The sequence below is a fragment of the Schistocerca nitens genome, chromosome 11, assembly GCF_023898315.1.
Source record: "Schistocerca nitens isolate TAMUIC-IGC-003100 chromosome 11, iqSchNite1.1, whole genome shotgun sequence".
NCBI classification, from domain to species: Eukaryota; Metazoa; Arthropoda; class Insecta; order Orthoptera; family Acrididae; genus Schistocerca; species Schistocerca nitens.
In genome coordinates, this window is record NC_064624.1 from 126,821,132 (window position 1) to 126,943,027 (window position 121,896).

The following is a 121,896-nucleotide window of genomic DNA, read 5'->3' on the forward strand; positions in this document are numbered from 1 at the left end:
TTGTGCAATATTTGACTTTGTTCCTAGAATTTTCATGATTTATTTTGGATGGAGCTGTAAATGGTGGGCTGTCTTAAAAGCTCTCTAATATTTGTGTCTGGAACATACATGTCAGCACCTGAAATAATTCTGAAAGTTTTGTTTTGAGGGGTTTGGTGACATTTGAGGGTGGTGTCTGCCACCATAAACTATACTTCCAAGCCATAGCTGCCAGTATGAGCTGGTGCCAGAAAAGGGGTTTCCATTACACTGTCAATCATTCACCTTTCAGGAGATGGTACAGGCAAGATAAGACTGCACCACCTTTATTTGCAGCTTTTGTGACTTGTTTGTTCCAGGAAAGACATTTCCAGGCGTAGATATGTCACCGAGATACACCGAGGCAAGTCCTAGCCGACAATGGAGATTTCACAGTCTTGGAGTGTGATTTTGATCATGAAACGTGCTGTTGTAACTTGAAATACTCTTGTTTATAACTTCATCAGCATAGAGAGCAATCTCACCACTGATCTGTTTAGAAATATTGTTTGTGTAAGACAGGGCACTGAAACCCAATATTATGGCAATATTATGCCTCAATCGGTACTTCCTGACTGGACTGGATACCTTTCTCATGAAAAACTGGCATTTTGCAAGAAAGGGCTCAACAATCCTGATTATGTGCTCTGGCCACCTACGTTAGTCAAGTTTGTACATGAGCCCTTATGCCAGTGGTGGCCAAAAGCTTTTCCTATATCCAGGAACACAGTTCCTGTTAATTCTCTCTTTGCCCTGGCCAGGCAGACATATTCTACTAGTACAGGGAGATGGAAAAGTGGAACACACAGTGCAGAAAACAAACTGTGCAGGCATCAAGATATTTTTCTCTGTGAAGAATTGGCAGGGGGAAGTGAGGATTGTTTGTTCTAGGATTTTGATGAGGCCTGTTAGAAGGTTGGCAGGTTTATTATTTTATTCAAGGCTGTAATTTTCAGCAACTATAGTCTGCCCCATATCTAAGATGTTTCCAAACTGGGGCAAAAACTTGATAGTGTTGCCTACCCCTTGAACGTTTGAGTTAAGACGTCAAAAATTTAAAAAAAAAATAGATTTTTCAAAAATATGTTTATTTTGTAGTGCACATCTTTCTGAACATATATGTGCAAGGAAATGTAAGACATGTTATTTGGCCTTCAGGGTGCCAAAGTGCAGTGCCACACCTCTTCACACAGCATTCTTCTACCACTTGTCACTGTATTTCACTCTGTGGAATTCAGACGTGTATATTTTGTAATGGAAGATAAAATCTATGTGCAAGGCAGTGGAAATTAAAATGTCCTGTGGTGGCTCTCCTGCTCCCACTTGGCTGGTTTGACATCCTACCCCCTTAAAAAAATCTTACTATTAACACTGAGCAGGAGAATGAAAACTCTTCAGAAAATTTGCACTCTTTATTGCCTATTAGCTAATAACTTTCTCCTTTGTGTGAGATAAAATTAAATATAGGAAACATAAAAGCAGTAAAGACAAGGACAAACAAGACAGTATACATTTCTTCAATCCTTTGATTCCAGCATTTTTTTTTTTTTCTGTCTATCTTGTTACAACTTTACACGGCATTTTCCTTTCTGTGAAAGAATCTATTACCTCATCAAATGTATTGCTACATGAAAATTAAAATCTCCTAGTCTAATACTGAAAAAGCTATTAATACGAATAGTATCCAAGACTGGTGTGGTTTATCGATTTGATTATGTCATTTTCTCACTATCTGCTAGATAAAATTAAGTAAGCATTGCTAATATTGCAGCAATTGTAACACACCCCAAATAAGCAAGACTGTTTTGGCATAAACAGTCATTTTTATCCACCTCATTTACACACATAACCTGACAGAATATAATTCACAAAGTACCAATATCAAATGCCTACTACGCCTACTGCAATAAAAAAGTTTTGTGTCAGGAAATAGTTTCACACATCACTCATATGCTCCAGTTCCTCAAGCATGAGACTGAAAAGTAGTAGTAGTACAAAATTTGTATATACATTTGGAATAGTGATATTCTTCCATATAATTTGTGTGGTATCCCTGTTTCTTCTCCTTCCTCGCTGTAACAAACAATCTTGTCATCACTAATTCTGTAAGTGTTTCTGCTATGGCCAAAACTTATTCTCCAATTAACTTTGCTAGCTCTGCCAGAATCACTTGTTCAGTTACCCCATGCTTACCCTCCAGTTAGGCATTATCACGTGTTTGCATAACACATTTTCCGCACTATCCTGAGAATAGGATTTAAGCGGCTGCTAACCGGGGATTGTACAAATGACTCGTATTAGTGTAGCGATCTGGTAAAAATTTTCTGTCAAAATTTCATTTTCTTGAATACACCGAGAAGATAATATGTAATATTTCTTACCTGTTATTCTTGTTAGTCATTTATTGCCACTCTGGTAGTCTGAATCGGTGGATTTGCTAATAATTACAACAACACTTATCTTTTGCACACTCAGTCAACCACATAAACAAACAGCAACTGGCATTCACCTGTTCACATTTATTTGGCACAGTTCATATAGCCCTGTCCCCTTTTGTTTGCGGTAAAGTTTTTTATTTCTAGATGCGACTGGAATTCCCCTGGCAGAGACATTATGTCCTCTGTGCACACATTCAAAAATCAACTTCTGATTCGTTCAGATATCAAATTAGAATGTGTTCAAGAATGTTCAGAAACCAACTGGGATGCATTTCAAAATCATATGAACAATCGATAGAGCAATATGTGCTGGATGTTAGGCACTTAGTGTAACAAGATTCTTTTTTCTTTTCTTGAAGAATATGAATTTGTTGCCCCCTAGAATTGCCGCCAGGGGCAGATACCCCAGTTTGCCCCCCCCCCCCCCCCCCATCCCATGTAGATCTGGGCCTGACTGTGGTACACAATTTTCACAACAAAATTTAGTCATCAGTTAAAAAATATTTTTCATTATACTTTACAAGTTTTGAAAAATTAATTTTTCATCTTCAGAAGCTAGGTACCCGTCTAGCAGATGTTGTTATCTTCTTCATAGAAGCATAATGCCATGATATGTCAAGAAATACACATATTGTATGTGATTATTGTAACCACAGATTGACAATTTACAGTAACTGAATCACATGTACGTATATGCCAAGCTGCTGTGCTAGCAGCAAGGAATATTTATAGTAAATTGTCAATCTGTGTTTAGGATTATCCCATACAATATGAACATTTGAACAAGTGTTATAAATGCTTGTTAGTTATGTTACAGTAGGAGGGGGAAGGCATTTTAGGGGTGAGGTGTGGGTACAGTCAGGGCCAGCAGATTTGTAGTTCCCTTGACACCAAATTAGGACGCATGCTGTCGGCTCACTTACAGGCATGAATTCTGTGTTTGGGGTCATATTTCTTTGATTTCCACCAAGATTTGAGCTCTGTTTCACTTTAAAACTATACAGACAAATAAAAATAAACTTGTATAACTCATAAATACAAAATTTTCTTGAATTACTAATTTCAATCAAATATCAATATTTCGGCAGATGTAAAGAAACTCTCTGAAAATTGATTTCCTCAAAGTCATGGAAAAGACCTGTCAAATGCAAACTAAAATATTTATTGTTAATTACAACACACAATTATAGTTACTAACAAAACACCAATCATGAATTATACACTTTATATGTTTCCAATCGATATCAAGATCGATAGCAACATAACACAGGTATTTGCTTACAAATTTTGTTATACATATTTAATTTACCGTTAACTATTGTTCACTACAAAAAGTTTTACATAAATAATGTAACCACCAGAATAGCAACCAATAAATTAAATTCAAAACGCATATAAATTCGGGAAATACAAAAACATTCAGTTTACTCAGAGTATTATTTCAAAAGCTTCTGGGAGAGTCTGCTGACGCATATTATAAAAGATAGCGTCACATGTGAGGCAGTTGTCCCAGGAACCGAATGAGACAAGAACTGTGACGTTCTTGTTAAGATTTTAATACTGTGTAGTACAAAAATACTGATTGCACCGCCTATTTTGTAGTTGCTTATGAGCCTTCTGGTCGTATGGCTATGGTCGAAGAAACTTTTCAATCACGGACATACGGTCCAGGAGACTCATCAGCAACTGTGACATCCAGTCATGAAAGATTTCACTGTATCACCTATTTTGCGACGAAAATTGTGTGTCATGGAAATACAAATTTTGCCAATCCTCAGTGAATCAATAAAAGGTGAAGTTAATTCAAAACTGTGAAGATTTAGCGAAACAGAAACTTAATAAAAAGCTCATCCTCACACACTAAGAGACGAACAGGGAAAGGAAAGATGAAGAATTTCTGCTCAACTACTGGACAGAGCCAGACATGATCCCACATTTCTGTCAAAGATTACTGCTGGGGATGAAAGTTGCTGCTACCAGTATGACCCTCACACGTATGATTAAAGTGCTGAATGGTGGAATCCAGGGTCACCAGTCTCGAAAAAATTCAAACGACAACCTTCGAGAACAAAGAAAATGTTGATCGCAATTCTTTGATAGTAAAGAATTAATTCACCATCAGTATTTTCCTCCACATCAAACAGTAAACCAAACTCTTTCTTTACATTCCAGTCTTAAAACGTTTGCGACAAGCAATACAACATCGCTGCCCTGATCTGTGGCATTCTCGGGACTGATTCTTTCTGTGTGACAATGAAAGACCCCATATTGCTTTATCTGTTAACAAATATCTGACCAGACATTCTGTTATTGCCATCCCACATCCACCAGACCTCTCACCTTGGTTTTTTTTCTGGTTTCTGCGAGTGAAAAGGAAACTGAAATGAAAACTTCTTAAGATATTACAGACCTCCAGAAATGTTGGCAACTGTGAATAGGTAGCCAAGAGGACTACTTTAATAGGAGCTATGACATTACTTGTATGTGCAATTTTCTAGTTTTAAAAAAGGCCTGTCCTTGGTCTTTCCTGACAAATGGAGTATTTTGTTAGAAAATAATGCATTTAAGTGTACCTTGCACTTCTACATCTGTAAAATGTTTTCCAGTAGGCAATCAGAGAGAGAATCGATTGCACACTGGGTAAGTAAAGCAGATTCACTTGAAAATCAATTTCATGAATCTTTCCGTGGTGCAGTGCCAGATTCAGAGCTAACAGGATCTTTGTTGTTAGTAGGAATATTAAGCAGAGCAGTACTTGTTCAAGGAATTATGATAAGGACATATAGATGATCATAAATGCAAGCAGCAAAAACATCACCTTAACTTATGCCACTGAGGTAGCTTTGATGGAAGAATCAGCAATTATACATATCAAAGAAAAAGTATTTAATGATAAAAATCATCAGGGCAAAATGGAACAATTATTATTAAGTGTTTCTCAGAATTCGTAAAGTAGAATCGGCTCCAATGTGTCGAGAGTCAGAGACTCCAAAGCCAGTCAAATGCAAAAGTTGCAATTTATTATGGGCCTCTATAAGAAAGGCGAAGCTGGTTGTGTGTTTCGCTTGTCACAGGCCAGGGTGGAGAGGACTAGAGAGTGTATTGAGAACATGGGGTTATCCCTTAAAAATAAGAAGCACAGAAACGGCAAAAAGGTGTAGGATTACGATTATCTTATGCTGAACTGGGAAAAATATTAAAGTCAGCTGTAAAAATAAAAATGAGTTTGCAGAGTTAACTTGCGCACAGGGTACAGAAAGTCTGTTAAAACTGCTTCTTGATAATAGAGCACAGATTAGCTTGTTTAATACAAAGTATCTGAGAATCCAGGTCAGGTATAGACTTAAAGAAAATACAAAGATTAAATGTACTACAAGTCTGGTCAACACATATGGGATGGCTGTTTCAGATCTTGGAGTAGATGAGGAAGCATGAGTTAAATATAAACTAAACACACAGTGGTGTTGCCCATACAGTGTAGCGAGGACAAGAGTTCCAATAGTGTCATTCATTTTTTAATGGTGCCTATGGGCAAAGGTGTTCTACTCATATAGAACTTTTTCTGGATTTTTTTTTTTTCACTATGGGACTTAACATCCGAGGTCATCAGTCCCCTAGACTTAGAACTACTTAAACCTAACTAGCCTAAGGACATCACACACATCAATTCCCAAGGCAGGATTCGAACCTGCAACCATTGCAGCAGTGTGGTTCCGGACTTGTTGAATTTCAGATGAGGAAACTGACAGAAGTGTTGCACCTGGTGAGCTTTATTGCAGCAGTGCACACCCTTCGACAATTTCACGATTTTAGCACAGAGAAGTTTCCTCTGTCGTCAGTCTTATGATAGTAATAGCAAGTTATAAATTTACAGTGTCACAGGGAAAATCCTTACCTATGCACATTTAGGGGAACTTCAAAGAAAAGCTGATGAGACAGAGAGACAGAGACACTGGCACAGCTATGTGTATAATATTGTAAACAAATTACTGATATCAATATAATAGAGGGAAACATTCCACGTGGGAAAAATATATGTAAAAACAAAGATGATGTGACTTACCGAACGAAAGCGCTGGCAGGTCGATAGACATACAAACAAACACACACACAAAATTTTGTGTGTGTGTTTGTGTTTGTTTGTGTGTCTATCGACCTGCCAGCACTTTTGTTCGGTAAGTCACATCATCTTTGTTTCTACATATATTGTAAACAAAAATTAACAAGTTCAGGAATAAGAGATGAAGAATGTGCACGTGCAGAACAAGCCTTACAATGGCATGTTAAAAAGACGAGGAATCACCAGGTCTACTTAGACAACTGAGGAGACATGAGACCCATAGGGAATCAGGTACCTCGAATTTTGTGGGTGAAATTAGTAAAATTTTGATTGAGGCATTAGACGAACAGAATACCCATATTTCAGATCAAAGAGTGATTTATCTGAACACGAACAAAGGCAATTACTTAATGTGACCAAAGAGCAATAAGAGAGGTTAAGGCAACTTTAACAAGTTTCAATCTCACATTAGCTAGCCTAGCACATAACGAGGAAAAAACTGTCATAAATATGGAACAGCTTGACAGAGACAAAAATGAATATTCTAATAAAGTAATCAGAAGATACAGCACACAGATGTCATCACTACTGTTAATGAACAGTTAATACAGCTAGTATTGATATATACTGAGTTAGAAATGAAATATGAGTTATTGATTTCTGCCATAGTAAATGTGCAGAAAGGAATACGGGAACCTTACATAGTTAATCCAGTACAAATAGTTCAATACTTGCATTTAATACGGGACAACATTAAAGATGAGAAGTTCCCAGTTGCTTTCGCAGAAGAGTTTGGATACCAGTTGTTATGCATAATTGATCTTGATGTGTTTATGTCTGGCCATATATTAAGTTATGTGCTGAACGTCCCATTAGTGGAAAATGAACAGTTTAACTAGTACAGAGTATTACCCCTACCTTGCAAAATTGACAGAACTAAAAATTTATTCATGTACATAAATTCATAGAAAGATTACTTGTTAACTGCCGAAACAAAGCGGCACTGTGCAAAACTGATCAAATAACAAGTGTTGTGTCAGGAGACTGATCATTTTTGCAAAATTTGTAAGCAAAGGTTTGTTTTAATGTTCATGTATGATCACAAAATGTGTGAAGCTAGGATACAATATTAGTGTGGTCTGCAATAGTTCGACATACTTTATTTTTGTTCTCCAGTGTAATGTAATTGCTGTGTAAAACTTTTCCCTGTGAATTGGTGCCTTAGAAAGCCAGTATTTCAGTTGTCAACAGCAAGTGCATTAGACATGCTCAGAAGTGTCCAATCCCACCACTTAAGGGACACAAGACACTCCCAGATAATTATAACTTGACCAGTGAAACTGCAGTTTACACAGTGAGTAGATTCATGTGTTAGGAAACTATATAAGCTATATGACCAATATCTAAACTTAAAGAACAACTGATACAGACTGATAAAAGTTGAAATAATGGACCAAATACATTCAGGACAGTTCTGATAAAGTTATTTGATATTGCTGCGAAACTTGCAATAAAAGAGATTATAAATGAAGAGGAGAAGCAGTTTCTTCAAAAGTAAAGAAAAGATGTCTTTTCTTGTAATAGGGCAGGAGCTGATCTGAAGACAGCAGCAAAAGAAAGCAAGAAGAGGGAGAGGGAGGAAAAAGATAGAATATAGCGAGCTCAGTATGAAGACAAAATAAGATTATGCATGAAAGGTTCGGCAATCATCCTTTCTTCTACTTCATCATCATCATGTTCATCATCTACTGAAACTTATGACAAAGAATAATACACACCATCCAGATCATTAAGTACACCTTCAACATCATTTGCTACAGATGTTCTCTCCATACCACCAAATGCACATGTAAACATATTCAAATCGTCTAAAGTTGTTAGTGCTTTGGATACAGTCAATCTTACAGATTGTAGAGCAGTATTTGTAGCTGGAGACATTGTGCAGGCACAAGGTCATGTTTCTGATTTAACTATCTCTAGGAGTTCGACCAGGAAGATGACAAGGAAAACGAGGAACGCAGTTATAGAAGAGGAAGAGAATGGTACCCTATTTTGATTGTCCTCCTCTTTTACACTGGGATGGCAAAATGGTTCCAGATATCAGTGGTTGAAGGAAAAAGGTTGACCAGATTGCTGTCCTCGTTACTGGAAATAGTCAAGAAAAGCTCCTAGGTGTTCCAAAAATAGAATGAGAAATTGCTGAGTCCCAGGCTCAGATTTGCATAAATTTAATTAAAAAATGGAATCTGATGCCAAAAATAAAAGGACTTGTGTTCAATACAACAGCTAGTAGCACAGGACTTCACAAAGGAGAGTGTACAAAGATTCACGAACTTTCAGTACAGAGTTGGCATGGATTGCTTGCCATCATGATGTTCTGGAAATTATATTATCAGCAGTATTTTCCTATATTTTTGGTACTTCTACAAGTCCAAAAACAACAATGTTCAAATGTTTTCAACAAAAATGATCTCCAATTAATTACTCTAATTATTCTGCAGCATCAGACAAACTACTCAACGGATCCAGTAATGAAAAAATTCTGGCATCAAATGCTGGATTACTCGCCAAATGCTCTACAAGTTCAACAACCAAGAGATGATTATAAAGTATTCTTAGTACTATCCTTATTGTTCCTCGGTGGTGGAAGACACACTAGTGAGTCATTTTGAGCTTCTAGTCCAATATTCCATGCTCGCTGGATGGCAGAAGGCATTTTATTTTATTTATTTAACTGTATGATGATTTTATACAATATACAGTTGATATAAGACAAGGCATTTGTGCACTGAAAATTTTTCTTTTGCAATATTAATTTAAGTAATACAACAAAACGTTCAGAATATAGCTGGATTGGCTTTATTTGTCACTCTTGTTTATATCAGAGTGTAGAATGAAGCACATATTAGTATCAGAAGTCCTTACAATGATATCTGACTTATTAATCTCCTCTAGAACTATTCCAACAAAACTGTAGCTAATAATGCATATAAGGCTCTTTGCAGACATCTTCGGTTCCCCTATGAGCACACGGTTGCCCTAACATTTTTTTATGGTAGAGTAGAAACAGAGACAAATGAAAACATGGTGAAAGTCCCCACGAATATCTGGTACTCCTTCTTCACTCTAGATAACAAATCAATTGGAAGAGTTGGAAGACCTGAAATTAGGTAATCTTGAGACAGAACAGATGAATCAACATCTTTCCTACAGTTATCTCCTACAGAGTGGTCAGATCATGCAGTATCCACAGAAATATGTAATTTTCATGCAAAATAAACAGTTCAGCTTGCTTGTTCCCTAACACTCTACAGACTGCACTGTGCAAACTGTGATGCCTCTCAGGCGATCTCTGGAAGACTGTTTCATCTATGTCCACGACAGTTGTTGGTCAGACACAACAGTGTGGCACATACATTCTTATCAGTCACCAGTTCATATACCAGCTATGGTACAGGATCCAAAAATCAAAGTCTGCAATACACTTAGGCATTTTAGAGATGGTCTCACTTCTACTCATGACAGATCTGGTCTGAATGATCATATATGCTTTTCGACATGCACTTGCATTTCATACCAGTCTTATGTATTTTGACATAAAAATCAGGTAAAGAACCATGGTATTTACACACTATTTTTTATGATTGCCCTGTGATTTGTACTTCTACTGTTTACTCCTGTTGTTGCACTGGGAAAATGGCCTTATGCCAAAATCTGGATCATAAAACAATAAAATAAAAATTATTATAGTCAAATGGCGCCAGTATCATTCAAAAAATTTACCACGACTATGGCTCCAGCTAAAATAAAAATTATCAGTTGTAGTGTTTGTGGAAGGGTATGTGTGATGAAGTATGTGAGGACAAAAAAATGGTTCAAATGGCTCTGAGCACTATGGGACTCAACTGCTGAGGATGTGAGGACAACCATAGTGAAATAGTGAACACATGTGAAGGGTTGGAGGTGACATGCATTCATGGCAGAAGATCCCCAGCACCCCCCCCCCCCCTCCCTGCCCAATAACTCAAATAGTGAAGAATGTGATGAAAGCTCTATTACTTTTGTAACACAGTGAGAAAAGATGTTTGTTACTGATCCCAGCTACACACAGAGATCAGGCAATGCAAAACTCCCATAGAATATAAGAAATTACACTCATGCTCATCAATTAAGGATAACTGCAGAATGTGGTGCCACACAACGTGGAACTACACAAAACTGGCACTAATAGCATAGGCACATAGGGAACACACACGTCGCAGATCTGTAAGTCCACGGTATTGGTGATAAGTTGAGAAAACTGTCCCGAAACGAGTGTGTTACAAAACGCCACTAATTCTTGCGCATGTACCCCGACATCAATATGGGATACGATCACCGTGCACACGTACACAGGCCGCACAATGGGTTGGCATACTCTGGATCAGGTTGTCGAGCAGCTGCTGGGGTATAGCCTCCCATTCTTGCACCAGTGCCTGTCGGAGCTCCTGAAGTGTCGTAGGGGTTTGAAGACGTTCAGCAATATGTCGTCAGCATCCCAGACGTGTTCGATGGGGTTTAGGTCTGGAGAACAGGCAGGCCACTCCATTCGCCTGACATCTTCTGTTTCAAGGTACTCCTCCACGATGGAAGCTCGGTGGGGCCGTGCGTTATCATCCAGCAGGAGGAAGGTGGGACCCACTGCACCCCTGAAAAGGTGGACATACTGCTGCAAAATGAAGTCCCAATACATCTGACCTGTTGCAGTTCCTCTGTCAAAGACATGCAGGGGTGTATGTGTACCAATCATAATCCCACCGCACACCAGCAAACCACGACCTCCATACAGGTCCCTTTCAAGGACATTAAGGGGTTGGTATCTAGTTCCTGTTTCATGCCAGATGAAAACCCGGCGAGAATCACTGTTCAGACTATACCTGGACTCGTCCGTGAACATAACCTGGGACCACTGTTCCAATGACCATGTACTGTGTTCTTGACACCAGGCTTTACGGGCTCTCCTGTGACCAGGGGTCAGTGGAATGCACCTTGCAGGTCTCCAGGCGAATAAACCGTGTCTGTTCAGTCGTCTGTAGACTGTGTGTCTGGAGACAACTGTTCCAGCGGCTACGGTAAGGTCCCGAGCAAAGCTACTTGCAGTCCACAGGGGCCGTCTGCGGGCACTGATGTTGAGATATCAGCCTTCTAGTGGTGTTGTACACTGTGGAAGTCAAGTACTTTAGCACCTGGACACATTTCCTGTCTGCTGGAATCATTGCCATAATCTTGAGATCACACAGTCACCATTAGCACGACTGAAAACGTCTGCACACTTACTCACTGCACCGTACTCTGACATGCACCAACACACCTCTGCTGATGTGGACTGCTGCCAGCGCCAACGTGCGACGACCGCAGGTCAAATGCACCGCATGGTCGTACCCCGAGGTGATTTAAACCCGCAAACCGCCCACCAGAGTGTTGTTTCACCATGTATCAGCATTATCGTTAATGTATGAGCATGAGTGTAGTATTGTTAATCACATTAGGAGAATGACCATAGGAATATTGTAAATATACGTGTCCTTTTCTCAGGTATATTATTGTGAACATGAGACGCAACTTTTTGTATTGTATATTGCACACTGATCAGCCAGAACATCATGACCACCTATCAATATAAACCCCTCCAAGCGACAGATAGTAACACACAGTAAAACACACACACACACACACACACACACACACACACACACACACAGCGCATGTGGCATCAGTGAGTGTGCTTTCCGTGTGTAGAATGGAGAAGGCATGTCATCCATCCGAGTTTGACCGAGGGCAGACTGTGATGGCCCGGAGGCTCATCATGAGCATTTTGGAAACTGTATGTCACATCAGGTGTTCGAGTGGTGATGTGAGCATCTTCGACACATGGCAAAACCGTCGTGAAACCACATCCAGATGTCATGGAGTTGGGCAGCCACCGATCATTAGAGGTGTAAGACGTCATAGGCTGGGCAGAGTGGTAAAACAGTACTGGCAGTGAACTGGGGCAGAACTAACATCAGACTGTGGAGATGAAAACACAGTGCACAGAACACTCCTAACGACGGGCCTCCGCAGCCGACAACCTGTGCGTGTGCCAATGTTAATGCCACTACATGAGCAATTACGACTGAAATGAGCATGTGACCATCAGCACTGGATGTTGGCACAATGACAGTCTGATGAATCCCGATAGCTTCTTCACCGTACCAATGGGAGGGCGTGATTCTGTCGCCTTTCAGGGGAACGTCCCCTCGACACCGGTACTGCAGTACGGAGACGAGCTGGCAGTGGCTCCATTTGTGCTCTCGGGAACATTCACATCGGCATCCGTTGGGCCAGTGGAGCTCGTGCAAGGCACCACGACAGCCACGGAGTATCGTACACTGTTTGCAGACAACGTATACCCCTCGATGACGATCGTGTTTCCTGACAGCAGTGGCATTTTTCAGCGAGATAGTGCACGACATCACAAGAGCAGGAGTGTGATGGAGTCTTCTGAGGAACACAGTGGCGAGTTCCAATTGATGTGCTGGTCCCCCAACTCACCACGTCTGACCCAGATTGAACACATCTGGGATGTGATTGAATGTGGCATCAAAGCTCATCGTCCCCTCCCTGGAATTCGTGGGAATTAGGTGACGCGTGTAAAGATGTGGTGCCAACTCCCTCCAGTGACATAACAAGGTCTCATTGCTTCCAAGCCATGACGCATTGCCACTGTTATCGATGCAAAATGTGGTTATCGTGTAGGTGGTCATTACATTCTGGCAGATCAGTGTATATGTACATCTAATGAAATACTAATAATAATAAATTTTGATGAGTACATGTCTATGAGATATGGAGGTTCAAATAAATGGTTCAAATGGCTCTGAGCACTATGGGACTTAACAGCTATGGTCATCAGTCCCCTAGAACTTAGAACTACTTAAACCTAACTAACCTAAGGACATCACACAACACCCAGTCATCACGAGGCAGAGAAAATCCCTGACCCCGCCGGGAATCGAACCCGGGAACCTGATATGGAGGGGAAAAGTGCAGCAAAGAATATTTTATACTGATGTTTCCATGTGTGTGTTAGATTTACAGGGTTGAATGCAGTATTTTGCGTGAGTAAGTGCGTGAGCTGGCACTATCTCGAAACGCTGACTACTAGAGTGTCAGTAAACGCTGGTTTCAGAGCACTACTACACACACAGTAGTTGAGTCACATTGCTGGCAGTCTGCATTGGCAGAACTGTTTTCAATGCATCTAGTTTCAACACGGAAGTGATGTCCTTTTTGGCTGACAATGGAGTCCCAATAAAGCCACACCTATTCGTGCTAGAATGTCACACGCATGACAGGTTGGCATAGCGTGTTATTATAACAGTTCTTATGGAAATTAAGATTAATAACATGGTGTTCACATATTTCTGTAGCTCACAGACACAATACCTCATTGTACTGACAAACAGCAAAGGAAGCCCTCAACCGAGGACACAAACCCCAGAACTCCATTATATGTATGTAAAAAGTGAACCAAAGGGTAGACAAAACTTAGGTGATCATCAAAGAATGTATGAAATGACATTGTTAGATCTAAGATGTTTTAACCACAACAGAAGTCTGATTGCAAAATTGTTGGCTAGAGATGTCATATATTGATGAGCAATTGTTAAGTTGGACACTGTTAGGACCCAGATACGAAGTAAACAGTAATGGGAGGTGCGTGTCAACTGAGGGAACTCTGGGCAATTGTCCCACAGTAAAAGTTTCCGTCCAGGGATAGATCAGGGGTGTTCAACCCACAGTGCATGCGGCGCAAAGCAAATATCAATGAGACCCAAGAAGTTAGCATTTATCACACAACTATTAAAAGGAAAAAAATTCCATAAAATTCAATTTCATAAAGTTATGATCAATTGATTTTTTTAAATTTTTTGCTCAGTGTTTAATTGGTAGTGTGTTACGTATATTGTGTGCAGACCAAAGACAGTCATCTTCTCCCAGTGTCATCCAGGTAAGCTACAAGACTGGGCACTCCCGATCTAGATGCTGCCGTAAGGTGTAACAGTAGACGGTGGTTGTACACGGGCACGTACTTGAAGGTCACTAGCACACCACTTCGAGTGCTGCAGTCTTTCTTTGCTTCTGTATCATAACACAAACCTTGCATCGGTTATATTTTTGGTGTTCTGTGGGAGAAACTCGCACGTTCACACGTACAGCAGAGATACAGCCTACCGTGACGTGCTTTGTGAAGAATGTTGTTTCGCAAATTCTGGTCAACGGGAGAACAGCACTGTTTCCTATGACAGAAAACTATTTCCATTGCTAGATTTCACATTTTATCAAGGTCAGAACTGTAGTGGACTGTTAAGGCAGCCAGTCCACAGTGAAGTAGCCGAAAGGGCACGCGTCAACTCACGCCGTCTGCCGTTAAGTCTGGAACAGGATTCGTAATGAATGTGATAAAGAAAAGAACGTAGCTACTAGAACACTTAACTTTTATATTGTCCTTTGGTATACAGCATTCTGGATGATACAAGTGAGACTCTATCTTGAGGTACATGCAACGTCACAAATGGTTAATGGCGCCTTGCTAGGTCGTAGCCATTAACTTAGCTGAAGGCTATTCTAACTGTCTCTCGGCAAATGAGAGAAAGGCTTCGTCAGTGTAGTCACTAGCAACGTCGTCGTACAACTGGGGCGAGTGCTAGTACGTCTCTCGAGACCTGCCTTGTGGTGGCGCTCGGTCTGCGATCCTGACAGTGGCGACACGCGGGTCCGACATGTACTAATGGACCGCGGCCGATTTAAGCTACCACCTAGCAAGTCTGGTGTCTGGCGCTGACACCACAAGAACCATCATTACGATTAACCCTGTGGCGCATGTTGTCCACTGCAGTGGATGGCTGCTATTGGTCACTTTTACCTTCACTGTGACCGTGTTTTTAAGTTTCCATGATGATGACGATGACGGTTGGATTGTGGGGCACTCAACTGCGCTCTTATCAGCACCTGTAAAAATTCCCAACTTTTCTCAGTCCAATTTTGCCACGTGCATGAATGGTGATGAAAAACTAAGTTAGCAGAGGAGAAATGGGACACTACCAAACTAAAGGGTCAGAAAACAAATGGGAAAATTTTTATAGGACAGTGCTGAAGCATTTCTACTGCTGCTGCCCTCTCACAGAAATAATCAGGATATGAACCAACTCTTGTCTTCAAAATAATACTCGGCCGAAACTCCTAGGCTGATTAAGTTAAGGCAGAATATATATGATCTTGACTCTTTATATAAGAAACAAAGCTAAATATATTTAAGGAAAAGTACAATCAAGCTAAAAAAACTTTTAAGACAGACCTTTCACACTTGAGGAAACAGATAAACAATGATGCAATAGAGCGTTCAGCCAAAATAAGTAAGGGAACCTGGAGACTAATCGATAAACATCATAAAGCCACCAGCAAGGGACAGAGAGAACCAGTTATTATGAGACACGAGGGCCGTCTACTGAAAGATCCAAATGATGTATGTAATTTATTCAATAAGCATTTTATCTCTCCTTTTGACCAACCAGCCCCTATTATAGATATACAGGCTGGAACACCAAATGATGTCATGGATGATATAGAACTGGAATTATGGAGGTGAATCAAAAGGAAATATTTAACACAATAAAAAAGCTAAAGAATAAGCATTCATCTGGATGGGATGGTATCACAAGTGTTGTGTTAAAGAAACGTGCCAATTAAATAACTAAACCCATTACCTACCTTATCAAGTGTAGTATTAATGAAAACATATACCCAAATGCCTTAAAAATAAGTGTAATACAGCCAGTCCATAAGAAGGGAAGTAAAGAAGAAGTTTCAAATTATCGAGTGATATCACTAATCCCTACCTTCAGCAAAATATTTGAAACAGTTATCCTATCACAACTCAGCATTTTTCTCAAGACACAAAATGCTTACCGAATCACAGCATGGGTTAAGGAAAGACCTAAGCACAGCCACTGCTGTTACTAGTTTCTTCCATGAAGTATATAGCAATATAGAACGGGGTATGCACACAGTCGGAGTATACTTTGACCTGAGCAAAGCTTTTGACTCAGTAAACCATGAGCTTCTCTTTAAAAAAAAAAAAAAATAAAATAAAATTAAAAAAAAAAAAAATGGCGCGCATACAATATCAGTGATGCATCAATCAAACTAATATCTACCCTATCTGGTGAATTGGCAACAGTGTACCAAACTTACACATCAAATTGACAATAAGATCTTAACTTTTGATTCCACAAGGGAAGCAGTGACACAGAGAATCCCTCAAAGCTCAATTCTTGTACCTTTCCTCTCTTTAGCATACATTAATGATGTTGTACACCCCTTTAACTCACACATTGTAAATTATGCTGATGACACCTCAGTTTTATTTCATGGTAAAGATCGTGAGGACCTGAAATTTTCAGAAACTAATGGGATGCAAGAATTAAGTTCATATTTTCATGCACAATGATTAAAGGTCAATGTAAAATAAATCCCAGATGCTAATATTTACAGCTGGCAGCTCACACCACCCATGCATAAATGAGGTATGCGGCATAGTGGGAGAAGAAGCAAAGTCATTGGTTTTACAGTAAATCCAGACTTCCAAGAAATTGAGCCTTTACCAGCTGCGTGGCAAATTGGATGTTGGCACAAATGGGATTCGTATGATCGAAAAGTGATGAAATTTCTCCTCACCATGGAGCTGTACAACAAAAAGTGTCATCCATATACCTCCAAAGGATGAAAGGCTCAAAACAAGCAGGGCCCAATACCTTCTCCTGGCAGGCAGCTGTGAGTGACAAGGGACTTTCCATGGAAATCTCGTACAATTCCATGTTCAACTGACTCACCGTACAGTGGAAGGAAGCATTTTACCACATCTGTGTGACCTCGTGCAGAGTTGGATTGTGTACCTTACTGCTCGCTGAGTTGATCTTCCGCATAGTGAAAGTTAAGATCGTTGTAAAAGACTATAGCAGTAAGATGTTAATCAAGAATAGAGCTATAATAGTAACTGTAATTTTATTTTTACATATGAGGGTCATTGCAAAGTCATGGAAACTATTTTTTGTCTCAAAAATGGTAATGAATTAAAAAATTCTGAAATAAGCAAATGGAAGGTTAGTTCTTACATAAACATTACATGTATGGAGATGGTTGAACACACACACAAACACACACACACACACACACACACACACACACACACACACACACACCACCACCACCACCATAAAGATATAGCATGAGGAATAAGAGCAAACAAATTTTGTCATTTTAAACCGTTTTACAGTCAGTGTCAACAGTACACAATAGCACAGGGCAGGAACACGGACCTGTAACATCTCAGAGTCCCTCGAAATAGTCCCCCAGCAAATCCATCGCACACTGCCAATGCTACGGAAGATGCTGAATACCTGTGGTCTCACCATAAGTGAATCGTTGGATCTCACGTGTCACTGCAGTGGTAATGTCTCCAACTGCTCAAAAGCGTGTACCACACAATGACTCTTTCAGTTTTAGTATGAGGTCATAATCACAAGGTGATAAGGCTGGCGAATATGGTGGACGCTCCAGTACTTCTCATCCTCATCACATGAACAGATTTTGCAGCTTTATGGGCTCTCACATTCTCCTGAAGGATTAATGCATTGTGCAGACTTTCTGGCTGTTCCTACCGAATAGCCTGTCCTAAGTGTCATTGCATGAAAGTGCGACAGTAGTATAGTGCATTAACAGTTTGTCCATGTGGAACAAAATTGTACAAAACCACTCCTCTAATATATAGGCTAAGATGACCATTAGCTTTACAGGAGAGGGACTGTGACAAAATTTCTGCCTGTGTAGTGAACCTGGATGACACCATTCTGTGGACTGACAAATCAGTTCTAGCTCATAGGCCCTGGTCCAAAATTCATCTACGGCGACAAATTTTGCAACACATATTGTCTCCCTCCTGCTCGTAACACACTAGATGCACTTGACAAGTTTCATAGCGTGTCCACTTTGTCCACTTCACTTAGCACATGAGGCACCGATTTGGCAGCAACTTCACACACATGTACAAGGTGTACAACTTTGTTCTGCTGTTTTTACCCCAACATTTGAGTCTTTAATGAAACAAATTGGTTACACTTGTATCATTCAGAGTATTTTCCATCGCTGACCACTACTTTCTCCCATCTTTCAGGCAGTGTACGAATCCTGTCGAAAAAATTATTCGTCTTTTGAAGCGATCCACGAATCGATCCAATTTGTGGCTTCTTCATGAGATTGGAAGTGTTCCCAGGCCATGCACCATTACTCTAAACAGGTGATAGTCAGAGGGAACAATGTCTGAAGAATGCGGCAGGTGGGGTTTCCGAGTACATTTTGAACTCTTTTGCAACGTGGGGTTGAGCATTGTGCTGCAAAATCACTTTATCCTGCCTCTCGCTGTATTGCGGCCATTTGTCTTTTAATGCACTGTGCAAACCAAATGCATTAATTGCGATCGATAACGAGCACCTGTGATTGTTTCACTTGGTTTTAACACCTAATAGTACACGATGTCGAGCTGGTCCCACGAAATACACAGCGTGATCTCGGAGCCGTGAATATTTGGTTTGGCCGTCGATGTGGAAGCATGGCCGGGATAGCCATGATTTTTTGCATTTAGGGTTTTTGTAATGAACCCATTTTTCATCCCTGGTCACAATGTGATGCAGAAATCCCTTCCATTTTTGCCTCTGAAGCAACTGTTCACAAACACACAAATGCCATTCAACATCTCTTGGTTTCAGCTCACACAGGACCCAAGTTCCTTCTTTCTGAATCGTGCCCATAGCCTTAAGACTTTTTGAAATGGCTTGCTGTGTCACTCCCACTAATTGTGCCAATTCTTCTCGATTTTGACGTGAGTCTTCACTCAGCAATGTCTCCAATTCTGCATCTTCGAAAACATTCTCTCTTCCACCACTATGCTGGTCTACGACATTAAAATCGCCGTTCTTGAAGTATTGAAACCACTCACGACACGTCCTTTCACTACTAGCGTCCTTACCATACATACTTGAGTGCATTCAATGAGACCCAGCCAGTATTTTCATCATATTGAAACAAAACAGTAACACCTTCCACAAATCACGTGAATTAGGCTCATAAACTGACATTTTCAATCAAGAACAACTTTGTGATGCAGACACAAATTGACTAATGTTTGAATGAGGTTATGCTGACCGAGGTCCAAGCTAACTGCCTGACGTCTGCGAACTGTTTCTATCGACTGATACTTACCGTTGTCGCCACCTATCTTCAGAAGCAAAGAAGCAAAGTTGTACACCTTGTAGCTTGTCGCATAAAATCCTGTAGATAGTTGTCTTCTCAATAGCAGTAAGGAGCTGAAATTCCTGCAGTGTCCATCTTCTGTCATTCACCAAGCCCTGGATGTTCTGGGTATGAGCACAGCCTATACACACACTGACAGGCTGCCCAGATTGGTGCATGTTGGCTGTCAAATCTATGCCACACCTGAATGCATCAATCCACTGAGCAACCGTTCAATAGTGTAGAGCAGCAGTTCCCACCATTTCCACAAGCTTCAAGCAGCATTGTCACACATTCCTTCTTTATCTAACAGCACTGTTCAAGTTGGGTAACATCCTTCCAGAATGGCTACTCAACTCACACTGCGGTATTTCTTTGAACTTTGTTCTCTTGAAAATAACTCCCATCTACCATCATGTCATGTCACTGGAGATTCTTGGGGACACTCTTGATGCCATGGAATGCTAGTAGTTAGTCATGTACTATCGAGTAATGTTACAATTGACAATAAAACATGTTTGCAATGACAAACTTTTTTTCATCTTTTTTCTTATGCTATATTTTTATGGCAGTGTGTGTTCGTACCTCTCCCTACATCTACTATTTACATATGAACTAACCTTCCATTTGCATATTTCAGAAGTTTTTAATTCATTGCCACTTTCGACACAAAAAATAGTTGCCATGACTTTTGCAATGACCCTCATGTATATTAGTACATAATTAAATTTTAAATAACTTAAAGAACCAGAGTGAGAGGGCAGCCGGAGCCAGAAAATTGCTTAGGCAGCTGAAAGTGCAGTGGAAGAAGTCTGTATGGGCAAAAGATCTTGATGCCCGCTGCCTAGACGAGTGTGAGTTCTACCTGTTGGTGAGTAAACACCTCCACAGAGAACTCACTCATGAGGAGTTCAAAGAGAAATTGGAGACACATTCCGACACCCATTCCATCAAAATGAAGGTCAGACCTCATTTGCATCCGCAAAATTAAGATTAATATTAAGAGTGGGGCAGCTAAAAAGCAGCCTATAGGCAGCCAAATATGAGGGCTGCCCGGAAATTAAAGGCTGTTTTCTTTCTTAACATCAGGAAAATTTTTTGGTCTGCAACCAGTTTGACACTACAGGGTGTTCCATTTATTTGATGACTGCCTGTGCGGCGCAGTAGAAGCTGAGCAGTGAGTGCTCTGTTGCCCGGCGATCGGATACCTTGTCGCCCGTCTACTGCTGCAGCATGATGTGACTATATTTAAAATACAAGCAAATAAATTTTTTACTCACCCGTATCAGGCAAGGAGATGCTAGAACTGCCGGCCATTATTTTCCATGCATATCTGACATCTACTCAATAAACTATTAATCACATGATGTTCTCTGAGATATTGAATTAATTTATTCACGGATATTATCCTTGATATTCTCTGTCATGTGAGGCTCTGTTGTGTACACTTTGTTTTTCAGTGCACCCCACAAATAAGAATCGCACGGACCTAAATCAGGACTTCTAGTGAGCCAGATATCCTTACTAATCACTCTTTCATCGAACACATTGTGGATTGTGTGCAAAGAAACATTGGCTGTATGAGCCCTTGCCAAATCCTGCTGAAAAATGTGAAGCTGTGCAAATACCTCTCGCTAGTAACTGTGTCATTAAAAAAAATTGGCCCTATTATTCTGTCACCACTAACTGCGCACCATACTCCTATTTTCTGATTGTGACAGGGTTCCTCATGAAGCACAACAGGTCTATCTGAACTCCAATGTCGGCAGCTTTGGGAATTAACGTACCAGTGTAAATGGGAAAGAGAATGAGGCAAGGATCCATTTCACCATCATGCACTTGTCTTAAAGCCCATTTGCAAAACTTAGCCCAGTGCGTAGGATCATCAGGTCGAAGTTCTTGTACTACTGATATGTTATAGGGCCTTAGCCCAAACAGCTTAGCACCTCTTTGTACAGAGGCGCATGACATTTGTGTTTGCTGCAAAAGATGTCTAACAGACTTTTTAGGGGGATTTTCCAGGCCTTTGAACACTTCCCGTTTCATGAAATTTATTCACTAATTTGTGAACTGCATCACGACTCGGAACTCGAACACCTGGAAACTTCTGTTCAAACAATCTCCGAACAGTACAAGCGGACTCTGTATGCACATATGAATCAGAAATAAACACTCGTTGTGGAATTGAATAATCGCTCTTGCCACTGCTGCTCTGCAAACTTTGCATTCGCAGACTTCACTATTATACTTTTGGTGCCTGTATCACTGCTTGAATGACACTGGCTGACAAGGTGCGTATGTCTGTACCGCCTTCAGGCTAAAACCCACAAAAAAAGGGGGGCACCGCGAGACCGATTCTGTGGCTGGCCTACAATGTGCTGGGCAGGCGGTCATCAGATAAATGGAACACCCTGTATTACTGGATTTCTTCATTAGTTTTCCAGACAAATGTTTCTTGATGTGGAGGACGAGATGGAAATCACTGGGCGCCATGTCAGGTCTATAAGCCAGACGGCTGAGGACTTCCCACCTGAAAGATTGCAGGAGAGTGGTGGTTACAGCTGCCGTACGGGGTCCGCTGTCGTTATGCAGCAAACAAATGCCCTTGCTCAATTTGTCTCGTCACTTGTTTTTTATCATTCTTCAAAGTTTCTTTAACCCTTCACAATAATGATTGGTATTGACTGTGTTCCACTTTAGCAAAAATTCAGTGATAAGAACTCCTTTTTGATTCAAAAACACTCTGACCGTGTCTGTGCAGTCAGGGATTGCCTGACAAAATTTGCAGATGGGAGGTGAACTGAGGTGGCACGATGCTATCGATTGCCTTTTGGACCCATACACATGACAGTAAGCCCTCATTTTTTTCCTGTAATGAGTGAGTTCAAAAACTCATCACCTTCCCTTTCTTTTGCTTGTGAATCTCTGTCAAAATTTTTGGCACCCAATGTTGCAGACCTTCCTGTACCCCCTTTTTTTCTTGATTAAAATGGTTTGGATCATTGATCTGCTGACTTCTGTAATCAAGATTGTGTTGTTCTGGACTGTCAGACAGTGGTCTTCATGAAGTTTACCGTCCATTTTCTCCATGAATGCACCATCAATTGAAAACCTCCTTCACCTTTCTTCCTCATCATGCACATTGGTTTTACCAGTTGAGAACTCAGCACACCACTTCCTAATATTGTACCAATTAATCGCATAGCCATAAATGACAAATTTCAACTGGAGGGAACTTCTCCGTGTTAAGAAAGCGAATAATTGTGCACATTTCACATTTGGCAGTAGCCTGCAGCAGAGCGTCCATCTATAACAGCAGCCACAGACAGGCTGAATAAACTACCAAGCTGCACAACTGCTCGTTGTGAAGAGGGAAGCCTGCACTACAAGCAAGTGTTGCCAATTAGGGAAAAATGTTGCCTGTACTGCTGCTAACGGCAAATGGTCTTTAATTCTTGGACAATTCATGTAAAAATTGAAAAGATCAGAACGCAGGAGAGCTTCTGTAAAGTTTGGAAGGTAGACGAGGTACTGGCAGAAGTAAAGCTGTGAGGACGGGGCCTGAGTCGTGCTTAGGTAGCTCAGTTGGCTCTAGAGCACTTGCCCACGAAAGGCAAAGGTCTCGAGTTCGAGTCTCGGTCCGGCACACAGTTTTAATCTGCCAGGAAATTTCAAGATTAGAACGTATGATACATCTAAGTATATATGGAGTTTCATGCCGGGTCAGCACCGAAAGTTTCAGACTGAGGTATCCTGCATATATTTGTCGCAATATTATATAATCCACCGAGGGACCTAATACCCTGGGTATTCCTCAGCTACCTAGCCAATTTAGGTCCACTAATATTAACAGTAGATGTTGGCACTCGAGCTATAGCCTTTGGTGACACCATGACAATCTGAACTGGCCACCTACTTTAATTTCTACTAAACAGCCACCTAACTCGAATTGATTGTAATCGTCCCATCTTCATCGGCAATGTCGGCGGTTCTACATTTGATCGTATAGTTTAACACCTCCATTATGCTAGTAAATATCAACAAAGAAACATGAAAGGTAACACAAGACCTCAACATACTATATGTCAAAAAATTTAAGCAAACATTAACGGTTTCATTCCACGATTTTGAATGCTGAACCAACAAACATGACATAAATGAATATTGTGAAAGAATTTTTAATGCTTTAAACAGGGTAACTGATGTGTGTTCTCCTAGGACTCGTTATTACATGAAGACAGTGATGGAACAGATTAAATAATGTAGTAGGAAATAAACTAAAGTATTTTGCTCACAAAAATGGATCAAACCATTCACAAGTTTGACCATATATACTCATCTCTTTTTTGGAAAACCTTGAAAAAAATATCTGGTGCTGCCAGTGAAGTAAATCCTCAACTAGTCCGTCAACGAACAATTGGTGCTGAAAATAACAAAAAGTTGAAGAATTTAAAAATGTTTTAGATCACATTCATCAACATCCTTCTGATGACATGTTTGATTCACAACTTGTAAAAGTACTGAATGAACAAATAGAAGTGCTGATCAATACTGATTTACAGTTAAGCAAAAATTAAGCCTTATTGCTCACTAAAATTATTGATCAAGCAATTACTGCTGCAATAAACAATGAAACAGTGCACCAGGTACTGATGCTATAACCTGGAAAGTGTTAAGGTCAACTCCACATGAATTAATTAAATCCCTCTGAAATTTATTCAGCATCATTATTAAGTAACAAAAAATTCGAGTGTAATGGAAAATGGCCAAAATTATACCAATCTTAAAATAAGTAAAGCATCCAATGTCATATTGTGCTGCATCATCACTACCCATTATAGGCAAAACTTTCAAAATTATACTTCATACCAGAATTCAGAATACTGCCGAGAAAAATAACATAAATATCTCGATCCGAGCAGGTTTTACGAAGGGAAACTCTGCTGCGGATCCAATATTTAGAATCTCCAGCAGAGTGACTTATGCCTTAAATTTTGGAGACTGCACTGGCACTAATGTTAGATATTGAACTCTTGACTATATTTTATTTGAAAAAAGATTGGCTTCCCAAGCAAATTTGTTAAATTAATAGCAAGTTGTCTAGATGATAGGCCAACTATCCACCAGATAAATCACAGTGCATAAACACCATTCTTTTCAAAGATTGGAGTTCCTTAAGGCGCAGTTCTATCACGAGTATTATACAGGGTGTTTCACTAAATGTGTTTGTCTCTATAAGTTACAAATTAATAGGTGACGGAAATGTTTATTGCAGTAGGTCACCATAAGAAATGTTACACTGTCTGTGGAGCTCTGAACATAGTTTATTGTGTTATTATCCAAAGAGTTACACAAAAAAAGATACAATATCTTAAATGGAACAATAGTTGTTTGTATCATGCACTGGAAACAGTAACACCAGCTGTGTAAACATCAATTTAAATTACATTCCTATCACTTTTAGTTTGAGAGCTACACCCCTTCAAAGTTTCAGGGGCAGATACCACACACTGTACATAATAGATGGCTGTGTGTTGGGTGATGGATGTTCTGGCAGTGGGAAGCTGATTTAAAGGAGATATTCAAATGTGTGTCTATGTTCCCGAATGCATAATGGAATGTGCTTTCTAAAGGATCTGCGGACGAGATGTAACATTGCCGGTGTCACGGAGCAACATGCGTCCTCGATGCGCCGTTTTAAATCATCTGGGGATGTGGGCTCAGTGACATAAACATGATCCTTTAGATATCCCCACAAAAAGAAATCTAATGGTGTTAAATCGGGCAACCTTGCGGGCCATGACTGAGGATCGTGGTGTCCCATCCACCTTCCTGCAAACCTGTTGTTTAATTCTTCCACAACAACACGCACAGAATGGGCTGGGTAACCATTGTGCATCCACATATGGACTCTTGTGTGTAGACACACGTGTTCAAGGAGAGCACCCAAACTGTCGACTACGAATGTGCGATATAACTCACCTGTTAGTGTATCTGGGAAGTAGCATGGACCGATGATTTCATCCCCAAGGATTCCACACCATACAATAATAGACCACCTACATTGACGGTCGACAGGTCGTACCCACCGAGGATTGTCTGCAGCCCAGCAGTGCACGTTATGGCGATTCACTGCACCATAATTTGTGAACATGGACTCATCAGAGAACATAACACCTTGTAAAGACACCAGTGTGAAATTACGCATGGCCCATTCACAGAATGTAACTCTCGCACAGAAATCGTTCCCATGCAGCTCCTGGGTCAGTGACAGGCAGTACGGATGAAACCTGTGGCCGTGTACTATATGCCACACAGATGTGAGACTGACACCAGCGACTGCAGCATCAGCTCGTATCCTGACATGAGGATCGTGGTCTACTGCAGCTAAAACAAACACCTACGTCTCCTCACTTCTTGCAGTTCTTCATATGTTCCTGCGGCGCACTACCAAGCTACCTGTTTCCTGAAGTTGTCTTTTGGCACGTAAGAATGTAATGGCTGCTGGAGCTCTTCGCCTAGGATATCTCACGGCGTACGCCATGGCTGCTTCAGTGGCATCGTCTCGGCACTCACCGAGCATCAGCAACAAGTCAACGTACTCGTTGTTCGAGTATGCCATCTTCATCCGATGTCAGTAACTGTGGTACATTGAGCCCCGTTTGTTTGTGTGGCTCGAACTGTCGGGTATACAGCCGTGTGCGGTGACAGTTGGGAGTCTAACAGTGCATCGAGGAAGCTTCTCGTTCCATGACACTGGCGACATTACAATTCGGGCCCACCACATTTAGAAGGCACACTGCGATATGCACAGTGTGTGTGGTATCTGCCCCTGTGTGGTATCTCCCAAACTAAAAGTGACAGGTATGCAATTTAAACTGATGTATACACAGCTGGTGTTACTGATTCCAGTGCATAATACAAACAACTATTGTTCCATTTAAAAATTTGTATCTTTTTGCTGTAACTCTTTGGATAATAACACAATAAACTACATTCATAGCTCCACAGACAATGTAACGTTTCTTATGGTGAGTAACCACAATAAATATTTCCGTCGCCTATTACTTTGTAACTTACAGAGGAAAACACATTTAGAGAAATACCCTGTGTATGTTATACACTTCAGACATTTCATTACCAACTAAGGGCTGACATTGTACACAGACATTGCTGCCTTCTCATGTCATGCACCAATCGCAATCGTGCAGTAGCGTTCTCGCTTCCCACGCCCGGGTTCGATTCCCGGCGGGGTCAGGGATTTTCTCTGCCTCGTGATGGCTGGGTGTTGTGTGATGTCCTTAGGTTAGTTAGGTTTAAGTAGTTCTAAGTTCTAGGGGACTGATGACCATAGATGTTAAGTCCCATAGTGCTCAGAGCCATTTTGAACCAATCGCAAAAAGTCTAGATAGACTAATTACAGGATATGTTCACATGTTGGAAACCTGGATAGCAGAGTGGAAGATATGCACAAATGCCCAAGAAATCCAGCTTATAATCTTTCACCTCAAAAACCTCACTCAGTACCTGGCAAAAAATACTGAAAATCTATGTATATTACTATGGGAAAAAGAGGGACTACCAAGAAACACTGCCAAGTACCTTGAAATAATTTTCGACAGTACCTTGACTTACAGATGAACAGTTATAGAGGTAATAATGAAGGCTCAGAAAAAGACCCAGAATTTTAAAACTTATAAGAGGAAACCTTAATGGCGCACCTATCTCAACCTCACCTGTACATACAGCAGCTTCACTAGCCCAGTTCTGGAGTATGCAGCACCAATTTGGATAACATTTAAAGCACGTGCATCCAAAATATTTAGTACTGAGAGAAGAATGCTACAAACAGCTGCTAAAACTAACACAAGCACCAGTAGAGGCGTCTTATATCGCTTAGTCAACATGTAGCCACTGGAGGAATTGCTCTCAAGATTAACAGCAAATTATGGAGGGTCCAGATTAATAATGGAATAAAAAACAACAGAGTTATTCAAGCTACCACCATTTAAACTCGTTTTTCCAGTGTTTAAATATCCATATTGAAGAGTGACATCTCATTCTGGGTACGAGATGCCCCACTTCCCTGCTCTCCATTGGCTGACGAAAGATGTTCGCAAGTTAAGGTAGTTGGTAAGTAGGACCCACCCAACTTTCTGGAGGTGTCTTATGGTCTGTACAGATCGAAGTTGTGCTGTTCCTGTGCTATCAACGAGCCGGGTTGCGAAAGGGCACTTCTATCTGCTGAGTGGAGTTGCCTAATCTGTGGTGCTGCGGATGAAGGGCACGGATAGAATGTGATTCCACGACATCAAAGAAATGCTTGCCAGAGAACAAATGGTATCAAAATATTTTTGTACCAATTGTTACCGGTAGTGTCTTGATGGGCTCTGCTAGATATACATTGTCTTATATGACTGGAATATGTGGAGATGTAGTCTATCTGTCACAATCTAGAATTGTATATTATAGACAATACCTCAAGTTCAAAGTATCTCAGTGCATTATTCCAGTGGATATGTCGAACAACAGAAATTTCTTTCGGCACCTTTTGATACAAAAGCAGTAGTAGTCTGCTGAGCAGAGCTGATCGACAGCTAAAGGGGTGCTGGTTAGGTTAGCAGGGCCTTTTCCACACAAGAAATAAGGTGACCAATAAATATATCACAAGTAATTTGAAGAATCAACCTACAAAAAGTCTACATATTGACTAATGAATCATTTTGCATATCATCACCTATCACCAAAATATGAAAAGCGGGAAGAAACATTTCAGTATACACCTACTGCTATGACGGGCTTTTGAAAAGTCTGTGCAAAAATAGAAACTACTTACTTGTTTGGGGTAAACCTTTTTTATTTTTCGACGTAGTCTCCTTTTAGACTTATACACTTCATCCAATGCTGTTCTAATTTGTTGATCCCTTCCGAATAATAGGAATTGTCCAAGTCTGCACAATAGCTATTAGTTGCTGCAGTCACCATTTTACATATCATCACCTATCACCAAAATATGAAAAGCAGGAAGAAACATTTCAGTATACACCTACTGCTATGACAGGCTTTTGAAAAGTCTGTGCAAAAATAGAAACTACTTACTTGTTTGGGGTAAACCTTTTTTATTTTTTGACATAGTCTCCTTTTAGACTTAATACACTTCATCCAATGCTGTTCTAATTTGTTGATCCCTTCCGAATAATAGGAATTGTCCAAGTCTGCACAATAGCTATTAGTTGCTGCAGTCACCTCCTTGTTTGAATAAAGTCTTTGTCCCGCCAGACATTTCTTTATATTGGGGAACAAATAGTAGTCCGAGGGAGCCAAGTTTGGAGAATAGGGGGGATGTGAAACGAGTTGGAATCCTATTTCCATTAATTTTGCGACCACAACTGCTGAGGTGTGTGCTGGTGTGTTGTCATGATGGAAAAGGACCTTTTTGCGGTCCAATCGCCAGCGTTTTTCTTGCAGCTCGGTTTTCAAACGGTCCAATAATTATGAATAATATGCACCTGTAATAGTTTTACCCTTTTCCAGATAGTCGACGAGGATTATCCCTCGCGAATCCCAAAAGACAGTCGCCATAACCTATCTGGCTGAAGGAATGGTCTTCGCCTTTTTTGGTGCAGATTCTCCCTTGGTAACCCATTGTCTAGATTGTTGTTTGCTCTCAGGAGTATAGTAATGTATCCAGGTTCCATCCACAGTGACAAAATGACGCTTAAAGTTCTGCAGATTCTTCCTGAACAGCTGCAAACCATTCTTGCAACACTTCACACAATTCCGTTTTTGGTCAAGCGTGAGCAATAGCAAAACCCATCTTGCGGATAGCTTTCTCATGTCCAAAATTTTATGCAAAATATTATGTACCCATTCATTCAAGTTGCCCACAGCACTAGCAATCTCACACACCTTAACTCTTCTGTCATCCATCACCACATCATGGATTTTATCAATGATTTCTGGAGTTGTAACCTCCACAGGGCGTCCAGAATGTTCAGCATCACTTGTGCCCATATGGCCACTCCAAAAACTTTGAAACCACTTAGTGCAGTCACCATAATGTTTATCAAGCTTCTCTTTAGTCTCCTGAGGCGTTTTGCCCTTCATAAAGTAATGTTTAATCACCGCACAAAATTCTTTTTCGTCCATTTTTTTGCAATCAATTGACTTCCTTATGAAACTTCCTGGCAGATTAAAACTGTGTGCCCAACCGAGACTCGAACTCGGGACCTTTGCCTTTCGCGGGCAAGTGCTCTACCAACTGAGCTACCGAAGCACGACTCACGACCGGTACTCACAGCTTTACTTCTGCCAGTACCTCGTCTCCTACCTTCCAAACTTTACAGAAGCTGTCCTGCGAAACCTGCAGAACTAGCACTCCTGAAAGAAAGGATATTGCGGAGACATGGCTTAGCCACAGCCTGGGGGATGTTTCCAGAATGAGATTTTCACTCTGCAGCAGAGTGTGCGCTGATATGAAACTTCCTGGCAGATTAAAACTGTGTGCCGGACCGAGACTCGAACTCGGGACCTTTGCCTTTCGCGGGCAAGTGCTCTACCAACTGAGCTACCGAAGCACGACTCACGCCCGGTACTCACAGCTTTACTTCTGCCAGTACCTCGTCTCCTTCCAAACTTTAGTGCTAGTTCTGCAAGTTTCGCAGGAGAGCTTCTGTAAAGTTTGGAAGGTAGGAGACGAGGTACTGGCAGAAGTAAAGGTGTGAGTACCGGGCGTGAGTCGTGCTTCGGTAGCTCAGTTGGTAGAGCACTTGCCCGCGAAAGGCAAAGGTCCCGAGTTCGAGTCTCGGTCGGGCACACAGTTTTAATCTGCCAGGAAGTTTCATATCAGCGCACACTCCGCTGCAGAGTGGAATTCTCATTCTGGAATTGACTTCCTTGACTCGCACTTGGTGTGTGTTCTTTCCAAAGATGCTACTAACTAAACATGACCTCGGTATGCACTGGTGGTGTCATCTATCGGACTTTGCATGGGTTTTTCAAATGTCCCTCGTATAGCACAGGCAATAGTAATAAGATATCTGGGCCTTTACAACTTCGAGGGAGTTCTAGAAGACCAGGATTTACTGTCTAAAGGAACAAAATGAGCAAGATGAGCGCACTGACTAAATGATATCAAACATGACTGAGGTTTTTAGGGAGGTTTTCCCTCAACAGTCAGGCAAATGTTGGGGTTGTAGGTATTCCAACATACCAATAAAGGAAAAAGAACTTGCAACAGATGACAAGACCCCAGTCCCAAAAATTTCTAAATAAATAGTGTCAATATGAAATAACTGAATTACCCCCAGATGATGATGTGCAAATTCCACAATATTTACTCGGAGCAATTGTCTGACATCTTCAGGTGGTTCAACCCTGCTGGTGACTAAGTACAACTGACAGTATCCACACGTTGATGCCCTGTTTACAGAACGTGCGTGTGAAGAACATGCAGGCGCAGAAATCACACATGCGCAATGATTTGCAGATAGATGGTGCCGTACTAAAACGCCCTCTGTCAAAAATCGCAGAGCGGCTCTCATGCGCATACGCTGTACGCTATGTGTACAAACAGTGCGGCCACATGTCACTCACTAAAAAACTATACTAGATCAATTTTATGACAAGTCTCTTATCAAAAAAATCTAAATTTTCTCATAATTATTTAATAGCAGCCAATGCACAGTTCCAGGCTCAGTTGAAATCCCCCATCCCTGTTGTTGAGATTATCAGCTGTACGGATACGTATTGCTTCCTTAATGACGCAATTCCAGAAAGATGATGGGGGAATAAAACTTCCCGTCTTTTCATAACTCATGTGATGTCCTGTATTCAGACTGTGTTCTGCAATTGCTGAGTTTTCCAGTTGACATAGGCGTGTATGACGCTGCTGTTCATCGCAGCGTACTTGTACTGTGCTATATGTCACAGACAAGGAATCTTGTACACACCACATTTACTCAGGCCGAGATCATCCTTAACCAAACCCAACAGGTTCATCAGTTTTGCACATGGTCAGAAAACACATTTAACGACATATCTCCTGAGGACAATTCTGATTCTTGACGATATGGCACCAAAATATGGCAAAAAGGCCAAAATAGTGGATGTCTTTATATCTTCATTCTGCTCCATAGATTGAAATCGCTTGGGCCTGAATGCATAACGTATCTGTCTCTCAGAATAACTGTTTTGTCGGAACACTGTCTTCAAATGTCATATTTTGCTTGACAGGCTTTCAGAATCGGATACCACATGCGCTCTGTGAACTAATTTACATAACACACTACCGCATTGTGCAGGATGATGGCAGCTTGTGGCCTGCAGATATAGATCTGTATGCGTTGGCTTGCAATAGATGCTGTGTCCCAAGGTTCCATCTGCTATCCTTCGTACCAAAACGTCAAGGAAGGCAAGTACTGTCTTTTTCCACTCCCATTGTGAAGTTTATATTCAGATGGAGTGAATTCAAATGCTGAAGAAATGTAGGTAGAGTATCAAGCACATGTGGCCACACCACAAATGTATCATCTACATACCACGGAAAACAGGAGGGTTTGAGAGTGGCTGACTGTAGTGCTTTTTCTTGAAAGTCCTCTAAAATAACTGGCCACCACAGGAGACAGAGGGCTTCCCGGCGACACTGTCCACTTGTTCAAAATATTGGTCATGAAATAAGAAGTATGTTGAAGTAAGCACATGTTTAAATAATGTCACTATGTCCTCAAAATTGTTGCTAATGCGCTCCAAAAAGTCCTGCAAGGGCACCTTTGTAAATAAAGACACAACATTGGAACTTACTAAGAGATCCGATGATTGCAATCTAAGAGTTTTCAAGCGACCTATGAAATCTTCAGAGCTTTGAATATGATACTCACTTGCCAACGAGAGGTCCCAACAGTGATGTCAGATATTTGGCAACAAAATAAGTAGGTACCCCTATGTTACTTACAATTACATGGAGAGGCATCCCATTCTTGTGGATCTTAGGTGGGCCATAGAGTCTAGGAGGAACTGCAGCCTGTTGACGCAAACCCTTAGTGACTTGCGCTGGAATCAAACTCTTCCTGATGAGTTCCAAGGTCTTTCTCTGGATCCTACTCGTCGGATCACTTTTTAATTTGCTGTATGTGGGGTTGTCAAGCAATTTGTATATCTTGCTATTATATTCTGTGCGTGAGAGAAGTACAGAAGTATTTCATTTGTCAGCAGGTAAGATGACGTCTTGGTCTCCTCTCAATTCTCATAGAGCATTTCTTTCTGCTGAGGTGATGTTAAAGTTGAACTTCTTAGGTGAAGTTCGAGTCAAGATGTGACGTGTCATGCTTAATCTCTTTGGCAGCATCCTTAGGAATTTTCAGAACACAGATGGGATTGGTCCCTGGTGTAGGTGCAAAATTCAGACCCTTTCTAGCACCGAAACTGCAGCGTCATCCAAAGTCTTCAGAATGAGATTTTCACTCTGCAGCGGGACCCGAGTTCGAGTCTTGGTCCAGCACACAGCTTTAATCTGCTAGGAAGTTTCATATCAGCGCACACTCCGCTGCAGAGTGTGAATCTCATTCTGGAAACATCCCCTAGTCTGTGGCTAAGCCACGTCTCCGCAATATCCTTTCTTTCAGGAGTGCTAGTCCTGCATGGTTCGCAGGAGAGCTTCTGTAAAGAGTGGAAGGTAGGAGACGAGATACTGGCAGAAGTAAAGCTGTGAGGATGGGGCGTGAGTTGTGCTTGGGTAGCTCAGATGGTAGAACATTTGCCCTCGAAAGGCAAAGGACCCGAGTTCGAGTCTCGATCCGGCACACAGTTTTAATCTGCCAGAAAGTTTCATCCAAAGTCTTCTCCATGAGATTAAACACAGTACGTCTTCTTGCATTTGGGCTTCGAGTCAATCGTATTTTGTCATTTGACGAACCTTAGCTTGTCGTTCAGTCCAGTCAGCCAGTGCCCAAGTGGCACTGTCAACCCAGTTCCAAGCTACTGCTGAAAAGTTCACTGAAATCTTCAGATGGAGTGATAGTAATTGTCTGGACACCACGCACAATTCCTGGCGTGTATAGTGCACCCTTTCTCTCACAAGTGCCCCACTCGCCCGTCGTTTAAAATTCTAATGGCAACTGCAGAATTTATACAATGTTTAAATTTAGCAAACGTAGGGATGGTTTGCTTGTCATGGCATCTCAGTAAAAATGCAAGGCTGCTTAACAATCTACCTCTCTTGAGATGTCACTTGTCAAACTCACATATGTTCTTCGTCATCTCCTCCCCATAAAGGAACCAGATTTGACTCTTCAAGCTTTCCCGGTGGATCCGCCAGGAAAGCCTGAGGAGTCATAACTAAATCACCACTTACCCAAATGAATCAATGACAATTCAAAAATGGACCTGCCATTCCCTTCAGCGACGGAGGGGGGGGGGGGGGGAGGGGGGGGGGAAGTTTACTGTTAGTCTTTATGGCTTCCTCAGTAGATGGCTCCATGATTTACAGCTGAAGTATTAGCAGAAGACACAGTCTGGTTACAGCTGAATTCTCTCACTTGCTCTGCAACTGTTATCGTAAACACAGCAAGCACTGAGTCACACAGAATTAGCACTCCCCTTGACAATGGTTTCTTTATGTATGGATCGACAGTGAACCCTTATTTTTAATGCTAAAGCAGTTTTAAATGTCTGCTACGCAGTTGCATCAGTGAAATATGTGTCATTCAGTGAAACCCCGCTTTTACACTTTTCAAGGGACTTCAAGAAAATGGTGTAAAATGCGGGAAAATGTAAAATGTGGGAAATAACGTTTTAAGCTGTAAAAGTTATGTATAGGATACCCCCTTGTACTTTATGTATGATATACGTACATAACAGGCAGCAAAAGACTTGTCAGAGACTTGTTTATTATCTAATAAAGGTTTATTATGTAATAAAAACCGCTGATGTAACTGGAACTGATAACTATCTGGGAAGTATGGACATCTGACTTAATTTCATATGTCATAATCGATGTTTTTGAAAGCCTGCAGCTGACATTTAAATAATGAAATCCTGCACTAATTACATATTTTTACATGTTTAACACGATACGTTTCAAGAATTTTTTCTCAATGTCAAGTGCAAATATGTAAATAAGTATTTTGTGTGGTGATGAATATGTGTTATTCGGCATCTCTTGTACTGTAGTCATCTTTTTGAGATTGTCAGGTGCTGTGCCTCATCAGTTATGTAGAAAACCACACACACATGCAAACTATCACTTACATTGTTTGTCTGTGTAACATCACAAAGAATACATATGTAAATACTGCACTTCACAACGAGAATAAATTCTCAAAACACGTTTTGCACAGCATGAATAAAATGCGTAGGTGGTGCTGTGTTTAAACTAAAAACATTTGAGCAACACAATGATGGTGGCAACTTGCACTCCAAGTGGCCATACGGCGAAACACGCTAAAATATGGTTCGACAAAGGTCTCATGATGATCACAACAATCATGAAACTGTGTTTGCGCAGTAGAGACAGTTTGGAAATGGCTGTGATTGGTCACGATATCTTCATTTGAACGAAACGAGCTACTCCCATCAACCACCACGCCAAGAGTTGAGCTTGGCAGCGGCGGGAGATACGGTACGAATTGTTCCAACTTTTACACGTTTACCGGTTCAAATCCACTTAGTTTAATGGCCTGGTGTCAAAAAACTTAACCACTAAATATTTGTGAACACTGCTGGACCACCAAGATCGTGCCAGCGTCATTTTTTCTCGACAAACATTTTTTTGTAATGCATATACTGCAGGAAAATTATAAAGATGTTGGCGCAAAATCAATGTGCAAATTAACATTGTGGGCATAGTAAATTTGACCAGACTGATAAAAAATGTCATAAATGGCAGGAAAATGTCAATTCTGGGAACATAAATGCGGAGTTTTACTGTATTTGAAATTATTTAGTGCTTCATGGAAACATACCACTGTTCCTACACACACACACACACACACACACACACACACACACACACACACACACACAGAGAGAGAGAGAGAGAGAGAGAGAGAGAGAGAAACACTTACTTACATCCATGTGAGTGAAAGGTTCAAATGGTTCAAATGGCTCTGAGCACTATGTGGCTTAAATTCTGAGGTCATCAGTCGGCTAGAACTTAGAACTAATTAAACCTAACTAACCTAAGGACATCACACATATCCATGCCCGAGGCAGGATTCGAACCTGCGACCGCAGCGGTTGCTCGGTTCCAGACTGTAGCGCCTAGAACCGCACGGCCATGAGTGAAAGGACAAGTTGTGCTGTTAAATACTTTAAATAAGGATGTGGAAACAATCTGTCACCAATCCAGTTATATGACATGCTAAACAACACATTCCAGTTTACAGCATGCAGCGGCATGTGCAGATTTTTTATGTATGTGTGGGAACCTCTCCATCCACACAGCAATAAATAGTTTTTAATATAACACACACTTGACCAATGCAACAGCATTTGAAAATGCCATTAATGTGATAAAATAAAGTTCATCTGCAAGGAAAATATAAACTAACTGTATACACATTTAAAATTGCTTTAGCACTCTTGTCGATACTGTTTGTAATTGGCAATCACACATGACAAAGCCTGTCAGCTGTAGTTTAGTGACCACAAAACTGTCACAGACCGTGTAAGCACATACACCGTCACTTCTTTTCAACCGCAATTGTCCTCACTCTACGATCAGGTATCCACAAACTCACTGTCACCGTTGCGACACAATTCCAGGAGAGGTGTGTACGTGCCTAACACACAGCTGGTGCGTAAATGGTACGTCAGTTTTGTCTTCGACTTGAACGACTTCCCACAGACGGAGCACGCGAACGAGGCAGAGTCCGCACGAGAGCTCTCGGGGGATCCGGGTGCGTCTCCAGTGTGCGTCCACACGTGGAGCCTGAGGTTGACCTGGGTCCTGAAGGACAGCCCGCACACGGTGCAGGGGAACGGCCGCTCGCCGTGGTGCGAGCGCTCGTGGTACGTGAGCTTCGCCTTAGTCCGGAACGCCTTCTCGCAGGACGAGCAGCCGTACGGCCGTTCGCCCGTGTGCACGTGGGAGTGGGTCTGCCACTGGGCAAACGTCGTGAACACCCTGTCACAGGAATCGCAGCTGTAGGATTGCCTGCCCGCGTGGATGCGCGTGTGGACTTTGAGGTACACCAGCTTCCCGAACGACTTCCCGCAGTCGGCACAGAAGTACTGCCCGTCGCCAGACTGGGCATCCGGATCGACATTCGGACCGGGCGCGTCGCCGCACTGCACGGAGGGATGACCCAGTGCCACCTCGGGATGCCCGAGAGACTCTCGCTCTTCCGCACTGTCGGGGGAAACGTCGTCACGTGCCCTGCCGACGTCCGACAGTGGGGGCGTGTCTGCAGGACGCGAGTGCGGTCTTGCCCACTGCGGCCCGTCATCTCCGGACTTTGCACTCTCAGCCGAAGTGGTACTCAGTCGAAGTCTCGGTGTCACGGTGTCAGGGTACAGGCCGTGGTCAGTTTGTCTGCTCTGTTCTCGCTTCACTGAACTGTAAGAAAAGAAGGTTACTAGTCCACGTTTCTGCATTATGAAAACACACATTCCCATTCTCTACAGGCATGCTTACACAAGAGCATTAACACTTTCGCTGCGGCTGATGCTTATAAGTGTCACAACAAGCGACGAGCCAGTGCGGCTGACGCTATTGAGCGTCCGCGCTGACTGTCGGATTACTCCGTCTAGTTGCAGCGTCTAAGCTAGCATCGAAGCCTGTAAACTCTTGTTTCGTGTGGTCAGTTATCGAACATATATTGTTCGTAATGGAGACTAATGAACAGACACCTGGACCTTCCAATGTGAAAAGGAGCAGGAAAAGTGCTAAATTGACAGAGGAACAGTTACTTAGTGTACTAGACGGCAGTGATTTTCTGTGTAGTGAGGATGAGGCATACCACGGAGATTATCATTTAGAGGCTGCAGAAGAATTGCAGAGTGATGATAGCACGGAAGCACAGCTTTCGAATCTGTTTCATGACAGTACCTGCCTTATCAGAGTGTTACCGGCCTGCACTCGCACATTGCCGGGCCACACTGGAGAGTTGAGCGCCTGCATCGATGCCGCAGCGAAAGTGTTAAGGTGTGCTTCACTGGATTCGAGAGGAAACAGAAATTACTTTGTGAATCACTAAACAAAGATCTGAGGAAAAGACATGCCAAATGTTACACCTAGAGCATTGCACTATGTGGTGCGGAGACCTGGACATTGAGAAAGGAAGATGAAAGAAGATTATGGAGGCACTAGAGATATGTGGATATGGACAAGAATGGAAAAAAGTGAAATGGGAAGACCGAGTAAGGACTGAAGAAGTATTAAGAAGAGTTGGAGAAGAAAGAAACATGCTGAAAGTTATTAGAAAGAGAAAACAGAACTGGATTGGACATTGTTTGAGGAGGGACTGTTTATTGAAGGAAGGAATAGAAGGAATGGTGGAGGGAAAAAGGGGAAGAGGAAAAAGAAGATATCAGGTGCTGGACAATATAAAAGGAGACAAATATTCAGAAATGAAAAGACTGGCTATGGACAAACAAAAGTGGAAGAGGCTTAACCCACGACAAGACCTGCCGTAAGGCAGAACACCGTACTACTACTCACTTTAATTCTGGGACAGTAGGTTCCAAAAACAGTCAAATACTAGTTACTAGAACAGTAGGAATAATGTGCAGATGTGCAGCAAGCAGTAACGTTGCCACTGATCCTCTAGTCTTACCACAAAGTATAAAAGTACTTTGGCTCACAGTAATACACACGTTTAGCCCTCGAAAGGGTGTGTCGTTTTTCATAATACGAACAGGCACGTGGTGCACTTTGTACACATGTAAAGAATAGCTGTCTTTATGTTACCAAGATAAATGTGTATGAGCAAAATTACAGTTTAATCTTAGCTTAATTCAACAATGATAAAATAAATTCATGTTATATTAGCTAAATCACTGTTTAATTAGACAATAATAAAGTAAACTTTCATTATATCATTCTGTTGCTCCAGGCAAGTACTACCCCACAGTAATGACCCAAACTGCCTCATTACAGGATTGTGGTGCTAGCCCATAATCTAAGTCTTTTCTTGCACGGATTGTAAATTTTTTCTTGCATAGCTCTCTGTTGATTTTATGTTACTGCTGGTCACTTGGACATATGACAACACAACTTATCACAGTGTTCGCTGATGCAATAATGAAGGAATAGGCCTGGGCTCACAATTGTAAAACAAACACTGGAATGGGAAAAAGACAATATTATTTGTGGTTTGCACCCTTTATACATAAGCACATCTCCCCGAGAGTTAGCTTATACACTCTGTGAATACAACTACGATTTTTCATGTAATAGTCTGCTGTTACTAAAAGGTGTCCCAAAAAAGAATGCCAGAGTTTGAGTTACTATAAAGAAGTTTATTTATTTGAAAGAAACAAAACACATCATTCTCTTCAGATGTTGACGTTTCAACGTGATACAGAATATCAGGCATATGCCTCAATTACCACTCAGAAATAAAGTATTGTTTTCACAAGAGCAATCAGAAAGAACAATATGTGATTATCACTGATGGATGTCATGTAGGCACCTCTTCACGGTGTTAGGCATTTTAACTGCACCTTCACGATAGATACACTCCTGGAAATTGAAATAAGAACACCGTGAATTCATTGTCCCAGGAAGGGGAAACTTTATTGACACATTCCTGGGGTCAGATACATCACATGATCACACTGACAGAACCACAGGCACATAGACACAGGCAACAGAGCATGCACAATGTCGGCACTAGTACAGTGTATATCCACCTTTCGCAGCAATGCAGGCTGCTATTCTCCCATGGAGATGATCGTAGAGATGCTGGATGTAGTCCTGTGGAACGGCGTGCCATGCCATTTCCACCTGGCGCCTCAGTTGGACCAGCGTTCGTGCTGGACGTGCAGACCGCGTGAGACGACGCTTCATCCAGTCCCAAACATGCTCAATGGGGGACAGATCCGGAGATCTTGCTGGCCAGGGTAGTTGACTTACACCTTCTAGAGCACGTTGGGTGGCACGGGATACATGCGGACGTGCATTGTCCTGTTGGAACAGAAAGTTCCCTTGCCGGTCTAGGAATGGTAGAACGATGGGTTCGATGGCGGTTTGGATGTACCGTGCACTATTCAGTGTCCCCTCGACGATCACCAGTGGTGTACGGCCAGTGTAGGAGATCGCTCCCAACACCATGATGCCGGGTATTGGCCCTGTGTGCCTCGGTCGTATGCAGTCCTGATTGTGGCGCTCACCTGCACGGCGCCAAACACGCATACGACCATCATTGGCACCGAGGCAGAAGCGACTCTCATCGCTGAAGACGACACGTCTCCATTCGTCCCTCCATTCACGCCTGTCGTGACACCACTGGAGGCGGGCTGCACGATGTTGGGGCGTGAGCGGAAGACGGCCTAACGGTGTGCGGGACCGTAGCCCAGCTTCATGGAGACGGTTGCGAATGGTCCTCGCCGATACCCCAGGAGCAACAGTGTCCCTAATTTGCTGGGAAGTGGCGGTGCGGTCCCCTACGGCACTGCGTAGGATCCTACGGTCTTGGCGTGCATCCGTGCGTCGCTGCGGTCCGGTCCCAGGTCGACGGGCACGTGCACCTTCCGCCGACTACTGGCGACAACATCGATGTACTGTGGAGACCTCACGCCCCACGTGTTGAGCAATTCGGCGGTACGTCCACCCGGCCTCCCGCATGCCCACTATACGCCCTCGCTCAAAGTCCGTCAACTGCACATACGGTTCACGTCCACGCTGTCGCGGCATGCTACCAGTGTTAAAGACTGCGATGGAGCTCCGTATGCCATGGAAAACTGGCTGACACTGACGGCGGCGGTGCACAAATGCTGCGCAGCTAGCGCAATTCGACGGCCACCACCGCGGTTCCTGGTGTGTCCGCTGTGCCGTGTGTGTGATCATTGCTTGTACAGCCCTCTCGCAGTGTCCGGAGCAAGTATGGTGGGTCTGACACACCGGTGTCAATGTGTTCTTTTTTCCATTTCCAGGAGTGTATATTCGGTACTAAAATTCATTATAAATAATTCTTGATAATTTGAAAACAATGAGGTCCATACCTACGGCATGAGAGAAAATGACGTCCTTTAACCATTACTGAAGCTGTCAGCGGCTCAGAAAGGAGTACAGCATGCAGCAACAAAAATCTATAATTGTTCGCCCAATAATAGACAAGTAAAATATCTGACATATAGCAAAGCAACTTTTAAATTTAACCTAAAATCGTTTCTCCTGGACAACACTTTCTATACCATGGATGGATTTCTACACCACTGGCCATTAAAACTACTACACCATGAAGATGACGTGCTAAAGACGTGAAATTTAACCGAATGGAAGAAGATGCTGTGATATTCAAATGATTAGCTTTTAAGAGCATTCACAAAAGGTTGGCGCTGGTGGCGACACCTACAACGTGCTGACATGACGAAAGTTTCCAACCGATTTCTCATACACAAACAGCAGTTGACCGGCGTTGCCTGGTGAAACGTTGTTGTGATGCCTCTTGTAAGGAGGAGAAATGCATACCATCACGTTTCCAAATCTGAAAAAGGTTGGATTGTAGCCTATCGCGATTGCGGTTTATCGTATCGCGACATTGCTGCTCGCATTGGTTGAGATCCAATGACTGTAACCAGAATATGGAATTGGTGGGTTCAGGAGGGTAATACTGAACGCCATGCTGGATCCCAATGGCCACGTATCACTAGCAGTCGAGGTGACAGGCACCTTATCCGCATGGCTGTAACGTATCATGCAGTTATGTCTCGATCCCTGAGTCAACAGATGGGGATGTTTGCGAGACAACAACCATCTGCACGAACAGTTCAACAACGTTTGCAGCAGCACGGACTATCAGCTCAGAGACCGTGGCTGCGGTTACCCTTGACACTGCATCACAGACAGGAGCAGCTGCGATGGTGTACTCAATGACGAACCTGGGTGCACGAATGGCAAAACATCATTTTTTCGGATGAATCCAGGTTCTGTTTACAGCATCCTGATGGTCGCATCCAAGTTTGGCGACATCGCGGTGAACGCACATTGGAAGCGTGTATTCGTTATTGCCATACTGGTGTATCACCTGGCGTGATGGTATGTGATGGTATGGGGTGCCATTGGTTACACGCCTCGGTCACCTCTTGTTCGCATTGATGGCACTTTGAACAGTGGACGTTACATTTCAGATGTGATACAACCCATGGCTCTACCCTTCGTTTGATCCCTGTGAAACCCTACATTTCAGCAGGATAATGCATGACTGCATGTTGCAGGTCCTGTACGGATCTTTCTGAATATGGAAAACGTTTGACTGCTGCCCTGGCCAGCACTTTCTCCAGATCTCTCCCCAATTGAAAACGTCTGGTAAATGGTGGCCGAGCAACTGGCTCGTCACAATACGCCAGTCACTACTCTTGATGAACTGTGGTATTGTGTAGAAGCTGCATGGGCAGCTGTACCTGTACACGCCATCCGAGCTGTGTCTGACTCAAAGCCCAGGCGTATCAAGGCCGTTATGACGGCCAGAGGTGGTTGTTCTGGGTACTGATTTCTCAGGATCTATGCTCCCAAATTGCATGAAAATGTAATCACATGGCAGTTCTAATATAATATATTTGTGCAATGAATACCCGTTTATCTTCTGCATTTCTTCTTGGTGTAGCAATTTTAATGGCCAGTAGTGTATTTAAAACCTAGTAGCCAGTAAACAATATTTGCATGAGTAGGACTAAAAAATAATGTGTCCATTAATGTTAACACTAATCACGTATACATATCCTGTAAACTGACTCAATCCATATCATTTTGAAACAAGAATCGTTCAAATGATCTACGGAACATGTAACTATGTGCCTAATTCATAATGGTGTGGGGAGCTATCAGGTACAATTTTAGGTCACGGCTGATAGTGAGCTCTGAAGGCAAAACAGTACACCTCAGAGACATCCCGTGTCCTCACGTGTTACTTCTCTCGCGACAGTATCGTGGTGCCATTTTTCAATAGGACAATGCTAATCCACACACGACACATGTCTTTATGAACTGCCTGCTGGGTGCAGCACAGGTACTCCTGCGGCTGGCAAGATCACTACATCTGTCGGCAATAAAACATGTATCGTGCGTGTATTTGGAGCTTACGGGCGCTCGTCACCAAGATCATCGGCACCGATAAAACGTGGGCCCAGTTCGAACGTCAACACCGTGACGGTGCCAATATCCAGGTTATCGAGGACCAGTTACAACAATTCTGGGCCACCTTGTCTCAGCAGAGGATAAAAAGGCTTTGTGACACCCTTCCCAACCAAATGAGTACATACATCGATGCCAGAGAGGGGTACAATGACGCTTTGACAAGTGGGCTCACATTGCCAACTTGTTGATTAATTTGACTCGATCATGTAATCTTTGAAATAACATTACAGTCCCTCTCAACCAGCAACGTTTCATTTCATTTACTGCTCCTTTTCTAGGTGTTTCACTATCCTTGTACGGCAGTGTAGTTACAGTGAAATAGATCATTTACTGAATAATACTGGTGGCAGCTTTTTCTTCAGTAACACTGCTATATAATTTCCCCAAGGTAGTAAGTTTTCTGATTTTTCCCCAATTGTAGTCAGAACACAAAAGGGTATCACACACAAACACACACAAAAATACAATCTTCCATTATGAACGTTGTTGTTGTGGCTTTCATTTCGAAGACTGATTTGATGCAATTCTCTCGGCTAGTCTCTCCTGTGCAGGCCTCCCCATCTCTCAGTTTTTCATGTTTCTACCGCCGCATTTTAATAGTCATGGGTGACTGGAATTCGTCAGTAGGAAAAGGGAGAGAAGGAAACATAGTACGTGAATATGGATTGGGGGGAAGAAATGAAAGAGGAAGCCGCCTTGTAGAATTTTGCACAGAGCATAACTTAATCATAGCTAACACTTGGTTCAAGAATCATAAAAGAAGGTTGTATAGCTGGAAGAATCCTGGAGATACTAAAAGGTATCAGATAGATTATATAATGGCAAGACAGAGATTTAGGAACCAGGTTTTAAATTGTAAGACATTTCCAGGGGCAGATGTGGATTCTGACCACAATCTATTGGTTATGAACTGCAGATTGAAACTGAAGAAACTGCAAAAAGGTGGCAATTTAAGGAGATGGGACGTGGATAAACTGAAAGAATGAGAGGTTGCAGAGAGTTTCAGGGAGAGCATAAGGGAATAATTGACAGGAATGGGGGAAAGAAATACAGTAGAAGAAGAATGGGTAGCTCTGAGGGATGAAGTAGTGAAGGCAGCAGACGATCAAGTAGGTAAAAAGACGAGGGCTAATAGAAATCCTTGGGTAACAGAAGAAATATTGAATTTAATTGATGAAAGGAGAAAATATAAAAATGCAGTAAATGAAGCAGGCAAAAAGGAATACAAACGTCTCAAAAATGAGCTTGACAGGAAGTGCAAAATGGCTAAGCAGGGATGGCTAGAGGACAAATGTAAGGATGTAGAGGCTTATCTAACTAGGGGTAAGATAGATACTGCCTACAGGAAAATTAAAGAGACCTTTGGAGAGAAGAGAACCACTTGTATGAATATCAAGAGCTCAGATGGCAACCCAGTTCTAAGCAAAGAAGGGAAGGCAGAAAGGTGGAAGGAGTATATAGAGGGTTTATACAAGGGCGATGTACTTGAGGACAATATTATGGAAATGGAAGAGGATGTAGATGAAGACGAAATGGGAGATATTATACTGCGTGAAGAGCACTGAAAGACCTGAGTCGAAACAAGGCCCCGGGAGTAGACAACATTCCATTAGAACTACTGATGGCCTTGGGAGAGCCAGTCATGACAAAACTCTACCATCTGGTGAGCAAGATGTATGAGACAGGCGAAATATCCTCAGACTTCAAGAAGAATATAATAATTCCAATCCCAAAGAAAGCAGGTGTTGACAGATGTGAAAATTACCGAACTATCCGTTTAATAAGTCACAGCTGCAAAATACTAACGCGAATTCTTTACAGACGAATGGAAAAACTGGTAGAAGCGGACCTCGGGGAAGATCAGTTTGGATTCCGTAGAAATATTGGAACACGTGAGGCAATACTAACCTTACGACTTATCTTAGAAGAAAGATTAAGAAAAGGCAAACCTACATTTCTAGCATTTGTAGACTTAGAGAAAGCTTTTGACAATGTTGACTGGAATACTCTCTTTCAAATTCTGAAGGTGGCAGGGGTAAAATACAGGGAGCGAAAGGCTATTTACAATTTGTACAGAAACCAGATGGCAGTTATAAGAGTTGAGGGGCATGAAAGGGAAGCAGTGGTTGGGAAGGGAGTGAGACAGGGTTTTAGCCACTCCCCGATGTTATTCAATCTGTATATTGAGCAAGCAGTAAAGGAAACAATAGAAAAATTCGGAGTAGGTATTAAAATTCATGGAGAAGAAGTAAAAACTTTGAGGTTCGCCGATGACATTGTAATTCTGTCAGAGACAGCAAAGGACTTGGAAGAGCATTTGAACGGAATGGACAATGTCTTGAAAGGAGGATATAAGATGAACATAAACAAAAGCAAAACGAGGATAATGGAATGTAGTCAAATTAAGTCTGGTGATGCTGAGGGAATTAGATTAGGAAATGAGACATTTAAAGTAGTAAAGGAGTTTTGTTATTTGGGGAGTAAAATAACTGATGATGGTCGAAGTAGAGAGGATATAAAATGTAGACTGGCAATGGCAAGGAAAGTGTTTCTGAAGAAGAGAAATTTGTTAACATCGAGTATAGATTTAAGTGTCAGGAAGTCGTTTCTGAAAGTATTTGTATGGAGTGTAGCCATGTTTGGAAGTGAAACATGGACGATAACTAGTTTGGACAAGAAGAGAATAGAAGCTTTCGAAATGTGGTGCTACAGAAGAATGCTGAAGATAAGGTGGGTAGATCACGTAACTAATGAGGAGGTATTGAATAGGATTGGGGAGAAGAGAAGTTTGTGCACAACTTGACTAGAAGAAGGGATCGGTTGGTAGGACATGTTTTGAGGCATCAAGGGATCACAAATTTAGCATTGGAGGGCACCGTGGAGGGTAAAAATCGTAGAGAGAGACCAAGAGATGAATACACTAAGCAGATTCAGAAGGATGTAGGTTGTAGTAGGTACTGGGAGATGAAGAAGCTTGCACAGGATAGAGTAGCATGGAGAGCTGCATCAAACCAGTCTCAGGACTGAAGACCACAACAACAACAACAACCGCCGCATTTCCCTGCAGTAGCAAATTGTTGATTCTTTGAAGCATCACAATGTGTCCTAACAACCAGTCAATTCTTTCAGTCAGGTTGAGCAAGAAATTCATTTTTGCTCAAATTCAGCTCAGTACCTCCACATTAGTTATCAAATCTACTCATCTAATCTTCAGTATTCTTCCATAGAACCTCATTTCAGAATCTTCTACTCTCTTCCTGTCTGAACTGCTTTTCATCCACTTTTCACTTCCATGCATGGCTACACTCCAGGCAAATACCTTCAGAAAAGACTCCCTGACACTTAAATTTAATTTAGATCAGAAAAAATTTATCTTTTTCAGAAATGCATTCCTTGATATTGACAGTCTGTATTTCATATCCTTGCTACTTTGGCCACTGTCAGTTAATTTGCTGCTCAAGTAACCAAACTCAACTACCATTTTTAGTTCCCATTTCCTAAACTAATTCCCTCAACATTAACTGTTTTACTTTTGTCGATGCTCATCTTATAGCCTCTTTTCCAGACACTCCGTTCAGCTGCTCTCCCAAGCCCTTTACCATCTCTGACAGAATTACAATGCCACCAGCTAATCTGAAGTTTTTATTCTTTCTATGTGGACATTAATTAATTCACTTTCCAAATGAACTGATATACTACTGTGATAGAAAATAATTTATTTCAAACAAATGAAAATCCAGGATGGAATGTAACAATATTATGAAGAGGAAAGTTGCTACTGACTATATAGCGGAGATCTGAGTCACAGATAGGCACAACAGAAATACTGTCGCAAATAAGCTTCCCCCCCCCCCCCCCCCCCCCGCCCACACACACACTCACACACGTGTGTGTGTGTGTGTGTGTGTGTGTGTGTGTGTGCACACACGCACGTATTGTCTATTTTAGGCAAAGGCCTTGTTGGCCAAAAGCTTATTTGTGATTTGTGACAGCCTTTTGTTGTGCCTATCTGTGACTCAGCATCTCCGCTATATGATGAGTAGCAACTTTCCTTTTCACAATATCATTTATTTGTACTTTAGTGACTAATGACTAACTTAATCTACTTCTGAATGCTTGCAAATAACACACCGCTAAGTGTGATGTAAATTTTCATGTTTAAAAAGTTTAATAACATTACATTTTATTTACTGCTGGTGATAACTAAATAATTTACAGTGTTTGATTAATGTTTCTTACTATAAATGGAGACTTACCTCATGGTGAAGGGTGTTTCGTGATTGGCCTCCTGCAACTGAAAATACAAAATCTCAGCTACACTACAGAAACACATACACACACTTTTCAGCAAATTATCCAAACATATAAATAGATGAATCACAAATCATGCTTCAGCTGTAATTGTTTCCATGAGACCTGATCAGGAGTGGCTTATTACAGTGAAAAGAAACCTTCAATCTGTAACACTTTTCTTCTGAAAATCCCTCTTCCTGTTGCTGCTTCTGCATTTATGTTGTGTACTCCAGCGACCCAAAAATTTTCAAGACTGGATGAATAAAAAATAGAGAATGTTAAGATGGCAGTTTTAATGCTTTACGCGGTAGCTTCCCCTCACTTGTGTACAATGCACAGAATGTTGAAACAACCACGTGAAACTGTCAGAAATATCTTTCCTCAAGATGATGTTCATCTCACGCACTGCATTCGCCTGAATGTCAATTACGAGGGCCGTTCAGAAAGTAACCTCCGGTTGATTTAAAAAAATACACCAAGTTAAATAAAAATATTTTAATATATACATCTTACAACTACATCTTTGCACTATTTTTCTACATAGTCTCCATAGCGATTGAGGCACTTATCGTATCTCTTCACAAGCTTTGAAATTCCTTCTGCATAAAAATCACCCGCTTGTGCCTGGAGCCAGCCTGTGACCGCATCTTTGAGCTCTTCGTCGTCATCAAACCGCTGTGACCCGAGCCATTTTTTCAAATGCACGAAGAGGTGATAATCACTTGGCGCCAGGTCTGGGCTGTGAGGTGGACGGTTGATAACGTCCCACTTGAAGGACTCAAGAAGGGCCGTTGTTCTGCGAGCAGAGTGAGGACGGGCGTTATCGTGCAAAAAAACGATACCGGACGTCAGCATACCACGGCGTTTGTTCTGTATAGCCCGTCGTAACTTTTTTATTGTTTCACAGTACACGTCTTGATTAATGGTCGTACCACGTTCCATGAATTCAACCGACAACACCCCTTTGGCATCCCAAAACACCGTTGCCATCAGTTTTCTGGCAGAAAAATCTTGCGAGGCTTTTCTCGGTTTGGTAGGCGAATTTGAATGTGCCCACATCTTCGATTGTTCTTTTGTCTCAGGGTTCACGTACTTAATCCAGGTTTCGTCACCGGTCACGATTCTGTTTAACAATGGTTCTCCTTCGTCCTCAGAACGTGACAGAAAGTCTAATGCAGAGGCCATTCTTTGAGTTTTGTGGTGGTCGGTAAGAATTTTGGGCACCCATCGTGCACAGAACTTACGGTAACCCAATCTCGCTGTCACTATCTCGTACAAGAGAGTCTTAGAAATCTGTGGAAAACCAGTAGACAACTCCGACATTGAGAAACGTCGATTTTCACGATCTTTTGCATCAACTGTCTGAACGAGTTCGTCAGTCACCAATGATGGTCTACCACTCCTCTCTTCATCACGAACGTTTTCGCGTCCACTTTTAAATAAACGTACCCATTCACGGACAACTCCTTCACTCATAACTCTCGGTCCGTACACGGCACAAAGCTCACGATGAATAGCTGCTGCAGAATATCCTTTGGCTGTAAAAAACCTTATGACAGCACGCACTTCACATTTGGCGGGGTTTTCTATTGCAGCACACATTTCAAACTGCCACAAAAACTAAACTAGCGCAGGTACGACGTTCACTCGACCACGGCTTGATGCCGACTGACCTGTTGAGTGCGTGAACGCACAGATGGCGTCGCTACTCCCCCCACAACCCGCACTGTGACCAATCGGAGGTTACTTTCTGAACCGCCCTCGTACATCATCAAACCACTATCCCTTCATGTGAATTTCTCCACTCTGATCTTTTATGATAGGATTTTGCACTTTGATCATAATGCTTTGTTATTTTTGTTTGGGAGTCAGGATGTGGAGAACAGACTTTGCACACTCATCATCTCTTCAAAACATTTTGGAGACTGCCTTGAACATTTGATTTCGAGATATTGCTCCACTGTGATTTGTGACACAACAACACTGAAACAGCATCACCGCATGTCCACTGCTGAACACTGCCAGCTCACAACTGACTGGTCAAAAACAAGTGAGTGGTTGCATGCACATCTATTGTTTACAATTGTTAGTTTAAGTTTCCAACACAGTTACCACACTGGCATCGATTCAGCCATGCACACAGAGCTTGAATCGTTTTCAAAACATGTTTCCAGCTACTATATGAGGAGAGCGTTTGGAAACATGTTTCAAAACGTGGAGACATCTAATTGCAGCAGTGCCAGTAAAGGTCACAGGAGACAATGTTTCAGGCCAGCTACCACTTGTCACTGCAGTGCAGCAGTGGTGTGTGTTTATATGTCACGTTCTACTGCATCAGAGTTGTTACGTGTTGTGTCTCAGCTTGCTGTATTAAGTTTTTCTGAACTTACGGAGTGCGTGATACGGCTGTATCGGGCTGAAGGCTGCTTGCGAAAATACAAAGTAAGCAGTACAAGAACAGCAAGATGTTCTGCAGAGAATTGCTGCTTCATTTGTACTGACAAAGACTGTGTGGAAAAGGAAATAATCTTGTCAATTGAAGCTTGCTTCAAACTGTGAAATAAATAAGCAAGACTCTGAAGTGAATTTCCCTTTTTCAACACATTAAGAATTACACCATGTCTTTGGTTGACTGTAATCGCTTTCCTAAAATTTTCCTTCTTTTTAAACAAATGGTGCTACGATGTTTGCCAGGAATTCAAAATCTATAGATGACATTTGAATGAAATTACTGAAACTAGAGCTGTCTCTCATATTCAGCTCCCGTAGCAGGTTACTCCCACCTGTTCTTCTATAGAATGTTTTCATCCAGCACCGACAACAATGATGCCTTTCAGTTTGTTTTCATGTCCCATTGAGTATCAGTACTGCAACACCACATATCATTAGAGTTTCCTTGTCTCCAGACATAATTTAGCACACGATATAAAAATAAAACGGGAAATGTTTGCCATCATTGTGTACAGAGACAAGAAAGAAAGTCTGACACATATAGCCAAATAACACAGGAAATATGTTTCCACTGGACAGTGTGTACATGGCTTTATATGTCAAGGATAAAAAATAATTCTATGAACTTTTTGGATAAATGGTGTATTTCTAAATATTTTTTTTTTACTTCTTAGATCCAATTATTCTTAATTTACACTCCTGGAAATGGAAAAAAGAACACATCGACACTGGTGTGTCAGACCCACCATACTTGCTCCGGACACTGCGAGAGGGCTGTACAAGCAATGATCACACGCACGGCACAGCGGACACACCAGGAACCGCGGTGTTGGCCGTCAAATGGCGCTAGCTGCGCAGCATTTGTGCACCGCCGCCGTCAGTGTCAGCCAGTTTGCCGTGGCATACGGAGCTCCATCGCAGTCTTTAACACTGGTAGCATGCCGCGACAGCGTGGACGTGAACCGTATGTGCAGTTGACGGACTTTGAGCGAGGGCGTATAGTGGGCATGCGGGAGGCCGGGTGGACGTACCACCGAATTGCTCAACACGTGGGGCGTGAGGTCTCCACAGTACATCGATGTTGTCGCCAGTGGTCGGCGGAAGGTGCACGTGCCCGTCGACCTGGGACCGGACCGCAGCGATGCACGGATGCACGCCAAGACCGTAGGATCCTACGCAGTGCCGTAGGAGACCGCACCGCCACTTCCCAGCAAATTAGGGACACTGTTGCTCCTGGGGTATCGGCGAGGACCATTCGCAACCGTCTCCACGAAGCTGGACTACAGTCCCGCACACCGTTAGGCCGTCTTCCGCTCACGCCCCAACATCGTGCAGCCTGCCTCCAGTGGTGTCGCGACAGGCGTGAATGGAGGGACGAATGGAGACGTGTCGTCTTCAGCGATGAGAGTCGCTTCTGCCTCGGTGCCAATGATGGTCGTATGCGTGTTTGGCGCCGTGCAGGTGAGCGCCACAATCAGGACTGCATACGACCGAGGCACACAGGGCCAACACCCGGCATCATGGTGTGGGGAGCGATCTCCTACACTGGCCGTACACCACTGGTGATCGTCGAAGGGACACTGAATAGTGCACGGTACATCCAAACCGTCATCGAACCCATCGTTCTACCATTCCTAGACCGGCAAGGGAACTTGCTGTTCCAACAGGACAATGCACGTCCGCATGTATCCCGTGCCACCCAACGTGCTCTAGAAGGTGTAAGTCAACTACCCTGGCCAGCAAGATCTCCGGATCTGTCCCCCATTGAGCATGTTTGGGACTGGATGAAGCGTCGTCTCACGCGGTCTGCACGTCCAGCACGAACGCTGGTCCAACCGAGGCGCCAGGTGGAAATGGCATGGCAAGCCGTTCCACAGGACTACATCCAGCATCTCTACGATCGTCTCCATGGGAAAATAGCAGCCTGCATTGCTGCGAAAGGTGGATATACACTGTACTAGTGCCGACATTGTGCATGCTCTGTTGCCTGTGTCTATGTGCCTGTGGTTCTGTCAGTGTGATCATGTGATGTATCTGACCCCAGGAATGTGTCAATAAAGTTTCCCCTTCCTGGGACAATGAATTCACGGTGTTCTTATTTCAATTTCCAGGAGTGTATTTTTCCAAAAACACAAAGATGCGTTTTGTCAGTCTATTGCTATTCATCCAGTATAAATGTTCAAACAGTATCTGTCCCCTTTTCCTTATTGTTTCTGTTTCTTTTTATTTTATTTTTTACACTTTGATGCAGTTCATTTCTGCTTCTTACTTTCCAGCCTTTTTTACTTTTCACAGAATCCAAAAATTTCCTCGCGCTCCTGTCTAACATTCCTAGTTTGTCCACTTCATTATTCAGTGTAGGCAATCACTTGCATACAGGCATTTTAGTTTCACCACTGTCCTGACATGGGGTGTCTCGAACAGAACGACACGCTCCACACCATCGATGAAACTTGCACTTCCCTCATGTGACATCCTGAAAGCTGTGGATCAATGCAAACAAGTAGATAAGCTATTTCTTCTTGACTTTTAAAGGGCCCAGGACTCAATATGACACCTACAGTTATCAACAAAACTACAAACACACGGGGTATCAAAGTGAAACATGTGACTGGATTAAGGATTTTTTTGTAGGGAGGATACAGCGTTTTATCTTGGAAGGAGAGTCATTGACAGATGAAGAAATAACCTCAGGTGTGTCTTAGGGATGTATGTTAGAGCCTTACTGTTCATGATGCATATTAATAACCTGTGGTGTGCGTACTGTAAGACCTTCAGTACACACACCATCAGATTATTTGACTTGTCGCTCTAACGAAGTATGCGAGTGTCAGCAATATGTCTCGTGGTCTTATCGTGGCGTGTTTATTTTCTGCCGTTAGGTCAGATGATAGAAACGCCACTTGCACGCTTAGAGTAGCAGATTGACGGTGACCAACTTTAAACAGAACTTGATTAATTTTCACACACATTTATTAAAATAATAACAAGCATAAAAATTACTTAACTTGGTTCTGGATGCTGTTTACAATTGACAATCCGAAGTTCCTTTGGTTTTAGTACATTAATCTTATTCTCACATATATCTCTGATACTTGACAAAAGTGTCTATACATTTATCTTCATGGCTATGTACAGGAATATGGTAATCTTATTAGGTGCAGACTGAAACTTGACTATAGACTGGTACAGACAAATGCAGACTTGTACAGACCGGTGCAGACAAATGCAGACGTCCTAATCGGAGGTCTGTACACTCGTTATAATACCACGCGCGTTCATGTATCACTGCGCGAGTGTGATCTGCGAGGAGAAAAGGTTCTACGTTAGCAGCAATCTCATTGGCTGCGTTACATATTAATACGCGGATCGGCGGAAGCAGAATTTGGTCCGTCTCTATAGCAGCGCCATCTCGCACTGCGGAGATGGACGAGCGCTGCGCCTGCGCTGTTGTGCTTAGCGGGGCGCGCTCTAGTGGGAAAAATGAATACGTGCTGACTACGCGGAACTATGTACACAACATAACCCCACAGACAATATTAATAGAAACCCGAGTCTTTTTGCAGATGATGCTGTTATCTAAAATGGAGTACAATCTGAAAATAGATGCACCGTGTTCAGTCAGATCTTGATAAAATTTCAAAGTGGGGCAAACATTGGTAACTTGTGTTAAATGTTCAGAAATGAAAAATTTTGTGCTTCACAAAATGAAAGAATGTAGTATCCTACGACTTCAACATTAATGAGCCATAGTCAGAATTGATACATGGAAGAAGTCTGGAGATAATGACAGGTTTCAGATAGATTATATAATGGTAAGACAGATATTTACGAACCAGGTTTTAAATTGTAAGACATTTCCAGGGGCAGATGTGGACTCTGACCACAATCTATTGGTTATGAACTGTAGATTAAAACTGAAGAAACCGCAAAAAGGTGGGAATTTAAGGAGATGGGACCTGGATAAACTGAAAGAACCAGAGATTGTACACAGTTTCAGGGAGAGCATAAGGGAACAATTGACAGGAATGGGGGAAAGAAATACAGTAGAAGAAGAATTGGTAGTTCTGAGGGATGAAGTAGTGAAGACGGCAGAGGATCAAGTACGTAAAAAGACGAGGGCTAGTGGAAATCCATGGGTAACAGAAGCAATATAGAGTTTAATTGATGAAAGGAGAAAATATAAAAATGCAGTAAATGAAGCAGGCGAAAAGGAATACAAACGTCTCAAAAATGAGCTTGACAGGAAGTGCAAAATGGCTAAGCAGGGATGGCTAGAGGACAAATGTACGGATGTAGAGGCTTATCTCACTAGGGGTAAGATAGATACTGCCTACAGGAAAATTAAAGAGACCTTTGGAGAAAAGAGAACCACTTTCATGAATATCAAGAGCTCAGTGGAAACCCAGTTCTAAGCAAAGAAGGGAAAGCAGAAAGGTGGAAGGAGTATGTAGAGGGTCTATACAAGGGCGATGTAGTGGAGGACAATATTATGGAAATAGAAGAGGATTTAGATGAAGATGAAATGGGAGATACAATACTGCGTGAAGAGTTTGACACAGCACTGAAAGACCTGAGTCGAAACAAGGCCCTGGGAGTAGACAACATTCCATTAGAACTACTGACAGCCTTGGGAGAGCCAGTCCTGACAAAACTCTACCATCTGGTGAGCAAGATGTATGAGACAGGCGAAATACCCTCAGACTTATAATAATTCTAATCCCAAATAAAGCACTTGTTGACAGGTGTGAAAATTACCGAACAATCAGTTTAATAAGTCACGGGTGCAAAATACTAACGCGAATTCTTTACAGACGAATGGAAAAACTGGTAAAAGCCAACCTCGGGGAGGATCAGTTTGGATTCCGTAGAAATATTGGAGCACGTGAGGCAATACTGACCCTACAACCTATCTTAGAAGCTAGATTAAGGAAGGGCAAACCTACGTTTCTAGCATTTGTAGACTTACAGAAAGCTTTTGACAATGTTGACTGGAATACTCTCTTTCAAATTCTGAAGGTGGTAGGGGTAAAATACAGGGAGCGAAAGGCTATTTACAATTTGTACAGAAACCACATGGCAGTTATAAGAGTCGAGGGACATGAAAAGGAAGCAGTGGTTGGGAAGGGAGTGAGACAGGGTTGTAGCCTGTCCCCAATGTTATTCAATCTGTATATTGAGCATGCAGTGAAGGAAACAAAAGAAAAATTCAGAGTAGGTATTAAAATCCATGGAGAAGAAATAAAAACTTTGAGGTTTGACATTGTAATTCTGTCAGAGACAGCAAAGGACTTGGAAGAGCAGTTGAACGGAATGGACAGTGTCTTGAAAGGAGGGTATAAGATGAACATCAACAAAAGCAAGACGAGGATAATGGAATGTAGTCGAATTAAGTCTGGTGATGCTGAGGGAATTAGATTAGGAAATGATACACTTAAAGTACTAAAGGAGTTTTGCTATTTGGGGAGCAAAATAACTGATGAGAGTCGAAGTAGAGAGGATATAAAATGTAGACTGGCAATGGCAAGGAAAGGATTTCTGAGGAAGAGAAATTTGAGTATAGATTTAAGTGTCAGGAAGTCGTTTCTGAAAGTATCTGTATGGAGTGTAGCCATGTATGGAAGTGAAACATGGACGATAAATAGTTTGGACGAGACGAGAATAGAAGCTTTCGAAATGTGGTGCTACAGAAGAAAGCTGAAGATTAGATGGGTAGATCACATAACTAATGAGTAGGTATTGAATAGAATTGGGGAGAAGAGGAGTTTGTGGCACAACTTGAGTAGAAGAAGGGATCTGTTGGTAGGACATGTTCCGAGGCATCAAGGAATCACCAATTTAGTATTGGAGGACAGCGTGGAGAGTAAAAACCGTAGAGGGAGACCAAGAGATGAATACACTAAGCAGATTCAGAAGGATGTAGGTTGCAGTAGGTACTAGGAGATGAAGAAGCTTGCACAGGATAGAGTAGCATGGAGAGCTGCATCAAACCAGTCTCAGGACTGAAGACCACAACAACAACAGCTTCAAATCCTATTACTACACAATTGGAGCAGATGTCTGTGCTGTTTTTACAATGCCATGATGTTACTAATATAAAATACCTTACATTGCATCAGAATGCACAATAACGCAACTGATACACTACACCATAATTTATTCAGTGATGTAATCACAATCTTTGTCAATGACCACCCCCCAGCATTCAGGTAAGAGTTTGCTATAGCAAGAACAAATGTGGTTTATGGAAAATAGTACTCTATACAGAAAATGTAAGATACAATGAAGTGCAGGCTGTCTGTAGTATTGAACACTAGACAACAATGATACAGATTTCAGAATAGGTCGAGCACTAATACTTTTTCTTTGGTGGCTCACCAGAGCGTGCCAGGGGGGCAATCCACGTGGCCTCTATAAACCAGCCTGTGAACTGTGTGGATGCACGATCTCTGAAATCGCACATCATGAGTGGAGGTACATCAGAGTCCTATTCCTCTCTCTGTAGAACTGTCACAGTTTTGAGTTCGAGAAATCTGTTAGCCAGTTGTTAAGAGAAACTTCATCATGAAACACTTGTACCTGAATGTTATTGGAGAGAGAGACTGGAAAAGATGATAATCGGAATGGGCTAAGTCTGGTGAATGTGAAAGGTGAAGAATTGCTTCAAAACCAAGCCCTGTAATTGTGTCTGAGATGGTTCTGGCCATATGTAAGTGTGCACTATTGTGGAGTAACAAAAAAGAGTCAATGCATGTTTTGTTCTCAGCAGCAACAGCAATTCACCTTAGTTGTTCAAAATAGTAGCAACAGTTGTTATTGTTTCACTACTTGGTGACAATTCATAATGAAGGATGCCCATCTGATTTCACCAAACAGCAGAACAGTAATTATTCGAGGGGCTGCAACATCCTCGTTTTTTCAATGGTTTCAGCTATTCGTTCCTCTTCTTTATATTCATATACAGGCACCATTTCTTGCGACTTGTAACAATGATCCCAAGAAATGGCTTGTGCCTAGGGTAAGACAAACAGTAACAGACCAGCAAAGATGAAAATACAGTCATTCACCGATTTCTGCTGACTTCGCTTTACACATGTGGTACCCATGTGCCCAATTTTTGCACATTACCAATGAATGCAAATGGCGTGCAAAGATTGTGTGATCACATACCACAATTTGTGCAGGTTTTGAAGGCGTTTGGCAAGGATTATTGTGAAGCAAGTGACTTAGGAGCTTTCAATAAAATTAAGGGTTTTTTCTGAATATTGTTCCATGGAACGTGCCCTTCTGGATGGCATGAAAATCAGAGGGTGCAGCCAGCTCCAGGTGGTGGCTCACATTGTTACCAATGATGTGTGTTGCTTTGGACTGGAAGAGATTCTCTCTGGTTTCGAGCTGCTGTCAGACGTGTTAAAGGCTGCCAGTCTTGCTCGGGAGATGAAAGCAGATCTCACGATATGCAGCATAGTCGACAAGACTGATTGCGGACCTCTGCTAGAGAGCCAAGTAGAGGGTCTGAATCAGAGGCACGGACGGTTCTGCGACCGTGTAGCCTGCAGATGTCTCGACTTGCACACCAAAAGGCAGGGGCGGGCTGGAATCCTGTACGTGTGCGGTGCATTTGCACGTGTGCAGTTAACAGGTGTTCTGCGTGCACACGGGGGAAGCTGGCCACCCGCTTCTCTCCCCTCCCCACCATACCTCTCCGCTCCTTTCTCTGTAATGTGTTTTGTTTCCTAGCTTGCTTTATTGAATGAAGGAATAAGGTTAGTAGGAGTGCTTGAAAGAAATCATGGGTTGAAAGAGTGCCTATTAACTACGTTACGTTTTATTTGATTATCACAGGTGGAGTTTACAATACGTTTAATGTCTGGAACAAAATTTCTACATACAAACGCAAACAGTTACGTAAATTTTCATTACTGATGTTTGCTCTTAACCGAGACTTATTAATTTTCATAACAGAAAAAAAAATCTCTCAGAAACGTATGTCGAGCCAAACATTGACATTATCTTCGCGGCTTCACGGTGGAGAAGGGGAATCTCTTGCTGTGGAAAGTCGTGATAAAAATCTATTACACATCTTGCCAAAAGGAACTTGTCTCTCAGATGAGAATTATGCTGTAGAATCTACAGTGTAGATCTATTAATTCCATTTGCAAACTGGGATGAATATCATCTACAGAAACAGCAAATTGTCTCGAGAACTATTCAAAACCTTGGGATAAGTATGATATATCCCCAAATCGCTTGAGAAATTCCTCTTTTATTGCACTAAGTACGGGAACATATTGAAATTTATTATAATTACTTTCAATAAAAAAACTTCCGCTGGCCAGCGAGAATACTGTCACATATTATACATTTCGAATTTTCACATTTTTGCACACACAAAAAATGATTCTCCCATTCCTTTTTAAAATATAGCAAATCTCCACTTCTCCATTTCCTTGATTCATTCTGCATTTCCCGGTTCTTGAAATACAACGTTCACTACGTAGTGGTCGCTTCGCTTCAACGTCCGCAGCTTAGCCTGGTACTACACTGCCGGAACCTGCCGGCTGTCACCACTGTCCCGTTCGACGATTGCACGTGAGTGGCACACGTGCAGCGCTGTGTGCTCATGAGCCGCGTGCAACGTTTGCCCACCCCTGCCATAAGGTGATCGAGTTTTGGATTCCTCTGATAGGTCAGGAGTCCACAACATGCAGGAGGCAGTTACAGAGGCAGCAAGGTCTGTTTGACGTGGACTGTGCAGTTTTTAGGTTAGAGGGTTTCAGGAAAACACAAAAAAGGCTTCAGTCACAAAGGGTGCAGGTCGAACACAGGAAGGATGTAGATCCAGCAACCATTGGTATAAAAGTTGTAAATTGTAGTAGCTATATTGGGAAAGTACCAGAGCTCCAAGTGCTAATAGAAAGCACTGACACCCAAATCGTTATAGGCACTGAAAGCTGGCTAAAGTTGATCAGTTCAGCTGAAATTTTTGTGAAGGACCTAATGGTGTTCAAAATGGATACGCTAAACACAGTTTGCAGTGACATGTTTGTTGCTCTTACAAGTAGTTTATCTTGTAGTGAAATTGAAGTGAATAGTTCCTGTGAGCTGGTATGGGTAGATGTCATTCTTGGCAACTGAAATAAAATAATAATTGGATCCCTTTAACAACCTCTCATCTGGGATGATACAATCACTGAAAACTAAAATTGAGTCTAATTTCAAACACGTCCCAGACTCATACAATTATAGCTGGTGGTGTCTTTAATTTACCCTCAGTATGTTGGTAAAAAAAAATGTTTAAATCCTCAAGTATGCAAAAAACATCATCTGAAATTGTGTTAAATGCATTCTCTGAAATTATTTTGAGCAGTCAGTTCACAGGCCCCCATTAATAGTACACAGTTGTGAAAATATGTTAGACTTCTCAACAAAAAATAATCCTGACTGAATAGCAAGCTTCAAAATGGACACAGATGTTAGTGAACACAGGGTTGTCATACTGAGATTGAATACTGTAACCCCCAAAGACTCCAAATATAAACTAAAAATATAACTGTTCAAAAAAGCAGATAAAAATTCACTTGACACCTTCCTGAGAGACAATCTCCACTCCTTCTAAATTAACAATGTAAGTGTACACCAAATGTGGCTTGAATTCTAATAAATAGTAACAACAGCAACTGAGAGATTTATACCAAATCAATTAACAAACGATGGAGCTGATCCTCCCTGGAACACAAAATGGGTCAGAACACAGTTGCAGAAACAACGAAAAAAGCAAGTCGAATTTAAACAAACGCAAAATCTTTAAGATTGGTGATCTTTTATAGAAGCTTGAACTTTGGCGCGGACTTCAATGCGTGACGTTTATAATAGTTTCCACAACGAAACTTCGTCTCGAAACTTGGCAGAAACTCCAAAGAGATTCTGGTCGTATGTAAATTATGCTAGCAGCAAGACACAATCAATGCCTTCTCTGCACAATGTCTATGGAAATATTATCCATGAAAGTGCTGCTAAAGCAGAGTTACTAAACACAGCCATCTGAAATTCGTTCACCAAAGAAGACTAAGTAAATATTCCAGAATTAGAATGAAGAACAGCTGACAACATGAGTGACTTAGAAGTAGATAGCCTTGAAACAGTGAAGCAACTTCAATTACTTCCTAAAAGCAAGTCTTCCAGTCTAGACTGTATACCAGTTAGGTTTCTTTCAGAGTATGTTGATGCAATAGCTCCATACTTACCAGTCATATACAACTGCTTGCTCAATGAAAGATCCATATCCAAAGATTGGCAAGTTGCACAGGTCACATCAATATTCAAGAAAGGCAATAGGAGCAATCCACAAAATTACAGGCTCATATCATTAACGTCAATATTCAGCAGAATTTTAGAATGTATATTGTGTTCGAATATTATGAATTACCTCGAAGAAAACTATTGACACACAGTCAACAGGGGTTTAGAAAACATCGTTCTTGTGAAACATAACTATAGTCTGATCCACGAACGATGGCAGTTCGCGCAGCTCGAGACACAGATGGGGACTGGGTTGTTGCTGGTTCCAAGTGACAGTTGCGGTATGCACATACATGCGCTTGAAGAACGTGTGTATATCGCAAACTATGTCTCTCGCTTCCTTGGCAGAATTTGTCACTTACCATCACCATCAACCGTGACAATTCGCAACTAATGGAATACCGTATTTACTCTAATCTAAGCCGCACTCGACTCTAAGCCGCACCTGAAAAATGAGACTCGAAATCAAGGAAAAAAAAATTTCCCGAATCTAAGCCGCACCTGAAATTTGAGACTCGAAATTCAAGGGGAGAGAAAAGTTTTAGGCCGCACCTCCAAATCGAAACAAAGTTGGTCCATTGTAATATGAGACACAATTTAGGTCGAATGAAAGACGATACAGCTACAGTAGTTTGGTTCGAGTCGTAAGCTTAGCAGTTAAGCTTTACCAGGTAGCCATTGCTATGCGTCAGGCGCTCCGTCCGTATTTATACGGGTACCCTTCCTTTTTCACGTGCTTCGTCTGGCTTGAATCGATTGCTTATTTTGCTTTGATCTGATAAGTGCCGTTTTCTTTGTTATAGGTTTTTACGTCACTCTAAGCTGAAAATGCATTACTGTACTGTGTAATGCATTGTTTGTCGCATTTTGATAGTGCATGTTTACGGCCTGTCGCCGCCCGTGTCATGACTTGCTTTTGTGCGCGCTACCGCCGCTTAAAAAAAAAAAGAGCAATCGTCTCATTAGCGAAACAATGGCAAGAGACTGCTATTTGTTGTTACTTACACTGCTGCTTTCTTTGATAATGATCAAAGAGAACCAAGTGCGTATGATAGAACATGCGTATGATAGAACATGTTCTGAATGAGAGTTTTGTGAAAATTTTCCTCCGTTTGAAAATCTTTGCGGCCGCTTCTTTAGTACATCAAATTCTGCACAGAAATTAGTCATCTTACATTTAAAATCTATTCAGTTGCCGTGCTTCATTTCTGACTGTATCACTATTAGGCATAAGAATAATACGAATATAAACATGACACGATACGTATATTCTTCCGCGTTTGCTGTTGTCTCACTCTAGTTTCGTAGTTTATTACACAGACAGGATTTAAACGAGATAGCAGCAAACACGAAAGAATACATGGCAAAATGTTTATATTCGTATTATTCTTATGGTGAAGAGAATACTGCATGTGATTCACATTTCATCAGGTTCCAATTAGCAATCATCTCATCTCTTCTCACAGGTAGGAAAAAACTCGGAACGTAGAGTTGGCCATATTGACAAACATCCCTAACAGTCTTGCCAGTCGGATTGAAATTCTGCTACATTTGAAGATGAACAATACGGAATTTGTATTTACTTCGTCGGATAATGTATGAAAATGCAGTGGTCGAAACTCGGGGCGGAGAAAAAAAAAGCTCGTCTTCTACCTTTTTTTTTTAATTTATTTATCTTTGTGCCCACAAAGCATGCTTGTGTAGCGCTACATATATTCGACGGCAGAAGTTAGTTGTGGCGGCACCTATCAACATTTTTCAGAACTTCCGCTTGCTTTGCACTCGATTCTAAGCCGCAGGCAGGTTTTTGGATTACAAAAACCGGAAAAAAAGTGCGGCTTAGATTCGAGTAAATACGGTAACAATTCACTGAATAACTCGCTATGATCACGTTTAATTCTCGCATTGGCTATGACATTCACAGCAGAGGGCTGAGAATGCTATTAAACGCTCATTGGCTGTCAGAGAATGCGTGGCGTAGCTGCGTAGAATAAGCCTAAACTCGACTGCCATCATTCGTGACTCCAACTATAGCTCTTTACTCATACGGTGTGTTTAGTGCTATTGACAAGGGATTTCCAATTGATTTTGTATTTCTAGATCTCGAAATGGCTTTTGACACTGTACCACAAAAGTGGCATATAGTGAAATTCATGCTTACAGAATATTGTCTCAGTTATGTGAATGGATTTGTGATTTACTGTCAGAGAGGTCACAGTTTGTAGTAATTGATAGAAAGTCATCGAGTAAAACACAAGTGTTTTCTGGTGTTCCCCAAGATAGTGTTATAGGCCCTTTGCTGTTCCTTATCTATATAAATGATTTGGGAGAAAATCTTAGCAGCCGTCTTAGGCTGTCTGCAGATGTTGCTGTCGTTTATCGACTAGTAAAGTCATCAGTAGATCAAAACAAATTGCAAAAGATTTAGAAAAGATATCTGTATGGTACAAAAATTGGCAGTTGACCCTAAATAATGGAAAGTGTGGGGTCATCCACATCAGTGCTAAAAGCAATCCATTACACTTCGGTTACACGATGGTGATGTTTTGTTTTGTGGGGTGCTCAACTGCTCGGTCATCAGCGCCCATACAAAGTCCCAGTTTTTACACTGTCCAATTTTTCACGCAATCCAATTGAGCCACCATCATGAATGATGATGATGACAACACAAACACCCAGTCCCCAGGCAGAGAAAATCCCCAACGTGGCCGGGAATCGAATCCGGGACCCTGTCATCTAGAGGCAGCAAAGCTAGCCACTAGACCGCAAGCTGCGGACTCAGTATAATCAGTCAAATCTAAAGGCCTTAAATTCATCTAAATACTTAGGAATTACAAACACCTTAAATTGGAAAGAACACAGAGAACATGTCATGGTGAGGGCAAATCAAAGACTGCATTTTATTGGCAGAACACTTAGAAAAAGTAACAGATCTACCAAAGAACTTGCCTACACTACACTTGTCCGTCCTCTTTTGGAGTACTGCTGCACAGTTTGGAATCCTTATCAGATAGGATTAACAGATTACATCAAGGAAGTTAAAAGACGAGCAGTATGTTTTGTATTACTGAAAAATAGTGGAGAGTGTCACTGAAATGATACAGGATTTGGGGCGGACATCATTAAGACAAATGCATTTTGCGTTGCAGTGGAATCTTCTCACGAAATTTCAGTCAACAAGTTTCTCTTCCGAATGAGAAAGTATTTTGTTGATGTCAGGCTACATAGGGAGAAATGACCATTGTAATAAAATAAGGGAAATCAGAGATTGCACGGAAGGATTGAGGTGTCCATTTTTTCAGTGCGCTGTTCGAGAGTGGAATTATAGAGAATTACTGTGAAGGTGGTTCGATGAACCTTGTGAAATGCACGTAAGTATGATTTGCAGAGTATTCCCGTAGGTAAATGCAGACAAATGGTATCACATTTGCTGACATTAATCCAGTATATGACAAGAAATCAAAGATTCATGTGGTAGAGGGGGGGATCTCAGTATAAAGGCAGTCGCCTCTGTGTGATGGTAGTGCGTGTGTATGTGCCTTCACTGCAGCTAGGAAACAAACACCATTAGCGATAGTGCATGTTGTCTACGTAAACTGTAATTCTAAGAATGCTGTGAGAAAAATAGTTATCAGATGATGAAAAAGCAAGAAAATGGATCTCTTTAATCATCAAATCACCAAGAAGTTGAATTGTTCAAGTACACTGACTGATAATTTCATTAGATTCGGTGCACAATATGAACAGAATGTAAATTGTGAGCAAAACAGAAAACTACTTGAGGCATCAAAATGGTTATGTTTGCATAGAGCAAGGGCCACAAACCATTGCCAGTAACTGTCTGATGTGAACAACAAATTTTATCAAATGACAAAACATCTTGCATCCACGAAATGACTGCAGAAACCTGCTGTAACACTTAAATATAAGCAGTCTGGATTGGGGTTTGCTGAAAAACATATGTCATTGAGATGAGAATGGGATAAAGTGATGTTCCGTGACAAGAATGAGTTTGAAACTTCCTGGCAGATTAAAACTGTGTGCCGGACCAAGTAAAGCTGTGAGGACGGGGCATGAGTCGTGCTTGGGTAGCTCAGTCGGTAGAGCACTTGCCCGCGAAAGGCAAAGGTCCCGAGTTCGAGTCTCGGTAGTAAAGCTGTGAGGACGGGGCGTGAGTCGTGCTTGGGTAGCTCAGTCGGTAGAGCACTTGCCCGCGAAAGGCAAAGGTCCCGAGTTCGAGTCTCGGTAGTAAAGCTGTGAGGACGGGGCGTGAGTCGTGCTTGGGTAGCTCAGTCGGTAGAGCACTTGCCCGCGAAAGGCAAAGGTCCCGAGTTCGAGTCTCGGTCCGGCACACAGTTTTAATCTGCCAGGAAGTTTCATATCAGCGCACACTCCGCTGTAGAGTGAAAATTTCATTCTAAGAATGAGTTTACTTTAGATGGTCTGTATGGATTTCATTATGATTGGCATGATCTGAGAACAGAGCAGCAGGTAAGAATGAGCAGAAATTTTGGTGGTGGAAGTGTTATGATTTGGGCAGCCTTCTGCACTAAGGGTAAATCACGCATTGCTTGAGGAAACACTAAAAGGAACTCTAATATGTACACTGAGATGTTAGACACAGAACGAATTCAAATGTATGAGAACCTAGGTGACAAAAATCTAATGTTTGAATATGATAATGCATATGTGCATGTTTCTGCTACAGCTAAAAAGTGGTTTGAAGATAAAGATATCAATGTCTTGGCCTGGCCTGCACATAGCCTGGATTTTAACCCCATGGAAATCCTTTGTGGAATACTTGCAAGGCGTGTTTATCACAATGGAAGGCAATTTAGGCCATATGGGAGCTGAAAAGAGTGATACAACAAGAGGGGGTGACAGTTTCATGCAAGAACTACAAACCCTGACAAAACCAATGCCGAAGAGAATTTTTGAGGTAATTAGAAAGAACAGAGGTTGGACAAAGTACTATTCAATAACACAACAGGACAGTGAGTGCCTTCATACCAATTTCCAACCAGGAAGTGTAAACTTCTTATTTTGTTACTCATGTTATGAAAGAAACTGTGTAATTCCATCAAGACTGTTTATCTCTTATGTGTAGACTATCTATTACTTTCATGATAAATTCAATACATGTGTGCTTCAGACATCGTATATACTTTTGTAGGAACCCTGCCTTTATACTGATTTCCATTACTGTACGTGTGCATGTGTATGTACATGTGTGTGCATGTATTTATGCATAAATGTATATGTTACGTGTGTATGCACGCATATATGTAGATATGTATGCATATGAATGTCTCTTGTTTATGTATTATGCATTTGTGTTTGTGTGTGTATATGAATACAGGGTGTCTATATGAAGTTTTTTGCTTTACTGGATCTTTCCTGCCATATCCCTGAATACAGATAATTCCTGCTAGGACACACTGCATATGTCTGCATATATAATTTTTTGAAGACTGATTTGAATTTATTTTAATATTTAATTTCTATTCAGAGAATGCCTATTGATTACATTAAAAGACATGCACTTTTGTCACATTACTGATTCTGTGGTGACAGTATAAGAGCACATGGTTACGGATTATCAAAATAAATTTACAATAGTCTTTGAAAATGTTACAAAAATTCATGATAATCTATACAACTCACTATTAGCCTATACACACAGGTTGCCGTAATCAAAAAAATACACAAACTGTGTGCACTTTGGTTGCAGGAACATAACAGTGATGTGCTCTGTGCTTAGCTTTCATTTGAGGGAGAACATATGTTTTCATATGGTGGAGATTGAATAAACAAGAATACAACTATTTTGTTTGCACTGGACAAACTCCGTTTATCCAATCCACAGTCTCACAAAACATAGGTTTATTAGAGGTGATCTGATCCTGACAACTGGTCCCATCAGTGCTACTTCACAACAGCAAGATCAAACAGTCAATTTCTGTACTAAATCACGACTAGCCTCATTGCAGCATACTTCAGTAGAGAGAACGAGTCGACAAGTCGTACTCGCGGAACTACAGAGGGAACGAACAAAGCCAGTATGGCTATGATGTAACAGCGGTCCCTTGAATTTCTAGTGTTCACAACTCTCAGCAACAGACATGTACTCACTTTCTTCCTGATCTCTAGTGCTTACATAACACATGCCTATCAAACTTCTGTTCTCACTCCCCCACATACTGTATTTACTCGAATCTAAGCCGCACTTTTTTTCCGGTTTTTGTAATCCAAAAAACCGCCTGCAGCTTAGAATCGAGTGCAAAGCAAGCGGAAGTTCTGAAAAATGTTGGTAGGTGCCGTCACAACTAACTTCTGCCGTCGAATGTATGTAGCGCTACACAAGCATGCTTTGTGGGCACAAAGATAAATACTGGCGCCAAAACCTCTGCATCAGTAAATAAATTAAAAAAAAAAAAGGTAGAAGACGAGCTTTTTTTTTCTCCGCCCCGAGTTTCGACCACTGCATTTTCATACATTATCCGACGAAGTAAATACAAATTCCGTATTGTTCATCTTCGAATGTAGCAGAATTTCAATGTACTACGAAAATCTGACTGGCAAGACTGTTAGGGATGTTTGTCAATATGGCCAACTCTACGTTCTGAGTTTTTTCCTACCTGTGAGAAGAGATGAGATGGTTGCTAATAGGAACCTGATGAAATGTGAATCACATGCAGTATTCTCTTCACCATAAGAATAATACGAATATAAACATTTTGCCATGTATTCTTTCGTGTTTGCTGCTATCTCATTTAAATCCTGTCTGTGTAATAAACTACGAAACTAGAGTGAGACAACAGCAAACGCGGAAGAATATACGTATCGTGTCATGTTTATATTCGTATTATTCTTATGCCTAATAGTGATAGTCAGAAATGAAGCACGGCAACTGACTAGATTTTAAATGTAAGATGACTAATTTCTGTGCAGAATTTGATGTACTAAAGAAGCGGCCGCAAAGATTTTCAAAAGGAGAAAAATTTTCGCTATACTCTCGTTCAGAACATGTTCTATCATACGCAGTCTATTATTTGGTTCTTGTTGATCATTATCAAAGAAAGCACCAGTGTAAGTAACAAGAAATAGCAGTCTCTTGCCATTGTTTCGCTAATGAGACAAGTCCTCGTTTTTTTTTTTTTTTTTTAAAGCGGCGGTAGCGCGCACAAAAGCAAGTCATGCCGAGAGCCGCGACATGCCGTAAACACGCACTATCAAAATGCGTCAAACAATGCATGACACAGTACAGTAATGCATTTTCAGCTTAGAGTGACGTAAACACCTATAACAAAGAAAACAGCACTTATCAGATCAAAGCAAAATAAGCAATCTATTCAAACCAGATGAAGCACATGAAAAAGGAAGGGTACCCATATAAATACGGACGGAGCGCCTGACGCATAGCAATGGCTACCTGGTAAAGCTTAACTGCTAAGCTTACGACTCGAACCAAACTACTGTAGCTGTATCGTCTTTCATTCGACCTAAATTGTGTCTCATATTACAATGGACCAACTTTGTTTCGATTTGGAGGTGCGGCCTAAAACTTTTCTCTCCCCTTGAATTTCGAGTCTCAAATTTCAGGTGCGGCTTAGATTCGGGAAATTTTTTTTCCCTTTATTTCGAGTCTCATTTTTCAGGTGCGGCTTAGATTCGAGTAAATACGGTAACTTGATGCTGTTTATACATACAAAAATGACGATGAGGGTTTCTTGAAATCAGTAACAGCTTGTATTAACCACCGAGCTTATTGTCCTTCATGTTTAGAGAAAAAGGTCCCTATGATTTATGCCATTCATTCCCACTGCAGCAGCATTAACATTCTCACAACTCCACTCAAGTTAGCCACTGCTTTCAGTTTGATGATGGTTGTCATAAAATATAGTTTGTTTCCTTATTTCACATGAAAACACACATAAGTCAACAGTTAATAATATTTGTGTTATAACTTCAAGTTGAACAAATATATTTCAAGGAAGACGCAATACATGAAAGTCACAGATCAAGTATACAGAGTAAGACGTGTGTACACTTTAACAGTCAAATCGTAACCGAGTCCGTGTCTAGCGGCCGCTGGCTGGCTGGCCGCTCAGGTGGTGCTGCTGCTGCACGGCTGGCAGGCAGCGCCGCATGTAGAGGACGCGCGTAACTGCGCGGCGGCACTTTGAAAGATCGGCGAGTCACAACAATTTGCACATACACTCCTGGAAATTGAAATAAGAACACCGTGAATTCATTGTCCCAGGAAGGGGAAACTTTATTGACACATTCCTGGGGTCAGATACATCACATGATCACACTGACAGAACCACAGGCACATAGACACAGGCAACAGAGCATGCACAATGTCGGCACTAGTACAGTGTATATCCACCTTTCGCAGCAATGCAGGCTGCTATTCTCCCATGGAGACGATCGTAGAGATGCTGGATGTAGTCCTGTGGAACGGCTTGCCATGCCATTTCCACCTGGCGCCTCAGTTGGACCAGCGTTCGTGCTGGACGTGCAGACCGCGTGAGACGACGCTTCATCCAGTCCCAAACATGCTCAATGGGGGACAGATCCGGAGATCTTGCTGGCCAGGGTAGTTGACTTACACCTTCTAGAGCACGTTGGGTGGCACGGGATACATGCGGACGTGCATTGTCCTGTTGGAACAGCAAGTTCCCTTGCCGGTCTAGGAATGGTAGAACGATGGGTTCGATGACGGTTTGGATGTACCGTGCACTATTCAGTGTCCCCTCGACGATCACCAGTGGTGTACGGCCAGCGTAGGAGATCGCTCCCCACACCATGATGCCGGGTGTTGGCCCTGTGTGCCTCGGTCGTATGCAGTCCTGATTGTGGCGCTCACCTGCACGGCGCCAAACACGCATACGACCATCATTGGCACCGAGGCAGAAGCGACTCTCATCGCTGAAGACGACACGTCTCCATTCGTCCCTCCATTCACGCCTGTCGCGACACCACTGGAGGCGGGCTGCACGATGTTGGGGCGTGAGCGGAAGACGGCCTAACGGTGTGCGGGACCGTAGCCCAGCTTCATGGAGACGGTTGCGAATGGTCCTCGCCGATACCCCAGGAGCAACAGTGTCCCTAATTTGCTGGGAAGTGGCGGTGCAGTCCCCTACGGCTCTGCGTAGGATCCTACGGTCTCGGCGTGCATCCGTGCGTCGCTGCGGTCCGGTCCCAGGTCGACGGGCACGTGCACCTTCCGCCGACCACTGGCGACAACATCGATGTACTGTGGAGACCTCACGCCCCACGTGTTGAGCAATTCAGCGGTACGTCCACCCGGCCTCCCGCATGCCCACTATACGCCCTCGCTCAAAGTCCGTCAACTGCACATACGGTTCACGTCCACGCTGTCGCGGCATGCTACCAGTGTTAAAGACTGCGATGGAGCTCCGTATGCCACGGCAAACTGGCTGACACTGACGGCGGCGGTGCACAAATGCTGCGCAGCTAGCGCCATTCGACGGCCAACACCGCGGTTCCTGGTGTGTCCGCTGTGCCGTGCGTGTGATCATTGCTTGTACAGCCCTCTCGCAGTGTCCGGAGCAAGTATGGTGGGTCTGACACACCGGTGTCAATGTGTTCTTTTTTCCATTTCCAGGAGTGTATTTTCTGTGCCCCGAATGTGTGATCGAGCAGGCCTCACTCATGTGACCCAACTCATACTGCCTACAACTAACTTCAAATATTTGATTTTGTCCCGTATCGTACAACACTGATGTGAATATACGAATATGACTGTTCTCGCCTGCTTTCCATACTATGCTGCACAACTGTGCACATAGCGCTAGCCCGTGACCCGCTCGGCAGGCACCCTCGGACGAGACTGACTCATTCCACCACACCAAATTGGCAGGTGTCAGAATCACACCTATCTCGAATGACGGGACTTCTCAGCACGACCTGTGTTTTCTGGTCTGGCAGCACCGAGTAAGAGCGTGATATAATATCTGTACTCTTACAATAATATAGGCCACTGTATTTAACGGAGGTATCTGATCGGCAATTTAGTTATGCCTTGAACCATTTCATGTGACTGACTTCCTTATCATCTGCGGATGAATAATTTCAAAGTCAAATTCTCACAACTGGACCACAGAATCAATCAGTACAATAGCTCAACCAGGACTCTGTTGACCAATAACCACCACCTACAGCGCTGAGCACATGGCAGACTAGAAGTAACACCAACATCCTTCACTGAAATTAATGAAAGTAGAGAAACTGACAGAGACTGCTATTTATACATTCATTCGTCAAGCAGTATAAGTCTTAAATGATAAAATATTGCCAGTTGCTATTTTTTGTGATCTTTGCAAGGGGTATATGACTGTGTCGAGCATGTTATTCTCTTAGAAAAAGTTTTGTGAAATTGGTGGCTTCTGACACAAGTGGTTTGAATCATACGTAACAAACAGAATGCAAAAAGTTGTGCTGAATAATTCAAACAATGTTGGAAGAGTAGAAAATTTTAGTGACTGAGGAGGAATCACAAAGAGAATCCCACAGGTTTCAATTTTGGATCCATTCCCATTCTTTATTTATTTGAATGACCTCCCACTTAATGGTCAAGAAGCAGTCCGGTACTTTTCACAGTGATATTAGTGTCATAATGAGTCCCGCTAGATGGAAGGCACTGGAAGACGAGGTACATGATGTTTCCCAAACAATTATTAAGTGGCTCTTAGAAAACGTGCTCTCCTTAAATTTCCATAACATGCAACATATTCAATTCTGCACAACAAATAGTCATACCAACAATTAATGTAGCACTGAGCAGGAATCAGTAAATAAGGTAGAATGCTCTAAATTTTTGAGTGTGGATACTGAGGAATATCTGAACTGGAAGAAGCATACTATTGAGCTTCTCCAAAAATTAAGTTCAGCTACTTTTGTTCTTTGTATAAATGCTAATCTTCGAAACAACTCCCGGCATATTTTTCCGCTCAGAAATGTCATATGGAATAATTTTCTGGGGTAGCTCACCAGTTGCAAAGAAAGTACTGTTTGCACAAAAGCAAGCAGTAAGAATAATATGCGGTGTTCACCGACAGGTGTCAGATAGGTACCTCTTCAGGGTACTAAGCATTTTCACTGTGTCGTCACAATACATACATTCACTGCAATGATACATCACAATTTGACAAGAACACTGATGTCCATACCTACAACACTAAAAGGAAAAAATGACCTTATTACCCATAATTAAAGTTGTCAATGTCCCAGAAAGTAATTCAATATTAATGTTAATCATGTGTACATATTCTGTAAACTTACTCTTCCACATCATTTCAAAATGAATCATTCAAATGATCAATGGAACATGTAGCTAATTAACCAATGCAATTTTGTAGCCACAGATGCAGTTTTGCTTATTCTCACAACTTGCCAAGGCCACTGCCTGCTAGGTTCATAAGGACACATTGATATAAGTGCACACACACATTATTGTAAGGTAACGATACTCACTTCAGGAGTTCCATCCAATTTAGTTTCTTTGACTTTTAAGGTACTCCTTCCTTCTCCGCCTGCATCTTTATTTGCCTGTAGCAAGCAAAAACAGACAATTACTTCTTAAAGAACAAGAGCAGGCAGTCTACACAAAGCATTGCAGTAAAATTAACATATTACTGCCAAAGGAACAAAAAAGTCTTGCTCCACTGCAAAGACTCACCTGGTGCTTGTGGGGAATTAAATTGTCTGCCAACTGTTGCACGGCAGCTAATGCTCCTGAGGAAATCTGCAACACAGCCACAAAGGAGTATTCAACAACAACAGCTTCAGTAACCCTGTCAAACAAACATCTTCCAACAGTGGAATCACAAAAGGCATAAATGAGTTCAGGTTTATGCTTATCCATTATGGGTGATCTAGAAACCATACTTGTGTATCTATACATAGTGAGTCAAAGAGGACTTTACAACTTTGAAATAATATAGAAATTCATAGATGTGTCTCTTGTAGAAAACAACCTCAAGTTTCACACAAAAGTATCAAGTGTCATTCTGGTTCGATGTGACTACCATTTGTGATGTGGCAACCGTCCCACTGGTAATCAATTTCTTCCCACACTCATTACAGTAAATTGGACATAACTTGTGCAACAGGTCAGCTAAATACTCTCTTTGAAACTCTAAAGGCAGCAGGGGTCAAATATAGGAAGCGAAAGGCTTTTGACAACTTGTACAGAAGCCAGACAGCAGTTATTAGATTGAGAGGCATGAAAGGGAAGCAATGGTTGAGAAAGGAGTGAGGCAGGGTTGCAGCATATACCCGTTGTTGTTCAACCGTACACTGAGCAACCAGTGGAGGAACCCACAGAAAAATTTGGAGTAGGAATTAAAGTTCATGGAGAAGATATAAAAACTTTGAGGTTTGCTTATGACATTGTAATTCTTTCAGAGACAGTAAAGGATTTGGAAGAGTAGTTGAATGGAATGGAGTAAGATGAACATCAGCGAAATAAAACAAGGATAATGGAACATAGTCAAATTAAATGAGTTGGTGCTAAGGAAATTAGATTACGAAATGAGATACTCAAAGTATTAGATGAGTTTTGCAATTTGGGCAGCAGAATAACTGATGATGGCTGAAGTAGAGAGTATGTAAAATGTAGAGTGGCACTGGCAAGAAATGCATTTCTGAAGAAAAGAAATTTGTTGACATCAAATGCAGATTTAAGTCTCACAAAATCTTTTCTGAAAGTATTAGTCTGGAGTGTAGTGATGTATGGTAGTGAAACATGGATGATAAAAAGTTTGGACAAGAAGAGAAAAGAAGCTTTCAAAATGCGGTGCTACAGAAGAATGCTGAAGATTAGATGGGTAGATCACATAACTAATTAGGAGGTACTGAACTAAAATGGGGAGAAAAGATATTTGTGGCACAACTTGACTAGAAGAAGGGATCAGTTGATAGAACACATTGTGAGACAGCAAGGGATCACCAATTTAGCAGTAGAGAGAAGTGTGTGTGTGTGTGTGTGTGTGTGTGTGTGTGTGTGTGTGTGTGTTTGGGCGGGGGGGGGGGGGGGGGGGGTTAAAATTGTCAAGGAAGACAAGGACATGAATACAGTAGGCAGATTCAGAAGAATATAAGTTGCAGTAGCTATTTGGAGATGAAAAGGCTTGCACAGGGTAGAGTAGCGTGTATAAAGAAATTTGTTGGGAAAATGTTCTCTATATTATTTGCTACAAGAGGAGTATTTTTACAGTAGCAAAGATGTACATGTTCATAATTCTTACTGTATGCAATGTAGAGCCCACATTTAATGAACAATTTTTTATAGTTTTGGTTCACACTACCTCCTCCCAAAACATGGAAAGCAAACAACTTGAAGCTATCAGAGGTATCGGAAAGATTTTCGCTTATAACTTTCGACTCGCTCGTTCCCGGACCACCTGAAGTTGATACCCTTACAGTCCTCCACCATTTCTGGAAGTTTGTAATGTCATCAGCAATCACCCTGTAGATGCTCTATGGCAGACATTAAATACAAGTCTGTGATCAGAATTTCAACAATCAATCTCACTTCTGATTTTTTTTTGTAGGAAAGGGTGATAGGATACATCTCATTAAACTGATTCTAATATTAAACATGCTTTCAGCTATAGATCATACAAAATTAGCACAATAAACAAATTCAATAAAACTGCCACTGTTTTATTTAACTTCTACTTGTTGATTTTTATGGTACAGTTTATAGCTTTTCTAATATGTAAATTTAACTAATGAATGTAACCATTTTAAAAGGTATTGATAATTTCCTCTTCCACAATGCGGCCCCTGAGCCAAAAACAATTACCTTACCCTGCCCTTTGGCATAATCTACACACGCAGCCAATGAGAATATTGTGTAAAGTTGATAACCAAATGCCTACCAGTGGCCTGTTCAGGCACCTAGTAATTCTTGCACTTATATGTCAACAAACATATGCTCCCTAATGATGTTTGTGGTTAATAATAATAATAATAATAAAAAGAGTGAATTCAGATGAAGTCCAGCAATTCACGACCACCCGCCCATACGCACACACACACACACACACACACACACACACACACACAGAGAGAGAGAGAGAGGGGGGGGGGAGGGGGGGGAGAGAGAGAGAGAGAGAGAGGGGGGGAGGGGGGGGAGGGAGAGAGAGAGAGAGAGAGAGAGAGAGAGAGAGAGAGAGAGAGGAGGGGGGGTTCACTGTCATCTGTTACACAACACATTATAATCAAATTTCTCATAACAGAGGCGTAAAACCAATTGAAATTTTGAAAAGACTTGTGGCAGAGTTTTGAGACATTACCCTAAGCAGGGCTCAAGTGGATGTATGGCACAAACAGTTTTTACAGGCACGAGAAATAGTTGATAATGCTGCTGACCGACGTCTCCCGAGGACCAGCACAACTGAGGAGAATATTCCCATTGTTAGCCAGCTCTCCGAAAACAATCGCCACATAAAGTTGCTGAAATTGCTGTCGAGGTTGGCATCAGCTACGGTAGGGCTCATTACCAGAAGGTTCGGATTTCAGAAGGCGGGGGTCTCATCTTCTCAATGCAGAGCAGAAATTTCATCACCTTGAGCTGCAGAAATGGCTACTGATACCTGCTATCAAACTGAAGGGTAACATTTTTTGCACTGGACTGTGATCTGCAATGAAATGTGGGTGCACCATTACACCCCAGAATTGAAAAAAAAAGCATCACATAAGGACATAAAAAGGACAAATCTACACCTGTCAAAGTCATGAACTGTCTCTCTGCAGGAAAGGTTTCTGCAATAGTCTGATTTTAAAGGAGTTCTTCTCAATATTTGTTTTCCACGAGCATTGTACTGTGAACGCTGCGTGCTCTTGCCAACTTCTGGACCAAACAAAACATCCATATTGTCGGAAGAGATGTGCACTTCCAACCGGGGATGCGATCGTGCTACGTGAGGACGTTCGATCCCCCACAGCCACGTGAACTCTATAAAAAATGCAGGAATTGTTGTCGACCACACTAGAACATCGTCCACGTCATTTATTTGGACCACTAAAGACTGCCTACCTGCTGGGAAAAGGTACTCTTCCAAGTGAAAAGAACAGCATGTGGTGGCACACAAACCTATTTCCTCTGACTCTGTTATCCTTGTCCTTATCCACTAAGCTATGCCGGAGACGCTATTTTTGTCTTTTGTGTCGATTATCGTAGTATCTATTGAAGGTTTATGTTGTTGAGGACTCATTAACTGACATTTAATTATAAGTGTGGCACGTTTGTGATAACTCTTCAATTTGCCATTGCCCTGAAATGGCATACTGCAAGTTATAGCACAAAACAGCTAAATACACCAAAATCAGTATGGCGTCTGCGACATCAAGTGACATGTCATTCTGATATCACTTCCAACTGAGTAATACTCTATGGTCCTAAACAGAGGTGGTATAATTCTGCCATTAACATATACTGTCATTGCACAGCTTTCGACATCTTTTATCTGCTCCTTTAAGTGTGTGCATCTTTGTTGGAACGCATTTCTGGCTGTATTTCCATTTGACATTTTTTGTTCCTTATCATCTCAGGGACCGTTTCCTGCAGTTCCTCCTCATTTGGCAGAATCATCCTGTATAAAATTATATAGAAGTAATTACCACACTTATTTGCTTAACCAGAATACAACTAGTCATAATTTTGTTGGTGGTATACTTTATAGAACAGTGGTTGCATCTGCGTTTTAAAGTACAACTTGACTCATCCCACTTCCCTTAAGCCTCTCCTCCATTGTGGGATTTACAAAATACGAGTGTGAATGAAGGAATGAATTTTATTCAGTTTTAACCAGTCAAGCTGGGTTATTTCCTTTTACCAGCACACAACACCACGATTCCAATATGATGTCACACTGTTTACTTTCTCGCAGTGGAAGGTACATTGTGGAGTATACAATGTGCAGATCAAATAAATATAAACATCGTACAGTATGAAACTTCCTGGCAGATTAAAACTGTGTGCCGGACCAAGAATCGAACTCGGGACCTTTGCCTTTCGCGAGCAAGTGCTCTACCATCCGAGCTATCCAAGCACGACTCATGACCCGTCCTCACAGCTTCAATTCAGTTTCCTACCTTCCAAACTTTACAGACGCTCATCTGCGAACCTTGCAGAACTAGCACTCCTGAAAGAAAGGATACTGTGGAGATATGGCTTAGCCACAGCCTGGGGGATGTTTCCAGAATGAGATTTTCACTCTGCAGCGGAGTGTGCGTTGATATGAAACTTCATGGCAGATTAAAACTGTGTGCCGGACCGAGACTCAAACTCGGGACCTTTGCCTTTCGCGGGCAAGTGCTCAACCAACTGAGCTACCGAAGCACGACTCACGCCCGGTCCTCACAGCTTTACTTCTGCCAGTGTCTCGTCTCCTACCTTCCAAACTTTACAGAAGCTCTCCTGCGAACCTTGCAGAACTAGCACTCCTGAAAGAAAGGATACTGTGGAGACATGGCTTAGCCACAGCCTGGAGGATGTTTCCAGAATAAGATTTTCACTCTGCAGCAGAGTGTGCGCTGATATGAAACTTCCTGGCAGATTAAAACTGTGTACCCGACCGAGACTCGAACTCGGGACCTTTGCCTTTCGCGGGCAAGTGCTCTACCATCTGAGCTACCCAAGCACGATTCATGACCTGTCCTCACAGCTTCAATTTTGCCAGTACCTCACATCCTACCTTCCAAACCTTACAGAAGCTCTTCTGCAAACCTTGCAGAACTAGCACCCCTGAAAGAAAGGATTGTAGCTGTGAGGACAGGTCGTGAGTCATGCTTGGGTAGCTCAGATGGTAGAGCAGTTGCCCGGGAAAGGCAAAGGTCTCGAGTTCGAGTCTCGGTCCAGCACACAGTTTTAATCTGCCAGGAAGTTTCATATCAGCGCACACTCCGCTGCAGAGTGAAAATCTCATTCTTGATCGTACGGTATTGTTGGCAGTGATATTTGCAATAGGTGGGTTCAGGCACGTGTCAGAGACGGTCTTCTTTCTCCGCACACACTGGCTCCTTCCCTTACGGATATGTGACAGTTGTGTCGTATGTGTATCTGTGAAGTGTAGGAGAGTGTAACGAATGTGGTGTATAGCACGGTGTTAGTCTTGTGATGTACAATGATCAGAGAAGGAACAGGGTCAAATTCAGTGCTGTCACACAGCCTATTCACGAATAGTAGCGAGCCCCTGTTGCAGTTCCACGAACAGGCAATCATTGGCAGTGTCACGTGGCCCCACTTCGTGAGACACTACGGCAATATCTGGAATTTAATCTCGAACATTGGCACAAGGATTGGAGATTAGGAACTTTATCCCACCAGCTCCCCTCCCCTTACCTCCCCTTGCATGGTGAATACAGGCAGTGAAAATCTCATCCACCACCAGAATTCAAACTGTCTTACGCCCGAGTCGAGTACCACCACACGAGCTTACGTCAGCAACATCAACTATTGAGGTCGGCACAGATAATCGATATCATTGTAATGTCCTCAGTTAATGATACTGATATGCAACACTTTGCACTCAGTAAGATAAACATACACAAGAAAGGCTGGGCTCACCTCTGCCAGGCCTCCCACACTGCTGCCCGCCTGGCCTCCTTCGGGAGACAGTGGGTCCGTTAGCGGTTCACCAGCTGCCACTGCCCCGCACGAGATCTGAAACGTAAACACCGAGATGAGACACCGTATCCCTGATAAATGGATTCAGGTTATCTATTACTCATTTCGCACCAAGGACATCTTGTTCCACTCACAAATAGAGAGAGGAAAAATGACTATCTATATGCCTCCGCATTGACATCAACACGGTAATTGAATGTATTAATCAGCTACTTTGGCTTTTTGTTGCTCTCCCACTCTCTGCAATATTCTTGTCCAATACTATGCTCCTTCTGCACCCATCTCCCTACCCCTCCCTACCCTATGACTCCTATACCTGTTACCATCTCCACTGCAAGACTTGCCCTATGTACCCTTCTACCACCACCTGTTGTTGTTGTTGTTGTCTTCAGCCCTGCGACTGGCCTGACGAAGCTCTCCATGCTACTCCATCCTGTGCAAGCTGCTTCATCTCCCAGTACCTACTGCAGCCTACATCCTTCTGAATCTGCTTAGTGTATTCATCTCTTGGTCTCCCGCTACAATTTTTACCCTCCACACTGCCCTCCAATACTAAATTGGTGATCCCTTGATTCCTCAGAACATGTCCTACCAACCGATCCCTTCTTCTAGTCAAGTTGTGCCGTAAACTCCTCTTCTCCCCAATCCTATTCAATACCTCCTCATTAGTTATGTGATCTACCCATCTGATCTTCGGCATTCTTCTGTAGCACCACATTTCGAAAGCTTCTATTCTCTTCTTGTCTAAACTATTTATTGTCCACGTTTCACTTCCATACATGGCTACACTCCATACAAATACTTTCAGAAATTACTTCCTGACACTTAAATCTATACTCGATGTTAACAAATTTCTCTTCTTCAGAAGTCTACACTTTACATCCTCTCCACTTCGACCATCATCAGTTATTTTGCTCCACAAATAGCAAAACTCCTTTACTACTTTAAGTGTCTCATATCTTAATCTATTTCCCTCAGCATCACCCGACTTAATTCGACTACATTCCATTATCCTCGTTTTGCTTTTGTTGATGTTCATCTTATATCCTCCTTACAAGACACTCTCCATTCTGTTCAACTGCTCTTCCAAGTCCTTTGCTGTCTCTGACAGAATTACAATGTCATCGGCGAACCTCAAACTTTTTATTTCTTCTCCACGGATTTTAATACCTACTCCGAACTTTTCTTTTGTTTCCTTTACTGCTTGCTCAATATGCAGATTGAATAACATTGGGGAGAGGCTACAACCCTGTCTCACTCCCTTCCCAACCGCTGCTTCCCTTTCGTGCCCCCCGACTCTTATAACTGCCATCTGGTTTCTGTAAAAATTGTAAATAGCCTTTCGCTCCCTGTATTTTACCCTGCCACCGTCAGAATTTGAAAGAGAGTATTCCAGTCAACATTGTTAAAAGCTTTCTCTAAGTCTACAAATCCTAGAAACGTAGGTTTGCCTTTCCTTAATCTATTTTCTAAGATAAGTCGTAGGCTCAGTATTGCCTCACGTGTTCCAATATTTCTACGGAATCCAAATTGATCTCCCCCAGGGTTGACTTCTACCAGTTTCTCCATTCGTTAGTGAAGAATTCGCGTTAGAATTTGCAGCCGTGACTTATTAAACTCATAGTTCGGTAATTTTCACATCTGTGAATACCTGCTTTCTGTGGGATTGGAATTATTATATTCTTCTTGAAGTCTGAGGGTATTTCGCCTGTCTCATACATCTTGCTCACCAGATGGTAGAGTTTTGTCATGACTGGCTCTCCCAAGGCCATCAGTAGTTCTAATGGAATGTTGTCTACTCCCGGGGCCTTCTTTCGACTCAGGTCTTTCAGTGTTCTGTCAAACTCTTCACACAGTATCTTATCTCCCATTTCGTCTTCGTCTACATTCTCTTCCATTTCCATAATATTGTCCTCAAGTACATCGCCCTTGTATAAACCCTCTATATACTCCTTCCACCTTTCTGCTTTCCCTTCTTTGCTTAGAACTGGGTTGCCATCTGAGCTCTTGATATTCATACAAGTGGTTCTCTTCTCTCCAAAGGTCTGTTTAATTTTCCTGTAGGCAGTATCTATCTTACCCCTAGTGAGACAAGCCTCTACATCCTTACATTTGTCCTCTAGCCATGCCTGCTTAGCCATTTTGCACTTCCTGTCGATCTCATTTTTGAGACGTTTGTATTCCTTTTTGCCTGCTTCATTCACTGCATTTTTATATTTTCTCCTTTCATCAATTAAATTCAATATTTCTTCTGTTACCCAAGGATTTCTATTAGCCCTCGTCTTTTTACCTACTTGATCCTTGCTGCCTTCACTACTTCATCCCTCAGAGCTACCCATACTTCTTCTACTGTATTTCTTTCCCCCATTCCTGTCAATTGTTCCCTTATCCTCTCCCTGAAACTCTGTACAACATCTGGTTCTTTCAGTTTATCCAGGTCCCATCTCCTTAAATTCCCACCTTTTTGCAGTTTCTTCAGTTTTAATCTATAGGTCATAACCAATAGAGTGTGGTCAGAGTCCACATCTGCCCCTGGAAACGTCTTACAATTTAAAACTGGTTCCTAAATCTCTGTCTTACCATTATATAATCTACCTGAAACCTATCAGTATCTCCAGGCTTCTTCCATGTACACAGCCTCCTTTTATGATTCTTGAACCAAGTGTTAGCTATGATTAAGTTGTGCTCTGTGCAAAATTCTACCACACGGCTTCCTCTTTCATTTCTTAGCCCCAATCCATATTCACCTACCATGTTTCCTTCCCTCCCTTTTCCTACTACCGAATTCCAGTCACCCGTGACTATTAATTTTCGTCACGCTTCACTATTTGAATAATTTCTTTTATTTCATCGTACATTTCTTCAATTTCTTCGTCATCTGCAGAGCTAGTTGGCAAATATATTTGTACTACTGTAGTAGGCGTGGGCTTCGCCAGCCCTATTATGAGGCAAAAAATATATTATCAAAGGGAGAGAAACCTGTGAAACGACACGTCATATACTAGCTCTTATGTAAACACTGTTCACCCCTTTACATTGCCGTGACTACCACCTAGTCATCAGTCAAGATGAGTGGGCATAGACAGAGCATGTATACCGGCAACACACAATATCCTGTTACAGATCATGTTCTACAACATGACAGTCATGACCTCGGTGCCTATTTCACCACATGCACCCTCTGGATTCTTCCCCCAGACACTAGTTTCTCACAAGGGAACCTCCCCATCGCACCCCCCTCAGATTTAGTTATAAATTGACACAGTGGATAGGCCTTGAAAAACTGAACACAGATCAATCGAGAAAACAGGAAGAAGTTGTGTGGAACTATGAAAAAATAAGCAAAATATACAAACTGAGTAGTCCAAGTGTAAGATATGCAACATCAAGGACTATGTAAGCTGAGGAGCACCGTGGTCCCGTGGTTAGAGTGATAAACTGCGGAACGAGAGGTCCTTGGTTCGAGTCATCCTTCAAACAAAAATTTTACTTTATTTTCGCAAAGTTACGATCTGACCGTTCATTCATTGACGTCTCTGTTCACTGTAATAAGTTTAGTGTCTGTGTTTTGCGACCGCACCGCAAAACCGTGCAGTTAGCAGACGAAAGGACGTGCCTCTCCAATAGGAACCGAAAACATTTGATCGCAAATTCATAGGTCAACCGATTCCTCCACAGGAAAACACTTCTGAAATATTCTATATGACACTGGTGACGGCATGTGCGTCACATTACAGGAATATGTTGTCGACCCACCTAACTTGCACACTTGGCGAATGGGTAAAAAGATTCTTCTACCTTGCCTGATTTAGGTTTTCTTGTGGATGTGATAATCACTCCCAAAAAAGTGATGAAAACATAAGAGTTTGTCACATAAATGGCAACAAATGAATGCAACAGTTTCACAGTCGCACAGTTTTCCCTGTGCTCTGTCAAAACATACGTTTTTAACGTTTTCAAGTTTTTCCGTGTGTAGACCGTCAAATCCTACATGTGTTCAAGCAAATCTGAACATGTCCTGGAATTTTGGAGAGCGAAGTTGATCATGTCTGAGTGCATGAACTTTGATAATTGTCTGAAAATAAAAAATTAAAACTTTTCACTCGAGGGAGGATTGAACCAGGGACCTTCCGTTCCGCAGCTGCTCACGCTAACCACGTGACCACGGTGCTCCTCAGTATACACGTACCTTGATGTGGCTTATCTTGCACACGGACTACTCAGTTTGTATATTTTGCTTATTTTTTTCATAGTTCCATACAACTTCTTCCTGTTTTCTTGATTGATCTGTGTTCAGTTTTTCATGGCCTATCCCTGTGCCAACTTATAACTAAATCTGAGGGGGGTGCGATGGGGAGGTTCCCTTGTCAGAACTCCACAGGTGAGAACTACTGCTATAACATGTTCTTGGTTCTCACCACCCACCTGGCCTTAATTTACGTTAATTCCTTCCCTCTCGGCATTTCATTAGAGTAACTACTTCTTTCTTCACTCCATTTTAGTTTTGAACATTTTTCATTTTCTAACTTGTCTATTTTTCACTGTCCCCCTTCCCTACACTGTTACATAAACTGCACTTAGCTTTTCACTCTTATTAACTCATAAACAATGTTCTAGTTGTAATCTCTGTCTTGCACATTACCTCGTCTTCCACCTTTAACCTCTCATGTTTTCAAATCTCATCTGGTGCAGTCCCCAACAATCAGTCTTCCCTTGTCATCTCAACCCAGTAAGTGTCCCCTGACCTGGGATTCTGGGGGACTTTTCTGAACTATACCCCCTTTCCTAAACCTCTCAAGTCCTTTTCCTTCATCCCGCTTCCTTCCACTTCAACTCTTCAGCTGCAAGAAGGAGCCACTGGCTCCAAAGGCTTCCATAAATTAAACCTTTTCTGTGTGTGTGTTCTCCTGCCACCACTTGGTGAGTAGATATTTTATCTATCCAATTACATTACACATGATTGCTCTGAAATTCACAATTAAGTGCCTGGCAGAGTGTTTATCACACCACTTCTCTACCATTTGACTCTTGAACAGTGGGTGGAAAAAACAATCACTTAAATCTTACTTTGTGAGCTCTGATTTCTCTTATTTTACTATGAAGATCGTTTCTCCCTACATAGGTAGGTGCCAACAAAATGTTTTCACGCTCTGAAGAGAAAGCTGGTGATTGAAATTTGATGAGAAGGTCTTGCCACAGCAAAAAATGGGTTTGTTTTAATGACTGCCATCCCAATTCGTGTATTACATATGGGAACTCTCTCCCTTATTTCTCAATAATCCAAAATGAGCTGCCCTTCTTTGAACTTTTTCTGTCCTCTGTCAATCCTATCTGATGTGGATTCCACACCACTCACCAATACTCCAGAAGAGGGTGGACAAGCAGAGTGTAAGCAGTCTCTTTAATAAACCTGTTTTATTTTCTACGTGTTCTGCCAATAAATCACTTCCCCGTGGCATTATCTAAGAGATCGTTCCAATTTAAGTTATTCGTAACTGGAATATCTAGGTATTTAATTGAAATTCCAGTCTTTACATTTTTGTGATTTACTGTGTAACTGAAATTTAGTGGATTTCTGCTATTACTTTTCATGATTCAGAGTCAACTGCCACTTTTTACTGCATACTGATATCTTGTGTACATCATTTTGCAATTTGTTTTGATCATCAGATGACTTTACATGATGGTAAATGACCTCTGAACAAGCCCTAATTTCTCTCATGTTACTTTCATGGCCCTTATGAGAAATTTACATCAGCAGCAGTAAACTCATTCTGCAGCTGTCAGCCACAAATGACATGTCTCAAAATTTCTTACTAGTGCTTCATAAAAAGAAAGTCATCACTCCTCCAGAAACTTCCATTTCAGTTCACAGACATTTCTGCAACACTTGTGACTTAATCAAGTTACCAGTAACATATCTAACATATCTAGCAGCACTCCTCTGAACTGCAACAATGTTTATCTTCAATCCAATCAGGTGAGGATCCCAACCACTTGAACAGCATTCAAGAATGGGTCACATTAGTGTTTTATGAGCTGTCTCCTTTACAGACTACCAGAATTTTCCTAGGAAAGTTGACCATTCACCTTCACTACTACCCACACTGCATGCTCATTCCATCTCAAGTAACTACTTTTTTTTATTTTATTTTATTTATTTATTTTTGCTATATATCTAATCTACCATCTGGTGATCAAGATGTATGAAACAGGCGAAATACCCTCAGACTTCAAGAAGAATATAATAATTCCAATCCCAAAGAAAGCAGGTGTTGACAGATGTGAAAATTACCGAACTATCAGTTTAATAAGTCACAGCTGCAAAATACTAACACGAATTCTTTACAGACGAATGGAAAAACTAGTAGAAGCCAACCTCGGGGATGATCAGTTTGGATTCCATAGAAACACTGGAACATGTGAGGCAATACTGACCTTACGACTTATCTTAGAAGAAAGATTAAGGAAAGGCAAACCTACATTTCTAGCATTTGTAGACTTAGAGAAAGCTTTTGACAATGTTGACTGGAATACCCTCTTTCAAATTCTGAAGGTGGCAGGGGTAAAATACAGGGAATGAAAGGCTATTTACAATTTGTACAGAAACCAGATGGCAGTTATAAGAGTCGAGGGGCATGAAAGGGAAGCAGTGGTTGGGAAGGGAGTGAGACAGGGTTGTAGCCTCTCCCCGATGTTATTCAATCTGTATATTGAGCAAGCAGTAAAGGAAACAAAAGAAAAATTCGGAGTAGGTATTAAAATTCATGGAGAAGAAATAAAAAGTTTGAGGTTCGCCGATGACATTGTAATTCTGTCAGAGACGGCAAAGGACTTGGAAGAGCAGTTGAATGGAATGGACAGTGTCTTGAAAGGAGGATATAAGATGAACATCAACAAAAGCAAAACAAGGATAATGGAATGTAGTCTAATTAAGTCGGGTGATGCTGAGGGAATTAGATTAGGAAATGACACACTTAAAGTAGTAAAGGAGTTTTGCTATTTGGGGAGCAAAATAACTGATGATGGTCGAAGTAGAGAGGATATAAAATGTAGACTGGCAATGGCAAGGAAAGTGTTTCTGAAGAAGAGAAATTTGTTCACATTGAGTATAGATTTAAGTGTCAGGAAGTCATTTCTGAAAGTATTTGTATGGAGTGTAGCCATGTATGGAAGTGAAACATGGACGATAAATAGTTTGGACAGGAAGAGAATAGAAGCTTTCGAAATGTGGTGCTACAGAAGAATGCTGAAGATTAGATGGGTAGATCACATAACTAATGAGGAAGTATTGAATAGGATTGGGGAGAAGAGAAGTTTGTGGCACAACTTGACCAGAAGAAGGGATCGGTTGGTAGGACATGTTCTGAGGCATCAAGGGATCACCAATTTAGTATTGGAGGGCAGCATGGAGGGTAAAAATCGTAGAGGGAGACCAAGAGATGAATACACTAAGCAGATTCAGAAGGATGTAGGTTGCAGTAGGTACTGGGAGATGAAAAAGCTTGCACAGGATAGAGTAGCATGGAGAGCTGCATCAAACCAGTCTCAGGACTGAAGACCACAACAACAACAACATCTAATCAGCATGAACTGTGTCAAGCAACACATCACCGATACTGTATCTGAGTGCTGTAGGATTGTTTTCCTATTCATCTGCATTAACTTATATTTTCCCACATGTAGAGCAAGCTGGTATCCATCATATCAAATAGAAATTCTGCCCAAGCCAACCTGTACCTTCCAACAGTTGCACAAAGATGACACTCCAACACCATCAGCAAACAGTCACTTACCATAATTTACCCTATTTACCCTATCATTTATGTACGTAGAGAATAAGAGAGGTCTTAACACACTCCTATGGGGCACTCCTGGGAATATGCTTGTTTATGATGAGTACTCACCATCCAGACAACATACTGTGCTCTTTTGCTTAAGAAACCTTCAACCAATTACATATTTTAGAACCTATTCTGTACGCTTGGACCTTCATTAACAGCCATGATTACTTTTGACTACAAGCTTTCCCAGTGGATGTGTTGTAAATAGTCTTCACGGGTATGCTGCTGGATCACGTTGTCCAAATTCCACAATATTTCCTCGGAGCAACTATCCGACATCTTCAGGTGGTTCAGCCTTGCTGGTGGCTAGGTATGACTACCTAGCCACCAGCAAGGTTGAACCACCTGAAGATGTCGCACAGTTGCTCCGAGGAAATATTGTGGAATTTGCGCAACATGATCCAGCGGCAAACACTTGAAGACTATTTAGGCTACAATATCTGACACGTATGTATGTGATCACCACATCCGTATGTTTGGTATTTAATGTTAGCATTATATTTATCTTTTACAAAAATCAAATCACACTTCTGCTGATGATAATAATATCTAATATACAGATGTGCTGGTCCCCCATTTATATGTGTCAAATATTGTTTAAGTTTTTGACATACACTGAAGCACAATTTCGCAATACACATGGCCAAAATTGCAAGAGTAGATTTTATAAACGAATAATTTACAGTCAAAGACTCTCATGATGTGTATTAAACAGTTTTACATCGCTGAGAGCTATGAGTAGTTAAAAAATTTGGGGTTTGCCAGTGAGCCTGCATTTCTGTCCGATATGTGAAAGATGCAGCTGAATCGAATGGATAGCGTCTCGGAAAGACATTATAAAATGAACATCAACAAAAGTCAAACAAGGGTAATGGAATGTAGTCAAATTAAATTACGTGATATTGAGGGAATTAGATTACGAAATACGACACTAAAAGTAATAGACAAGTTTTGCTATTTGGGCAGCAAAGTAATTGACAATGGTCAAAGCAGAGATGATATGTGATTGGCAACAGCAAGGAAAGCATTTCTGAAATAAGAGAAAATTGTTATCAAAGAATAAAAATTTAAATGTTGAAGTCTTGTTGAACAACGAAGGAAAAGATAGATTGCTACTTATCATAAAGATAACATGCTAAGTTGCAGACAGACACAATTAAAAAGACACTTACACATAAGCTTTTGGCCACAGCCTTTGTCAGAAAAGGAAAAACACACACCATCCATTCACACATGCAAACACACCTGGCGCACACACGATCGCCTGCTTGTCTCCAACTTAACATGTTACCTTTATGCTCAGTAGCAATCTATCTTTCCTGCATTGTTGATATTCCTACCTGGAGTTTCCATTATTTAAGTCTTCTTGAAGGTACCTGTCGGGAGAGCAGACATTTACGGAACTGAAACATGGTAGTAAGCAGTTCAGACAAGAAGAGAACAGAAGCTTTTGAAATATGATGTTAGAGAAAAATATTGAAGACTAGATGGGTATATCATGTAACTAATGAGGAGAATTGAGGAAAAAGGAATTTGTGCCACAACCCGACTAGAAGAACACATGGGTTGGTAGGACACATTCTGAGACATCAAGGGATCACCAATTTAGTAGTGGAGGGAAGAGCATGGAGGTTAAAAATTGCGGAGGGAGACCAAGGGATGAATAAAGTAAGCACATTCAGAAGGGTGTAGGTTGCAGTAGGTACTGGGATATTAAGAGACTTAAGACTGAATAGTGTAGCATGGAGATTACAGCAGCCCATTTATGAACAGATCATTTTTATCAGGAGAAAATCCTATATTCTAAGTTATTCACGCCAGGAGTCGTATAAGTTGAGGAATGTACGCGAGCAAAGTGAATACTGTTACTCGTATAAGTTTGTAATTTAATTGCTTAATATGTTTCTTGGTTACTTGGAGAGAAATCTCATGGGGGAGATGAGAAACACAACCAGGTTAGCTGCAGAAGTGATGGTCACTGGTGGACTATGGAAAGCTGTCAACACCATGCCTAACAGAAATGCAGCTGGACTGAGACGGTGTATATAAACACAGTTATCTGGCCACAAATTGCAATCAGATTGATAATGGTCGAAGCAGAGAGGATATGTGATTGCCAACAGCAAGAAAAGCATTTCTGAAATAAGAGAAATTTGTTATCAAAGAATAAAAATTTAAATGTTGAAGTCTTATTAACCGTGTCACAAGGAAATACAATGTGGTAAGGGGGTTGACGCATTGGTCTTTTGATGTACTGACACTGTGAGCTGATCAAGGCCTATAGTCTTTTGTCAAAGAAGATGGGGACAGTTCAAGAATCATTCATATATAGCTATTTGCAATAAAATAAATCCCAAATTAGTGTGGGTCACTGCTGAGAGGAATATTAGTGCAGTTACTTACTCGGATGAGAACAGGAAAGAAAGACAACACAGGAAGCGGCTGGGTAATTTTTGTGTAGTAGACTAAAGTGGCACCTTTGAGAAGAAGTAGAAATGTCTTCTGCATTATTATTTTATATGGCAGCCACTAGGCAAAGGCTTTAGGTTCATAATGAAATATATGTAAATTGCTCAGAACACTATACAATTGGTGTAAGAAAAGGAAGTCACAAATTTGTTAGGCTTATCTGTGTTTAAAATTAAAAGCTGGGCTTTTGAATGAATAGCTAGAAACCGTATGTGCCTATAATCGAATTTTAAAATGAAGTGCACTGATACTTTTGTTTCTGGCTGACACAACCAGTTACTTGAAAGTAAATGGAAAAGTATTTTATGTAATTGCAATATCGAGCCACTGTAGTAACAAAGCAGTCAAGAAAAGAGACTACTTTGTCCTTGAAGCTCTGATCTGAATAAAAAATGAAACAAAGCAAAGTTTGAATATCCATATTTGAGGTTTAAATGCAAAAATTCTATTATTAAAAGCCAGTTAGATTTTCTGGATAAAGATTATCATTGGTGAAAAAGCTCCTGATATTTGTCCGTTCTAGCAGAAAAATCAGAGTCATAATCAATAGATGAAAATAATAGTCAGTGCATAATATTCAGGCCAAATGAATTTTTTTTAATTTTATTACCAACAGAAAAGTAATGTCAGAGAGGTTCACTGATGCAAAACTGCATGAATAAGAGTGCAACAATTTAAAAATACTGTTATTGGCAGATGCGTGATCAATGGAGCATAAAAAAATTACATATGCTCATGAAATAAATGTCCACCGATGGGTAATGGATGAACTATTCAGCAATACATAGTAAATGTTGACCAGTAATTAGCACTCCTGACATAGTTCTGTGATGTATACCAGAAATAATGCACTGGCAATGCTTCATTGGTGTATCAAGCAGTCACTTGCCGACTGAATACACGAAGCTTAGCCCCGTAGGCATGTTGGGCTTAAGATGAACACAACTAAAAACATAAAAGTCAAAAGGGAAAAAGAGCTGCTTCAAACCGGTCTTTGGTTGAAAAATCCAGCAAACAACAACAACAAAAACAGCACCTTTCACATCAGGTATGCAGCCGGTGACACTTCCTCAATGGAAGTGCTATTCTTTTCTTTTGAAATAAGCAATTTATTTCGGTTTTTAGCTATGTTAACGTAACCGCTGATGTAGTGTTTTAATTTATTTCCTGAGTACCACATTTACAAACACCAAAAAAGGCATAGTTTACAAAACTCCATCAGAATGATGTGATCCTTGGAGCTTGCTGCATTATTACTATTGCAAGACACTATTGTGTTTCAGATAAACTTAAAGTTTTACCGCACTTTCTCAAATAATTCACATCAGCCACTTCAAAATGTGACAAACTGCAAACACCAAGGATGTGAAAAGGACAGACTACTATCCACCACATAGAGGAGGTGTTGGGTCACACACAGGCATCAAACATTTAAGCTTTCGTCCAAAAGGCCTTCTTCAGAAATAGAAATCTCTTTCTCTCTCTCTCTCTCTCTCTCTCTCACACACACACACATACACACGCACAGCTAACACATACATGGCCACTTTGTGCAGCAGCCAGACCAGAGACAATGGACACGTGTGTGTGTTCCAAAGAAGGCCTTTCAGTCGAAAGCTTAAATGTTTGCCTTTTCATTGTGCCTATCTGCAACTCAGCACCTCCTATATTTGGCAAGTACCAATCTAACAATTTCCTACTACTGTTGTTATTCCATTCAGGATTTTCCATTGTTTAAAATTGCGAACAAAATATTTCAAAATTCCAGAAAAAGCCTACACAGGGAAGTGGATCTTACATACGAAAGAGTCCTGTTGATACTTACCCATGGAGAACTCATGTCAATACAACACTGCTCTTCTTCAACTTCTTCCTTGACTTCGGGACAATCTGCTGACTCCATGTTGAGCTTTTCGGTTACCTGTAACAAAGAAACAACACCATTAAAACAAAAAAAAATTGGCAGTAGAGACAATGACATTGGGAGCTAATATTATTCCTAAGCGACACAGTGCAGTGATATACATTGTTATTTGAAGTAGCAATACATCTCACTTCCTTCTACTATACTGACAAAAGATGTCCGTGGAGAAATTTGATTTTAGTTGGTGAGCGAGCATTTCTTTTTGAATTTATATGTAGATACAAAAGGAGAAATGTGAATACAGCACATCAACAAGATGCGACAAGTGTCTTTACTTGCACTGGAGAAGCCACTTACACTGCCTTTGCAACTTCGCGACGATGTGGACTCCAGATAAGACGAGTTTCAGATGACAATGATTTCATACCAGAACAAAAGAACCTTGTTGTAAAAATCTGTTATTCACTTTCTCTCTCTCTCTATCTCTCTCTTCTCATTTTCTCACTGTCACTTGCAGATTTGTCATGAGTTTCATTGAAATTGTAAAAAAAGAGTTCTGTCTAACTGAGGCTATAAAATGTATTTACCTGGCATTGTCAGAGCCGAGTGATCTCTATATCAATGTAAAAATCTTCCAAAGTAGAAGTTTTATTGATAGCAGTGGATATGCTCTATCTGATGTACTTGATACCTTTGTGCCTTACTGATACAGTTATGGCTTTTATTTTAGTGTACTTAGCGTTGTGTCGGAGTGTGTGTTCTGTGAATTCACTGCCATATTTTCAACAGCCAGACAGCAATGTGCCACACAGAGGGGCTTTATCATTACATATCCGATGGCCCGAAGAGGTCAATATAACTTTGCTGAAACTACACTACTGGCCATTACAATTGCTACACCAAGAAGAAATGCAGATGATAAACGGTTATTCATTGGACAAATATATTATACTAGAACTGCCATGTGATTACATTTTCACACAATTTGGGTGCATAGATCCTGAGGAATCAGTACCCAGAACAACCACCTCTGGCCGTAATAACGGCCTTGATACGCCTGGGCATTGAGTCAAACAGAGCTCGGATGGCGTCTACAGGTACAGCTGTCCATGCAGCTTCAACACGATACCACAGTTCATCAAGAGTAGTGACTGGTGTATTATGACGAGCAAGGTGCTCGACCACCATTGACCAGACGTTTTCAACTGGTGACAGATCTGGAGAATGTGCTGGCCAGGGCAGCAGTCAAACATTTTCTGTATCCAGAAAGGTCTGTACAGGACCTGCAACATGGCATCGTGCATTATCCTGCTGAAATGTAGGATTTCGCAGGTATCGAATGAAGGGTAGAGCCACGGGTCATAACACATCTGAAATGTAACGTCCACTGTTCAAAGTGCCGTCAATGCGAACAAGAGGTGACCGAGACGTGTAACCAATGGCACCCCATACCATCACGCCGGGTGATACGCCAGTATGGCGATGACAAATACACACTTCCAATGTGTGTTCAACTCGATGTTGCCAAACACAGATGCGACCATCACGATGCTGTAAACAGAACCTGGATTCATCCGAAAAATTGACGTTTTGCCATTCGTGCACCCAGGTTCGTCGTTGAGTACGCCATCGCAGGCGCTCCGGTCTGTGATGCAGCGTCAAGGGTAACCGCAGCCACAGTCTCCGAGCTGATAGTCCGTGCTGCTGCAAACGTCGTCGAACTGTTCGTGCAGATCGTTGTTGTCTTGCAAACGTCCCCATCTGTCGACTCAGGGATGGAGACGTGGCTGCACGATCTGTTACAGCCGTGCGGATAAGATGCTTGTCATCTCGACTGCTTGTGATACGAGGCCGTTGGGATCCAGCACGGTATTCCGTATTACCCTCCTGAACCCACCGATTCCATATTATGCTAACAGTCATTGGATCTCGACCAACGCAAGCAGCACTGTCGCGATACAAGAAACCGCAATCATGATAGGCTACAGTCTGATCTTTATCAAAGACAAAAACGTGATGGTACTCATTTCTCCACCTTACACGAGGCATCACAACAACGTTTCACCAGGCAACGCTGGTCAACTGCTGTTTGTGTATGAGAAATCAGCTGCAAACTTTCCCCACGTCAGCACGTTGTAGGTGTCGCCACCGGCGCCAACCTTGTGTGAATGCTCTGAAAAGCTAATCATTTGCATATCACAGCATCTTCTTCCTGTCGGTTAAATTTCGCGTCTGTGACACGTCATCTTCGTGGTGTATCAATTTTAATGGCCAGTAGTGTAGTAATCAGGATATGTATTAGCTGCTATCTGGACAGTAAAACTTCTAATTTGGATGCTTTTTTATGATGTTATAAAAGTTTAGGAGACCCGTTAAAATACAGAGGAATTACTGAAAATGTGGTTATATGAGTTTATAGCTAGTCAACAGAGAATACAAACTCCCTTATAGCCCTTGGTTCAAATGGCTCTGAGCACTGTGGGACTTAACATCTGAGGTCATCAGTCCCCTAGAACTTAGAACTACTTAAACCTAACTAACCTAAGGACATCACAGACATCCATGCCCCAGGCAGGATTCGAACCTGCGACCGTAGTGGTCACGCGGTTCCAGACTGAAGCGCCTAGAACCTTATAGCCCTTGACCCACTGCAGTTGGAACAAAGTTTGAAAAATAATTGGTGGCAATGCAAAGCAGGATCACTGCATCAAGAATTGATGAAAAGGTGACTATAACAAGATATTTGAGGTAACTAACTATCACCATTCTAAGCCATGCTGTGTCATAACCTCAAGTATACAAGAAATTCTCACTGGAACATAGTTCAAACTGTTCTGCCTGGAATGTAACATGAACTGACTTTAACAGCAGTGGCACTTCATGGTTCAAACCGGACACTCTTCACTTGTAGCAAGACACTGTGAGAGAGTTAGCAAAATGCAACTTAGGATTCTTATTTATGACTGGAAGAAAGGAGAACAATCTGAGAACTATTTTTTGACTTTTGCAGACAAACTTGCAATTCTAGTTGAATCTCTACAAGACAACATAGTGCACATAAATACCTCACAAGAGAGAGCTTCAAAAGCTGGCCTATGCATATCTTTTGAACAAACAGAGTATATAACAGATGCAAAGGATGCACCAAAATAAATGGAAACTGATTATACAAGAATAAACAAAGCTACAAAATTTCAATATCTATGTGACAGAATTACAGAAATAAGCAAACTTAGCATGAGTAAGGAACATGGAAGTGGCTTTTCAATTAACAAAAAACCTTTACAACAAGAAATGTTGTTATAACAATAAATCTTTATCCATAAATGGGCAACTCTTACATCACAAGTGTCCTTAGACTAGATTGTCTTCATCTTCAGAATGCCTTTCATTAAATAGAGCCAAACAATTAGGTGTAATAGAAAAGAGAGAAAGGAAAATAATCAGGAAAATCTTGGGACCAAAATATAACTGAGGGAAATCAATAAGTAATAAAGAAGTTTAATAAAGAACAAAATGAATACTAGAAAGAGTGAGGAAGAGAATAGATATATTCTATGTACGCCTAAAATGGCTTGATGAAAAAAGTACAACAAAGAGAGTTTGTAACTTTTTTAACAGAAACCAAAAAACATCAACATGGTGACTACTCAAACTTAAAAAAAAATCCAGGTATTGGGAGGAAGAGGATATCATAAGACGCTCCTGAGAAATTAATGGTAGGTGGGAGAGGGTGACACAGGGCAGTTTTTCACATCTATAATCTATCTTTATTATTCTAATAATTAACACACTTTGAGATATTAAGTATTTTACAATTTGTGATTTATAAAGCTCAATAAAATTAAATACCAATGTTAGGTTAATAACCCAGAACTCCCTGAGATATTACAAAATTCCTGAATATCCTTGAGATTTCCCTGATTTTTTCAGGTAAAATGTAATTCCCTGAGAATTCCAGGTTTTCCAGAAGAATTGCCACCCTGATCAATGACATGGATCGCAGAAGTTAAAGCAGACCTGAGGAAAATGTAAATAACAGAGGAAGAAATAGGAGAGACAGAGAACTTCAGAGCAAAATTATAAAGTTTCATGGGCTTCAAAAAGAAAAAATTAAGAGACAGATACAACATGGATAAAAGAAAGAAAAGAGCAGCACAAGAAAGAATGAAAAACTGCTGAAAAGAAAGAAATGGGGAAACAAAGAAGACATAATATTATGAAAAGGAAAGTTGCTACTCACAATATAGCAGAGATGCTGAGTTGCAACTTTCTTTTTCCAAAACAGACATAAGTTATTTGAGGAAGAGAAACACCTTAATGATAAAGGCTGATCTCAAACATGCATGTTCAGATATGGATCTGTACTTTTTTTTTTTTTTTTTTCAAACCTTAAAGAAATCACCACTGCCTTTGTGTGAATGATTAATTCACAGCTGTGTAACAGATTATCATGCACACTGCACTCACAACAAGGAAATGGTCCTGGAGCTTATGCAAAGATCTCTCACAAGGCACAAAGAAAATTCGGTCATAAGTAATGAATTGAGGGTAGGAAAGCAAAAGTAGATTTGCTGAACTCTGTTTTCAAATGCCCTTACAAAGGAAAGTGCAGGAGAATAGTTCTAATTAATTCTCACAGTACTGCAAAGAAGAGTAAAATAGACATTAGTGCAGTTGGGAAACTGCTGAAACTGATAAAATGGAACAGAGCTCCAGGTCATCATGGAATCCCAGTCAGGTTACATAAAGGATTTGTGGCTGGGTTGGACCACATTTTAACAACAACATTCTGTAAATGCCTGGAATGAAAAACTTTACCCTCTAGTTGGAAGAAAGCATACCTCACACCCATCTATATCAAGTGTTGCAGAACTTAACCACAAAGTTACTGTGCTATGCTCTTGACCTCCGTCTGTTGCAAAATCCTCCTCCACGTTAACCAGCATGCATTCCAAAAACATCAAACATGTGGAACACATCTCTCATTTTATCACCTGACATCCTAACAGGTATGGTCAAAGGCAATCTTGTGGATGTTGTATTCTTGACTTTCAAAAACCAACTGATTCAATACCATACTATAGTTATTATTGAAAGTACCAGTGTATGCTGGTGTTATCTTTGATGGAGAGTCATAACTAGAAGTAGAAGTGATTTCAAGAGCAGCCCAGGGAAGTTTTTTGGGACCCTTGCTGTTCATGTAGTATATAGATAATATTAACAGTAACCTCAGAGTTTTGCAGATGGTGCAGCTATGTATACTGAGGTACTGACTGAAAAAAGCTGCACAAATATTTAGTTACACCTTGAAAGATTTCAAAATGGTGCCAAGATTGGCAACTTGCCTTGATGAACAGAAATATAAAAATGTGAACTTCACAAAAAGAAAAATGTTGTTTTCTATTACCACAATACCAAAGAGTTACCACTGGAATTGGTCAACTCATACAAATACGAGGGTCACTCCAAAAGAAATGCACACTATTTTCGTAAAAATACAGTTTTCATTCTGCATGTGTGAAAGTTTTACAGTGTGTAGATACATCCTTCCCACTTGTTTCCAAACTTAGTTCAACCTGTTCCCGTGCATGGCGCCGTCACAGCATGTCTTCAAGATGGCTGCTACACTTGACGTTCGTCAGAAGCAACGTGCTGTCATAGAATTCCTGTGCTGTGAAAACGAGACAGTGAGGAACATCCACAAGAGGTTGAAAAAGGTGTACGGAGATGCTGCTGTCGATCGCAGTACAGTTAGTCGGTGGGCGAGCAGGTTACGTGACGATAGCGGGCACGGCAATATTGAGGATTGTCCTCGCAGTGGCAGGCCTCGTACTGCACACACTCCAGACAATGTGCAGAGAGTTAACGAAATGGTGACTGCTGACAGACGCATGACAGTCAACGAATTGTCACGCTACGTTGGGATATGGGAAGGAAGTGTTTGCAGAATACTGAAAGTGTTGACATTAAAAAGGTTTGTATCAGGTGGGTTCCCAGGATGTTGACAGCGGCTCACAAAGAAACAAGAAAAACAGTATGCAGCAAACTTTTGGAATGGTGGAGATGAATTTCTTGGAAGAATTGTGACAGGTGATGGATGAAACATGGCTCCATCATTTTTCACCAGAGACGAAGAGGCAATCAATTGAGTGGCATCATGCAAATTCACCCAAGAAAAAAAAAATTCAAAACCACACCTTCTGCTGGAAAAGTTATGGTTACTTTTTCGATTCCGAAGGACTTTTGCTTGTGGACATCATGTCAAGTGGAACCACCATAAATTATGATGCATATGTGACGACACTGAAGAAACTTCAAGCTCGACTGAGTCATGTTCGACCACATCAGCAAAAGCAGGATGTTTTGCTGTTGCACGACAATACACGGCCACATGCCCGTCAAAAAACCGTGGAAGCGATCACAAAACTCAGATGGACAACACTGAAACACCCGCCTTACAGTCCTGACCTGGCTCCATGTGACTATCATCTCTCTGGGAAACTGAAAGACTCTCTCCGTGGAACAAGGTTTGAAGATGATGACTCTCTTGTGCACGCTGCCAAACAGTGGCTCCAACAGGTTGGTCCAGAATTTTACCGTGCTGGTTACAAGATGGCCTGAGGCAGTTGAGAGGGATGGAAATTATGTGGAGAAATGAAAAGATTGTTCCTAAAGGATGTATCTACACACTGTAAAACTTTCAAACATGTAGAATAACAGATGAATTAAAAAAAAAATAGTGTGCATTTCTTTTGGAGTGACCCTCGTACCTGGTTGGAACAATTTGCAGGGGGTATGAAATGGAACCGTCACAACACAGTCACAAGTAAAACTGATGGCAGACTTCAAATCTCTGGTGTCCCAGTCCAGGGTGTCTGAAGACCTGCTGGACAGTACGGATGTCGAGAACAGACGCTAGGCAGCATTGCCACAATAGAGGCACTGTGGGCACCAATTTAAGTGCTGCCATAAACCAGGCCTGTCCGGCTGGCCTATCTGGGCTGCGCTTTAAGGGCGGCAGTTAGGCCTCTTCAATCCGTTAGGTGTGATTTCTCTCTATTACTGTACAGGTCTCGCTAGACATCATTTTATGAATGTGTGGCGTCTGTTCTTTCGGGCATGTCCAAAAGAACAGACACTACGCGTTCGTGTAATTGATTTGCCTTGATAGGCAGTGAGTCCACAACCTTCAGTGTGGATGCACGCCAACATTTGACCTCTACCAGGAACCTAAATTTAGCATGCACAATAGGGACTGTGGATAGGTGGTGCCGGATGGGAATGTACGCATGCTGGTGAGCGTGCCGATGTAGTCCGCACAACTGTGATAAACGCTGTGTCCGGATGGCGCAATGGTTAACGCAACTCCCTAGTATGCAGGACATCTCGGGTTCGAGACCCGGTCTGGCATACATTTTCACTTGTCGCTGCAGATTCCGCTTAAAGCCCTGATGCAACCGATATTGTTAGTTCTTCCTCTTTCATCTCTATTCCTTTCTCCCTATCCCTCTCCACCTTCAATTTACATAATACAATGATAAACCAAAACATTATGACCACTGCCCACCACAATATGGCAACAACAGCATGTAAGTGGAGCTCACACGGATGGGGGACCACGCTAACGAAGATATGGGCTGCAAACGGTAAAATCCATTGAGATAAGCTACTTTTGCAAAGGGCAAATTATTACTACGCAGAGCCTGTGAACAAATATTGTAATTTTTCCTCCTATCTATGTAATTATGTAGTTCTCAATTCGTTCGAGCAATCAATCATTCATAATAGGAAACACAGTCATAACTCAGTCACTCAAAATGATTCAGAAATTTTACTTGTTAGAATGAAATCAGGCGATGATTCTTCTTCTCTGCAGGCTCGTGCTTTGCAGCAGTCTGCTAATCTGTACAAATAAAATGCCTCGTATTTTTGGGAGCGTTGTATAATCAGTCGGGATACCTCAGATCAAGCGGATATTTGGATTTGATGAAGTTTAACCTTCAGAAGAAGTAATGGAGCTCTTGGATTATTAAATGCACGTTCGTATCCAGTCTTTCGGAAGTTCCCTTCTGATTAACAACTACGCAATATATCAATGAATATCATTAATTCTCAAATGTCAAATAAAGTAAATTGTTACACACAATTTGTATGAAGGAGCAATATAAATATATATTTTCCTTTTAATCGTGCAATTTCGTATCAGTTATCTTTTGTCATAAATCTCAATATTCAGATTACAATTCTTCAAACAATGCTCAGGCTAATGGGCACAAAGACAATCTCGGAAGTTTTTTTCTAACAACCACCAGAGAGAGTACTACAAAGAATAATTATGCACTCATGGCATAGCTATTGTATGAAACTACTTTGCGCATGGATTCTGTGAGTATGAAGATAGAAAATTAGTAAACATCATTCCAGGGTAGAATTGTATCAGAATAATTCATCGAATATAAAGAGATATTACAATATCTCGAAAATGGTGAAGCTGATCAAATGTTCACATGCTGCTGTCTTGAACATCTACAGAAAGTGGCAGGAGGACAATGAAACTACCACTAGGTGCTAAATGGTTGGACATCGATGACTCTTCACAGGACGTGGGGTCTGTAGGCTTGTCAGCTCTTTAAAGTAGGACAGATGGTGATCCGTCGCATCTCTGCCAAAAGATCACAATGCTCACGCATGCACAAGTGTTTCAGAGCACACCGTTCACCGTACATTGTCGAACGTGGAGCTCCTCGGCACACCAGCCCTTTGTCTTCACAAGTTGACCCGACGACATCGCAGTTACGATTGCAGTGGGGACAGGACCATTGGGATTCAACCATAGATCAATGGGCACGTTTCAGCTCTTCAGGTGAATGACATTTTTGGTACGCTAGGTCGACGGTTGTCTCCATAAATGCCATCACTGAGGAGAATGGCAGCTCAAAACGTGCAATGCAACACAGATGCAGGCTGGTGGGAGCAGCATTATGCTACAGGTGACATTCTCCTGCACTTGCACGGGATCTGTGGTAGTAATTGAGACACGCTGACAGCTGTGAACCACCTGCGTCCCTTCATACTTGACGTCTTCCCTGGTGCCGATGTCACCTTTCAGCAGTACAACTGTCTGTGCCCCGGAGCCAGAACCATACTACAGTGTGAGATTTTCACTCTGCAGCAGAGTGTGCGCTGATATGAAACTTCCTGGCAGATTAAAACTGTGTGCCCGACCGAGACTCGAACTCGGGACCTTTGCCTTTCGCGGGCAAGTGCTCTACCATCTGAGCTACTGAAGCACGACTCACGCCCGGTACTCACAGCTTTACTTCTGCCAGTATCTCGTCTCCTACCTTCCCCGGGCTGTGGCTAAGCCATGTCTCCACAGCATCCTTTCTTTCAGGAGTGCTGGTTCTGCAAGGTTCGCAGGAGAGTTTCTGTAAAGTTTGGAAGGTAGGAGACGAGATACTGGCAGAAGTAAAGCTGTGAGTACCGGGCGTGAGTCGTGATGGTAGAGCACTTGCCCGCGAAAGGCAAAGGTCCCGAGTTCGAGTCTCGGTCGGGCACACAGTTTTAATCTGCCAGGAAGTTTCATATCAGCGCACACTCCGTTGCAGAGTGAAAATCTCATTCTGGAAACATCCCCCAGGCTGTGGCTAAGCCATGTCTCCGCAGTATCCTTTCTTTCAGGAGTGCTAGTTCTGCAAGGTTCGCAGAAGAGCTTCTGTAAAGTTTGGAAGGTAGGAGACGAGGTACTGGCAGAAGTAAAGCTGTGAGGACCGGGCGTGAGTCGTGATGGTAGAGCACTTGCCCGCGAAAGGCAAAGGTCCCGAGTTCGAGTCTCGGTCGGGCACACAGTTTTAATCTGCCAGGAAGTTTCATATCAGCGCACACTCCGTTGCAGAGTGAAAATCTCATTCTGGAAACATCCCCCAGGCTGTGGCTAAGCCATGTCTCCGCAGTATCCTTTCTTTCAGGAGTGCTAGTTCTGCAAGGTTCGCAGAAGAGCTTCTGTAAAGTTTGGAAGGTAGGAGACGAGGTACTGGCAGAAGTAAAGCTGTGAGGACCGGGCGTGAGTCATGATGGTAGAGCACTTGCCCGCGAAAGGCAAAGGTCCCGAGTTCGAGTCTCGGTCGGGCACACAGTTTTAATCTGCCAGGAAGTTTCATATCAGCGCACACTCCGTTGCAGAGTGAAAATCTCATTCTGGAAACATCCCCCAGGCTGTGGCTAAGCCATGTCTCCGCAGTATTATTTCTTTCAGGAGTGCTAGTTCTGCAAGGTTCGCAGAAGAGCTTCTGTAAAGTTTGGAAGGTAGGAGACGAGGTACTGGCAGAAGTAAAGCTGTGAGGACCGGGCGTGAGTCATGATGGTAGAGCACTTGCCCGCGAAAGGCAAAGGTCCCGAGTTCGAGTCTCGGTCGGGCACACAGTTTTAATCTGCCAGGAAGTTTCATATCAGCGCACACTCCGTTGCAGAGTGAAAATCTCATTCTGGAAACATCCCCCAGGCTGTGGCTAAGCCATGTCTCCGCAGTATTATTTCTTTCAGGAGTGCTAGTTCTGCAAGGTTCGCAGAAGAGCTTCTGTAAAGTTTGGAAGGTAGGAGACGAGATACTGGCAGAAGTAAAGCTGTGAGGACCGGGCGTGAGACGTGCTTCGGTAGCTCAGATGGTAGAGCACTTGCCCGCGAAAGGCAAAGGTCCCGAGTTCGAGTCTCGGTCGGGCACACAGTTTTAATCTGCCAGGAAGTTTCATATCAGCGCACACTCCGCTGCAGAGTGAAAATCTCATTCTGGAAACATCACCCAGGCTGTGGGTAATCCATGTCTGCGCTATATCCTTTCTTTCAGGAGTGCTAGTTCTGCTAGGTTCGCAGGAGAGCTTCTGTAAAGTTTGGAAGGTAGGAGATGAGATACTGGCAGAAGTAAAGCTGTGAGTACCGGGCGTGAGTCGTGCTTCGGTAGCTCAGATGGTAGAGCACTTGCCCGCGAAAGGCAAAGGTCCCGAGTTCGAGTCTCGGTCGGGCACACAGTTTTAATCTTCCAGGAAGTTTCATGCTACAGTGGTTTGAGGAGCATTATAGTGAACTCACGTTGCTGTCTCGGCAACCAAATTCACTTGATGTAAATCCTATGAAACCCATCTGTGTCACTACAGGGTGCCGTTACCGCTTATGCAAATCAGTAAATCAGTGGTCCCTTATTTAAGTGAATCACATGACCTGTGCTTAGACATTTAATGCCACATACGTTCACAAACGTACCATCAAACATCCCTAATATGCAGGCTCAGTGATGCATATCATTCCAAAGATGGACAAACAAGCTATTAAGCTCTGGCTCATCAATGAACATATCATTGGCTTGGTTCTGAATTCGCTCCATCTTATTATACTATCTCGGTTTGACCTTTGCACTTGTTATTCTGCCATCTCATCTCCACTGCTGGGCATTCTCTTGTCACCCACCTGTCATTCTCTGGTGACTCGTTGTCAACGCTCTTGGCCATTCTGCCAGCCACCACAGTTTTCCAGAGTCATTTCCGGACTTGTTCAATTCCGGACACTATAAAATCATTTATAGGATAGGAGAAAACTGAGGTCACCCTAAAAAGGAGATTGCTAACAAATCACTTGGGCAACCAATCATAAAATATTGGTCAAGTATGTGGGATACATACCAAACAAGACTAGTGGGAATATTCAGTGTATACAGAGAAGGGCAACCTGAATGATTACATTTTCTTTTGACACTTGGTGGAGTGTCACAGATATTCTGAAAAGATTGAAAGGGCGGATGCTCAAAAATATAAAAGACCACCTACAATGTTTCAAAATATGCTTAAACAATGAATCTAGGAATATACTGCAAGCCCCAGTTTATCATTACCATTCAGGCTGCAAAGATAATATTAAGACTAACTGGAACCCACCCAGATAGCTGAGCTCATTAAAGTGACTCTTTTCAGAGAAAAGGGAGGGGTACAGGACCCAGCCTGAATCTGCCTCGTGGATTGTGTATTTAAACCGGGGACCTAGAAATGATGGAGAGGCTTCGACCCGCCGTAGCCCTCAGTGGTTCACAACCGCACGACAGGCCACAGCAGTCCACCTACCCCACTGCCGCCCCACACCGAACCCAGGGTTATTGTGCGGTTCAGCCCCCAGTGGATCCCCACGGGAACGTCTCATACCAGACGAGTGTAAGCCCAAATGTTCACGTGGTAGAGTAATTATGGTGTACGCATACGTGGAGACAGTGTTTGTGCAGCGATTGTCAACATTGTGTAACTGAGGCAGAATAAGGGGAACAAGCCCGCATTTGCCGAGGCAGATGGAAAACTGCCTTAAGGGGCTCCGGAAAGGCTCAAAATCATGAGAAGTTCAATTTTTATTTTTTTGTGTTTTCTGAATCTGCAGACTATATTACCTTTTAATAGATATATAATTTATTCAATTCCAAAGACTACAACTATTTTTAAATTTTTTTTGAAATGTGTTCTACATGGGCGTGACCCACTATGGCGCTGTTAAACTGCTGTCAAATGGTGTTATTATTAACGTCCGTGTTCATCAGGTACATTTTAGTGATGTGAGATAAAGTATGTGTTGTGGCTAACCTGTGATGGTTCAATATATATCGCTGGTGTGATTGTCGATTGTTTCATGTTTATTTACTCTGTCGTTATCTCGAAAATATTCGTAATTAATTCTGTTTCTTGAGTCTCTGTTTTGTTGAAGTATAATAATGAGTAAAAGTAAAGTTATTAGAAATCCTCTGAAGGCTTTTAAGAAAAGGAGAAGTGTTGGAAAGCCAAAGGTATGTGTTATTACTGTAAACAATAAAGACGATGAAAATCCCCAACATAGCTTGCGTCCCAAAGAAGAAGACAGTTGGTGTAAATATAACAAAGGATTGCTAACTGGTGAAGTGTACACTCATAAGCATAGACTGCCTCATGCAATAATGGAGGTGATAAAACCTATTTTCAGAGACGTAGCAGCACCTGAACTTTTGAAAAAGTGTATTCACGGAAAAACTCAAAACCCCAATGAAAGTGTAAATAGTGTTATATGGTCGAGAATCCCCAAGACTGTATTTGTTGGAATAGAAACACTTCACTTTGGTGTGTATGATGCTGTTGCGACTTTCAATGATGGCAACATTGTAAGGTGCAAGGTATTTAGAAATATGGGAACGAAGATAGGTTCTAACATGGTACGAGCGATGCTTGCTTTAGACAAGGAACGCCTTCGGGCTGCAGACAGGGCGGTAAAGAGTCTAGAAATACAAGCAAGAGTAAACAGGAGGAGGAACAAGAGGAAGCTGGAGGAGGAGTTTGCAGAGGATGAAGATAATCCATCCTATGGACCTGGAATGCACTAAAAAGTTAATCCAATCTTTGTCGCTCGATTCCCAAAACTTTTATTTTCTCATACTAATTACATGTTTTCTAAGGATCTTCCAAACATATTTGTTTCAAACTTTCAGTAAATGTTACACAGTACCTTCTGCATAATTTAACACAGCCTTTTTCCAAAAAACTGTATATTTTTGAATATATAAATAAAAAATTGCAAAAAGATGTTGTGAATTTTCATTACAATTGAAAAAAAAATCATCTTTAATAACTGAACTAAAATTTTGTAAAATCCCTGTGTTAAGTTGTAGCCCATATTCCAATAAATAATCTGTAAAAAGTTCAACTTCCTACCTCAAATACTTTGTGAGGAAAGATGTAATTTATAAGGGTTATTTTAACATTGCAAGTATAGGGCGTTCCGGAGCCCCTTAAAAACCATCCACAGGCTGGCCGGCACACTGGATCTCGACACTAAACCGCCGTGCAGATTTGGGTCGGTGACCAGCACGCTTTCCCACTCGGGAAGCAGTGTGTTAGACCGCGAGGCTAGCCGAGCGGGCATGCCTTGTGGATTACTTATCGCACACTTTAACTTGGCCCCTGCATGTAGGATACTGGGAGCGGAAGCTTGCAATCAGCTTGTAGAAAATCGGCTGCTGAGACAACCCCCAACTCCTTTTCCCAGTGCAGCCAGTGTATAGCTTATAGTGCATAAAAGAAACGAACTTGTGGCAGATTAATGTGTCACAGAAGTGATAGGAAAATTTATGGTGACTCACTAGAAGGACCAGATACAGCCTCTTCACTCATTGTTGTAAATGGTATTAACCATCACTATTCACAACAGTGCATGCAGATAAACACTATATTCACAATGGCTACTTATTGTCACGGCACAAAATGTAGCTAAGGTTGGCAACGAAAGTAAACATTCCGGAGTGGCATGAAGTCAGCTGACTTCTGCTGATCGCAGGGGGCCAAATAGAGATATGCAGTTGGTACCTACTGGGGCCGGTGTGCGGGATAGCCTGGATATGGTTTCTAAATGGTTTTCCACATCTGTGTGTTGATGGTTTTCCTCTATCTCTTTCATGAGTTTGATGTTCTGGTTCCGTGAATTCAGGTGTTGCAGGAAGGCCTGTAGGTAATGGCATCCGTGGGGCAAGAGTATGAATTTATTGTCCAGATATCAAAAAAAGCATGAGGACTTGAAGACAACCGACTTCCGGACTTCTCCAAATGCCTCCATAAGCAAAATGACCGCCACTGGTGACAGTGAGCAGCCCATCAGTAGTCCCTCTGTCTGTAATAATTTCCGTCAAATAGAAAGTAGGTTGAGCCTGAAGATTGCAAGAAGTTGGCTTGCCAAAATATTGTGCCTTTTTAACTACGCCACCTGGCTGAATAACCAAAAATTATTCAAGATTTCCCTACACCAGGAAAACCTAAAATCACAGATAAAAAATGTATTTGCCATGCATAAATCGACTGGATGATTCACAATGCCTATTACAAAGTTCTAGAGGGCACTCAGAACAGCAATATTTGGTAGAAGACCCATGTCTGGAAATTTGCCACTTGGAAGATAAATGACTTAGACACAACATCCAAAGATATCCGGCACATGCATCAACCACTTTGTCCCAGTGTGAACTAGTATATTTACTCAAAGATGCAGTTTCTTTGCGCAAATGTACCTACAAACAATGTTCACATGCACACAGTATAAAAGTTCTCGAGTTTCCTGAATTACCTTTGCTGCAGCCATTATGCAGGCAGACACATCCTGTGATTCGACAGGAGACTCGTAAACAATGCTCTTCATGTAGCTCCACACAAGGGGGGAGGGGGGGGGGGACACAGAGGTGTTAAACTGGGAGATTGTGAACGCCAATGAATCGGTCCACTGTGACCTATCCACCTCTCCCTGAATGTTTCGCGAAGCTGCTGCTGGACACTGCGTGAAATGGACTGGCGCGCTATTGCTCTGGAACCACATTGTCTGACAAATGTGCAGTGGCACACCTCCAAATGCTGCACCTGTATGTCTCACAAGAAGGCCACTTATCTGTGACCTGTTACACAGTGTACACGGATGACCATGCGTAACACCAGCCCACACATTAGTACATTAGCATGGCTGTGTGCGCCGCCATTTTGTTGCGTAAGGCGGGTGACCTTGAACGGGCCAGTTGGATGACCATGCGTAACACCAGCCCACACATTAGTACATTAGCATGGCTGTGTGCGCCGCCATTTTGTTGCGTAAGGCGGGTGACCTTGAACGGGCCAGTTGGATGACCATGCGTAACACCAGCCCACACATTAGTACATTAGCATGGCTGTGTGCGCCGCCATTTTGTTGCGTAAGGCGGGTGACCTTGAACGGGCCAGTCGGATGACCATGCGTAACACCAGCCCACACATTAGTACATTAGCATGGCTGTGTGCACCGCCATTTTGTTACGTAAGGCGGGTGACCTTGAACGGGCCAGTTGGATGACCATGCGTAACACCAGCCCACACATTAGTACATTAGCATGGCTGTGTGCGCCGCCATTTTGTTGCGTAAGGCGGGTGACCTTGAACGGGCCAGTTGGATGACCATGCGTAACACCAGCCCACACATTAGTACATTAGCATGGCTGTGTGCGCCGCCATTTTGTTGCGTAAGGTGGGTGACCTTGAACGGGACTTAGCCGCTGCACGAGGCACCTGGCAGGATTGCGCTCTAGTTTTAAAAAGAACTTCCGGTGACGCCATTGCTCCGCTCGCAGCGCTTACTTCCGCTGGCACGCCCTAATAAGCTTATCTCTATGGTGTAGGGCCGCCATATCTCACTCGTGAGGCAACAGCATGCTCATTCGACTCGAGGCAGCCGCACTTTACACACAGCCATGCCATACAGGAGGAGGAGATATTTAAGGAAGATGAAGATGCCTGTCTACAAGAGTGTGGACAGTTTCAGTTTTACTCCGAACGAAACAGCACAGCAAGAATTACTACAAGGACCAATAAGTTTTGTAGGATGCAAGATTAATTTTTCTTGTACTACAAACGAGGTTGTGAGTGTTAATTCGTGGTTAACGATTGCTATAGTACGAGGAGGTGATTCACCACTTGGAGGACTTGAGAGCTACAACGAGAGAGATTTGATTTCTTATCGTACCTTTGCAATTGGTGTAATACCAAACAGGAATTATGGAACGTGTGTAGTAACTACAGACAAACCATTTTCATTGTATACACGGAATAGGAAATCCACTGGGATGTGTGGTACGAGGATTTTCCTCATCCCATATGAGGCTGTTACGATGGTTGAGCAGATCTTCTTTTGCAAAAAGAATGATCTGAGGAAAGTCTGGAATGTCGACACAGCAGTGTAGGAACTGTGTGCAGTAATCAGCACGTGGCTCAAAATCAGGTTGACTCGAGTACTGCAACCTCTGGAGGTGATACAGGGAAAGTTACTGTTTGTGGAGAAATTGCCAGATGACGCTCTGGGATACATCCACATAGCCTGCGATGTTTCGCGTACTCATCGACTAGTCAGAAGACACCCTCTTCCAGGTCAACAGTGCATCGCATCTGGTGATGACCACAATTGGCCCTGTTAGCCCTGAAGGTGTTAGTTCCCTTAAGCCCAATCTTGCAAAAATTGACCCGGAAATCGTTCATAACACAGGCATTGTGCTAATCGACCATTTTGTCCATCTCCTCTGTAGACGAGCAACATGTTGGTTGAAAAATAACAGCTAGGACCTTCTCTGCATCTTTAAAGTTTATGACCGTCAGATTCTCACTCACATTTGATTAGTTGAAAAGCTAATAACGTGTCAACTGTAATCATAAGCATAGCCAAATATGCGTAACATAGGCAATACTACACTTTGAGAACTGTTATGATGAAATAAACCAGTAGAAAGTATTCCTTATGCCTCAGGTGGACACTGTAATTGGTAAGAACATTTGAAACTGTGCTTGAAAAAGTAGGAAGATATGGTGCGGAGATGGGGCTGACTATTAATCAAAGACCAAATATATGTTAACATCTAGGAAAAGATATAGTGAAGGAGAAACAGGCACGACTTTGAACGGAGAAGAATATGAACGCTGTGAGAGCTTTAAATATCTTGGGTCACTGGTGACTGAGAATAATGATATGAGAGAAGAAATACATGCAAGGATTGCAGCTGGTAACAGGAGCTACTTTGCACTGGTTAAAGTGTTTAAAGCAAGGAGCCTTAGTAGGGATCTGAAGCTGACTGTGTATCGTACAGTAGTTAGACCTGTGGTGACGTATAGTTCGGAGACCTGGACTACGACACAAAATTATGAGGAGCTGTTGCTGAAATGGGAAAGGAAGATACTTAAGAAAATCTATGGGCCAGTGAATGGGTTTTTGGAAGAATCAGAAATAATAAGGAGATCAGAGATTTGTACACCAAACCAGATACTGTGACAGAAATAAAGAGTAATAGACTATGTTGGTTGGGGCATGTAGAAAGAATGGTGCAGAACAGTACAGTCGAGAAAGGTTTCAAAGGAAAACCTGGTGGGCGTCGTATAAGGGACAGACCAAGGACCAGAGGGCTAGAGAAAATGGAGGAGGATTTGAGAAGGGTGGAGAGCCAGTAGAGAAGAGTGAGCAGAGATTGTCTGGGAGGCCAAGGCCCTGCAAGGGCTGCAGCACCAAGGAGCAAGTATTTTAAACCAAGTTATTTACTTAAAATCACTAAAATACAGTTACCATCATTGTCTGTGACACACAGTGATTCTGTGTGCCATGGATTCGACAAGTAATTGATAGGGTTCCAGAGGTATGTGGCACCAGATGCCAATGCAGCACACACACCTCTCTCTCTCTCTTCCCATAATTTACGGGCTGTCAGTTTGTGAGCGTGGATCTGGAGGCCGATAGTGTCCCAGTTGGGTTTCATGAGATTCAGATAAGCCGAATATGACAGCCAAGACATCAACGTGAGTTCACTATCGTGCTCCTCTAACCTCTGCAGCACAATTCTGGGCTCATCACACACCGTTATCCTGCTGGAAAATGCCATCGCTGTTAGGGAACACATCAAACATATGGGGTTACAGGTGGTCCCTAATAATGTTCACACAGTCCATAGCTCTCACGATACTTTTGATTACTACTGCAGGTCCTGCGGCAGCCCGGGTGAATGTCTACCATAACATAACACTCCTCCCACTGGCTTGTGCCTGTGGCACGCTGCTCGTTTCGAGCAGCTGTCCATCAGGATGAAAGCGTATCTGGACACGACCATCGACACGGTTTAACAATAAACGTGATTCATCAGACCGGGCAAAACAGTTCCATTGGTCCACAACCCAACCTCGATGATCCTGTGCCCACTGTAGTCATAATTGACACTGTCATTGGGTCAGCACGAGAACACGTACATCTACATGGATACTCTGCAAATTACATTTAAGTGCCTAGCAGAGGGTTCATCGAACCACTTTCACAATTCTCTATTATTCAAATCTCGTATAACGCGCAGAAAGAACAAACACCTATATCTTTCCGTACGAGCTCTGATTTCCCTTATTTTATCGTGGTGATCATTACACCCTACGCAGGTCGGTGTCAACAAAATATTTTTGCATTCGGAAGAGAAAGTTGGTGATTGGAATTTTGTGAGAAGATTCCATCACAATGAAAAACGCCTTTGTTTTAATGATGTTCAGCCCAAATCCTGTATCATTTCAATGACACTCTCTCCCATATTTCGCGATAATACAAAACGTGCTGCCCTTCTTTGAACTTTTTTGATGAACTCTGTCAATCCTATCTGGTAAGGATCCCACACCGCACAGCAGTATTCTAAAAGAGGACGGACAAGCGTAGTGTAGGCAGTCTCCTTAGTAGGTCTGTTACATTTTCTAAGTGTTATGCCAATAAATCGCAGTCTTTGGTTCGCCTTCCCCACAACATTTTTTGTGTGTTCTTTCCAATTTAAGTTGTTCAAAACTGTAATTCCTAAGTATTTAGTTCAATTTATGGCCTTTAGATTTGACTTATTTATTATGTAACCAAAGTTTAACATGTTCCTTTTAGCAACCGTGTGGATGACCTCACACTTTTTGTTATTTAGGGTCAACTGCCAATTTTTGCACCGTTCAGATATCTTTTCTAAATCAGTTTTCAATTTGTTTTGATATTCTGATGACTTTACTAGTCGATAAACAACAGCGTCATCTGCAAACGATCTAAGACAGCTGCTCAGATTGTCTCCCAAATCGTTTATATATATAAGAAACAGCAAAGGGCCTGTAATACTACCTTGGCGAATGCCAGAAATCACTTTTGTCTTACTCAACAACTTTCCGTCAATTACTACGAACTGTGACCTCTCTGACAAGAAATCACAAATCCAGTCACATAACTGAGACAATATTTCATAAGCACGCAGTTGCACTACAAGCCGCTTGTGTGGTACAGTGTCAAAAGCCTTTTGGAAATCCAGAAATACAGAATCAATCTAAATCCCTTGTCAATAGCACTCAACACTTCATGCGAATAAAGAGCTAGTTGTGTTTCACAAGAACAATGTTTCCTAAATCCATGCTGACTGTGTGTCAATAGACTATTTTCTTCAAGGTAATTCATAATGTTCGAACACAATATATGTTCCAAAATCCTGCTGCATACCGACGTTAATGATATAGGCCTGTAATTTAGTGGATTACTCCTACTGCCTTTCTTGAATATTGGTGTGACCTGTGCAACATTCCAGTCTTTGGGTACAGATCTTTCGTCGAGTGAACGGTTGTATATGATTGTTGGGTATGGAGCTAATGCATCAGCATAGTCTGAAAGGAACCTAACTCGTACACAGTCTGGACCAGAAGACTTGATTTTATTAAGTATCTTAAGTTGCTTCACTACTCCGAGGATATTTGCTTCTACGTTACACATGTTGGCAGCTGTTATTGATTCGAATTCTGGAATATTTACTTCATCTTCTTTTGTGAAGGTGATTTGGAAGGCTGTGCTTAGTAACTCTGCTTTGGCAGCACTGTCTTCGATAGTATTTCCACTGCTATCGCGCAGAGACATAGGGGTCCTCTGCTGCGGAACAAACATTTAAGACTATACAATGAACTTGTTCCTGTGCCAGTACTGTGCTCTGTCATCAAATCTGCTACAGATCACTGGCTGTCCTGCTTTAGAGAGGGTTGCAAGCCTCCGATCCCTAGGTTCTGTGACGAGGTACGGAAATTCAGCTTCTCGAAACCTGCTCGTGGTTTCAGCATTCTTCCACCACTTTCCGTAGATGCTCACAACAGTAGCACGTGAACAGCTGACTAGCTTCGCTGTTTCTGAGGTGGTCCCTCCCAGGCATTCTGACAACAGTCCTGCATTCGTCAAAGTCACTTAAGTCTGCGGAGTTCCACATTTGCCCACTTATCCTTGCTAGAAGGATTCCCCATTCATCTCTGCTCCACTTGTATACTTCTCTTACCGTGCCCAGTGCCCTCGGCGGCACCAGACAGCATACCTGACAAAGACAGTGATCATAAGGTTCTGACTCAACAGAGTATTTTAAACCAGATATTATCTGTAACTAAAAAACTGAATTAAATTACACTATAAGCCTTGCTACAAAATTGCAAAGCATTCTCCTGTCTGAGAGAAATGTAGTTACTGTTATTAACAGGAAGGCCAATTGCAAATATGTAAACAAACTACTTTAAGGACCTTCCGGACTGTTATTACTGAAATGGAATACAGAGAGGTTGGTAGCACAGCATGCACAGAAGGAGAAGGTGGCAAGAAGGGGAATAGAGAGAGGTAGGCAGAAGAGATAAACAGAGAAAGGGGAGGAGTGGGGGTGATGCAAGATGTACATGGAGGTCGGTTGGTTGATTTGTGGAAGGGGACCAAACACCGACGTCACCAGTCTCATTGGATTACGGAAGGATGGGGAAGGTTGTCGGCCATGCCTCTTTCAAAGGATCCATCCCGGCATTTACCTGAGGCGATTTAGGGAAATCACGGAAAACCTAAATCAGGATAGCTAGATACGGGTTTGAACCATCAACCTCCCAAATGCAAGTCCAGTGGGCTAACCACTGTGCCACATCACTCAGTAGTAGAGGTATGAGGGGTAGGGGAACACGTGGAAAAGAAAGAGGTGGGAGAAGGATAGAGAGAGAGGAAGGGGAGCAAGAAAACAGTCAGAGAAAGGACGTGGAGGAGCTGGACAAATAAGAGTAGGCAGGAGGAGGGACAGAGTGGCGAGGACAAGATGGACACACAGACGTGATACAATGAAGTGGACAGAGAGACGGAGGAAGCAAGAGGTGGACGCAAAGAAGGGGATGTGGAGATGTGTGCAATATACATGTCAAATGTTTACGCAGGTGAAGACATGGCCTAGTACCAGATACATTGACATATATAGAACTTGGCCAATTTTGTGCCATAAATGAAGTGTTTCCACCAACTGCCAAAAATAAGCACCTATGAGTTACATTTCCAAACCATTAAGCATATGTGTAAGCCATCACTGCAAGAGGAAAGTTTAGTTTGTCTCTCCCAGGTTGTGTACGTGTTCGTCTTTGGTCAGGCATATGTCCTCGTTGTGGGGGAGGGGGGGGGGGGGTTCCACTATATTAACCACTGATGTAAACAAATTATTATGATTGTATTAAAACATTTTATACACACTGTTTCTGAGACAAAACAATAAACAACCCATGCAATTTTGTCAGATGCTAGTTGGTTGATTAGTTGTGGAATTTTATTATATATAATGTTATATCAAGCTCATTTTTACTTTTATTCATTTTTTATTTCAGGAACTGAAAACTGAAAGATTTTCAAACACACGAATACTGAACAGCACAAACCAAGTGCTGCTATGCAAACTAGGGTTCACTGTTGCATTTCAGCGATATTTCTCTGCTAAGTACCACAAAGCTCACTTGATGCCAAGAGAATCAAGGCCTGGAAAGAAGTGTGTCTAGAGATAGGATCTGTTGCTAAGAGGCATGATGGTGGAGTGTCAGTAAAAGTGGTGGCGGCTATTAATCACACTTCAGGTACGTTTGCAAGAAGTCCTAAGACATCTGTATGATACTACATGTGCTACGAGGTGCATTCAAGTTCTAAAGCCTCCATTTTTTTTTCTCCGGACTGGAAAGAGATAGAAACATGCGCATTGTTTTAAAATGATGCTGCGTTCATTGTCAATACGTCCCAGAGATGGCAGCACCGTACGGCAGATGGAATTTTACCGCCAGCGGCGAGAATGAGAACTGTTTTAAATACTTAAAATGGCGACGTTTTCCTTACGTGAACAGCGTGCAATTACTCGTTTTCTGAATTTGCGTGGTGTGAAACCAATTGAAATTCATCGACAGTTGAAGGAGACATGTGGTGATGGAGTTATGGATGTGTCAAAAGTGCGTTCGTGGGTGCGACAGTTTAATGAAGGCAGAACATCGTGTGACAACAAACCAAAACAACCTCGGGCTCGCACGAGCCGGTCTGACGACACGATCGAGAAAGTGGAGAGAATTGTTTTGGGGGATCGCCGAATGACTGTCGAACAGATTGCCTCCAGAGTTGGCATTTCTGTGGGTTCTGTGCACACAATCCTGCACGACGACCTGAAAATGTGAAAAGTGTCATCCAGGTGGGTGCCACGAATGCTGACGGACGACCACACGGCTGCCCGTGTGGCACGTTGCTGAGCAATGTTGACGCGCAACGACAGCAGGAATGGGGCTTTCTTTTCGTCGGTTGTGACAATGGATGAGACGTGGATGTCATTTTTCAATCCAGAAACAAAGCGCCAGTCAGCTCAATGGAAGCACACAGATTCACTGCCACCAAAAAAATTTCGGGTAACCGCCAGTGCTGAAATAATGATGGTGTCCACGTTCTGGGACAGCGAGGGCGTAATCCTTACCCATTGCGTTCCAAAGGGCACTACGGTAACAGGTGCATCCTACGAAAATGTTTTGAAGAACAAATTCCTTCCTGCACTGCAACAAAAACGTCCAGGAAGGGCTGCACGTGTGCTGTTTCACCGAGACAACGCACCCGCACATCGAGCTAACGTTACGCAACAGTTTCTTCGTGATAACAACTTTGAAGTGATTCCTCATACTCACCTGACCTGGCTCCTAGTGACTTTTGGCTTTTTCCAACAATGAAAGACACTCCGTGGCCTCACATTCACCAGCCGTGCTGATATTGCCTCAGCGATTTTCCAGTGGTCAGAACAGACTGCTAAGGAAGCCTTCGCCGCTGCCATGGAATCGTGGCGTCAGCGTTGTGAAAAATGTGTACGTCTGAAGGGCGATTACGTCGAGAAGTAACGCCAGTTTCATCGATTTCAGGTGAGTAGTTAATTAGAAAAAAAATCGGAGGCCTTAGAACTTGAATGCACCTCGTACTTGTCCCAAAATCATCTATCCACAATGTACTAAACAACAGCCTAAAGCTTTATGCATACAAAGTGCAACTCTTACATGAGGTAAAACTCAATTATAAACCTAAACCTGCAGTATTTTAAATTACTCTCCTGGATATCTTCCTGTGGGGGTATGTTAGACAGGTTGTACTGTACCAAAGTGACAACTCCAGAACAGCTTAATGAGCAGATTACAACTAACTGAGACAGTTAAGCCACATATGCAAAAGGATACTTTGAGAGAAATTAAGTATCAATGAGACATCCTCCATTCCTCTCGTCGGTCTTACGTTGAAATGTGAGATTGAACAAACAAAACTTCAAAACTTTGTGTATTCATTATTTAGTGAATCTTTTATATGTACTGGACACATGTTGTGTCACATACATCTCAAATTCAATTTTTTCATCTCTCACTCCAGTATTTTGTAACTGTTATTATTAAAATCCTAGGCATCTGTGACATGTCAAATGTGGGAGTGATGGTAAACCACATTATTTTGTTGGGCGGGTGAGGGGAAGACGTAAGTAATTGCAACCCTCTCCTCTAGAACTGAATTCTGGAGCCATGCCTGGCTCTGATATGCAAAGCTTACTTCCTCCACTCCCAACACCCCCCCAGAAAACTTGTTCATGGAGTCATGAAAAAAGAATAAATGTTCAGCATGTTGCATATTTTTGAATGTTTACTGCAATTGTAAAACTGGCATGTTTTGTATTGTAATGAGAGTTTGCAACTGTGATCCACAGTTAATGCAGCTAACAATACTAAAAGCAAAAATAATTACCTATAAGATCTAAAATTATTATAATTAATGTGACAGTGTAACAGATAGCCCACTTCCAGTATTGCAGCTGTGACACACGAAGAAATTTCAACAATGAAATTGATAACAAGATCCTAAAATTTAGCAGTCTATGGAACAATTATAAGAAGAAAGAGCCACAGTTGAAGTTCCAGAAAGTCATGGCTGTTCCTACTATGCTCTATGGATCTGAAACATTGGTTCCCACACAAAAGAATATGAGCAGGACCCAGGCTACGTAAATGAGATTTTTCTGTAGTGTTAAAGGGTGCACCAAAGAAGGTCACTTCAGAAATGAATACATTAGAAATGAATTGCTAGCTGATTCAGTGCACCAAAAAGTTGATCTAGATAGAAACAGATGGTTGGAATGTGTATACGGACTGCATCAAAATAGACTTCCAAAACAAATTCTTGACTAGAAACCTATAGGGACAAGACTGTGGAAGACCACAGAAGAGATGGCTGGATTTTGTTGACCAGAACAGATGAAACCACAAAATTTGTAATGGAAAGAAACTGAAAATCTTGTCATATTTCATATCTTTGAAAGTAGTCCTTCAATACTAGGATTCACAGAACATCACATAAAACAAATTCAAGGAAGGGACTTCTCAAAACGATCTGTGAATCACCAACACATTTATAACATAATCTGAACTGAAAATCCTGTAAGCACGAAATAAGCAGTAATAATATTGGTCCCATATTATTACACTCAGTTAAATTATTAAGACGAATATTCAAACAACACATTCTTCACTTATGGTGTTGCCTTAAGTTGTAGGCACCGAAACCATACATTGACTGTTCTAACCATTTAGTAACACTCAAATATATGTCAATTGGGCATAACTATATATAGGCTCCTACACATATGTTTATTTGCCCATCTAATCTCTTTTTCAGTACATATAATGCACATGAGATATTGGACAGAAAATCTTTTTACCTGTTGGTTTTACAACTTGTAAACATATTTCATTTCAATTTTGATAATCATACTAAAATTAAACTACAATAAAAAGTATGACTTACATGTTTTCACATACAATGTTTCGAGAGATTGAAGAAAAGCAGTTTTGCAGTAGACAGGATGTTGGATTTTTTACAAGAATGCAGTTTACAACGAGATTTTATACATCTGAGCAATCTGTTGTACAGTTTTGTTCCTGCTTGATACAGACCTTTTTGGCGTAATGTGGTGTTGCACTGGTTAAGATGTATGGCACTGACTTTCTCCTGTAGTCATGGGCAAAGTTGTTTTGAATAAAAAAGTTTTCTTTTCCTTAGTATACTTTTTTTGAGATGTATAACTACTTATATAATAGCAAAGATGGGTAAGATTTTTTGATCTTTTTTTTTTTTTTTTTTTTTTAAAAAAAAAGGTTTGCACAGTTTTATGCTGCTTGGTTGTTTCATTATTTTTATAACTGCCTTTTGTCTCCTGCAAAACTGTTTTGGTGTGGTGTACGTTTTCCCAGAAAATGATACCGTACTACTGTAATGAATGTACATGAACAAAATGTCCACCACTGACTGTACTGTTGATAAGCATTCTTACTGCATAGCTCATTTTTGTTAGTTTTGAATAATTTTTGAATAGTTTACCATGCACTGGATAGATATGTAAGCAGATGTACCTAGATATGTACCAGCTTGGATTTCGAAAACATTGATCATGTGAAACCCAACTTGAAGTTTTCTTTACATATTTTGAAAGCTTTGGATCAAGACAGTCAGGTAGGAGCAGTATTTCTTAATTTCCAAAAAGCATTTGACTCAGTACCACAGCTACAATTACTGTCAAAAGAACAATCATATGGGGTACCAAAAGTGAAATCTGTGACTGGGTTGAGGAATTTTTGGTAGAGAGGAGAGTGTTATCTTGGATGGAGAGTCATCGTCAGTCCACTAAAGAGATCGCTTACAAACCACTCGTGCAGCCAGTTCTGCAATATTGCTCAGGTGTGTGGGACCCGCACCACATAGGACTAACAGGGGATATTGAACTTGCACAGAGAAGAGTAGCATGAATGGTCACAGGTTTTTCTGGCCCATGGGAGTGTGTCACTGACATACTGAAGAAACTGAACTGGCCGACTCCTGAAGATTAACATAAACTATCCCTAGAAAGCCTGTTACCAAAGTATCAAGAACTGGCTTTAAATGATGACTCTAGGAATATGCTATAACCCCCTATGAATCACTCCCATAAGGATCATGAGGCATTCAAACAATCATTCTTCTCTCATTCCATACATGAATGTAATGGGAAGAAACCCTAATAACTGGTACAATGGTATGTACCCTCCACCATGCACCTCATAGTTGTTTGCAAAGTATACATGTAGATGTAGATGGGATGTGACAAGATCTCTACTTACAGTTTTCTTCAACATAAATACAGAGAAATTTTGCAGCATGTTAGACCTACAGATGTGGCAAAAATAAAAGAATCAAACCGAAAAATGTATAGTTATTGCTTAAATATGGGATTTCTTTAGGTTTTGGTGCCATCAGCTTAAGTACTGGATATCTGACTGGTGAAGGCTAATTTATCAAACTTTGACGGCTGTCGCAAAATGAAATGCTCATGCTATCATGCTCTGCATTTAAATGTATTTTGCATTAGTTGACTTGGATATAAATATGGTATCTGATTTTGTGTACTTTCAATCCATGTTATCTTGTGGAATGATTTTCTATAGCAATCCAAAAAAGTCATTAACCAAATGTAAGCAGTGAGAGTAATGTGTACAGAGATAACTGCATACCTTGCAGATGTCTTGTCAAATATCTGGATTTCTTATCTCACTTCCCAGAAAATTTACTCACTGGTATTATGAGTAATAATAATGATAATTTTCAGATTTTTTATAAATCACGTAACCACAGTACAAGGCAACAAATAATTAATTCAATGTTGGTTTTCCTACATATCTACAATTCTACATTCTGATTCATTCATTAACTATATTCTGTAGCTACCATCAACAAGGAGAAACTGGGGATGTGGAAGAGTCAAGGTATTACATGAACAAAAGACAAGGACGTCACACAAAATTAATTTGTATATTCTATTAACAATCATAGAGTACTACACTGCTTCATGCTATTCATAGTTATGCCACCTATGTTTAATTGAGTAAACTAGAAAGGAAGTTGTTATTTTGAAAAAACAGTTGCTGCCCCCTCAGTTTTACTATACATCTCATGTTTGTCTACTGGTGCTAGCTTAATATTTCCTTGACTACAATGGTACTTTTCAAAGTAAATATTTTCCCACACTTGTAAATACTGAGTCATATTTATGGTGCATTAAAACTTGTCTTACAGCTTTCCCACAAACACTACTACTAGCCATGTAGCTAGCAGAACTTTCCAGCCTCTGAATTTAGATTCTCTGACAATTTATTTTAAAAAATGGCCCATGAGATAAGTTTTTATGTCCTCTGAATTGGTAGGAATTCCCAATTTCTTGCTTAATTATGGACGGAAGTTTATTGAATATCTTTCCATCATTGTACATAACTCAATTTGGCACCACTGACAGGGAGGAAAGTCTACATAAAATTATTTTTGTCTTGTTTTATGACTGTGTATCTCACAGTTAAGCTGAAACTAATGTTAATCACTGGCAACAGAAACGTTTAAAGAGTAAATATACCAAGGGCACTTAACATGGTAACAACACTAAGGATGAATATGGAACTCCCACTTGAACAGGTATCATTACTCACTCCTTCAAAATTATATAATTATCAGGATTTATGAGTTGAAGATTCGCACTAACAGAATGGCAAGTTAAGAGTGACTTTCATAATCAATCTACAGTTTTTACAGGATATGGAAACTATTACTATTATATATATCTGTACAGTCAAGTAAATACACCGCCAGCAAAAATACTGCAGCTTTGTACTGTAACTGGATCAGTAAAAATGTTTTTCAAAGTAGCAATTTTGCTCCTAGTGTCATTATTTACGTTTTATCTAGTCTAAATACAAATAGTATATATCAGTTTTGTGACGTTTAGTAGTCAATCCAATGTAATGTAATGTGACAGGATTGGTTCTTTGCCTCATTAGGATCTCTAAGATGAATCTATGAAACGGAGAATGAATTACGATATCAAACGTAGCAAAAGGGCAATTATGACAAAAATTCGCATTAGGTAAACCCGGTTTCGAAGAACATGTGTTGTTTCTGTTTTAATTAAATGTAAATGCGTCTTTATGTGCAAAAATGCGGCCCATACATTCATGCATTTTTTTTTAATTAACTAGTGTGCTAAGAAATCTACTAATCACTGCAAAGCAAGTATTGCAACTGCAACATCGGTCAGTATAATACTCAAGATATTTAAGTATACGATAACTGCTGTTCTACAGCACGAATCAATGTGAAGGTTACTCAAGAGCTAAGGCAAGAATTTTGGTCTCGCTGCTCTTATTATGCGGCTTAACTGAAATGTCAACGCATCCACAAGTTGCAAAGAATTTCCCAGGCCACAAATACTATGCTTTCGTGGGACAAAGTCGTAAAATACCAAAACACATTTATAAAACGCACAGACGGTCAGAACACAGAAGCTGTTCGTCAACAAATATACGTAAATGAATAAAACTATCGAACGTCAGAACCCCACAAATAGTAAATAAAAACATCTGATCCTTACAAACTCCTCCCAAAAAATTATACGCTGAAAGCTGCGGGCAATGCCGTCGTCCGCCATCCTCGAATAACGAATATTTTATTTCAATAGGTGTCTTCTCGAATGCTGTGAAAATCTCCGATTTAGCAACAAATATCACCACGAAAAAGACGGCTTCGCGTGTCAATGAATGCTGCACAGTCACTGCAGCTTCGAGTCTGCAACAACCAACAATTACCCATCCGCTGATCTTTTGAACTTCCGATCAAAATAACTTTGTGATTGACACTTGTGGGAGTCGAGGGGTGGGGGGCGAGGAACCACCCAATCGCTGTGTGAGCGCGTTTCGCCCACCCACACATGTGCGCCATATTGGTCTCATGTATAGATTTTACGCTACGTCCTTAAATATTTAAGCTGCCTATGCCGTTACTAGCCATCTGCATGGCCATCTGTCAGTACAGGTCTACAGTACGCTCGCTCCGTCAGGACCAAGCGTAACATTATTATGAATATGAGGTAGTTTGCCACTGCTGACATATCCGCGTGTTGTATCGAAGACAACAGAGACTTTGTATCGACTTTTGTGATCGTTCGGGACGGTAGCCATCAAACAGTTGCAGACGAATTAATTCTGCGGGTCAAAAAGCTGTTTCTGCTGTTCGTCTTTGAAAAACTGTCTTATATTTTATGATCTAAATTTCGTGAATATAGAACCTGCCCATAAATATTTCTCAGCTTCACAAATCACAAACATGCACAATTCCATTGTTGAAAAAAGCCCGATTGGTCATCGTGACCCACAGCATACCAGTTACGTAAGAATTGTTGATTCAGATCTGGTTTCTTTCATTACCTCAAGTGCAATGAAAGTTTAACAGTGGCAAAACAGTTTACTCAGGTTTTACTGATAGTAAATGTCTGAGACTGAACGAAACAGCTTCAGTAATGAAGAAAGTGAAGCTGGTGAGATAACACATGGAGAGCGTGAACACGATTTACGCTCTGAGTTGCCTCCTAGTGAAGGTGAAGAGCGAGATACTGATAGCATTTCTTATTCCTTTGGGAAAGGAAAATAATTTCAGATAGTCATCACAGCCTCTAGAGCACGATTTGAAAAGTCCAGCATGTAATTTGGTCAGGGTTGCCTTTCCTCTGGTAGTATGGTGAAGGAACCAAGAAGACATACAAATAAAAAAAATTAATTTTTCGAAAGCGAACTATTCAGAGAACAGCTGCAATCTAGTTAATGAATTAGACATGACTGAATCGACATTTGCCTGTGTGAAACGCGGCATGCCGTTGATAGGATACTGCAGCCTCCAGAGCCTCTCAAAATGCTCGTACAGAAAGATTCACCAACTTCACGGAAAAGATGGTGTGTCTGCCCTTCTCATCTGAATGAGAAAACTAACCAGTCCAGCAGCATCTGCACAAATCACATATGTGGAATGCGCACTGTGCTTGTTTGTAAAGTGTGCGTCTCACAAAATGAATGAGAATCGATACAAAATAACCTTTTCATTTTGCTTCATTATGTACAGTAGAGAAGAAAATGTTTCGATCACCTCTTGTTCTAACAGTTATATCTATTTGCCGTACATGGTAATATTTGTCATACATTATACATTTTATATGTTTTTCTGATTATCTACCAATCTCGCAAAATCCTCAAGGAGTTCATAAAGACTATTATTCAAAGTTTATGTAGCACATTAAGTTTTGTAATTACCATCAACATACTCTGTTGTATGATTTGCTAACAATTCATGTGTTTTCTATACTTGTCAAAGGGTCATATAAAGGATGTCTCATAATATTAATGTGAATGTAATAATGATTTCTCAATTTTCTTATTAAACAAATAAGAAAAGAGACAATAATGGCCTTAACAAAATTAATAAACAAAATATTAACGGAGGGAGTGTACCCAGAATGTCTAAAAATATCCATAATCTATCATGTCCATAAGAAAGGTAGAACATCAACACCTGACAATAACTGACCCATTTCACTAGTCCCAATTATTTCCAAAATAACAGAGTACTATACGCACCAGCAAATGAACCAATATTTTGAACATAATAACCTAATGTGTCCTGCACAGTATGGCTTAAGATCTACCCTCTCTACAGCACTATAACAAAAGTATATGACTGTCTTGAAAATCTGTCAGTAAATTGGACTTAAAAACAGCCTTTGACACAGTGACCCACGTTATCCTAATAAGAAAGCTACACTTCCATAGAATTGGGGAGAAGGCCATCCTCCTACTTCAGTTGTACCTAAGTAATAGAAAACAATAATGGAAAAACAGATCCTTTACCTGTTAAAAAAGTAGTACCACAGGGCTCCGTTTTTGGGCTATTTCTGTTCATTATATATATATATATATATATATATATATATATATATATATATATATATATATATGGTCTGCCTTCCATATTGCTCTGTGACACCAGACTATATGCAGATAACACCACATTAATAGTTCAAAATACTAATATGGATGAGTAACAGCTGAATGTAGCAATAGCAGTAGATGTATGTACC

At 41.6% G+C, this 121,896-nt stretch overlaps 1 protein-coding gene across 1 annotated transcript; it reads right to left on the reverse strand.

The window, feature by feature from the left end:
* Positions 1–60,638: 60,638 nt before the first annotated feature.
* LOC126212703 (uncharacterized) lies at positions 60,639–119,598 on the reverse strand. Its single transcript, XM_049940117.1, has 6 exons — positions 119,365–119,598; positions 90,030–90,125; positions 77,832–77,927; positions 71,934–71,999; positions 71,729–71,803; positions 60,639–60,671 (listed from the first exon to the last, which is right to left on the reverse strand). Exons 1-6 carry the CDS (start codon positions 119,419–119,421, stop codon positions 60,639–60,641), a joined length of 423 nt encoding a protein of 140 aa, XP_049796074.1. The 5' UTR covers positions 119,422–119,598.
* Positions 119,599–121,896: the final 2,298 nt, after the last annotated feature.

Bases quoted from the DNA above. Each gene is read 5' to 3' on its own strand.
- LOC126212703 (XM_049940117.1), bottom strand. From the start codon at position 119,421: ATGGCGGACGACGGCATTGCCCGCAGCTTTCAGCGTATAATTTTTTGG. The intron at 72,000-77,831 runs GTGAGCCCAGCC...GCTGTGTTGCAG, and splicing joins GTGTGGGAGGCCTGGCAGAG to ATTTCCTCAGGAGCATTAGC. The intron at 60,672-71,728 runs GTGAGTATCGTT...CTCATTTTTCAG, and splicing joins AATTGGATGGAACTCCTGAA to GTGCGGCTTAGAGTCGAGTG.